The sequence below is a fragment of the Ranitomeya variabilis genome, chromosome 1 (genome assembly GCF_051348905.1).
Source record: "Ranitomeya variabilis isolate aRanVar5 chromosome 1, aRanVar5.hap1, whole genome shotgun sequence".
NCBI lineage: Eukaryota > Metazoa > Chordata > Amphibia > Anura > Dendrobatidae > Ranitomeya > Ranitomeya variabilis.
This window is the reverse complement of record NC_135232.1, coordinates 44436524-44580702: the sequence shown is the minus strand read 5'-3', so window position 1 is coordinate 44580702 and position 144179 is coordinate 44436524. Positions and strand designations below refer to the sequence as shown.

Genomic DNA, 144179 nt, shown 5'->3' with positions numbered 1-144179 from the left:
TGAACTATACCTTTTGGCTCCCTCTTGTGGTCACTAGCGGTATGGCACTTGGATATTCTTTCCCCAGGTTTGTAGTCACCTGGTTCGTTAGACCCTGGGTGTTCCTATTTAAACTTCCTGGATTCTTAGTCCATTGCCTGGCATCAATGTAATCAGTCATTGTCTGGTTGCTCCTGTCTATTGGTCCTGATTTTTGCAAGATAAGCTAAGTCCTGCTTTCTTATTTTTGTTTATTTGTATTGTTCTGTTTTTTGTCCAGCTTGTTCATTATGTGATTCCTGATTTTGCTGGAAGCTCTAAGGGGGCTGATATTCTCCCCCCACACCGTTAGTCGGTGCGGGGGTTCTTGGATATTCAGCGTGGATATTTTTGTAGGGTTTTTCGCTGACCGCATAAGTCCACTTTCTATATTTCTGCTATTATATAGTGGGCCTCTCTTTGCTGAATCTAGTTCATACTTATGTTTGTCCTTTCTTCTTACCTCACCATTATTATTTGTTGGGGGCCTGTATCTACTTTGGGGTACCTTTCTCTTGAGGCAAGTGAGGTCTGATTTTCTCTGAAAGGGTTAGTTAGTTCTCCGGCTGGCGCGAGACGTCTAGAACCAACGTAGGTACGTTCCCCGGCTGCTATTAGTTGTGGGCTAGGATCAGGTATGAGGTCAGCTCAGTTACCACCTCCCTATGAGCTAGTTTTTTATGTTTGCAGACTTTGCTGAAGACCCTGAGATCCTCTACCATTGGGATCACAACACATTTGCTGGTTAGATATATTTTGAGTCTGTAATAGTTGGAGCACCGTGCTATTTTACGGATAAGATAAAGTTATAACTCTTGTACAGTGTCTCTTGCCATTGTTTACCCCTGTTTGCATCTTCCTCACCCACTTCATTCCTTGCCTCCCAATAAATCATCCTTTGTTGTTTGCACCTCATCTTGTGTACAGTAGTCTTCCTGCACCGTGGTGGTCCCCCAGCCATTGCTTCAAGTGGCGCTGCGAGCAGGGTACTCTCACCAAGATGGAGGCAGCAGACAGCAATGGCGGGAATGCCAATGTTAATGGAGATGCTGTGGGCATTGGTGGAACCCCTGCAAGGACACTCCCTATGGGCACCATATTTAGTGTGCTTCCAAAGTTTGACGGCAATAATATGCCACTGTCCGACTGGGTGTCCCGGCTGCAAAGCACCCTGAAGATTTATAACATCAGCCCAGGCCTTGAAGTGGACATTGCGTTAACTTCCCTAGAAGGAGAAGCCTGCAGAAACGTCTGCCTACAACCAGAACTCACCTGCAGTACCCTGAAGGAGCTAGTGAAGTTCCTGGAAGAGATCTACGGCGAGACTGCTAGTGCGGGACACCTTCGCGCCAAATTTTTCTCTAGACTGCAGCGGGAAGAAGAAGGAATTTCTCAGTATGCAACAGCACTGCAAGAAGTGTTAGCAGACGTGCAGAGAAAGGAGGCGGGTGGATTTGGCGGCATGGGCTCTAAAGACCGGATACTCTGGGAGCAATTCATTCTGGGACTGCACAGCACATCCTTGAGGCGAGCACTGTCAGAATGGGTCCGGGCAGATCCGGCTCTTACGTTTCGTCAAATCCTGGCGGAAACAGTGGCCCGAAGTAAAGAAGAGAGCTATGCGTCTGAGGTGATGCATGTCCAGGGCGCCAATACCAGAGGGGACCCAAACAATCAGGAGGTGCTGGTCCAGGTGGTGCAAGACTTGCAGCGGTCCCTTGTTAACGTGCAAGAGAAACTGACCCAGATGGAGCGAAGAGTGGGGGAACTACAAGAGCCTGACCCACCGTACTCATGCAACCATTCTTCAGCCCGACCGACAAGGGATCAGTGGGAGCAAGCCCCCCATCAGGCATCGGAGGCACGAGGACAGGCTCGAGGTGCCCCCCGGCGAGGAGGAGGCATCCAATGCTGGGAATGTGGAGGACGGAGGCACCTTGCTAGAGACTCTCGGAACTATACTCAAGGCCAGCGGAAGCCGCCGTTAAACTACCAACCCCCGCAGTAGTGCGGCACTCTGCGGGGGAGGCGAGGAGAGAGGCCGCTCCATATCATAACGAACACTTGATTGCTGGAAGTCCCATCCTACGTGCTGAATTTGAGGGAGTTCTAGTGGATTGCCTGGTAGATACCGGGTCACAAGTGACGACGATGCCAGAAACGTATTTCAAGCAGCATTTCCAGGCCCTGGCCAAGCCAGAAAAAGAGACATTGATCCGGCTGTTTGCTGCCAACCAACAACCGATCCCGGTCACAGGGGTCGTGTGGATGAATATTCGAATCTGTGGGCAAGAAGTGGGGAGAAAAGGGATCCTGCTAGTCCCTGAGCCTATCAAAGAAGATGTGCCTGTCGTACTGGGGATGAATATCCTACGTGAACTCGATCAGATTATGTTTACCAAACGGGGACCTGGATATTGGAAGAAGGCTACTACACATAAGACTACTCAATAAGCTCTTCAACGACTGATCCACGTCTGTGGGACGCAGAAGAGTGTGCCATCCTATCAGACGGTAGGGGTCATCAGGGGTCCTGGTAAAGAACCTGTAATTCTGCCTCCCGAGCGAGAAACTATAGTATACCTTCCAGTGGGGACGCATCGCAACCTTGATGGGTTGGAAGTGATTGTTCAGCCTGTGGTAGGCGGAGGAGTGGACCAAGAAGTCATGATAGCTCGTACAATAGCTGTGGTCCAGCGAGGACACGTCCCCATAAGAGCTATGAATGTGAGCACCGGGGAGGTCACTTTGCCACGAGGGACAGATCTGGCCCTGGTGTACCTACATAAGGGCGAAGTGGTGAGTCAGAAGGAGATGTCTTTGTCACCGAAAGAAGGTGCGGGGTGGACCCTAGCAGTTGGTGTGGGGGCCGAAGAGACGCCATCCCCAGAGTGGAGTGGACGGGTCATCCTTAATCAAATGGAAGTGGATGTGAAGGCTCTGGGCCCTCAGTGTGTGCAAGCAATAGAAGCTATGCTTTGGGAACATCAGGCCGAATTCGCCCGTCACGCCGAGGATTTGGGCTGTACTGAAGCAATCACGCATGAGATACCAACCGGAGAAGCTCGTCCAATTCGAGAATGATACCGGCAGATCCCGCCCAAGATGTATCAAGAGGTGAAAACATTACTGAGGCAGATGCTGGATTCAGGAGTGGTGCAGAGTAGTCAGAGCCCTTGGGCAGCCCCGGTGGTGCTTGTCAAGAAAAAGGATGGGACCATACTGTTCTGTGTAGACTACAGGAAACTCAATGCCTGCACTGTAAGAGACTCGTATCCGTTGCCCCGCATCGAGGAATCCTTGACAGCGTTGGGGAAAGCCAAGTACTTCTCCACCCTGGACCTAGCAAGCAGATACTGGCAAGTAGCCGTGGCAGAGAAAGACAGAGAAAAAAATGCCTTCATCCTCCCTATGGGACTGTTCGAGTTTAACCGGATGCCCTTTGGGCTCTCCAATGCTCCGGGCACGTTTCAATGGCTGATGGAAAAGTAGAAAACAGACAATAGCACACTGGCGCTGATGAGGTATGTGTTGAAGCTGCTGATATCAGACGAGTGCCGTGACTCACTCGTCACACCTGCTGGTGAACAAAAATAATCATAAAACTGAGATATCGCGCTAAAACACTATGTATGTTAATCAAGCCTCTTAGATTTTATAAATTTTATAAAGACCTTCACTATATTAACACACTACCGCCACTCTAAGTGCCAGAACCAGTAAAAATGATGTACAGGAGGTGAGCTATGCTCCTTACCTAGAGGATGGCTTGATTTACAGCTTCTTGCCCTGCGTTACACGCCATAGGTTTTTGTGACGTCACACGCTGCTGTTTAGCAGCGGCGGCCATCTTTCCCATACGCGCATCCAGGATCGCTGCCGGCCGGAGCGCTTCTGGCTCTGCGTGTCTTCTGATCACAGGCTTTTTTATTATCCACTCCTGCCGCCAGTTGTACCGACACCTACAATCAGTACCAGTATCGCTATACCAGCTGTAAATCAAGCCATCCTCTAGGTAAGGAGCATAGCTCACCTCCTGTACATCATTTTTACTGGTTCTGGCACTTAGAGTGGCGGTAGTGTGTTAATATAGTGAAGGTCTTTATAAAATTTATAAAATCTAAGAGGCTTGATTAACATACATAGTGTTTTAGCGCGATATCTCAGTTTTATGATTATGCTGATGGAAAAGTGTTTTTGGGAGACTTAAATTTTGAGGCTACCCTGATCTATCTGGATGACATCATTGTGTTTTCGGCCTCATTCGAGGAACACCTTGCCCGACTTGGACAGGTACTCGGAAGACTGCGGGCTCATAACCTGAAGGTGAAGCCAAAGAAGTGCCACCTCTTCAAGAGAGAGATCGAGTACCTGGGCCACATAGTGTCACAAGATGGAGTTCTACCCTCACCAGAAAAAGTGGCTGCCATCCAGATGTGGCCAGTCCCTCGCACGGTGAGAGAACTTCAGGCCTTTCTGAGACTTGCCGGGTACTACCGCCGGTTTGTTAAAGACTTCGCAAAGGTGGCAGGTCTCCTGAATGAGCTGCTGAGGGGGACCGCCGGAGTGCCGAAGACCCAGTACATCCCTTGGGCCTAGAGAGAAGACTAAAGGTACCTTCACACGAAGCGACGCTGCAGCGATAGCGACAACGATGCCGATCGCTGCAGCGTCGCTGTTTGGTCGCTGGAGAGCTGTCATACAGACCGCTCTCCAGCGACCAACGATGCCGAGGTCCACGGGTAACCAGGGTAAACATCGGGTTACTAAGCACAGGGCCGCGCTTAGTAACCCGATGTTTACCCTGGTTACCAGCGTAAAAGTAAAAAAAAACAAACAGTACATACTCACCTGCGCGTCCCCCAGCGTCTGCTTCCTGACACTGACTGAGCTCGGGCCCTAACAGCACAGCGGTGACGTCACCGCTGTGCTTTCACTTTCACTTTAGGGCCGGCGCTCAGTAAGTGTCAGGAAGCAGATGCTGGGGGACGCGCAGGTGAGTATGTACTGTTTGTTTTTTTTACTTTTACGCTGGTAACCAGGGTAAACATCGGGTTACTAAGCGCGGCCCTGCGCTTGGTAACCCGATATTTACCCTGGTTACCAGTGTAAAACATCGCTGGTATCGTTGCTTTTGCTGTCAAACACAACGATACACGGCGATCGGACGACCAAATAAAGTTCTGGACTTTATTCAGCGACCAGCGACATCACAGCAGGATCCTGATCGCTGCTGCGTGTCAAACTAAACGATATCGCTAGCCAGGACGCTGCAACGTCACGGATCGCTAGCGATATTGTTACAAAGTCGTTTCGTGTGAAGGTACCTTTAGCCTTCCAGGCTATTAAAAATGCCCTTACTTCAGCCCCGATTTTGGCCTATGCAGATTTCGATCAACCGTTCTTGTTGTACACAGACGGTAGTCTTCATGGACTCGGTGCCGTACTTTCTCAGATACAGGATGGACATGAGAGAGTCATCGGGTATGCCAGCAGGGCCCTGCGAGACAGCGAAAGAAACCCCCACAATTACAGCTCCTTCCAGTTAGAGCTCCTGGCCCTGGTGTGGGCCATGACAGAAAAGTTTGCGGGCTTCCTGGCAGGGACCAAGATTCAAGTTCGAACAGACAATAATCCCCTGGCCCACCTTGAGAATGCTAAATTGGGGGCCTTAGAACAACGATGGGTGGCTCGCCTAGCCAAGTTTGACTTTACCATCTGTTATCGCTCTGCTACCGAAAATGCAAATGCTGATGGGCTGTCAAGAGTAACTGTGGAGACTCCAGCAGGGGATCTCGATGAACAACTCGAAGAGGAGGAGACCCCAGATTTTCCTAAGTTCAAGCCCCCAGTGGTTGCGGCCCAGTCAAGAAGGGAGGCCTGCGCACTACCCTGGTCCCTGGGGAGAACCAATGAGGAATGGGGACATGTTCAGGATGAAGACGAAGGTCTGAGACAGGTGAAATGGTGGGTAACACAGAAGCAGAAGCCTGGCAAACAAGAGAGAGATGATCTGGACGCTGAAATGAAGAGTATCTTACACCAGTGGGATAGACTGGAACTGCGAGAATCAGTGTTTATCCCAGGAAGAATGGCTCAAGAAGTAGCTAGAGAAGCCCATGAATTTAGAGCTCACTTCGGGCCCACAAAGACCTACCAATGGTTACAGCGATATGTGTATTGCCCCCGGTTGGAGTCTGTGGTGGAAGAGGTTTGCCGGCAATGTCGAGTATGCGGCCTCATTAAGAGTACCGAACAGAGAGCACCCATTCAGACCATACAAACTAAGGAACCGCTAGAAGTCTTGATGATCGACTATCTCCTCGTGGGACACTCGGCCCGGGGGCTACAGTACTGTTTGGTGATGACTGATCATTTCTCCAAGTCCGCAGTAGTTACCCCGACTAGAGATCAGACTGCAGAGTCGACGGCGCGAGCCATCTGTCAAGACTTCATCCGGGTGCCCAAAGCGCATACACTCCGACCAAGGCGCTTGTTTCCAAGGCAAGGTGATGGAAGAACTGTATCGTATGTATGGCATCGAGTGGTCCCGTACGACCCCTTACCATCCTCAAGGCAACTGAGCATGTGAACGCTTCAACTGAACCTTACTTCAAATGCTGAGAACGTTGGAGGAGGATAAGAAGACGTGTTGGCCAGACTACTTGCCAGAGTTGGTCTGGACCTACAACAATCGGGTCCACTCCACTACGGGTTATACCCCCTATCTACTGTTGTTTGGAAGAGCTGGACGGGAGATCATTGAGCTGAATTTGGAACAGCCAGAGGAGCTGATGGAGCGAACGGTCACCTCATGGGTGAAAGAGCATCAGCAACGACTACAAATGATACGGCGGTTGGCGGGTCAGCAGCTGCAAGAAAAAGAGCATACAGGCCGTAAACCGACTCAAGAGTTACCACTCCAACCCGGAGACCGAGTATTAGTCAGAGAGAAGCGCCCCAAGGGAAAACTAAGTGAGAGATGGGAAGTACAGCCTTATAGAGTAATTGAGCGAGTGCATGCTGACGGCCCGGTCTACAAGGTGCAAATTGAGAGTGGGGCGTCCGCCCCTAGAGTACTTCACAGAAATATGCTAAGGCCCTGCCGGTCTGAGATCTGTTCTACACCATTGTCGCCTGAAGGCGCTACTCCACTTCCTGAATCTGTCATGCCTGATGGTGAAATCGATGAGGAGTGGTGGACCGTCCCTGATGTAGGGAGTCCTCAGCCGCACAGAGACGGTAATCCCATGGATGTACCAGTACCGCCACACGAGAACGAGACCAGACAAGAGCCCACGATGACTCCTGCAGCAAGTGTTCCTCTGGAAGATAGTCAAGCCTTGCCTGATAGCCAAGAGCTCCGGAGATCCCAGAGGTCTACTGCAGGGGTTCCACCAGTCCGAAATGTAGAACAGTGTGCTCTGTCTGTTTTTCCAACTTTGTTGCCTCCTCTATAGGTGCTGTTTCCACATTGCATATTCCTTCATTACACTTCGACCTTGATGCTGTGATGGCCGCGGACAACCATCATTAAGAAGGGAGGCATGTAAGAGGGTGGTGCTGTTATGGACAGTAACACGCTGCCACTTTAAGAGACAGCACCCCCTTGTCTGGTGTGATTGAATGTTCTGCTTCCCCCTGCTATAGACTGTGAAGATGAAATGCCCTAGAATAAGGGGAGGAGTTGAGCCTGAACTGTGTGTGTGAGCTGAAGCTGCTACAGAGAGAATTTTGTGCTGTTTGCTACAAGAAAGGTCCCACAGCCTGGGACGGAGTGTGCTTGTGAAATTTGCAAGACTTTTCCGGGTACAGCAAAGGTGGCTGTTCTGTGCTAGTTTGTGAAGCCATGAAGATACTGAGAAAGGGATTTACAGTTTCCAGGAGCATCCCTAGGACCCAGAAGCAAGGAGAAGACCACATTTCACAGAGCTGACAGAAAGTCGTGCGCACCACTAAATTAGACTGCTGGGGGCCCCGTGGGACTGGAGCTGATTCTCCAACATCACCGTGAGTTTGTTTCTGTTTGGTGCACCTGTTAGGGCCTAGTGTAGGCTTCAATAGTCAGTACACGGGAGCCGTGTGGCCTGCTTAGTAAAGGCCAGGGAGGTTATACGTAGAGTAGCATCATCACCTGTCTATTGTTTACATTTGCTGGTTAGACATATTTTGAGTCTGTAATAGTTGGAGCACCGTGCTATTTTATGGACAAGATAAAGTTTATAACTCTTGTAAAGTGTCTCTTGACATTTTTTACCCGTGTTTGCATCTTCCTCGCCCACTTCATTCCTTGCCTCCCAATAAATTACCCTTTGTTGTTTGCACCTCATCTTGTGTACAGTAGTCTTCCTGCACCGTGGTGGTCCCCTGGCCATCGCTTCAGTTACTTGGGGTATAGTGGTGGCTTATAGTTACCGGGGGGCACAGTGGTCGATTATAGCTACTGGGGGTACGGTGGTGGGTTATTAACTTACATTTGTAATAGTGGGTTGCATAATAGCTAATTATATATATGTATATTATTGGTGGTTGCATTTCTGTATTCAGTTTGAGAGGATTTCTTATTCAGGAAACAAATGTGTACATATATGTGACGATTTTACTTTTCAGAGCCGTGATGATTAGTGCAGTAAACAGCAATGACTGAGTCCTCGCGTTTGGACGTTGACAAGAAGGTTTGACAAGATGAAGAGGAAAAAGGTTGGATTCAAGCGAAACGTCAGCGGTGAGTTACTGGATGTAAATATCTATTCTGAATAGGGGGAAATTACACGGAATGACCGGTGGCACTAAACCATTACTGGTTAGCAGTCCGTCAGTGCGGTCTTTCTTTTTAAATAGGCAATTAAACAATGAGCACTGAGTGATCTGTCACATATTATATAGCATCCCCTGTTATATATAGCGCCATCCCGTATTATAGCATCTTCTCTTATTACATGGTACCCTCTATTATGTATAGCGCTACACAATTATTTTGAAATCTTAAGGTACCTTCACACGAAACGACATCGCTAGCGATCCGTGACGTTGCAGCGTCCTCGCTAAGCGATATCGTTTCGTTTGACACGCAGCAGCGATCAGAATCCTGCTGTGATGTCGCTGGTCGCTGAATAAAGTCCAGAACTTTATTTGGTCGTCCGATCGCTGTGTATCGTTGTGTTTGACACCAAAAGCAACGATACCAGCGATATTTTACACTGGTAACCAGGGTAAACATCGGGTAACTAAGCGCAGGGCCGCGCTTAGTAACCCGATGTTTACCCTGGTTACCAGCGTAAAAGTAAAAAAAACAAACAGTACATACTCACATGCGTCCTCCAGCGTCTGCTTCATCACACTGACTGAGCTCCGGTCCCTAAAGTGAAAGTGAAAGCACAGCGGTGACGTCACCGCTGTGCTGTTAGGACCGGAGCTCAGTCAGTGCAGGAAGCAGAGGCTGGGAGACGCGCAGGTGAGTATGTACTGTTTGTTTTTTTTACTTTTACGCTGGTAACCAGGGTAAACATCGGGTCACTAAGCGCGGCCCTGCGCTTAGCAACCCGATGTTTACCCTGGTTACCCGGGGACCTCGGCATCGTTGGTCGCTGGAGAGCGGTCTGTGTGACAGCTCTCCAGCGATCAAACAGCGACGCTGCAGCGATCGGCATCGTTGTCGCTATCGCTGCAGCGTCGCTTCGTGTGAAGGTACCTTTACCAGTATACGGTATATATATGGCAGTAACCTGTCACATGTTTTTTTCTCCTGAGGAAGAAGTATGGCACTTCAACTTGCTTAGATATACCGTAATTAAAAAAAGCATACTATCTTAGTGTGCACCTGGATTTACTGTCATCTACCAGCGATACTAAAGGTACCGTCACATTAAGCGACGCTGCAGCGATAGCGACAGCGATGCCGATCGCTGCAGCGTCGCTGTTTGGTCGCTGGAGAGCTGTCACACAGACCGCTCTCCAGCGACCAACGATGCCGAGGTCCCCGGGTAACCAGGGTAAGCATCGGGTTGCTAAGCGCAGGGCCGCGCTTAGTAACCCGATGTTTACCCTGGTTACCAGCGTAAAAGTTAAAAAAACAAACAGTACATACTCACCAGCGCGTCCCCCAGCCTCTGCTTCCTGACACTGACTGAGCTCCGGCCCTAACAGCACAGCGGTGACGTCACCGCTGTGCTTTCACTTTCAGTTTAGGGCCGGCGCTCAGTCAGTGTCAGGAAGCAGAGGCTGGGGGACGCGCAGGTGAGTATGTGCTGTTTGTTTTTTTAACTTTTACGTTGGTAACCAGGGTAAACATCGGGTTACTAAGCGCGGCCCTGCGCTTAGTAACCCGATATTTACCCTGGTTACCAGTGTAAAATATCGCTGGTATCCTTGCTTTTGCTGTCAAACACGGCAATACACGGCGACCTAGCGACCAAATAAAGGTACCGTCACACTAAGCGATATCGCCAGCGATCCGTGACGTTGCAGCGACCTGGATAGCGATATCGCTGTATTTGACACGCAGCAGCGATCTGGATCCCGCTGTGAAATTGCTGGTCGCTGCTAGAAGGTCTGCACTTTATTTGGTCGCTAGGTCGCCGTGTATCGCCGTGTTTGACAGCAAAAGCAAGGATACCAGCGATATTTTACACTGGTAACCAGGGTAAGCATCGGGTTGCTAAGCGCAGGGCCGCGCTTAGTAACCCGATGTTTACCCTGGTTACCAGCGTAAAAGTTAAAAAAACAAACAGCACATACTCACCAGCGCGTCCCCCAGCGTCTGCTTCCTGACACTGACTGAGCTCCGGCCCTAACAGCACAGCGGTGACGTCACCGCTGTGCTTTCACTTTCAGTTTAGGGCCGGCGCTCAGTCAGTGTCAGGAAGCAGAGGCTGGTGAGTATGTGCTGTTTGTTTTTTTAACTTTTACGCTGGTAACCAGGGTAAACATCGGGTTACTAAGCGCGGCCCTGCGCTTAGCAACCCGATGCTTACCCTGGTTACCCGGGGACCTCGGCATCGTTGGTCGCTGGAGAGCGGTCTGTGTGCCAGCTCTCCAGCGACCAAACAGCGACGCTGCAGCGATCGGCATCGCTGTCGCTATCGCTGCAGCGTCGCTTAATGTGACGGTACCTTAATGTGCAGACCTTCTAGCAGCGACCAGCAATTTCACAGCGGGATTCTGATCGCTGCTGCGTGTCAAATACAGCGATATCGCTCCCTAGGACGCTGCAACGTCACAGATCGCTGGCGACGTTGCTTAGTGTGACGGTACCTTAAGAGAAAAAAATTCAAATGCCAGAATTACCATTTTTTCACCATACCTCCCTAAGCAAAGTATAATAAAAAGTGATTCAAATATCGCTGGTACCCCATTAGAGTACCCACAAAAACTACAACTCTGCACACTAAATAAAAAGTTATGGATCTTAAAAACTACATAAACCCCTACAATTTTTCTTTACAAAGTTCTTTTTTTTTAGACACTAAAATATAAAAAATCAGAATTGCTCCCTAGAAATACTTGTACAGGGATGCTAATTTGCCCTGTATTATTTTAACCTGTTTTACATAAGCTATAGAACTTAGACCATAACGGGGTTGTGCCAAGTTTGGAAGTTATCCCTTACCCATAGGATTGAGTATAACTTTCCGATCGTTGAGGGTCAGAATTCTGGCCACCCATTAATCTCAAAAATGGGTCTCTAAAGAGTCCAATCGATGGATTGGAGGTCGAGCATGCGCACTGCCACTCCATTCATTCTTAATTGGTGTGCCGAAGACCACCCGAGGCAACGTTCAACTATCTGCATCAGTCCCATTGAGAATGAATGGTATGGCAGTGCACATTACTTGGCACATTACTTGTCCTCCGTGCCATTCAAAAGGGACTCTTTAGAACCTCGTTCTATGGATCGTTAGGGTCTCAGCATTAGGACCCCAAGTGATGTGAAGTTATATCTATATTTTAAGATTTTCTCTAGATTACTGGACTTCTAATCTTGGTAGATACACATTATGGCAAAGTCGAGCAAATCCTCTGAATTTTACGGAACTGGGTGTCCATGTGAATGACATTTGGCCAACTGGTATTCAAGGTGTGTGGTCACCTGTACAAGAGAGAGAGGAGTGAGAACCATCTAGAGACACCCTTCAGATTGTTGGGCACTCATTAGAATGCAGCATTAGACAACTTCAAAGCTTTTTTCATAGCTTGTTATATAGGTGTATTGTTAGAAATATATATATAACAGATGAGTATTGTGAGAGCAATGACCTTGATAGGGAAAACTTGACAAAGCCTTTATTAGAGTGAATATCGTTAATATAATCCCACCCTAATCTTTCCTTCCACTGTACCTCCCTACCCAGTCCTCCATTTACCTAGTACTGGTCTTTCTATTGGTCAGTGGATTGATTTTTCTCTTCGGTCCAAATCCTCATGCAGTCACATGTGTTGCGATGCACATCATTGATGTAAATTTTGTGTATTGTGATACACTTTGTGCCCCACGCCTAGGTAGCACCAGAAGGTTCTGACTGAAGAGCAGACAACCCAATGACCGACCTGAAGAGAGCAGAAGACCAGGCAAGGAGCTGTGACATCAGGTCAGATGAATGGCGACAGGTGAGTTTAATTATTTTTTTTTATACTTCAATCCCTTTGTTTATTATTCTTTCTGGTCTGGGGAGATCTCGGAGCATAATACATTTCTTGTCGGGGCAGATTTGATTCAGACCTAATTTTATTCAAACAGAACTGAATCTGCTCAACGATTTTAGTGAATCTGCCCAAAAAAGGAATTTTGGAAAATTTGATCATCTCTAGATTTTAATTAATTTGACAAAGGCCAAACTGTGAATGTCGCGGCTAATTGACAGGTGTTATGGGATGTTCTGGCTATACGGCAGGTCTTGAGTTGTGCTCACTGTATGTAACAGGCCTTGTGTTGTGTTCCTGGTATAAGGCAGGCCTTATGGGATGTTCTTTGTATATGGTAAGTCTTGAGTTGTATTACTGGTATACAGCAGGTGTATATGGGGTGTTCTCAGTTCATGTCAGATGATATTTGGTTTTCCAGTATATGGTAGGTCTTGTAGAATGTTCCCGGAATAATACAGGTTTCAGGTTTGGTCCTGGTAGATATAAAGTCTTATGTTTTGTTTCCTGTGTATGGCAGATATTATGGGGTATTCCTGATACCGAGTAGGTTGTTTGTGATGTCCACGGTTTATGGCAGACCTTGAGTTGTGTTCTCGAAATACTGTAGGCACTGGGTCTTGTGTTGGGTTCCTGGTATATGCTATGCCTTTAGAAAGGTGTTGTGAATTTGCTTTTTGCTCCCTCTAGTGGTTACTAGTTTTTTGACTCTGGTTTTTCTGTCATTCCTTTTATCCGCACCTGGGTCGTTAGTTAGGGGTGTTGCTATATAAGCTCCCTGGACCTTCAGTTCTATGCCTGGCAACGTAGTTATCAGAGCTAGTCTGCTGTGCTCTTGTCTACTGATCCTGGTTCCAGTTATATCAGCTAAGTCTGCCTTTTGCTTTTTGCTATTTGTTTTGGTTTTTGTATTTTTGTCCAGCTTGTTCCAAATCTGTGTCCTGACCTTTGCTGGAAGCTCTAGGGGGCTGGTGTTCTCCCCCCGGACCGTTAGACGGTTCGGGGGTTCTTGAATTTCCAGTGTGGATTTTGATAGGGTTTTTGTTGACCATATAAGTTACCTTTCTTTATTCTGCTATCAGTAAGCGGGCCTCTCTGTGCTATACCTGGTTCATTTCTGTGTTTGTCATTTCCTCTTACCTCACCGTTATTATTTGTGGGGGGCTTCTATCCAGCTTTGGGGTTCCCTTCTCTGGAGGCAAGAAAGGTCTTTGTTTTCCTCTACTAGGGGTAGCTAGATTCTCCGGCTGGCGCGTGTCATCTAGAATCAACGTAGGAATGATCCCCGGCTACTGCTAGTGTTGGCGTTAGGAGTAGATATATGGTCAACCCAGTTACCACTGCCCTATGAGCTGGATTTTTGTATTCTGCAGACTTCCACGTTCCTCTGAGACCCTCGCCATTGGGGTCATAACAGAAAGGTTACCAATGTACGGCAGATCTTATGGAGTGTTCCCGCTGTAAGGCAGATCTCTGGTTTGGTCCCAGTATACAGCAGGTCTTGTGTTGGGTTTCTCATATATACCAGATCTTATGGGGTGTTCCTGGTTTTTATTGGGTGTTCCTGGTGTATGGTGGATCTTGTGTTGTGTTCCCGGTATATGGCAGGTTTTATGTTGGGTTACTGATATAGTCCATGTCTTACAGAGTGTTCCCAGTATATGGCAGGTGTTGAGTTGTATTACCAGTATACAGCAGATCTAATGGGGTGTTCTGGTTTTACATCAGGTATTAAGTGGTGTTTCCAGTATAGGGCAGGTCTTGTGGGATATTTTTGTTATACAGGAGAACTTAAGTGGTGTTTCCAATATATGACAGATCTTACGGGGTGTTCCCGTTATACAGCAAGTCTTATTGAGTGTTTCCACTATATGGCAGGTCTTAGGAGGTGTTTCTAATATGCCAAGTTTTCTGATATGTTCCCAGTATGCAGTGGTTAGTGCCTGCCAATATTGGATCAAGAAAGGACAGCTGGTGAAATGATGACAGGGTCATGGGTGTCCAAAGTGCATGGTGCAATTCATAAAAAATATTGCTAAAAAGAAAGTCCTCCAAACATTAACAGGTGTTGTGGAGTCCGTGGATTGATAGGTCAGAGCCCGTTTAGTCACACAATATTATTTAGCTGTTTTTTATTGATTAAACGGTGTATAATTTAGAAATAATATATACATGGCTGAGATAATGTCATACAGTATTACAAAAATACAATAATTACCGTATTTATTTTTAACATTGTAGGGCAAAATCTTTTCCTTGTCCCAAAATAACTATTTAAATCCTAATTGTTCAGCGGCCTTTCAGAGTAGTTTGCACTTACAGTATAACCAATGGACTATTGGAATAACTTTTTCCCCTGTGATTAAGTGGTTAATTGCTGCCACAACAAACATTTCCTCAACTTTCCATTTCTTTAGCTCCAGCAGTTTTCGGAGTCACTGACCATTCCCAGTTCATTAACTGATTGACCTCGGCGTTAACACCCCCTCAGCCAGGGTTGTCTTGGAAACAAAGCTTCCTGTGGGTAATCCAAGATTATCCGGGCCTTTATCCCGCATGTGACCCTTAATTACTTGCTAAATTAGAATGGTTTTCTGAAAATCACAAGAGGAGGTTAATGTGCTCTTCCAGATCTGGTCAAGCTAAGATGACACTGAGTTTGCAGGGAATTGAAATTACGTGATCCCTGAAGGCGTCTCTTTTCAGCGAGAAGACGGCGTGGACCAGCAGGAGACAGTAGGTCCTCATGAAAAGCCTGTCACTTACTCTCCCGCGGTCATTATCCTTCTATTAACTAATCTCATCTACACCATTCAGTCAGGTAAATAGAGGCTGTCAATAACGAAGAATGAGTTACAATCAATTGTGTAACCAAAGTCAATGCATTATGGCCCCAACGTCAAAGAAAATTTTTCCAAAATTGCTTGTTAAAAAATGATTGGTCTTGTAGATAGAAAATTTCTGTAAAATGAAAAAAATCAGTTGTGTAAAAATCAGTGGCAACTAAAATATAGTTTTTCTTGGGTTGTCAAAAAGTTCAGTTGTTAGGTGACAAGCAGGGCAGGACTGGTCATCTAGCTTTTCTGGCAAATTCCAGAAGGACTTGTTTGGTCATGGGCCGCCTTGTCTGCTACCTTGTTATCAGAATCTGCATCCTCAAGTCGCCAATACCGTTAATAGTTGTGACGGAGCACAAAGTTGCTAGCTCCGTCACTTGCCCCAGCAGGCTGCTGGTATCATTTCTGGCTGCGACCTGCGGAGGCCAGCACCAACAGGTGACGTCGGCAGTGCAATAACGTCACTGCATCGCACCGTCAGATGCTGCTGAGGATGAGATGTCTGAATTAGGTGATTATAGGGATTTTTTTAATCTTTGGGTGGTTGTGCGGGATCATCACACTATATAGGGCACTGTGAGTTGGACCATCATCTAATGTAATAATCGCCAGTTGGGACCTCCGGCCGCTGTCCCCGAATCCCATAAGGCACTGCGGCAGTGTTACTTGCGCCTGCGCAAGTGACATTCACGTCACTGCTATTCCCGTGCATGTGCAGTAACAGCCACAAGTGCGCTCTCTACCCGCGCATGCGCCGTAACGATGTTGCTGTTACTGCGCCTGCGTGTGGAATAGCGGTGACGTCTATGTTTTCGCCACACTCCCGATGCGATAGCATTGGGCCTATTTCTAGTCTATATATATAATTGTCTAAGGGTTTGGCTGTCTGTCCTGGAAATCCCGGGTCTCCGATTGGTCGAGGCCGCCAGGCCACGACTAATCAGCGACGGGCACAGTATCGACGTAGATGTCATAATGGTTGCCATGGCGACGATGATGTCATAAAGGTTGCCTCGACCAATCAGCGACGGGCACAGTCTGACGCGAGTTCTTTAGTCATCATTGTCCTTATACTACGAAGACATGCATATTCTAGAATACCCGATGCATTAGAATCGGGCCACAATCTAGTAGTATATAAGGGGCTAAGGGGCTGTGGGGAGATCCACCATAGTAAATGGGGGAACTGTGAGGTGGACCATCATACTACATAGGAGCTGTGAGGTGTACCATCATAATATAGGAGCTGTGGGTTGTACTATCATAATATATAGGAGGTGTTGTTAAGGGGACCATCATACTATATAGCGGGCTATTGGAGGGACCATCATACTATATAGGGGGCTATGAGGTGAAACATCATAATATATGGGGGATTGTTGATGGTGCCATCATAGTATATAGGAACTGTGAGGTGTACCATCTGTTGTGAACTCTGTTTTCAGGCTCCCTCTTGTGGTCACAGGTGGTATGGTGTGACTTTTGCTTTGGGCTCCCCCTGGTGGCTTTATTTGTTATCCTGCTGGTCCCTGGCTACCAGCTGTCTCGTTATCCTCTGGGAGGTTCCTATATAGCCCTGTTTCACTTCCACTTGTTGCCGGCTGTCGATGTAATCAGTGCTACTCAGATTCCTTCTGACTACCTTGCTCCCAGTCCCTCCAAGACAAGCTAAGTTTTGTTTGCTCATTTTTTGATCATCAGTGTTTATCATGTTTTCTTGTCCAGCTTGCTAAAATGTGATTCCCTCACTTGCTGGTTGCTCTAGTGGACTGAGTTTCTCCCCACACACCGTTAGTTGGTGCGTGGGTTCTTGAAATCTCAGGATGGATATTTTGTAAGGGTTTTTTATTGATCGCATAGACCCCTGCTCTATTTTCTGTTTTCTAGTATTAGTGGGCCTCTTTTGCTGAATCTGATTTCATCCCTATGTATGTGCCTTCCTCTTACTTCACTGTTAATATTTGTTGGGGGCTTCTATATCTTTGGGGATTATTTCTCTGGAGGCAAGCGAGGTCTTTCTTTCTCTTTAGGGGTAGCTAGTTTCTCAGGCTGGCTCGAGACGTCTAGGAATTTTTTAGGCACGTTCACCGGCTACCTCTAGTTGTGTTGGATAGGTTCAGATTTGCGATCAGTCCAGTTACCATCTCCCTAGAGCTTGTCCTAAGTTTGATCACTTGCTGGTCTATTTGTGATCCTCAGCCACTAAGGATCATAACAACCATCATAATATATAATGAGCTGTGAGGTGTGCCATTATACCTTATGGTGGTGTTGGGACACCATCATACTAAATAGGGGTCTGTTGGAGGGCTGTTATGAACCGGTGGCTTTGGAGCTGCATGAGACTTTCTCAGGAGAAGTGGAGTCTATACTGACCGCAGACCCTGAACTAACACCGCAACTAGAAGTAGCCGTGGGGAGTGCCTAACAAACCCTAGACACCTCGACACAGCCGGAGGACTAAATACCCCTATAGATAGAAATAGGAACACTATCTTGCCTCAGAGCAGAACCCCAAAGAATAGGCAGCCCCCACAAGTATAGACTGTGAATAGGAGAGGAACGACACACACAGGCAGAAAACAGATTTCAGCAAAAGAGGCCACTCTGGCTAAACAGGGAAAGATAGGACAGAATACTAAGCAGTCAATAAAAAAACTCTAAAAATATCCACAGCAGAAAATACAAAAAGTTCTACAGTCTAACTAAAGACATGGAATGTATATCTGCAACTCCTGAGAATCCAGCAAGACTAAGAAAACACTGATACAATCTAAGCTGGACAAAAAAACACTGAATAGCACTAAATTGATAAGCATACAGCAAGTGTGTAACCAAAACCAGACACTTATCTTTGCAGATTTGGCAGCAAGGCAGGAAGGAACCAGGCAAGGACAAAACCTCCCAAAACAATGGACAACTGGCAAGGACCAATGAATCCTGCAAGCCTAAATACCCCAGTCAGAACTGCAATCAGCAGAAACACCTGACCAAGACTGCAACTCAGGGACAACTGCATTACCACCTACAACCACCGGAGGGAGCCCAAAAGCAGAATTCACAACAGTACCCCCCCTTGAGGAGGGGTCACCGAACCCTCACCAGAGCCCCCAGGCCGATCAGGACGAGCCAGATGAAAAGCATGAACCAAATCAGCAGCATGGACATCAGAGGCAAAAACCCAAGAATTATCCTCCTGGCCATAACCCTTCCATTTGACAAGATACTGAAGCTTCCGCCTCGAAAAACGAGAATCCAAAATCTTCTCAACCACATACTCCAACTCCCCATCAACCAACACAGGGGCCGGAAGATCAACAGGGGGAACAACGGGTTCCACATATTTCCGCAATAAAGATCTATGGAAGCCATTATGGATAGTAAAAGAGGCCGGAAGTGCCAAACGAAAAGACACCGGATTAATAATCTCAGAAATCCTATAAGGACCAATAAACCGAGGCTTAAACTTAGGAGAAGAAACCTTCATAGGAACATGGCGGGAAGACAACCAGACCAGATCCCCAACACGAAGCCGGGAACCAACACACCGACGACGGTTAGCAAAACGTTGAGCCTTCTCCTGAGACAACTCCAAATTGTCTACCACATGAGTCCAAATCTGCTGCAACCTGTCAACCACAGAATCCACATCAGGACAGTCAGAAGGCTCAACCTGCCCAGAGGAAAAATGAGGATGAAAACCAAAATTACAAAAAAAAGGCGAAACCAAAGTAGCCGAACTAGCCCGATTATTAAGGGCAAACTCGGCCAATGGCAAAAAGGCCACCCAATCATCCTGATCAGCAGACACAAAGCATCTCAAATAAGTCTCCAAGGTCTGATTAGTTCGCTCAGTTTGGCCATTTGTCTGAGGATGAAATGCAGAGGAAAAAGATAAATCAATGCCCAGCCTAGCACAAAAGGCTCGCCAAAACCTAGAAACAAACTGGGAACCTCTGTCAGACACAATATTCTCTGGAATACCATGCAAACGAACCACATGCTGGAAAAACAACGAAACCAAATCTAAGGAGGAAGGCAATTTAGGCAAAGGCACCAAATGAACCATTTTAGAGAACCGGTCACAAACAACCCAGATAACCGACATCTTCTGGGAAACCGGAAGATCAGAAATAAAATCCATAGAAATATGCGTCCAAGGCCTCTCAGGGACCGGCAATGGCAAAAGCAACCCACTGGCACGGGAACAACAAGGCTTGGCCCGCGCACAAGTCCCACAGGACTGCACAAAAGAACGCACATCACGTGACAAAGAAGGCCACCAAAAGGACCTACCAACCAAGTCTCTGGTACCAAAAATACCAGGATGACCAGCCAACACGGAACAATGAACCTCAGAAATCACTCTACTAGTCCATCTGTCAGGAACAAACAGTTTCCCCACTGGACAGCGGTCAGGTCTGTCAGCCTGAAATTCCAGAAGAACCCGTCGTAAATCAGGGGAAATGGCAGAAAGAACCACCCCTTCTTTCAAAATACCGACCGGTTCTAGGACCTCAGGAGAATCAGGCAAAAAACTCCTAGAAAGGGCATCCGCCTTAATATTCTTTGAACCCGAAAGATACGAAACCACAAAATCAAAACGAGAAAAAAACGAAGACCATCGAGCCTGTCTAGGATTCAACCGATTGGCAGACTCGAGGTAAATCAGATTCTTATGATCGGTCAAGACCACAATATGGTGCTTAGCTCCCTCAAGCCAATGTCGCCACTCTTCAAACGCCCACTTCATAGCCAGCAACTCCCGATTGCCGACATCATAATTGCATTCAGCAGGCGAAAATTTATGGGAAAAGAAGGCACATGGTTTCATCAAGGAACCAGCAGGATCCCTCTGAGACAAAACGGCCCCTGCCCCAATCTCAGAAGCGTCAACCTCAACCTGAAACGGAAGAGAAACATCAGGTTGACGCAAAACCGGAGCAGAAGTAAATCGACGTTTAAGCTCCTGAAAGGCAGGAACAGCCACAGAGGACCAATTCGCCACATCAGCGCCTTTCTTAGTCAAATCGGTCAAGGGTTTAACCACGCTGGAAAAGTTAGCAATGAAACGGCGATAAAAATTTGCAAAACCCAAAAATTTCTGAAGGCTCTTTACGGACGTGGGTTGAATCCAGTCATGAATGGCCTGAAACTTAACTGGGCCCATCTCAATAGATGAAGGAGAAAAAATAAAACCCAAGAAAGAAACCTTCTGCACCCCAAAGAGACACTTAGACCCCTTCACAAACAAAGCATTGTCATGAAGGATCTGAAACACCATCCTGACCTGTTCCACATGAGACTTCCAATCATCAGAAAAAATCAAAATATAGTCCAGATATACAATCATGAATTTATCAATATAAGTCCGGAAGATATCATGCATGAAAGATTGAAAAACAGATGGAGCATTATTAAGCCCGAATGGCATCACAAGGTACTCAAAATGGCCTTCGGCATATTGAACGCAGTTTTCCATTCATCACCCTGCTTAATACGAACAAGATTATACGCCCCCGAAGGTCAATCTTTGTAAACCAACTAGCCCACTTAATCCTGGCAAACAAATCGGAAAGCAAGGGTAAAGGGTATTGAAATTTGACCGTGATCTTATTCAAAGAGGCGATAATCAATACAGGGTCTCAAGGAACCATCCTTCTTAGCAACAAAAAAAAAACCTGCTCCCATCGGTGAAGAAGATGGCCGAATATGCCCTTTCTCCAAAGACTCCTTAACATAACTCCGCATAGCGGGATGTTCAGGCACAGACAGGTTGAAAAGTCGGCCCTTAGGAAACTTACAGTCTGGAATCAAATCAATAGCACAATCACAGTCCCTGTGCAGTGGAAGAGAACTGGACTTGGGCTCATCGAATACATCCTGAAAATCAGAAAAAAATTCTGGAATTTCGGAAGAGGAAGAAGAGGAGATGGACATTAAAGGAACATCATTATGAACCCCCTGACAACCCCAACTAGTCACAGACATAGACTTCCAATCCAACACAGGATTATGTACCTGCAACCATGGAAAACCCAGCACGATAGCATCATGCAAATTATGCAACACCAGAAATCGATAATCTTCCTGATGGGCTGGCGCCGTGCGCATGGTCACCTGAGTCCAAAACTGGGGCTTATTTTTAGCCAAAGGTGTAGCATCAATGCCCCTTAAAGGAATAAGATTCTGCAAAGACTGCAAGGGAAAACCACAACGCCTGGCAAACTCAAAGTCCATTAGGTTCAAAGCGGCGCCTGAATCCACAAACGCCATGACAGAAAATGATGACAATGAACAGATCAAGGACACAGATAACAGAAATTTAGGTTGTACAGTACTGATGGTAAATGAACTAGCGGTCTTCTTTGTCCGCTTAGGGCAGACTGAAATGACATGAGAAGCATCACCACAATAATAACACAACTTATTCTGACGTCTGATTCCTTGTCGTTCTGTTCTAGACAGAATCCTATCACACTGCATTGGCTCAGGGCTCTGCTCTGAGGACAATGCCACAGTACGCATAGTTCTACGCTCCCGCAGGCGCCGATCAATCTGAATGGTCAGAGACATAGAATCACTCAGACCGACAGGCGTGGGAAACCCCACCATAACATCTTTAACGGATTCAGAAAGACCCTTTCTGAAAATTGCCGCCAAAGCATCCTCATTCTATTTAGTCAACACAGACCATTTTCTAAATCTCTGACAATACAATTCTGCCGCCTCTTGGCCCTGAGACAGAACCAACAAGGTCTTCTCCGCTTGATCCACAGAATTAGGTTCATCATACAATAGTCCTAAAGCCTGCAAAAAAGAGTCTACATTAAGCAAAGCAGGACTCCCAGGTTCCAGGGAAAATGCCCAATCCTGTGGATCGCGACGCAGCAGGGAAATAACGATTTTAACCTGCTGAATGGAATCACCAGAGGATCGAGGTCTCAAAGCAAAAAACAGTTTACAGTTGTTTTTAAAACTCAGAAATTTAGACCTGTCACCAAAAAATAAATCAGGAGTAGGAAACTTTGGCTCCAACACAGGAGTCTGAACAATACAATCAGAAATTCCCTGCACCCTAGCAGCAAGCTGGTCTACACGAGAAGCTAATGCATGAACATCCATGCTAACACAAGACTCCTCAGCCACCTAGGGAAAAAGAGGGAGGAACAGGCAAAACAGACTACAGAAAAAAAAATGACTCAACACCTTTCTTCCCTGCTTCTGAGATGCATTTAACTCATTGTTGGCCAGTTGTACTGTTATGAACTGGTGGCTTTGGAGCCGCATGAGACTTTCTCAGGAGAAGTGGAATCTATACTGACCGCAGACCCTGAACACCGCAACTAGAAGTAGCCGTGGGGTGTGCCTAACAAACCCTAGACACCTCGACACAGCCGGAGGACTAAATACCCCTATAGATAGAAATAGGAACACTATCTTGCCTCAGAGCAGAACCCCAAAGAATAGGCAGCCCCCTGTTGTGAATTCCGTTCTCAGGCTCCCTCCTGTGGTTGCTAAATGTGGATGCGTTTTTTCTAGCGCTCGGATTGATCTATGAGGAACCAAATCTGGTAGACCAAGCAGAAAAGGTTTTGCTGACTCTTTCTCAGGGTCAGGATGAAGCAGAGGTTTACTGTCAGAAGTTTAGAAAATGGTCTGTGCTCACTCAGTGGAATGAGTGTGCCCTGGCAGCGATTTTCAGAAAGGGTCTTTCTGAAGCCCTCAAGGATGTTATGGTGGGGTTCCCCACGCCTGCGGGTCTGAATGAGTCAATGTCTTTGGCCATTCAGGTTGATCGGCGTTTGCGGGAGCGCAAACCTGTGCACCATCTGGCGGCATTTTCTGAACAGAAGCCTGAGTCTATGCAATGTGACAGGATTCTGACCAGAATTGAACGGCAAAATCACAGACGTCAGAATGGGTTGTGCTTTTACTGTGGTGATTCTGCTCATGTTATCTCAGCACGCTCTAAGCGCACAAAAAACTTCGCTAGGTCTGTCACCATTGGTACTGTACAGCCTAAATTCATTTTGTCTGGTACTTTGATTTGCTCTCTGTCATCCTACTCAGTTATGGCTTTTGTGGATTCAGGTGCTGCCCTGAATTTGATGGATTTGTCTTTTGCCAGGAGCTGTGGTTTTATCTTGGAGCCTTTACAATTCCCTATTCCTCTAAAGGGAATTGATGCTACTCCATTGGCCAAGAATAAACCTCAGTACTGGACTCAAGTGATCATGTGCATGACTCCTGCACATCAGGAGGTGATTCGCTTTCTTGTGTTGCATAATTTGCATGACGTTGTCGTGTTGGGTCTACCATGGCTGCAGGCTCATAATCCAGTCCTGGATTGGAAAGCAATGTCTGTGTCAAGTTGGGGTTGCCAGGGGATTCATGGCGATGCTCCTTTGGTGTCAATTGCTTCTTCTACTCCTTCTGAAGTCCCTGAATTTTTGTCGGACTACCAGGATGTATTTGATGAGCCCAAATCCAGTGCCCTACATCCTCATAGGGATTGTGATTGCGCTATAAATTTGATTCCTGGTAGTAAGTTCCCTAAGGGACGACTTTTTAATTTATCTGTACCAGAACATGCCGCTATGCGGAGTTATATAAAGGAGTCTTTGGAGAAGGGGCATATTCGCCCGTCCTCGTCCCCTTTGGGTGCGGGGTTCTTTTTTGTGGCCAAGAAGGATGGTTCTCTGAGACCCTGTATAGATTATCGCCTTCTAAATAACATCACGGTCAAATTTCAGTACCCTTTGCCTCTATTGTCGGATCTGTTTGCTCGGATTAAGGGGTCCAGTTGGTTCACCAAGATAGATCTTCGTGGAGCGTATAATCTTGTGCGTATTAAGCAGGGCGATGAATGGAAAACAGCATTTAATACGCCCGAAGGCCATTTTGAGTACTTGGTGATGCCTTTTGGGCTTTCTAATGCCCCTTCTGTGTTCCAGTCCTTCATGCACGACATCTTCCGAGAGTATCTGGATAGATTTATGATTGTGTACCTGGATGATATTTTGATCTTTTCTGATGACTGGGAATCTCATGTGAAGCAGGCCAGGATGGTATTTCAGGTCCTGCGAGCCAATGCCTTGTTTGTGAAGGGCTCTAAATGCCTCTTTGGAGTCCAGAAGGTTTCCTTTTTGGGCTTTATTTTTTCTCCTTCTACTATTGAGATGGATCCAGTCAAGGTCCAGGCTATTCATGACTGGACTCAACCTACATCGGTGAAGAGTCTTCAGAAGTTCTTGGGTTTTGCTAATTTTTACCGTCGCTTCATCACTAATTTCTCCAGTGTGGTTAAGCCTTTGACGGATTTGACCAAGAAGGGTTCTGATGTGACGAATTGGTCTCCTGCGGCCGTGGAGGCCTTTCAGGAGCTGAAACGTCGGTTTTCTTTGGCTCCTCAGCTGGATGTTTCTCTTCCCTTCCAGGTTGAGGTTGATGCTTCTGAGATTGGAGCTGGGGCTGTCTTGTCGCAGAGAAGCTCTAATGGCTCTGCGATGAGACCATGTGCTTTCTTTTCAAGAAAGTTTTCGCCTGCCGAGCGGAATTATGATGTTGGTAATAGGGAGTTGTTGGCAATGAAGTGGGCATTTGAGGAGTGGTGACATTGGCTTGAGGGAGCCAAACATCGTGTGGTGGTCTTGACGGATCACAAGAATTTGACTTATCTCGAGTCTGCCAAGCGGCTGAATCCTAGACAGGCTCGTTGGTCGCTGTTTTTCTCCCGTTTTGATTTCGTGGTTTCGTACCTTCCGGGTTCGAAGAACGTTAAGGCTGATGCCCTTTCTAGGAGTTTTGTGCCTGACTCTCCGGGAGTTTCGGAACCGGCTGGTATCCTCAGAGAGGGGGTGATTTTGTCTGCCATCTCCCCTGATTTGCGACGGGTGCTGCAGGAATTTCAGGCCAATAGACCTGACCATTGTCCACCGGAGAGACTGTTTGTCCCGGATAGATGGACCAGTAGAGTCATTTCTGAGGTTCATTCTTCAGTGTTGGCGGGTCATCCTGGGATTTTTGGCACCAGGGATTTGGTGGCTAGGTCCTTTTGGTGGCCTTCTTTGTCGCGTGATGTGCGTTCCTTTGTGTAGTCCTGTGGGATTTGTGCTCGAGCCAAGCCTTGCTGTTCTCATGCCAGTGGATTGCTTTTGCCCTTGCTTGTCCCGAAGAGGCCCTGGACGCATATTTCCATGGATTTTATTTCGGATCTTCCAGTCTCTCAGAGAATGTCTGTCATCTGGGTAGTTTGGGATCATTTTTCTAAAATGGTCCATTTGGTGCCCTTGCCTAAACTGCCTTCCTCCTCCGATTTGGTTCCACTGTTTTTTCAGAATGTGGTTCGTTTGCATGGTATTCCGGAGAACATTGTGTCTGATAGAGGATCCCAGTTTGTGTCCAGATTTTGGCGGTCCTTTTGTGCTAAGATGGGTATTGAGTTGTCTTTTTCGTCAGCCTTCCATCCTCAGATGAATGGCCAAACCGAACGAACGAATCAGACCTTGGAAACTTATCTGAGATGTTTTGTTTCTGCTGATCAGGATGATTGGGTGACTTTTTTGCCTTTGGCTGAGTTCACGCTCAATAATCGGGCTAGTTCTGCTACTTTGGTTTCGCCTTTTTTTTGCAATTCTGGTTTTCATCCTCGTTTTTCCTCGGGTCAGGTTGAGCCTTCTGACTGTCCTGGGGTGGATTCTGTGGTAGATAGGTTGCAGCAGATTTGGAACCACGTGGTGGACAATTTGACGCTGTCACAAGAGAAGGCTCAGCGCTTTGCCAACCGCCGTCGCTGTGTTGGTCCCCGACTTCGTGTGGGGGATTTGGTATGGTTGTCTTCTCGTTATGTTCCTATGAAGGTTTCCTCTCCTAAGTTCAAGCCTCGGTTCATCGGTCCTTATAAGATTCTCGAAATCCTCAACCCTGTGTCATTTCGTTTGGACCTCCCAGCATCGTTTGCCATTCATAATGTGTTCCATAGGTCTTTGTTGCGGAGGTATGTGATGCCAGTGGTTCCTTCTGTTGATCCTCCTGCTCCGGTCTTGGTCGAGGGAGAATTGGAGTATCTGGTGGAGAAGATCTTGGATTCTCGTGTTTCAAGACGGAAGCTTCGGTACTTAGTCAAATGGAAGGGCTATGGTCAGGAGGATAATTCCTGGTTTGTCGCCTCTGATGTCCATGCGGCCGATTTGGTTCGTGCCTTTCACGTGGCTCGTCCTGATCGGCCTGGGGGCTCTGGTGAGGGTTCGGTGACCCCTCCTCAAGTGGGGGTACTGTTGTGAATTCCGTTCTCAGGCTCCCTCCTGTGGTCATGAGTGGTACTGTGTGAGTTCTGTTCTTGGGCTCCCTCTTGTGGCCTTTAGCTATACGGCTGGTCTGTAGGTGGCTCAGCTGTCTCGTCTCCTGCTAGTCTGATTTCTATTTAATTCACCTGGACCTTTACTGGTTGCCTGCTGTCGTTGTATTCAGTTCTGGTTCTAATCTTTCCTGGACTGCACTTGTGACCTGTCTCCTCCTGGAGAAGCTAAGTCTTGCTAGTTCATTTGCTCATTGTTTCATTGAAAATGTTTCTCACTATATGATGAGTTCAGTCCAGCTTGCTTATATGTGATTTCTCGCTTGCTGGTGCTCTGGGGTGCAAAGTTGCGCCCCTCACATCGTGAGTCGGTGTGGGGGTTCTTGTATTCTCTGCGTGGATATTTTTTGTTAGCTTTTGTACTGACCGCACAGATCCCTCGCTATCTTCTGACTATTTAGTATTAGCGGGCCTCATTTGCTAAAACCTGTTTTCATTTCTACGTTTGTGCTTTCCCCTTAACTCACCGTTATTATTTGTGGGGGGCTGTCTAAACTTTGGGGTTACTTCTCTGAGGCAAGTGAGGTCTTTGCTTTCTCTCTAGGGGTAGCTAGTTTCTCAGGCTGTGAAGAGGCGTCTAGGTTTTTAGGTAACGCTCCACGGCTGCCTTTAGTGTGTTTGGATAGGATCAGGGTCGCGGTCAGTATAGTTACCACATCCCCAGAGCTTGTCCTATTATCTTGGATTACCTATTAGGTCAGTTTTGTGATCCTTACCACCAGGATCCATAACAGCCCCCCACAAGTATAGACTGTGAATAGGAGAGGAACGACACACACAGGCAGAAAACAGATTTCAGCAAAAGAGGCCACTCTAGCTAAACAGGGAAAGATAGGACAGAATACTAAGCGGTCAGTAAAAAAACTCTAAAAATATCCACAGCAGAAAATATAAAAAGTTCTAAAGTCTAACTAAAGACATGGAATGTATATCTGTAACTCCTGAGAATCCAGCAAGACTAAGAAAACACTGATACAATCTAAGCTGGACAAAAAAAACTGAATAGCACTAAATTGATAAGCACACAGCAAGTCTGTAACCAAAACCAGACACTTATCTTTGCAGATTTGGCAGCAAGGCAGGAAGGAACCAGGCAAGGACAAAACCTCCAAAAACAATGGACAACTGGCAAGGACCAATGAATCCTGCAAGCCTAAATACCCCAGTCAGAACTGCAATCAGCAGAAACACCTGACCAAGACTGCAACTCAGGGACAACTGCATTACCACCTACAACCACCGGAGGGAGCCCAAAAGCAGAATTCACAACAGAGGGCCCATCATACTATATGGGGACTGTGAGTTGGACCATCATACTATACAGGGTAGGGGTCTGTTGGAGGGCCCATCATACTATATGGGGACTGTGAGTTGGACCATCATACTATACAGGGAGCTGTAGCAGGACCATCATAATATATAGGGGGCTGTGGGTGGACCGTCATATAGTATTTTGGCTATGGGGATCTCAATAGTGTATGACAGATCTATCATACTGTGTGGGGACCAGCTTACTGTGTAGGGTGGTTGTGGTGGGCATGATACCTTCTGGTGGTCTATGGGATACATTATATTATGTTGGGGGCTGTGGTGACTATCATACTGTATGGGATGGTTATGGGGAACATCATACTGTATATGGGCCGCGGGGTCCTCATACTGTCTAGGGGGCTTTCGTGGACATCAGACTTTTTATAGGGGCCTGTGGTGGACATCATACTGTGTGGGGGGCTATGGTGCCTCTCATACTGTATATTCGGGGCTGCAGTGGATATCATACTATGTAGAAGGCAATCTTAATGCGTGGTATGCTGCGGGGCATCATACTTTGTGTAAGGTTTGTGGGAAAATCATACTGTGTGGGGTCATCATCACACTTTGTGGGGCATAATATTCTATGAGGGTCATGAATGGGGTATCATAGTGAGTGAGACTCAGTAGGAGCAAAATAACTGTCTAAATGCTGCAATACACTTCCTTCTAGGTTTCTTAAAATGTTGGGAGATATGTTCTTCTTTTACTGTGACATGATAGGACTTTTTATAAGGGGCACCTGATATTTATGTACGCCCCTGCTCAGGAGCAATATTACAATATAGAGGCACTGAGGTCATTATTACAAGGAGGCACAATGGGGGAATCGTTATCACTACGGGGAAGCAAGGAGTCATTGTTATTAATATAAGAAAGCACAGAGGATAATTGTATTATTATAGGGGTACAGGGTCATTACTATAAGGGTTCAAGGGGGGCATTATTAAAGGAGGTACAGGGCAATTATTATAAGGTATCCCAAGTTGTGGTTTGTGTAGAGGTGGTAGAAGGTGGAGGGTCCTGGAAAATCAATAAAGTCAAGATGTTTGTGTTTTACATTTTGCAGGGACGAATTATAGATGAAATAAGAGGTCATGGTGGTCTGGACCGAATGCAAAGGAAAAGGGAAAATGATTGACAACAATCAGTGAGAACCTGCACAATATACACATATATGCTCTGCAGAGCGCTGGTGTAAAACGGATATTACCATTATATGGTCACTGTATGGTGGTGATATCAGTCTTAGTACAGTGTTTATGGTTAGAGTTGTGGGCCAAGCTTGAAGCTAAAGTCTGCAGTGGCTCTATGTGACTCTGTGACTGCGGACTTCTGATTCCTCGCAGAGTTCGCTCGCTGTGAGAATTCTCCGATGCTGCACTGGAAGTTGGTGATCATGTACACTGCCGTAACTTGAACAGCATGGGCTCCAAAGCAAAAGCTCTAATGGGGCCCTCAATTATTACAAGTCTTTAATTGTATTGGTCTTTTTATGTAGTCCAAATGTACTTTTGGGGTCCTCTAGGCTCCAGAGCCTGGGTGCGATTGCAACCCTCGCACCTACTGTAACTATGCGATTTGCATACATGTGGTCACACATGCTGACTAGAGGTGCAAGGCCTCGCTCAATATAAGTGAAACACACAAAGCCGAGTACAATTAGTCAGAATATGGCCGGAGGTGTGAAAATAGCATACTTGCGGTCACATGATGGCCGCTCCCAGTGCCGCCACCGGAGAATCCTCACAGTGTGCGCTATGAGGATTCAGAAGCCTGAAGTTACATAGACTTTAACCTCAACCTCTTTAACAATCAGTACGGTGGTGTTATCAATATTGTATATGCTGGTAATATTTGGTTTTGGTTTGTTGGTATTTGTCTGTAATATTGAAATATTATTTTGATATTATAATTATTTAATCTTATATAGCAATATTATTGGTATTATTAGAAATGTTAATCTTGTAGTAAATCTTGATTTCTCCAGGCAGGGTAATATTAGTAATATATCCCCATCTGGTGCTCGGGGGTGGGAACACCATGGGCCTGTGTGATTTCAAATGCCAGGGCTGAATTTCAGTCCCAGTCTGTCCCTGGTGGCAAGTGTGGGGTGCATCACATTAACCTGTACACCACAAGCCTCTGCCTTCTCTAGGTCTCCCTACACAGTTCATTGTAACAAGCAAACATTTATTGGGCAATTCAAGTTCTTCAGACTGTAACATGCAGTTTTGGGCACTTCTTATTCCATGTTTCTTTAGTACAGTACATCTCCAGCATCGCTGTCCATTCCTCCTGGACTAGCCTCACGTTAACTGGTTTTCCAGGGATTTCCTGTCCAGTCCCACAGTGCAACCTTCCCTTAACACGGTTTCCCTCCGCTTCCTCTGTACACCAGAGGATAAGGCACTCTTTGTAGTATCTGTACTGGGCCCTAGGCTCCGGATGTTGCAGGAATGTCCGCAATAGATTCCAGTAAGGCCTCCCACTGCCTTGAATGATGGCTGCCCACCATACTGTACCTCCCTATCTGACCATCAGGAAGCAGTCCTCTTTTACTAGGGCTTTCCTCTCCCACTATGGGCCAGTCCCAAGCTTTAACTATGTCTTTACCCACAGTATGTAGCTGGACAGATCACCACTACAAACACGAAGTATTACATTTACATACATTACCCATTTTATACCCAGGCTTTGACTGGCCCACAGAAGAACAGGAAAATCCTCTGGTGGGTTACTGTGCAAGAGTGGGCCACCACCCTCTTATATGAGCAGTACTTGGCAATATATACTTGAATCACTATGTACAGATAAAGGCGACATCTTATTCATGTAACAATCTACCCAGTTTATTGTTATATAAATTTGTGATTGAGGATAATGTCACATTATCAGCTGAAAAGTGGGGCCTTGGGGTTGGTTACTGGTGGGTCCTTGGCACCCCGATCCTACACTACTTGTGTCTCTTGTATTCGGCAGCTCTGTGTCCCTGTCTTCAGTCTTCTATCAGGTAGTTTGTTGTGTAGGACCTATACTACTTTAGGGCACTGCCTCCATAACACTTTAAGGCTATGTGCACACGTTCAGGAATGTCTGCAGAATTTTCCTGAACAAAACTGGACTTTTTCTGCGGGAAATCCGCATGCATTTTTTTTTGCTTTTTTATCCCGTTTTTTTGCGTGTTTTTTTGTGGGGGGATGTTTCGCTTTTTTTTTCGGAGCTTCCCTATGCAATAATATAGCGGCAAAAACTCAAAAATTAATGAACATGCTGCGTTTTTTACAGCGATGCGTTTTTTTCGCGGAAAAAAAAATGCAGCATGTGCACAAAAATTACGGAATGCATTGAAATGATGGCATGCTTAATGTAAGCATTTTTTTAGTGTTTTTTCCATGGAAAACGGCCGAAAAAAACGCAAAAAATCCTGAACATGTGCGCATAGCCTTAATGTAGCTTGGGACAGGAGTTAATATTATGATACCACAATGGGTGGAAATATATGTGGCCTGCCTTCTGTAATTCCTGGTTCAACTTGTAGACTGTGTTAAAAGAAAGTGAATACAAAAAAACTCCAATGACACTTTTATTTTTTCTTTAATTTTTTTTTTATTTCAATAGTAATAAGCAACACTGTAATAAAAATATTACCGGCTCTTTAAGAAATTAAACCATGATCACAATGACTCTTAGGTCAGGCCCTATACAGACCACAGAACTAGCTATGGGCATTGAGGCCCGGCTGAGAGCCACTGGACCGAAAGATCCAGAGGAAGGCGAAGAAACCCCCCGGAGAGTTCTGCCTCAGGGGGGCGAAAAATTCCTTCCTGACCCCAGTTGTGGCGATCGGATATTTCCCTGGATCACATCTGTCCTGCTGCATATTGCTGTATATCTACATGTATTATAAGCTCAGGAGAGTCGATTTGGAAGGGAAAAGATAAATACACCTTGTAAAATCTAATATACCATATACACCCTGCTCCTAGGAGCTTACAATCTAATATGCCATACAGACCCTGCTCCTAGGAGCTTACAATCTAATATACAATATACACCCTGCTCCTTGGAGCTTACAATATAATATATAATATACACCATGCTCCTAGGAGCTTACAATCTTATATACCATGTAGACCCTGCTCCTAGGAGCTTACAATCTAATATACAATATACACCCTGCTCCTAGGAGCTTACAATCATATACAATATACACCCTGCTCCTAGGAGCTTACAATCTGATATACCATATACACCCTGCTCCTAGGAGCTTACAATCTAATATACCATATACACCCTGCTCCTAGGAGCTTACAATCTAATATACCATATACACCCTGCTCCTAGGAACTTACAATCTAATATAGAATATACATCCTGCTCCTAGGCGTTTACAGTCTAATATACCATATACACCCTGCTCCTAGGAGCTTACAATCTAATATACCATATACACCCAGCTCCTAGGAGCTTACAATCTAATATGCCATATACACCCTGCTCCTAGGAGCTTACAATCTAATATAGAATATACATCCTGCTCCTAGGAGCTTACAAACTAATATACCATATACACCCTGCTCCTAGGAGCTTACAATCTAATATAGAATATACACCCTGCTCCTATGAGCTTACAATCTAATATACTATATACACCCTGCTCCTAGGAGCTTACAATCTAATATAGAATATACACCCTGCTCCTATGAGCTTACAATCTAATATACCATATACACCCTGCTCCTAGGAACTTACAATCTAATATAGAATATACATCCTGCTCCTAGGTGCTTACAATCTAATATACCATATACACCCTGCTCCTAGGAGCTTACAATCTAATATACCATATACACCCAGCTCCTAGGAGCTTACAATCTAATATGCCATATACACCCTGCTCCTAGGAGCTTACAATCTAATATAGAATATACATCCTGCTCCTAGGAGCTTACAAACTAATATACCATATACACCCTGCTCCTAGGAGCTTACAATCTAATATAGAATATACACCCTGCTCCTATGAGCTTACAATCTAATATACTATATACACCCTGCTCCTAGGAGCTTACAATCTAATATAGAATATACACCCTGCTCCTATGAGCTTACAATCTAATATACCATATACACCCTGCTCCTAGGAACTTACAATCTAATATAGAATATACATCCTGCTCCTAGGAGCTTACAATCTAATATACCATATACACCCTGCTCCTAGGAGCTTACAATCTAATATACAATAGACACCCTGCTCCTAGGAGCTTGCAATCTAATATACAATATACATCCAGTTGAGAGCATACAGAATAATGTACAGGTAAATGAGGGAGGGGGAGTATAGGAGCTCACTACATTGACAGCTTGCGATCTTCAGTTCAGGCGGGAGACATGCTGGTGGGTGCCGCACCCGGTGGTCATTACAGCGATACTGAAATGACGAGAGGGCATATGTCGGCACATCCAACCAGGAAATAAATGTTGAAACATTTATTTGTGTAACATTAAGGCTGTGTTCACACGTTGCAGATTATTCGCGGTTTTTTTTGCGTTTTTTCCCTATAAAAACGCTATAAAACCGCAAATAATCTGCTTATATTATGCATCCTATAATTTTTAATGAATTCTGCACTTTTTGTACACATAATGCGTTTTTTTCCGCGGTAAAAACGCATCGCGGTAAAAAACGCAGCATGTTCATTAATTTTGCGGGGTTTTTTTGCGGATTTCCCACTTAAAATGCATTGGGAAATGTCTGGAAAAAAACGCATCAAAAACGCACCAAAAACGCGTCAAAAACGCGGTAAAAAACGCATGCAGTTTTCTAGCAGATTTCTTGCAGAAAATTTCAGGTTTTCCTCAGGAATTTTCTGCAAGAATTCCTGAACGTGTGCACATAGCCTAAAAGAGCTTACAATCTAATATACAATATACAGGCTGCCATTGAGCGTTTATAGACTAATCTACACCCTGCTCCCAGTTTACAATATACATGCTGATGAAAGCATACAGACTAATCTACACCCTGCTCCTAGTTTACAATCTAATTCCATGACTACTTTTCTGATCTAAATTAGCAATAGATATTTTGCTGCCAAAGGTGCATTTGCACGATTACTGCAAACAAGAGTTTCTTAGGGACGCTCGTTCACGATAGTTGTACTAAACAGGCTGCCGATCATCCAATGAATGAGCAAAACGCTTGTTCATCAGGTGAAATGATCTTTTCTGCCTCACAAAAAGATCATCGTTCTTGGTGGCACACCCACCTGTGTAAATAGTGCTGGTGAGAATATTGCACACTGAATGATTTATTACAGGTCGCTCATTGAACATCTGAAATTGAGTCTACCAGTGTGAATAAGCCACACATTGGGAAATTTAATGCACCACAAGGCTTCTAAACATCTATGCAAGGCCGGCGTTAAGGGTGCAAACTTGACACTTCACCATACACAAAGCAGCTCCCTGCTTCTGCAGGCATACCGTATTTTTCGAATTATAAAACACGCTTTTTTTCCCTCCAAATTTTGGAGGAAAATGAGGGTGCGTTTTATAATCTGAAGGTAGCTTACCTGGGTGGCGACTGTGGTGGAGCGAGGTCACAGGAGGCAGGGTTGTTGCTTCAGGAGTCTGGCGGAGGCAGCAGGAGTGGGCCGATGCCGCTGGTCCTAGGCTCTCATATGTTGTCTGCGTCGGTGAGCGGAGTTTCCTTTTCCATTGATTTCCCTTCGATGAGCTTCAGAAATATGGCTCTCGAAGATGGCGCATGCGCAGATTGAGATCTCGGGAGACAAGATCTCATCTTCCAAGATCTCAATCTGAGCATGCGTGGCCTCCTTTAGCGATTTTCCCTAAGCCCACCACAGAGAATCAATGGGAAAGGGGATTCCACTCACTGGTGCAAACATCTTATTACAGCCCAGGTCCACTGCTGCTGCCACCGCCAGCCTACTGAAGCAGTGATCCTGCCTCCTGTGATGCCGCCCCCCAGGCAAGCTACCATTAAACCAGACTAGAAGACGCAACCCCATACCAGCCTGCTGAAGCAGTGACCCTGCCTCATGTGATGCCACCCCCTGGCAAGCTACCATTAAACCAGTCTAGAAGATGCATCCCCATGCCAGCCTGCTGAAGCAGTGACCCTGCTTCCTGTGATGCCGCCCCCTGGCAAGCTACCATTAAACCAGACTAGAAGACGCACCCCCACGCCAGCCTGCTGAAGCAGTGACCCTGCTTCCTGTGATGCCGCCCCCTAGCAAGCTACTATTAAACGAGACTAGAAGGCGTATCCTCACGCCAGCCTGCTGAAGCAGTGACCCTGCCTCCTGTGATGCCGCCCCCTGGCAAGCTACCATTAAACCAGTCTAGAAGACGCATCCCCACGCCAGCCTGCTGAAGCAGTGACCCTGCTTCCTGTGATGCCTTCCCCCCGGCAAGCTACCATTAAACCAGACTAGAAGATGCATCCCCATGCCAGCCTGCTGAAGCAGTGACCCTGCCTCCTGTGATGCCGCCCCCCGGCAAGCTACCATTAAACCAGACTAGAAGACGCATCCCCACGCCAGCCTGCTGATGCAGTGACCCTGCTTCCTGTGATGCCGCCCCTGGCAAGCTACTATGAAACCAGACTAGAAGATGTATCCCCATGCCAGCCTGCTGAAGCAGTGACCTTGCCTCCTATGATGCCGCCCCCTGGCAAGCTACCATTAAACCAGTCTAGAAGACGCATCCCCATGGCAGCCTGCTGAAGCAGTGACCCTGCTTCCTGTGATGCCTTCCCCCCCGGCAAGCTACCATTAAACCAGACTAGAAGACGCATCACCACGCCAGCCTGCTGAAGCAGTGACCCTGCCTTCTGTGATGCCGCCCCCCGGCAAGCTACCATGAAACCAGACTAGAAGACGCATCCCCACGCCAGCCTGCTGAAGCAGTGACCCTGCTTCCTGTGATGTCGCCCCCCCAGCAAGCTACCATTAAACCAGACTAGAAGACGCATCCCCATGCCAGCCTGCTGAAGCAGTGACCCTGCCTCCTGTGATTCCGCCCACCGACAAGCTACCATTAAAGCAGACTAGAAGACGCATCCCCACGCCAGCCTGCTGAAGCAATGACCCTGCTTCCTGTGATGCCGCCCCCTGGCAAGCTACTATTAAACCAGACTAGAAGACGTATCCTCATGCCAGCCTGCTGAAGCAGTGACCCTACCTCCTGTGATGCCGCCCCCTGGCAAGCTACCATTAAACCAGTCTAGAAGACGCATCCCCATGCCAGCCTGCTGAAGCAGTGACCCTGCTTCCTGTGATGCCTTTCCCCCCGGCAAGCTACCATTAAACCAGACTAGAAGACACATCCCCACGCCAGCCTGCTGAAGCAGTGACCCTGCCTCCTGTGATGCCGTCCCCCGGCAAGCTACCATTAAACCAGACTAGAAGACGCATCCCCACGCCAGCCTGCTGAAGCAGTGACCCTGCCTCCTGTGATGCCACCCCCCCGGCAAGCTACCATTAAACCAGACTAGAAGACGCATCCCCACACCAGCCTGCTGAAGCAGTGACCCTGCCTCCTGTGATGCCGCCCCCCGGCAAGCTACCATTAAACCAGACTAGAAGACACATCCCCACGCCAGCCTGCTGAAGCAGTGACCCTGCTTCCTGTGATGCCGCCCCTGGCAAGCTACTATGAAACCAGACTAGAAGACAAATCCCCACGCCAGCCTGCTGAAGCAGTGACCCTGCCTCCTGTGATGCCGCCCCCCGGCAAGCTACCATTAAACCAGTCTAGAAGACGCATCCCCATGCCAGCCTGCTGAAGCAGTGACCCTGCTTCCTGTGATGCCTTCCCCCCGGCAAGCTACCATTAAACCAGACTAGAAGATGCATCCCCATGCCAGCCTGCTGAAGCAGTGACCCTGCCTCCTGTGATGCCGCCCCCCGGCAAGCTACCATTAAACCAGACTAGAAGACGCATCACCACGCCAGCCTGCTGAAGCAGTGACCCTGCCTTCTGTGATGCCGCCCCCCGGCAAGCTACCATGAAACCAGACTAGAAGATGCATCCCCATGCCAGCCTGCTGAAGCAGTGACCCTGCCTCCTGTGATGCCGCCCCCCGGCAAGCTACCATTAAACCAGACTAGAAGACGCATCCCCACGCCAGCCTGCTGAAGCAGTGACCCTGCTTCCTGTGATGCCGCCCCCTAGCAAGCTACTATTAAACGAGACTAGAAGGCGTATCCTCACGCCAGCCTGCTGAAGCAGTGACCCTGCCTCCTGTGATGCCGCCCCCTGGCAAGCTACCATTAAACCAGTCTAGAAGACGCATCCCCACGCCAGCCTGCTGAAGCAGTGACCCTGCTTCCTGTGATGCCTTCCCCCCGGCAAGCTACCATTAAACCAGACTAGAAGATGCATCCCCATGCCAGCCTGCTGAAGCAGTGACCCTGCCTCCTGTGATGCCGCCCCCCGGCAAGCTACCATTAAACCAGACTAGAAGACGCATCCCCACGCCAGCCTGCTGATGCAGTGACCCTGCTTCCTGTGATGCCGCCCCTGGCAAGCTACTATGAAACCAGACTAGAAGATGTATCCCCATGCCAGCCTGCTGAAGCAGTGACCTTGCCTCCTATGATGCCGCCCCCTGGCAAGCTACCATTAAACCAGTCTAGAAGACGCATCCCCATGGCAGCCTGCTGAAGCAGTGACCCTGCTTCCTGTGATGCCTTCCCCCCCGGCAAGCTACCATTAAACCAGACTAGAAGACGCATCACCACGCCAGCCTGCTGAAGCAGTGACCCTGCCTTCTGTGATGCCGCCCCCCGGCAAGCTACCATGAAACCAGACTAGAAGACGCATCCCCACGCCAGCCTGCTGAAGCAGTGACCCTGCTTCCTGTGATGTCGCCCCCCCAGCAAGCTACCATTAAACCAGACTAGAAGACGCATCCCCATGCCAGCCTGCTGAAGCAGTGACCCTGCCTCCTGTGATTCCGCCCACCGACAAGCTACCATTAAAGCAGACTAGAAGACGCATCCCCACGCCAGCCTGCTGAAGCAATGACCCTGCTTCCTGTGATGCCGCCCCCTGGCAAGCTACTATTAAACCAGACTAGAAGACGTATCCTCATGCCAGCCTGCTGAAGCAGTGACCCTACCTCCTGTGATGCCGCCCCCTGGCAAGCTACCATTAAACCAGTCTAGAAGACGCATCCCCATGCCAGCCTGCTGAAGCAGTGACCCTGCTTCCTGTGATGCCTTTCCCCCCGGCAAGCTACCATTAAACCAGACTAGAAGACACATCCCCACGCCAGCCTGCTGAAGCAGTGACCCTGCCTCCTGTGATGCCGTCCCCCGGCAAGCTACCATTAAACCAGACTAGAAGACGCATCCCCACGCCAGCCTGCTGAAGCAGTGACCCTGCCTCCTGTGATGCCACCCCCCCGGCAAGCTACCATTAAACCAGACTAGAAGACGCATCCCCACACCAGCCTGCTGAAGCAGTGACCCTGCCTCCTGTGATGCCGCCCCCCGGCAAGCTACCATTAAACCAGACTAGAAGACACATCCCCACGCCAGCCTGCTGAAGCAGTGACCCTGCTTCCTGTGATGCCGCCCCTGGCAAGCTACTATGAAACCAGACTAGAAGACAAATCCCCACGCCAGCCTGCTGAAGCAGTGACCCTGCCTCCTGTGATGCCGCCCCCGGCAAGCTACCATTAAACCAGTCTAGAAGACGCATCCCCATGCCAGCCTGCTGAAGCAGTGACCCTGCTTCCTGTGATGCCTTCACCCCCGGCAAGCTACCATTAAACCAGACTAGAAGATGCATCCCCACGCCAGCCTGCTGAAGCAGTGACCCTGCCTCCTGTGATGCCGTCCCCCGGCAAGCTACCATTAAACCAGACTAGAAGACGCATCCCCACGCCAGCCTGCTGAAGCAGTGACCCTGCTTCCTGTGATGCCGCCCCCCCAGCAAGCTACCATTAAACCAGACTAGAAGACGCATCCCCATGACAGCCTGCTGAAGCAGTGACCCTGCCTCCTGTGATGCCGCCCACCAGCAAGCTACCATTAAACCAGACTAGAAGATGTATCCCCATGCTAGCCTGCTGAAGCAGTGACCCTGCCTCCTGTGATGCCGCCCCCCGGCAAGCTACCATTAAACCAGACTAGAAGACGCATCCCCACGCCAGCCTGCTGAAGCAGTGACCCTGCTTCCTGTGATGCCGCCCCCCCAGCAAGCTACCATTAAACCAGACTAGAAGACGCATCCCCATGACAGCCTGCTGAAGCAGTGACCCTGCCTCCTGTGATGCCGCCCACCAGCAAGCTACCATTAAACCAGACTAGAAGATGTATCCCCATGCTAGCCTGCTGAAGCAGTGACCCTGCCTCCTGTGATGCCGCCCCTTGGCAAGCTACCATTAAACCAGTCTAGAAGATGCATCCCCATGCCAGCCTGCTGAAGCAGTGACCCTGTTTCCTGTGATGCCGCCCCCCGTCAAGCTACCATTAAACCAGACTAGAAGACGCATCCCCACGCCAGCCTGCTGAAGCAGTGACCCTTCTTCCTGTGATGCCACTTCCCCAGCAAGCTACCATTAAACTAGACTAGAAGACGCATCCCCACGCCAGCCTGCTGAAGCAGTGACCCTGCTTCCTGTGATGCTGCCACCCCCCAGCAAACTACCATTAAACCAGACTAGAAGACACATCCCCATGTTATTTAAACATGTTTTTTTTTCCTATTTTCCACCCCAAAACTTGGGGTGCATCTTATGGTCAGGTGCATTTGAGGGTATGTTCCTCTAGTCAGTAAATGCTGTGGGTTGGATGCTGCGTACATCCGCAACGTACGTCCGCAGCATGCAGATGTTACAGCATAGTGGATGAGATTTCGAGAAATCCCATCTCCACTATGCATGCATCGATGCCTCCGGCTTCCCTGCTGAGACTGACATACGTCTTCCTGACAGCAGCATGTCTATTTATCTTGTGGAGACACTCAGTCTCTAAGATAAGTATCACCCGTACAATGTATTGGGCGGGTGATTCCGCACGGTTCAATGATCACATGCGGAATCACCTGCGTTCAAAAGCCGGCAGCACTTTGGTCGGAGCGGACATGTGCTGCATCCAAAGCGCTGCCGATTACTGACCCACAAATTACATATATATGTATATATATCAAAATAAACTCAGTAAAACAAAAGACGTGCGCACTGTTCAGCCTGAGCCTCCTGTTTCCCCTCCCTTCGGCTTAGGAACGTTTCACTACCACTACGGACCAAGGGTGCTCATACAGAAAAAAAGCTAATCCACATGAATCCATAAAAGAAAAGAGAGAGCACTCACCATCCGTGTGTTCAAGTCCGGTCTTTATTAAAGTGGCTTACGATAAAAAACAGAGCATGGCAGGGAGATGCAGTGGAGGGACGACAGCTGTTTCGCGCTCCTGCGCTTCAACAGGTCCGATCACCGATAGAAGCAGGTAAACAATGTTAGGAGTAGAGTTGAGTGAATATGTTCGAGTTCCCTCTTATTCGGCTAGCTATATCGCTAACCGAATAAGCTGTAGATGGAACCCGGCTTCCTGGATCACGCCGGCTGACCAGCTGATCGGCACCGCAGCTGCATGTGTCACATGTACAGCACCATGGAATTATTGGTACTATATAAATAAATAATAATAATGTGTCGCGGGTGTGTCACTGTCACAGCACATGGATAAAGAGCCTGTTTGTTGGGCTGTCCATGCATGTGCTGTGCTGTGACTGCGACACATGCAGCTGCAGCGCCGATCAGCAGGCATGATCCAGGAAGCCGGGTTCCCTCTGCAGCTTATTCGGTAAGCGCTCTAGCTTGATGAATAAGAGGGAACCCAAACATATTCATTCAACTCTAGTTAGGGGTAATAGCAGTACCAGTACTTTACGACACTTACTGAACTAAATGCAATATCTTATTCAACGTCCTATTTGTGTACATTATCCTTATAGTTCAAAAGTCAAACGAATATTTATACCTTACTGTCTTAGCTCAATGGATGCCACTCTCAACACTAGACCTGTCGCTGTCATATTCTCTACAAGCGATTTTGATTGTTACACTGGCAGTAACGGTGATCACCAGTATTTGCTGCTAGGTCTCAAGTTCTTCATAAGTGCTTCGTAGTTTGCATGTGCTCGCCACACTATCCACCCTTGTACTCTTCCAAAGCATGGCGACAGCCCACACCCTGTACGTATGTCTATGCTGAAAGTAACTTTTTCAAATACCATGCCACATTATCCTCTTGCTTGGAATTGAGTTATGTATATACTTTATTTTTCGTTTTTTACACTGAATTCTGTTATTGTGTTTACAGTAACTGATGAAGGTCTTATTGTGTGACCAAAACGTTTTGTTACTTGAACAATAAACCGCTTGCATATGAGTTGAGTGCCAGGTCTTTCTTACATATGCTGAAAGCAACGGCCCAGATGACCGGTCCTCAACTACAGCTGGTGAACACGGTGACTTTGGCAGCAACACCAGTCATGTAGTACAATCGCAGCGCAAGTATTGCATTCCAACTGAGAGGGTGCTGAAACAATCCAGTTGTAAAAAGTTCAACTGGGTATGATTTTTGCATCTTGTTTGTCTTGGTCGCATTACATTAGGGTTGCAATGCGACCTGGTTCACTTGTAATATGCTGCGACGCAGCAGTAACACCTAGTAATGTTTGGTCGCCCGACGTGTCACGGACATAGTCACCAGGTAGCTCCAGCCTTACAGTGCTATGAATGAAAGATATACTCAGAAAAAAAAGCCAGTAACTTGATGTTTGCCAATGAAACTTCAGCTAACCTTTGCCCACTGTTATCCCTATCATATTCACTCTTATCCAAGTGGCTGCAATTTGCCAACCTGCTTGTAAAGTTACTAGCTGACATGTGGGACACTTTAAATCCATCGCAGGGGTGGTTTGTGCAACTATTTTCTGAAACCCATAACTTTTTTGTTTCTCCATAGACAGAACTATATGAGGACTTTTTTTTTGTGTGTGGAACTGTAGTTTTTGGGATCATTTCAGGGTACATTTGAATGGTTTTGATTACGGTATTACTTGCTACATTTTTTTCAGCAAGGTGCAGAAATAAAAAAATATAAATTCTCGTCTTTTCATTTTTTTCTTATGTCATTTACTGTAAGGTTTCACACCATTTTGACTTTAAAGTATGAAGCGATACCAAATATATTTTTTAATTTGAGAAAGAGAGGATGACTAATATACAGTATATACCGTAATAGCTACAGAAGTGTTTTACAGAAAATCTGCAACGTCAAAAACTCACCAAATACTCAGGGAATGTAACTTCGGAAAAACACAAACAAAACTTGTTTAAATCATTTTTTTGCATCTTTACTTATTTTTACCTTTTCTTTTGCTCATCATGTGTTCAGTGTTTTTAAAATGTTTTTCTTCCACATCAGGTTGTGGAAAACACTTGATGTGAGAGTGTATGTCAAAGATTGCTAGGTGTTGCATTTCCTGATGAAAAAAACTCCAACCTAGGAACAGTCCAATGGAAAGGCTACAAAAATATAAAACTATTTAGGAAACAAACTGAGCAAAAACGATTAAAAAAAAAATTCAAAACAGTTTAAGGAAACTGAAAAAACTCCTTAAATTAATCCCTAAGGGAGGAGCATTTCCTTAAATGGGTTGTCCATTCCAAACTGATAAGTCTGCAGTCATTCTGTGTGACTGCAGACTTATGAATCCCAACCTCGCATGCACTGTGAGCTGTGGGGATTCGATAGTTTTTCCTGGGACTGGCGGGTAAGTATGAGTTACACATACTCCCGGCCAGTGGTGACTAGAGTTATTGGTTTGAACCGGACAACCCCTTCAAGCGGTTTATGCTAGAAAAACATGTCCTTTTTGAGCCCACTCAAAATCTAAAACTGTGGGAATACATACATATTCATACATAGTCTCTTTAACCCCTTCACTCCCAGCCAATTTTTCATTTTTTTTTTCCCTTTTCAGTTTCCCCCCTTGTCTTCCAAAAGCCATACATTTTTTTTGTGTTAACATGGCTGTACGAGGTCTTGTTTCTTTGTGAGACAAATTATAGTTTTGAATAACACATTCATTTTACTATACAATTTACAAAATAATGTGAACAAAATTTAAAGTTTAAATTCGTACATTGGTTGTCGGGGGTGCAGGCAATTACAGGAAAATCAAGCTGGTCAAATGTAAATGTATTTAATGAGATGATGAACACAGAGAGGTATGTGTGTCACTGACATATATATATGTATATATATATATATATATACTGTATATATGTTTTCACAAATATTTGAGCCTATGCATCCATTATATGTCAATTTTGCAAGCCGGCGAGAAAATCTCGCCATACAGATGTCATACGGATGTCACACGGATGCTTACATGCGGATCAGAAGGGGTTTGATTGTCAGGACCTTGCAAAAGTACAGGGGCAGCAGCATTTTTTCCCCTCCACAGCAGCCCTGCCATCTATCTGCAGTGTAGGGAAGTGCAACACAGCCCTATGTATGTGAACGGAGCAGCTCCCTGTACAGCAGTGCCACTTGGACAGTAAAAATGATGAAGGAGAATTGACCCCCATAACTGAGCATATTTACACCATTGTATAATAATTGGGAATATCCCTTTTAAAAAAAATTAATATCTGCAGATTATTTTACCTTTCTTTTCCCCCTACGGTTGTTTCCACCAATCTCTCCCATCGGGAAACAATGTACAGTCTGAGTTATGTCAACCCTGCAGTTTTTTACTTGGAACCAGAGGTGACTCCAGGTCACCAATAAGCTGCAACCTTAGAAGGAAGATAGACTTTTCAATGACTGTCCAATAATACAGAAAATCTGATGGTTCAGAACCTGTTCGGTCCCTTTTAGGCTGCATTCATTTATATTTTCAGTTTTAAAGCTGAAGTCTTAAACAGGAAAAAGTTTTACTTTTATTCTAATTCCACATATCTTGCAAATATTTTATATGTACCTGCGTGAAATTGGCTGGGCAAGGAGTTCGGCAAGCTGGAAAGCCCCCAAGGCAAATGTTAGGATTTGTTTCAGCTTTGTGGTACTGTGCTTTGGGATAGTGTGGTGCCACCTGCAGGTCATTTTTCCTTACTGCAGGTTTATGAAAATTAATGTTTAAAATGTATTTTATGATCACATCGTGGATGTGTGGTTTGTTTGGCTATTTTCTTGCTGAAGGGGGCAAGTTTACGTTTCAAATGGGGTATCATTTGTGTGTGTGGGTGCAGTATGAACAGAGATACAAAGTAATCACCGAAAAAGAGTGTTTTGAAATAGTATAGAAGGATTATGCTTTGTATATAAATTGTTTCAATGGGGAGAGGGTGTTTTTAGAATATGGGCTGCTGAGATTGTGTGCCCCCTTTGAGAGAGTGGCGTATCGGTATGGAAAGTCTGCCTTCTGCTGGTTAACCGTGTCATTATCTACTAGCCCCTTGGCAGCAGCTTGTGTCTCGTATTCCGCCATCAAGTTAGGGAAGTGCAACTGTTTGCTGAGGTCTAAATAATTTGTGGGGTCTGAAATCTGGGGTCTCCATTAGTTTTGGGGTCTGAAGTTTGGTTCTAAAGTAATTGCTTGTCGCCTTGGATCAGAATCCACTTTTGAGATCTGAAAGTTGAGATTTGAAAGTTTAACTTAGTTTTGTGGTCTTGGACTAGGGGTGTGAACTAATTTTATGGTTAAAGATGAGTGAATCAATTCAACATGGCTCAAATTCCTGTAAATTGTTTTAGGAATTTGCTAAACCCTTGGAATTCGAACAATGTGCCCAAATCGCCTCAAAATTGCAGATAGCACAAGCTGAAGAGAAATCACAGGTCTTTGAGTGCAGCCGGGTGGGCTTGGTCATAATATTTAGCACATCACATGGTATAGCACAGTCAATCAAGAGGGACTATCAAAGCCTGTAAAAGCTGAGGCAGGGAAGTTCAGCTGCCACTTTGTGGCAAATTTGGATAGTGAGATTTCACAGCTCACAGCTCAGCCATAGAGATACGGAAAGTTTAGTTGCTGCAGCTGTCAAACTCTGGTTTCACCCTTTAACTCTTAATGATTTAGCTATGGTAACCTAGACCACCAGCGATCCGTACAATAGCACATATCTGAGACCACCAATGATCCTTACATTAATTTAAACCTTTAACCACCAGTTGTACAGTTTGAATTAATGACTACTGCCAGATACGACAGGGAGTGCATTTGAGATGGACCGGGACGAACTGGAAGTTGTGAAGGACTTCAACCTAATCAGATTAACAATGACTCAATATGCAGCGATGACACCACAATTCAATCGGATAATAGTTATGGGCACCTAACAGGTATCAACAGCTAAGTCACTTGACTAGGTCTTTAAATTGAGGAACATTTCACTGGAGATGAAGACAAAGCTCGTACATAGTCTGATCTTTTCTGTGGTAACATACGGATGCGAAATCTGAATGATTAAGAAACAAGACAGAAAAAGAATATACGCCTTCGAAGACTGTTGCTGGAGAAGGAAGTTATCAATACCATGGATGGCAAGAAGTCAACAAATCAATCTTGGAACCAATCAAGCCAGACATGTCACTTGAAGCAAAAATCACCAAGCTACGAATTGCCTACTTTGGACACATTATGCCAAGAGAGCAATCACTGGAGAAGGACATCATGGTGGCTTGGCTTGATACAATCAAAATAACGGCAGAGAAGACCCTGGTGGACCTATCTAGACCTGCATAAAATCAATCTTATTACAGAGTGTTCATCCCTCAAGCAGCCATGACTCGAGATTGAGCTCAAGGCCGTTAAAGAATAAGATTACCAGGGATCCTTAGATTAAACCATACCTTAGACCACCAAAGATTGTAGAATACTTGAGACTTCATTGGGTGAAACTCAAGAAGCATGTCATGCAAAAATGGAAGTGTTTTGTTTTCTGTGGGCAGGCACTTGAAGAGGACCTATCACTTGCCATATATTTGGTATGCAGCAGATCTTGTGGGATGTTCTGGGTTTACACCATGTTTTAAGTGGTGTTTCTAGTATATGGCAGGTCTTGTGGAATGCCATTTTTAACCTGTTCACTCCAATATTTTGCCTGGACAGCCACCTCCAACTGTAATGGCCATCGCATGATGCAGTTTGGCAATTTTCTTGGCCAAAAAAACACTATCGATGAGCTGTATGCTGCTGCTTCACTTTTCTTGGGAAATCTTCTTCATGGCTGCTCCTCAATTCAAACCAGTGACCTTTCACTTGGGAACCAACCTCATATCACACTGAGCTATTAGAAAAGGTTGTAATTTGTAGTATATAGGAAGAAAAAGATTTTTTCATCACCAGGAGCAAAACAGTAACAATGCAATGACGTGACAAGAATCAACATAACTAATCATATGCTAAATAGTTACAAGTCAAATCTTTGTAAGAGATTTCAAAGATGATGGTGTATAAAATGATGGCAGTCTGACATTTGAAGCAGTAGCGGATGGTGAGATATGGAGCCTGAAAGTAAAAAGTTCAAAACATTGTCACCCTTTTGCTCGTCAGTGTACACCAGGTAATTACATTTACGTATTAGGTCCTCTTTAGATAAGAGATAATTTTTAAAGTTTACATTACCCTTAAGTGAAGTCAAATTCGACACATGAGATAAATGCTTCTCATGTAAAGTTTTATACTATAGTATATAAAAAACATACTAGAGAAGACACAGTCGAAAAAGTCCAATGTACAAAATGTAAACTTTATTAGATAAAAACATAAAAGATGGAAATAAGGTGCTAAACAACAGTGCAAAAAAAGATCTCCGTGCGCATCCACAGCACGATGACATGAAACGGGGGGAAGGCAGCCCTATATCACAGCTATAGAAAGGCACCCGCCGAAACGCGCGTCGGGGGAGACGGGGGGTGGCACGTTCTTCCATCTCAGGCTTACAGTTTAACGCGGTATGTATGTATTTACAGCAACAGTCCTTATATGTCTACACTGTTTGAGATTTTCACTTCTATCTGCAGATATGGGAACTGTTTTCAATGCATACTCCGTATGATATACTATATATATTTATTTACCATTACATGATATGTTAGCTGTGATATAGGGCTGCCTTCCCCCCGTTTCATGTCATCGTGCTGTGGATGCGCACGGAGATCTTTTTTTGCACTGTTGTTTAGCACCTTATTTCCATCTTTTATGTTTTTATCTAATAAAGTTTACATTTTGTACATTGGACTTTTTCGACTGTGTCTTCTCTAGTATGTTTTTCATATCCCATGCAGTTATGTCCTGTCTAGTCCTTATTTAGTCCCAATATATTGTATATACCAGTATTGTGATGGTGATTATGTGGGGGACTGGCTGGTATCCCACCCTAGTAGTTTTGCTTATAGTATATAAAGGCTAGGACTGGCCCACAGGGAAACAGGTGAATCCCCTGGTGGGCTGCTCTGCAAGAGTACACCATTTTTGCAAATAATTGAACAGTGGGCTCCCAGTCAATGTTACTGATGGGCCCTTGCCACCCCAGTCTGACACTGAGCATATAGATAGGGTTTCTAATTTATTGGGTCAGATTTATAGTACCTCTAGTATCTATAGTATCACTCCTCCACACCACCATTCAATAAAACGAATTGTATTGATGTAGAACATCCACTGTAGGTAAACCTAGCCATACACATGAGATACAGCAGCTGTTGACCAAGGGTTTGGATAGCAGGGATTTTCCCAATGTGTATGGGGGCTTTACATTTCTACTTTTTCTTTAAATAAATAGCTTAGACTTTAAAGCAAGCCATATATATATCCCCTACACATTTTAGACTAATATCTACTCGAACCCACCAATATTGATGATTTCAGCTGACAGCCTAATGTATGTGGAGGCTCCCGACTATCCCCTGGCAAATGATGTCCAATTTTAGACTTCTGATCCTTTTGTTTCTGCCGTCAGAGAAGTCTCAGAGATAGAGAGAACTTGTAAAGACTTTTAATATATCATAGTTACATAGTTACATAGTTATTAAGGTTGAATGAAGACTTTAAGTCCATCTAGTTCAACCCATAGCCTAACCTAACATGCCCTAACGTGTTGATCCAGGGGAAGGCAAAAAAAACCCATGTGGCAAAGAGTAAGCTCCACATTGGGGAAAAAAATTCCTTCCCGACCCCACATACGGCAATCAGACTAGTTCCCTGGATGAACGCCTTATCAAGGAATCTAATATTTATACCCTGTAATATTATACATTTCCAGAATGGCATCCAGTCCCCTCTTAAATTGAAGCAATGAGTCACTCATTACAACATCATACGGCAGAGAGTTCCATAGTCTCACTGCTCTTACAGTAAAGAATCCGCGTCTGTTATTATGCTTAAACCTTTTTTCCTCCAGACGTAGAGGATGCCCCCTTGTCCCTGTCACCGGTCTATGATTAAAAAGATGAGCAGAAAGGTCTTTATACTGTCCCCTCATATATTTATACATTAACATAAGATCACCCCTTAGTCTTCTTTTTTCCAAACTAAATAGCCCCAAGTGTAATAACCTATCTTGGTATTGCAGACCCCCCCAGTCCTCTAATAACCTTGGTCGCTCTTCTCTGCACACGCTCTAGTTCAGCTATGTCTTTCTTATACACCGGAGACCAGAACTGTGCACAGTATTCTAAGTGTGGTCGCACTAGTGACTTGTATAGAGGTAAAATTATGTTCTTCTCATGAGCATCTATGCCTCTTTTAATGCATCCCATTATTTTATTTGCCTTTGTAGCAGCTGCCTGACACTGGCAACTGAATGTTAGTTTGTCATCCACCCATACACCCAGGTCTTTTTCATTGACGGTTTTGCCCAGAGTTTTAGAATTAAGCACATAGTTATACATCTTATTACTTCTACCCAAGTGCATGACCTTACATTTATCCCCATTAAAGCTCATTTGCCATTTATCAGCCCAAGCTTCTAGTTTACATAAATCAGCCTGTAATATAAAATTGTCCTCCCCTGTATTGATTACCCTGCAGAGTTTAGTGTCATCTGCAAATATTGAAATTCTACTCTGAATGCCCCCTACAAGGTCATTAATAAATATGTTAAAAAGAAGAGGGCCCAATACTGACCCCTGTGGTACCCCACTACTAACCGTGATCCAGTCCGAGTGTGCTCCATTAATAACCACCCTTTGTTTCCTATCCCTGAGCCAACTCTCAACCCACTTGCACATATTTTCCCCTATCCCCATTACTCTCATTTTATGTAACAACCTTTTGTGTGGCACCATATCAAAAGCTTTTGAAAATTCCATATACACTACATCCACTGGGTTCCCTTGGTCCAGACCGGAACTTACCTCTTCATAGAAGCTGATCAAATTAGTCTGACATGAACGGTCCCTAGTAAACCCGTGCTGATACTGATACTGGGTCATGAGGTTATTCCTCTTCAGATACTCCAGTATAGCATCCCTTAGAATGCCCTCCAGGATTTTACCCACAGTAGAGGTTAAGCTTACTGGCCTATAATTTCCGAGTACAGTTTTTGTCCCCTTTTTGAATATTGGCACCACATTTGCTATACGCCAGTCCTGTGGTACAGACCCTGTTATTATGGACTCTTTAAAGATTAAAAATAATGGTCTATCAATGATTGTACTTAATTCCTGCAGTACTCGGGGGTGTATCCCATCCGGGCCCAGAGATTTGTCAATTTTTGTGATTTTTAGACGCCGCCGTACTTCCTGCTGGGTTAAGCAGGTAACATTAAATTGGGAATTATTATCACTAGTCATATTGGCTGCCATGGGATTTTCTTTTGTATGATAGTGACAGGTCAGAAGCTTTGATTGGTAGAGATCCGGGCGCTGGGACTTTCTACGACCCATCTTCAGCCAACGACACCTGAACGAGAGTTATGGCTGAAAGCTTTTGTCTCTTAATTTCATTGATCATTAATAGTTTCAGCACCTGAACCTATGCCAAGTAAAACCTGACTATGAAATGTCATACTTTTTTGGAAGCCCAGTGACAATTTAACCATATGGGGCAAATTGATATTACTCTTTGTCCATGCCGAGGTCCACATTTGGATCAGGCTCAAACGCTTAGTCTACTCCAAACATGGCACATTATGGCTGTACTATACTGCAGGTAACAACAGCTTGTAACAGCAGCAACCAGAGCTTGCACAGATTGCTGCTGTTCAACCATTTTGATACCGCTGTCAATTACAGAAAGTAGCATTTAAATGGAGCAATGTTTGTTTACCATGGCAGCGTAGGGACAACTGAAGGCTCCCATGGCTGCCAACTTGGTAGACAGCTATGTTGGGCTACCATGGCTGCTTGTGGCTGGAATTCCAAAAACATGATTTACTCTATATACTATTGCAGTAAATAGAAAATACAATCAAAGGGATGCAGGTTCAAATACCATAACAAAATAGTAAAAAAAAGGTTTTAAAAACACATAAACAAATTCAAATGCCTCAGTTTTTGCCAGTTTTAAAATAAAGACTTTTGACGTGTCTGCAAAAATCTAATCTGTCAAAACATAAATGTAATTAACCTGTATGGTAAATGCCTTAAAGAGAAAAAAATGTTATTGCTATGTTTGAATACTGTGCATATTTGAAGAATTTTAGTTGTTTGTGGGTTGCGAGGTGAATTATATACCCGCTGCTTGTGAACTCAGCCTTAATAAGGGAAGGTGCCTCTTTTTGGGATTAAGCAAGAAGAGATTCAAGGGTCCATCGGTAGCTGGTGTCCATTTTTATTTTATTATCTGCACATATCATGAAAAATAACAGTAAAATTATTGTGTGGCCAAAATTTGCACTTTCTGGATTTTCTTCAGCTTGTCTTCACTCATTGTATAGTACACGGCCGGTATTTGGAACCCATTAAATGTTGTTGCGTTTGATATACTATAGGCACCCTTGTTTGGGAATATTATCCATTCTCCCATTTCCAGCTCTGGGAGATTGACTTCTTCTATAATAAGGTCATAGTCTGTACAGCAGGGTCCCCAAAGTTTGCTTGGAAACTGTTGTTGTGAATGGTGGTGGTCCTAGTACAGAAGGAAAAAATATATATGTGAATACATATTTGCAGGAAAAAATATATATGTGAATACATATTTGCTCCAATCTGATATCAACTGGGCATACATTCGTCATGTGTGTATTATTGGTGTAAGAGGTCATTTACCTTCAGTGGTTTCATCTTCAGACCTCCTAATTCATGAACCCAAAATGTTCCAAGTACTCCGTCATTCATATAATACGAGAGTTTCCTGATCTCTTTCCCATCTGTGTCTGTAAAACACACAAAAAATCAATGTACAGTCAACTATGAGTAGATCAGAAATAGTTTTTTTGCACCATGTTGGTTGGCATGCTCTAATCTAGTACGTAAAACCTTCCCCAGACACTGGTAGGTCTCTAAGTTATATAGAAAATTGTTACCCACCTTCCCCCAATCTGTCGTCATCACCTAATAGCCTGGGACATGGGCAATCAGCTCCAGACATTATGAGAAATGTGTGACTTTTGGGTAAACTTTATTCAAAGGCACTTAAAAACAATCAGAGCTGCACTAGGCTGAACTGTTTGGGTGATCATGACCTAGGAAGTCATAAAATTCCAGAATATGATAGGATAATGAAAAATAGTCAATGTAGTGGTCCAGATGATAAGATAGTTATGAGTCTCCTAGATCCCAGAGAATCTATAATTTTGTGCTTTGGGTTCAGAATGAAGAGTCTAAAGAGTTTTGGAGGGCACACTCATATTTAACCTTTTGCAAGAACCATAACTTTGTTATTTTTTTATTGATAACAATGTTCGAGGGTTTGGTTTTGAATTGAACCTCAAAGAAGATCCGAGAAAACTTCTACCTGTTACAATTCCTCCACTCAATGTGTCTTGGACGCAGTGATTGACAGATCAGTCGTCCAATCTAGAGCAGGGCCTGCTGAGCTGTTGGCATTTTGAGAAACAGCTCAGTCGTGCAATCTGAGACTGGGAGGTGCTCAGCTTCTCTCAACTGTTCTTTGTTCTTAGTGATTACCCAGCTACTTAGCTAAGCTGTCAGTCCCAGATCTCTACCAATCGTAGCATGTACTGTTGTGAATTGGACTTTTTGGCTCCCTCTTGTGGTCACTAGCGACATGACACTTTGAGCTTCTTTCTCTAGCTTGGTACCCACCTGGCTCGTTAGTCCAGGGGTGTTGCTATTTAAGCTTCCTGGATTTTCAGTCTGGTGCCTGGCATCGTTGTAATCAGTTCCTTTCTGTTTGCTCCTGTCTGCTGGTCCTGGTTCTTGCAAAATAAGCTAAGTCCTGCTTCCTTATTTTTTGGTTATTTCTTATTTCTGTCCAGCTTGTACCAAATGTGATTCCTGATATAGCTGGAAGCTCTAGGGGGCTGATATTCTCCCCCCGAGCCGTTAGACGGTTCGGGGGTTCTTGAATATTCAGCGTGGAAATTTTGATAGGGTTTTTGCTGACCGTATAAGTCATCTTCCTATATTCTGCTATTAGTCAGTGGGCCTCCCTTTGCTAAAAAACCTAGTTCATCCTTGCGTTTGTCTTTTCTTCTTACCTCACCGTTATTATTTGTTGGGGGCTTGTATCCAACTTTTGGGGTCTTTTCTCTGGAGGCAAGAAAGGTCTATCTTTTCCCTTCTAGGGTTAGTTAGTTCTCCGGCTGGCGCGAGACGTCTAGAACCAACGTAGGTACGTTCCCCGGCTGCTGCTATTTGTGGTGCTAGGTTCAGGTATATGGTCAGCCTAGTTACCACTGCCCTATGAGCTGGTTTTTTGTGTTTGCAGACTTGGTGATAAATTCTGAGACCCTCTGCCATTGGGGTCATAACAGTATGCCAGGCCAAAGGTGAATGTTTAATGCATTGCAGAAGTGGGATAATAAGAAAGGAAATTCTGAGTTTGTTTGTTTTTTTTTTTTCTTTCTTCCTCCCCTTTACCTCAGAGTGGCTTGAGCTTGCTGCAGACATGAATGTCCAGACCTTGATTACTAGTGTGGATCAGCTTGCTGCTCGTGTGCAGGGTATTCAAGATTTTGTTACCAGTAGTCCTATGTCAGAACCTAAAATACCTATTCCTGAACTGTTTTCTGGAGACCGATTTAAGTTTAGGAATTTCAGGAATAATTGTAAATTGTTTCTATCTCTGAGACCCCGTTCGTCTGGAGACTCAGCTCAGCAAGTTAAAATTGTTATCTCTTTCTTGCGGGGCGACCCTCAGGATTGGGCTTTCTCGTTAGCGCCAGGAGATCCGGCATTGGCAAATATTGATGCGTTTTTTCTGGCGCTCGGGTTGCTTTACGAGGAACCCAATCTTGAAATTCAGGCAGAAAAAGCCTTGCTGGCTATCTCTCAGGGCCAGGATGAAGCTGAAGTGTATTGCCAAAAATTTCGGAGATGGTCCGTGCTTACTCAGTGGAATGAGTGTGCTCTGGCCGCAAATTTCAGAAATGGCCTTTCTGAAGCCATTAAGAATGTGATGGTGGGTTTCTCCATTCCTACAAGTCTAAATGATTCCATGGCGCTGGCTATTCAGATTGACCGGCGTTTGCGGGAGCACAAAGCCGCTAATCCTCTGGTGGTGTTGTCTGAACAAACACCTGATTTAATGCAATGTGGTAGAATTCAGACTAGAAATGAACGGAAAAATCATAGACGTCTGAATGGGTTGTGTTTTTACTGTGGTGATTCTACACATGTTATATCAGCATGCTCTAAACGCCTAACAAGGGTTGTTAGTCCTGTCGCCATTGGTAATCTGCAACCTAAATTTATTTTGTCTGTGACTTTAATTTGCTCATTGTCTTCCTACCCTGCTATGGCGTTTGTGGATTCAGGTGCTGCCCTGAGTCTTATGGATCTGTCATTTGCCAAGCGCTGTGGTTTTGTACTTGAGCCGTTGGTAAATCCTATCCCTCTTAGAGGTATTGATGCTACGCCATTGGCGGAATATAAGCCGCAGTTTTGGACACAGGTAACCATGTGCATGACTCCTGAACATCGGGAGGTGATTCGTTTTCTTGTTCTGCATAAAATGCATGATTTGGTCGTTTTGGGTCTGCCATGGTTACAGACCCATAATCCAGTTTTGGATTGGAAGGCAATGTCAGTGTCAAGTTGGGGCTGTCAGGGAATTCATGGTGATTCCCCGCCGGTGTCTATTGCTTCCTCTACTCCTTCGGAAGTTCCTGAGTATTTGTCTGATTATCAGGATGTTTTCAGCGAGTCCAGGTCCAGTGCTCTGCCTCCTCATAGGGACTGTGACTGCGCTATAGATTTGATTCCAGGTAGTAAATTTCCTAAGGGAAGATTATTTAATCTGTCTGTACCTGAGCATACCGCAATGCGTTCATATATCAAGGAGTCTCTGGAGAAGGGGCATATCCGTCCATCCTCTTCCCCTCTTGGTGCGGGATTCTTTTTTGTGGCCAAAAAGGACGGATCTTTGAGACCTTGTATAGACTATCGGCTTCTGAATAAAATCACTGTTAAATTTCAGTATCCTTTGCCTCTGTTGTCAGACTTGTTTGCCCGGATCAAGGGTGCCAAGTGGTTCACCAAGATAGATCTTCGTGGTGCGTACAACCTTGTGCGCATTAAGCAAGGAGATGAATGGATAACTGCATTTAATACGCCCGAAGGTCATTTTGAGTACTTGGTGATGCCTTTTGGGCTTTCTAATGCTCCTTCAGTTTTTCAGTCCTTTATGCATGATATCTTCCGGAAGTATCTGGATAAATTTATGATTGTTTATCTGGATGATATTCTGTTTTTTTCTGATGATTGGGACTCCCATGTTAAGCAGGTCAGGACGGTGTTTCAGGTTTTGCGTGAGAATGCTTTGTTCGTTAAGGGCTCAAAGTGTCTTTTTGGAGTACAGAAGGTTCCCTTTTTGGGTTTTATTTTTTCCCCTTCTGCGGTGGAGATGGACCCAGTCAAGGTCCGAGCTATTCATGAGTGGACTCAACCCACGTCAGTTAAGAGTCTTCAGAAGTTCTTGGGTTTTGCTAACTTCTACCGTCGTTTTATCGCTAACTTTTCTAGCGTTGTTAAACCTTTGACGGATATGACCAAGAAAGGTTCTGATGTTGCTAACTGGGCTCCTGCAGCCGTGGAAGCTTTCCAAGAGCTGAAGCGCCGGTTTACTTCGGCGCCTGTTTTGTGCCAGCCTGATGTCTCACTTCCCTTTCAGGTTGAAGTGGATGCTTCTGAGATCGGGGCAGGGGCCGTTTTGTCGCAGAGAGGCCCTGGTTGCTCTGTAATGAGACCATGTGCTTTTTTTTCTAGGAAGTTTTCGCCTGCTGAGCGGAACTATGATGTTGGCAATCGGGAGTTGTTGGCCATGAAGTGGGCATTTGAGGAGTGGCGTCATTGGCTCGAGGGTGCTAAGCATCGTGTGGTGGTCTTGACTGATCACAAGAATCTGATGTATCTCGAGTCTGCTAAGCGCCTGAATCCTAGACAGGCCCGTTGGTCATTGTTTTTCTCCCGTTTTGACTTTGTGGTCTCGTACCTACCAGGTTCAAAGAACGTGAAGGCTGATGCTCTTTCAAGGAGCTTTGTGCCTGACTCTCCTGGAGTTTCAGAGCCAGCTGGTATTCTTAAAGAGGGAGTAATCTTGTCAGCCATTTCTCCGGATTTGCGACGTGTGTTGCAGAGATTTCAGGCTGGTAGACCTGACTCTTGTCCACCTGACAGACTGTTTGTTCCTGATAAATGGACCAGCAGAGTCATTTCCGAGGTTCATTCCTCGGTGTTGGCAGGGCATCCGGGAATTTTTGGCACCAGAGATTTGGTGGCTAGGTCCTTTTGGTGGCCTTCCTTGTCACGGGATGTGCGGTCATTTGTGCAGTCCTGTGGGACTTGTGCTCGAGCTAAGCCTTGCTGTTCTCGTGCCAGCGGGTTGCTCTTGCCTTTACCTGTCCCGAAGAGGCCTTGGACACACATTTCCATGGATTTCATTTCAGATCTTCCGGTGTCTCAGGGCATGTCTGTCATCTGGGTGGTATGTGATCGCTTTTCCAAGATGGTCCATTTGGTGTCCTTGCCTAAGCTGCCTTCCTCTTCCGATCTGGTTCCTTTATTCTTTCAGAATGTGGTTCGCTTGCACGGCATTCCTGAGAATATCGTGTCTGACAGAGGATCCCAGTTTGTTTCCAGGTTCTGGCGATCCTTTTGTGCTAAGATGGGCATTGATTTGTCATTTTCGTCTGCCTTTCATCCTCAGACTAATGGCCAAACGGAGCAAACAAATCAGACTCTAGAGGCTTATTTGAGGTGTTTTGTTTCTGCAGATCAGGATGATTGGGTGACCTTCTTGCCATTGGCTGAGTTTGCCCTTAATAATCGGGCTAGTTCCGCTACTTTGGTTTCGCCATTTTTCTGCAACTCTGGTTTTCATCCTCGTTTTTCCTCGGACATGTTGAGCCCTCTGACTGTCCTGGGGTAGATTCTGTGGTGGATAGGTTGCAGCGGATCTGGAATCATGTGGTGGACAACCTAAAGTTGTCACAGGAGAAGGCTCAGCGTTTTGCCAACCGCCGCCGCGGTGTGGGTCCCCGACTTCAAGTCGGGGATTTGGTGTGGCTGGTGTAGCCTCGCTTCATCGGTCCTTATAAGATTTTGGAAATCCTTAATCCAGTGTCCTTTCGCTTGGATCTTCCGGTGTCGTTTGCCATTCACAACGTGTTCCATAGGTCTTTGTTGCGGCGCTACGTTGTGCCTGTGGTTCCTTCTGTTGAGCCTCCTGCTCCGGTGTTGGTTGAGGGCGAGTTGGAGTACGTGGTGGAGAAGATCTTGGATTCTCGTCTCTCCAGACGGAGGCTTCAGTATCTGGTCAAGTGGAAGGGCTATGGTCAGGAGGATAATTCCTGGGTGGTCGCCTCTGATGTTCATGCGGCCGATTTAGTTTGTGCCTTTCACGCTGCTCATCCTGATCGTCCTGGTGGTCTTGGTGAGGGTTCGGTGACCCCTCCTTAAGGGGGGGGTACTGTTGTGAATTGGACTTTTTGGCTCCCTCTTGTGGTCACTAGCGACATGACACTTTGAGCTTCTTTCTCTAGCTTGGTACCCACCTGGCTCGTTAGTCCAGGGGTGTTGCTATTTAAGCTTCCTGGATTTTCAGTCTGGTGCCTGGCATCGTTGTAATCAGTTCCTTTCTGTTTGCTCCTGTCTGCTGGTCCTGGTTCTTGCAAAATAAGCTAAGTCCTGCTTCCTTATTTTTTGGTTATTTGCATTTGCTCTTATTTCTGTCCAGCTTGTACCAAATGTGATTCCTGATATAGCTGGAAGCTCTAGGGGGCTGATATTCTCCCCCCGTGCCGTTAGACGGTTCGGGGGTTCTTGAATATTCAGCGTGGAAATTTTGATAGGGTTTTTGCTGACCGTATAAGTCATCTTCCTATATTCTGCTATTAGTCAGTGGGCCTCTCTTTGCTAAAAAACCTAGTTCATCCTTGCGTTTGTCTTTTCTTCTTACCTCACCGTTATTATTTGTTGGGGGCTTGTATCCAACTTTTGGGGTCTTTTCTCTGGAGGCAAGAAAGGTCTATCTTTTCCCTTCTAGGGTTAGTTAGTTCTCCGGCTGGCACGAGACGTCTAGAACCAACGTAGGTACGTTCCCCGGCTGCTGCTATTTGTGGTGCTAGGTTCAGGTATATGGTCAGCCTAGTTACCACTGCCCTATGAGCTGGTTTTTTGTGTTTGCAGACTTGGTTATAAATTCTGAGACCCTCTGCCATTGGGGTCATAACAATGTACTCCATGTTGCATGTTTGCCTTGTTTTTCTGTGCTTTGTTTGTTGATCTATTGCTAGCTAACCTTGGACCTCATTCTGACCATCCAATTACCTAGTCCCTTTGCTCTGATCCACTATCTTCCTGGTATTTTGACCTCAGACCGTGACCTGACTACGCCTTTGTCTTTCCCCTTTAGTTTATGATGTGCTCTCTTGGAATCTGACCCTGGAACGTTTGACTACCCTACCTCACAGCTAGCCCCTACTGCGAGGGGACCCTCAGACTTGAGCATTTTCTTTGTCCCCAGAACAGTCTTCTGTTGATGCCTTTCTTGATGCCTTAGGGATGATCTATGATGAACCTGACAGGTTTCAGGTCGCGGAGACAAAGATCATGAACCATAAATAATAACACAGGGTGCCGCACCACTATAGTTATGAGTTCTGGCAATGGTCCTCTGAAGTTCTGTGGAATGATGCAGCTCTCAGGTGCCAGTTCCACAAAGGTCTTTCTGCTTCTCTTAACCCTGCGTTAGGCTCAATAGGCCTGACAGGCACAGCTCACACATTTCTTTTTCCCCCTACTCTCCAAGGCAGCAGGGGATCCTGCCCCTCCTAGTACTTTCCTATCTTTAGGTGCTGCTTGAAATCCCCCCATTCAGTTTCACCGCAATCCTTAGGAGAGCAGTTGTGACCTCTGTGGCCTCTCAGGCTCATTTCGCCTGAAGGTTCTCACTTTCAAAAGTTCATGCTTTCTAGAGTTTTTTCTCAACATAATTTTTTATTTTGCTCGTTTTATGAATGAATAACACAAAGTTTGTGAACTGACCTTGTTTGGAGTAGTGGTATTGCAACCACTAAGGGCAGCACCAGCAGGTAGTGTAGTCAGGAATAGCCAAGGGTCGGTACACAAGAGCAGCAGTATAGTTAGAGGATCAGCAGGATGCATAGTCAGGAATGGCCAGGGGTCAGTACACAGGAGCAGGAGTATAGCTAAAGGATCACCAGGTTCCGTAATCAGGAATAGCCAGGGGTCAGTACAAGGTAGCAGCAGTATAATCTTGGATGAAGCGGCAGGTGAAAGGAGAGCTTGACTAAAGGCTAGGAGCTCAATAATCTTGCATGGAAGGAAGTGCAATGTCAGATTTAAGTAGGGCGCTCAAACAGGAGATTACTGGGTGGAGACAATAAGGAACTCAGGGTGGAGACAATCAGAAGCAACACAGGTACTTTTATCTGGGTTAACAAGGAACTGTCCAGTGAGCTGAATACCTTAGAGGGATTTGCTGCTGCCTGGTGCACAAGAGCAGCTGGGTTCAAATTCTGACAATGTTTTTTTTTTGCATCTAATTTTGTGTACTCTCTTTTCATGCATCCCTATGAAGGTCTCTGGTTATTTGTAGAGCCTAGAAATTTAGATAATTAGATATTATAGGCGTTTTTCTAACCTTTGCCTGTCAGGAGCATTGTGCCTGAACTTAGGAGTGCCAGAGATGTGTCTGACCCAGGATTAAGGACGCTCTGGCTCTGCATTCTCCACCTTGTTCTTTAGAGCAAGCCATGACTTAGGCTATTTAAATGCATTGAAGATTTTGGGAGACACATGATGAGTGGCTGGGTGTTTCGATCAATCTTCCCGAGTCCATCCACTTACCTGAGGCAGAACCAATAGAAGTTGGAGGTGCCAGCTCTCAAATTGTTGAGAGGAGACGTCGGCACAATCTTAAACTCTGCCTCTATTGTGGTCAAACTTGACATTTCCTTAAGGACTGCTCAGCACACCATCAAGCAAGCAAGCCAACGGGAAACGCCTAAGTCCTGGTGATTGTCAAGGAGGTCACCCAGACAAAATACTGTTAAACATGGAATTGCTTTTTAAGAAACAATAGTTATCTGTGTTAGCTTTCATTGACTGTGGGTCTGCCACCAACTTCATTGATTTTGGACTGGTTCTGAAATTAGGGTAAAGGACAGTTAGGGGACAGTTAGATTGGAAAGATCCTTTCAAATTTTTGCCATTGACAGGGCACTGTTACTCCAGAATCTTGTCCAGCTGGTAATGGTGGAGTTCACACTTAGAGTGGTAACACTTCGCTCTGAGTCCATTTCCTGCTATGTGTTGGACAATTTACCTGCTGGGTTGGTATTGGGGCTTCCATGGCTATGTATTCACAATCCTGTTCTTGATTGGTGTTAGAATCTTATTGTTAAGTGGAGCCTCACTTGTCATAAGAAATGTCTTAGTTCTGTACAAAGTTGCTCCACTTGTCTGGAGGATCTGCCAGGGTACCTGAAAGACTCTGGAGATGTGTTCTCAGAAAAAAAGGCATTTGTCTTTCTCCTTTAGTTTATGATGTGCTTTCTTGGTATCTGACCCAGGAACATTTGCCTACCCTGCCTCATGGCTGGTCCGTGAGTAGTGACTAGCGTCACACAACCCCTTCCTTTTTTGAAAATCAGCTGAGGTCTCAGCACTTGGACCTCCACCAATAAGAACTTCAGACATGTCTCTATGACTTGTCAATATTTTTATGAAAGTGCAGTAATTCTCTTAAAAACCCCCCCACTAAAATAGGAACCATCACTTCAAGGAATGAAAAATGTTCTGCAACACCCACAATAATTAATCTTTGTAATTAACTAATATATACCCCAAATCACCATGATCTACTCACCTGTCACACACTCCTCTTTTTTGCCAATGATATTAAGAGCAGCTGTAAGAGCAGAGCCTACAAAGTATCGTCCAGGCTCTGAGATAATTTCCACTTCTTCCTTCCTGGGAAAATACTGACCCAAGGCTTTGGAAACCACGGCGAAAAACTAAAATGAGAGATGATGACAGGTATTTTGAGGTGAATTGTTTCCATTATTTTTCATCCCTAAATGTCCACCACAACCTGAAACTTCACATCTTTTGCTTCCTAAAGTTGTTCGTATATGTGATAGTAAGAGAAGTAGAAGTGTCAAGGGTGGCCATGCCGAATAAACCCTTCCCATATGGCTTGATAGGAAGCATGCGCAGTTGTGATCAACAAACTTCAAGTTTTGGCCCAGTACAAAGACGAGATCGGGTCAAGTATTCAAGCATTCTCTCCCTCACTGTTCAATGGGGTGCAATGGCGCATGCTGGCAATTAGGCCTGGTAGGACAGACTTTGGGCATGAACATTCTTGACTCTTCTCTTCATGATGCCACCTTCATGACTTCAGAAGAGTAATTTATAGTTTTAGCAAGTGCAATGATTAAAAATCTCTTTTTAATCAAGTTTGCTCTTGTAATTACAAAAGTCAGACATCTTTAAAAGCAAGTGTAGGCATTTTTGCAAGATGTAGCTTTCTGTAACACATTGCGATCATAAGTTGACTAGAATATTTTTTTGAATCCACTTTCTTCATATAGTCCATGAGCCGGGCCAGATATCGGTACCACCCGGAGTGACTAATTTTCTTTGGTATTTTTAGGTAGATGCATGTCTGTAGTTTATTTTTTGATATGATAGCCCTTACATATACGTAGCTTATTAACCCCTTCAGCCCTAGGCCTATTTGTACCCAAGTGCCTAAGCCAATCTGACCTGTGCCACTTCATGGGCTAATAACTTTGGAACGCTTTCACCTATCCAAGCCATTCTGAGATTGTTTTCTCGTGACATATTGTACTTCACGTCAGTGCTAAATGGGAGTCAATATATTTTACCTTTCTATATAAAAAAATGCTAAATATTCGGAAATTTTGGAAAAATCGGCAATTTTTTAACTTTGAAATTCTCTGCTTTTTACAAAAATACTGATACCCCCCATAATAGTTATTAATTTACACTCCCCACATGTTTACTTCATATTGGCATCATTTTGAAAATGAAACCTTATTGTTTTACGACGTAATAGGGCTTATAGTTTTATGCGCAATTTTTCACATTTACAGCAAAACCCACTTTTCAAAGGACCAAGTCACTTCTGAAGTCACTTTAAGGGGCTTACATAACAGAAACCACCCATAAATTACCCCATTTTGCAAACTACACCCCTCAAGCTGTTCAAAACTCATTTTTAAAAACTGTTAACCCTTTAGGTGTTCCACAGGAATTTTAGCAGAATGAAGGCGAAATTTCAAAATTTCATTTTTTTTCCAGATATTACATTGTAATCCAATTTTACCTGCAACCTAGCAAGGGTTAACGGCAAACCCAAACTTGGTTACCCTAATTCTGCAGTTTATAGAAACACCCCACATGTACTCGTAAACTAAAGTATGGGCACACAGCACAGCTCAACACGGAAGGAGCGCTATGTGGTTTTTGGGTGGCGGATTCACTGGAAGAAATCTAGGGGGCCATGTCACATTTGAAGGCTGCCTGAGGTACCCCCACAGTGGAAACACCAAAAAGTGACCCTATTTTGGAAACTACACCCCCAAGGAATCTTTTAGGGGGTATAGTGACCACTTTGACCCAACCAGTGTTTCACAGTAGTTGGAAACACTTGGTTGAGAAAATGGAAAAAGTGCATTTTTTACATGAAGGTGTCATTTTAGGCTCATTTTTTTATTTTTAAGAGGTGTACCAGCAAAAAATGCACCCCACTATTTGTTCACCAATCTCTCCCGAACACAACAACACCCGATATGTTGTCGTACACTGCAGTATTGGGGAACGGCAGGCCTCGGAAGGGAAGGAGCGCCAAATGACTTTTGGAGTGCAAATTTTACTGGAAGAAATCTAGGGGGCTATGTCACATTTGAAGACACCCTGAGGTGCCCCAACACACGCACACACACTGACACATACACGTACACACTGACACATACATGGTCGAGACCATGCTGGCCCTGGTTCGAGCTTCAAGAGAAGGCAACTGGATGCTTCACCTAGGAGCAATCCGACAGATGATACCATGGTGTTTTGCCTATGACAAGGTCAACTATGCCCGATACCTAACCTATTACTATGCCACAATGTCTCGGCTGCCCATAGAACACCCAGAGGTCCATGAATACTTCATGCAAGGTGGCTTTTCGGTCCAGATCGGTAGCAAGAATCCTTTTGGACGAATTCCTGTGGACCAGACCATTGAAGAGACAATCAACAAAGACACCCAGACACCAGGGGGCACAAAAGGCTTCAGCCTCAAAGTTGGAGCTGTTTCCAGGTTCTACCTGACATCAGAGTACCGCAGTATGTACTTGAGGCAGCTGAGGGCCCTGGTAGGCCAACAATATACTGACTTCAGCCATTCAGACCTACAGGTGTCTAGGATTAGAAGAGATGAAGCCGATGTCCAATCTTTCGTTCAACTGCTGGAGACAGGTTGGGTGAACCCCTTCAACAAAGAGCATAATGGTGAACTTATCAGTTTGTCAACAGCGACTGTAGCACCACCAGATGTAGCCAAAGACCTTCAAGGGGCATACAGTATAGGAGAGGATGCATATCAAACATTCAAGGATGAGCGTTTGGGTACCGATAAGCCAACTACATTGTTTCATGACAAGATGACGAAGAACAAACTTAAAACGTTCTCTAACATCCAAATGAAGACACGCAGACAAGGTCTTGGCAAGGAGGTAATTTTGAAGGCTGACAGAAACCTATTTGGCCAGATGATACTTGTAGCTGAGAACAGAAAGCTACAAATGAGTGATGTCTTGACTCATCCCCTGGGTCCATTGCCATGGGCACTTGCCAATGGTGATGGGTCTATCCGCAAGACCAACAAGGCTGCCCTCGCAAGGGAGTTGGAGAGGAATGCTCGTCCTGCAGAAGTGATCCCCGAGCCCTCTGCAACCATCATTGATGGGATGAGCCTGGTTCAGAAACTGAAGGGAAACAATGCAACATTTGGCCAGCTAGCAGGCACAGCAATGAGTCGCGCTATCCATGAGGGTGCTAAGAGCAAGCGCATTGATATTGTCTTTGACGTCTACAAGGAGACATCCATCAAAGATACAGAAAGAGTCAACAGATATGAAGGCACAGGGATCCATTTCAAGAACATTCAACATGGGCACAACATCCAGCAGTGGAAAAAGCTTCTAAGTAGTTCCTCCAACAAGGCAAGTCTCATAAAGTTTCTGGTAGAAGAATGGAAGGCGAAACACCACAGGGAGAAGCTTGAGGAGAAGGAGCTGTATGTCACATGTGAGCAGCTCTGCTTTAAGATCACCAAAGAACAGTGGGAAGAGGCTGCTGACCTTAAGTCAAATCAAGAAGAAGCAGACACACGCCTCCTTCTCCATGCTCTTCATGCAGCAGAATCTGGTTACAAGTCGGTCATCATCACTTCGGAGGATACTGATGTCATGGTCCTGTGTCTGGGCATGTGCCACAAAATCCCATCCCACCTGTTCCAGAAATGCGGTACACAGAACCGGACAAGATTCCTGGATATCACCACTCTGAGCCGAACATTGGGAGGCAGCGTATGTGATTCATTGATTGGTATGCATGCATTTACAGGCTGTGACACCGTCAGTGCATTCGCTGGCCGTGGGAAGATGACGACACTCAAGCAGTTGAAGATGAACAAGACATACCAGGATGCCTTTCAGGAAGTTGGTCGTTCATGGGAAGTGTCTACCGAACTTTTTGAGAAGTTACAGGAAATCACCTGCCACATGTACCTGCCAACTACCCAAACAACTGAGGTAAACAGGCTCCGTTATCAGCTGTTCTGTGCCAGACGTGGAGTGGTAGAGTCAAGTCAACTCCCTCCTTGCCAGGACTGCCTTTTCATGCATGCACTGCGTGCAAACTACCAGGCTGCGATCTGGAGGAGAAGTCTGCAGAGCCAGCCATGGGTTGCAAACCCAACAGACTGCGGTTGGATGATAGATAACGACGGAAAGCTTGTTGTCAAGTGGATGCAAGGGGCACCAGCACCAGAAGCTATTATACAGCTACTGTCCTGCAAGTGTGTGCGGTCATGTGAACTTCCTCAGTGTACTTGCCTCAGCAATGGCCTGAAGTGCACAGACATGTGCAGATTACAGACATGCCAGAACAAGGGTACTGAAGACGAGCCAGTAGAACAACAGTCAGATTCAGAGTCCGATGTTGAAGATATTATGGAGTAACATATATATATATATATATATATATATATATATATATATATATATATATGCACATGACATGTTCAGTGTGTATTTACATAACTTGGATTAAATTTTGTTACAAATACTACATCTAGTCACTCCGGGTGGTACCGATATCGTCATATTTGGTTCTTGGCTCATGCTAAAATTCCTGTGGAACACCTAAAGGGTTAACAGTTTTTAAAAATGAGTTTTGAACAGCTTGAGGGGTGTAGTTTGCAAAATGGGGTAATTTATGGGTGGTTTCTGTTATGTAAGCCCCTTAAAGTGACTTCAGAAGTGACTTGGTCCTTTGAAAAGTGGGTTTTGCTGTAAATGTGAAAAATTGCGCATAAAACTATAAGCCCTATTACGTCGTAAAACAATAAGGTTTCATTTTCAAAATGATGCCAATATGAAGTAAACATGTGGGGAGTGTAAATTAATAACTATTATGGGGGGTATCAGTATTTTTGTAAAAAGCAGAGAATTTCAAAGTTAAAAAATTGCCGATTTTTCCAAAATTTCCGAATATTTAGCATTTTTTTATATAGAAAGGTAAAATATATTGACTCCCATTTAGCACTGACGTGAAGTACAATATGTCACGAGAAAACAATCTCAGAATGGCTTGGATAGGTGAAAGCGTTCCAAAGTTATTAGCCCATGAAGTGGCACAGGTCAGATTGGCTTAGGCACTTGGGTACAAATAGGCCTAGGGCTGAAGGGGTTAATAAGCTACGTATATGTAAGGGCTATCATATCAAAAAATAAACTACAGACATGCATCTACCTAAAAATACCAAAGAGAATTAGTCACTCCGCTTGGTACCGATATCGTCAAATTTGGTTCTTGGCTCATGGACTAATAGAAATTAATAGAAACCACAAGTAGCCATGACAGTTGTACAATTTCCAATCTAATAGTGCATACAAAATAATTAAAATTTAGTTAAAAATCGGAGGTAAGAAATCACATGTATTAAGCTAATTGGCTTAGAAGAAAAGTTTCATGAAAGGGACAGGTAATGACGTGGACATATATAATACACTAAGAAGGAAAAGTCGTAGAATGATGGAAATCACAGGATGAAGACGCATGTTACTGATCTACAAAATTTGTAAAACAACTTGATTAATTCAGTATCAAGTATGAGCGACACTTGCTGACGTTCTCACGTGAAGGTCTCTTCATGGTGTTGCCCATGTGGTCTCCAGACCAATCTCTGGTCATCATTACATCTAAGACAAAAGCGCGTTCATTGCTGAAGATGATAGACCGCCATTCCAGCCTCCATTGTTTCCTTGCTCTGCACCAGAATAGCCTTTCAGAGCAGTGACATGACGTCAATGGGCACGTGGGTAATGCCAAGAAGAGGCCTTCAGGAGGAAATGTCATACTGGTCCTACTCCCAGCCTAGGGTTATGGTGTGAAGAGGCATAATGTATGGTAGCCAGAACCATCTAGTCTTTATTCATTCTACACTAAATGGTCATTGTTACATTGGCTTGGTTTTGGAACCAGTGGTATGGTCATGCTGCTGTGAGCTACCATGGACTACGATGTCTCCAGACTTGTCTCCCATCATCTGAGACATCATTGGTCGCCAATTTCAAAGGTGGCTGCCAGCAGCGGATTTTGATGAATTGATCAAATGCTTTCAGCGCAGCAGAACCTTCCTCAGATGACCATTAATAACTTCACTGGTAGCTACAGAGGCTGTAAGTGCTGGGATTTCTGCATGTGGTGCTTATACTTGTCAGTGAATAAATCAAGATGATTTTTCATCATTTGCAGATCAGTCTCTATGATTCTGTGATTACTATAATTTTACAACTTTTCCTTTTTGGTGTCGCAATTTCAATATTGAGGAGTGTAGAAATGTCATCCCAAAATAAATAGTTTGAGCTTTTATGCTATTATGCCAGTGATACAAAAAAAAAGTCAGTATCCAAACATCAAAGAAGGGGAAGGGTGGATGGAGGGTAGGTGATTGTTTATGATGATGATGGGTTGCTTTAAATATAGCATTGAAAGTAGGATCCTCATTCATAAATGATGGAAGAAGGCAGAAGTTTACAGGACAGTTGAAGAACTGCTTCAGTCACAAAGTGGTGAAAAGTTTTGTATTTATAGTTTTCTAAGTGACAAAGGTGATTGATGGTTTCTCACAAGAGACACTTACGATAATCTCTTCACCAGCACTTTGGATCATCGCTTGTGCCTCGTATTTTGCAGTGTAGCACACATTCATATTGTTTGTGACTCCCATCTTCACTGTCTGTACTCTTATCAAATGGGCTTCTCTCCTCCACCCTAGTTATACTGAGAGGAGCTCATGCTGGAACTTCTCTATACTCATGGGTGACCCTCGCTAATCCCTGAGATGGCACAAATACTACTCACCCCTACTTGCTGGCTAGCTATGGTGCAGACACTTCCTCACTCCTGCAAAGCTTCCCCCCACTCTGACTTTCTTTATTGCAGTGGGGTTCAAATTACATCAATTCCTAATTTTTGTTTAGAGGGCTGCAGATTGATTTTTCAACCCTCTCACAAACAGCCACTTCATTCTTTTTACATTTATATTTAACATAGTGACAAAACATTTCTTGGGATCTGCCTATGGATTATTGGATTCTCATACCACCTACATACACCAATGCCAAAGTACATCATTTTTACTTCAGGAGGGTCACTTGGTAATCTTACTTCTTCAAATCCTGGTTGGAAGTCGTCATCACCAGGAAAGCCTCCTCCAATATCTAATATCCTCATGTCATGACCAACTTTCTTTCCAAGGTCAAATACATATCTAGAATCTGCAATGGCCTGGTAAAAAGATTTTGGCTGTCTGGATTTGGTACCGATGTGAAAGCTGCAGCAGAAGTTAAATATAGAAGTTAGATAGAAGACAAATGTAAATGACTAACATTACAAAATCCATCGACAACCTAATGGAAGCAATCTGAATTTCACCTGCTGTGTGCTGTTGGTGGGAGCAACGATTGGGCATGTTGAACTTTAACATGCATGATCATTTGTTCTCTGAGAAATAGGCAGCATCCTCTAGAAAAGTTTATGATAAATTGCTACGTAAAGTGCACACACAGCTTATCTCGCTCATATTGAGCCACTATAGAATAATAGAATGTTAGAGTTGGAAGGGACCTCCAGGGTCCAACCCCCTGCTTAATGCAAGATTCACTAAACCATCTCAGACAGATGTCTGTCCAGCCTCTGTTTGAAGACTTTCATTGAAGGAGAACTCACCACCTCTTGTGGAGCCTGTCCACTCATTGATCACCCTCACTGTCAATTTTTTTTCTAATATCTAATCGGTATCTTCTCCCTTTCAGTTTCATCCCATTGCTTCTCATGTTTCCATGTGCAAATGAGAATAAGGATGATCCCTCCACACAGTGACTTCCTTCAGATGTTTGTAGTCACCTATTAAGTCTCCTCTTCGACTTCTTTTTTGCAGGCTAAACATTCCCAGATCCTTTAACCGTTCCTCTTAGGACCTACTTTGCAGTCCACTCTCTATCCTGGTAGCTCTTCTCTGAACTTGTTCCACTTTTTCAATGTCCTTTTTATAATATGGTGTGTTGTGAATTTGGATTCTGGGCTCCCCCGGTGGCTACTGGTGGAATTGAACTGGTGTCTTCATCTTCTTTGTTCACCTGTTCCCATCAAGATGTGGGAGTCGCTATATAACCTTGCTGCTCTGTTAGTTGCTTGCCGGTCAACAATGTTATCAGAAGCCTCTCTGTGCTTGTTCCTGCTCCTAGACAACTACTAGATAAGTTGGACTCTTGTCCATGTTTGTTTTTGCATTTTGTTCCAGTTCACAGCTGTAGTTTCGTTACTGTGTCTGGAAAGCTCTTGTGAACGGGAATTGCCACTCTGGTGTTATGAGTTAATGCCAGAGTTTTAAAGTAATTTCTGGATGGTGTTTTTTGATAGGGTTTTCAGCTGACCATGAAAGTGTCCTTTCTGTCTTCTGCTATGTAGTAAGTGGACCTCAAATTTGCTAAACCTATTTTCATACTACGTTTGTTATTTCATCTCAACTCACCGCCAATACATGTGGGGGGCCTCTGTCTCCTTTCGGGGTATTTCTCTAGAGGTGAGCTAGGACTAATATTTTCCTCTGCTAGCTTTATTTAGTCCTCCGGCTGGGCTGGGCATCTAGAATCAACGTAGGCATGCTACCCGGCCACTGCTAGTTGTGCGTTAGGTTTAGTTCATGGTCAGCTCAGTTCCCATCTTCCAAGAGCTAGTTCCTATATATGCTTATGCTATGATCTCTTGCCATTGAGATCATGACAGTTTGACCGGCCCGCAAAGTGTTAATTGTTTGGGCTGAAGCAGGAGAAAAAGAAGTGTTGAAGGGAAATTTTTTTTTTTTTTTTTCCCCTCAGAGTTTTGCTGCCTAGCCCTTAATTGCTGTCTAGCTGCTTCTTACCTCCTCTTAACCCTTGAATGGCTCTGTGTCCACCTGTTTGTAATGGATCTTCAGAGTGTAACTGCAGGTTTGAATAATCTCGCCACGAAGGTACAAAATTTGCAAGATTTTGTTTGTCATGCACCTGTATCTGAGCCGAGAATTCCTTTGCCGGAATTTTTCTCGGGGAATAGATCCGGGTTTCAGAATTTTCGAAATAATTGCAAATTATTTTTGTCTCTGAAATCTCGCTCTGCCGGAGACCCTGCACAGCAGGTCAGGATTGTGATTTCCTTGCTCCGGGGCGACCCTCAAGACTGGGCTTTTTCATTGACACCAGGAGATCCTGCGTTGCTCAATGTGGATGCGTTTTTTCTGGCCTTGGGGTTGCTTTATGACGAACCTCATTTGGAGCTTCAGGCAGAAAAAACTTTGATGTCCCTATCTCAGGGGCAAGATGAAGCGGAAATTTACTGCCAAAGATTCCGTAAATGGTCTGTGCTTACTCAGTGGAATGAGTGCGCCCTGGCGGCGACTTTCAGAGAGGGTCTCTCTGATGCCATTAAGGATGTTATGGTGGGGTTCCCTGTGCCTGCGGGTCTGAATGAGTCCATGACAATGGCTATTCAGATCGATAGGCGTTTGCGGGAGCGCAAACCAGTGCACCATCTGGCGGTTTCCACTGAGAAGTCGCCAGAGAGTATGCAGTGTGATAGAATTCTGTCCCGAAGCGAGCGGCAGAATTTTAGACGGAAAAATGGGTTGTGTTTCTATTGTGGTGATTCTACTCATGTTATATCAGCATGCTCTAAGCGCACTAAAAAGCTTGGTAAATCTGTTTCCATTTGCACCTTACCGTCTAAGTTTATTCTATCTGTGACCCTGATTTGCTCTTTGTCATCTATTACCACGGACGCCTATGTCGACTCTGGCGCCGCTTTGAGTCTTATGGATTGGTCCCTTGCCAAACGCTGTGGGTATGATTTAGAGCCTTTGGAGACTCCTATTCCTCTGAAGGGGATTGACTCCACCCCATTGGCTAATAATAAACCACAATACTGGACACAAGTAACTATGCGTATTAATCCGGATCACCAGGAGATTATTCGCTTTCTGGTGCTGTATAATCTACATGATGATTTGGTGCTAGGATTGCCTTGGCTGCAATCTCACAACCCAGTCCTCGACTGGAAAGCTATGTCTGTGTTGAGCTGGGGATGTAAGGGGGCTCATGGGGATGTACCTGTGGTTTCCATTTCATCATCCATTCCCTCTGAAATTCCTGAGTTCCTGTCTGACTATCGTGACGTCTTTGAAGAATCCAAGCTTGGTTCGTTACCTCCGCACCGAGAGTGCGATTGTGCCATAGATTTAATCCCGGGTAGTAAATACCCAAAGGGTCGTTTATTTAATCTGTCTGTGCCTGAACATGCTGCTATGCGAGAATATATAAAGGAGTCCTTGGAAAAGGGACATATTCGTCCATCGTCATCTCCCTTAGGAGCCGGTTTTTTCTTTGTGTCAAAAAAAGACGGCTCTTTGAGACCATGTATTGATTATCGGCTTTTGAATAAAATCACTGTTAAATATCAATACCCATTGCCGTTGCTGACTGATTTGTTTGCTCGCATAAAGGGGGCCAAGTGGTTCTCTAAGATTGACCTTCGTGGGGCGTATAATTTGGTGCGAATCAGGCAGGGGGATGAGTGGAAAACCGCATTTAATACGCCCGAGGGCCACTTTGAGTATTTAGTGATGCCTTTTGGTCTTTCTAATGCTCCGTCAGTTTTCCAGTCCTTTATGCATGATATTTTTCGCGATTATTTGGATAAATTTATGATTGTGTATCTGGATGATATTCTGATTTTTTCGGATGACTGGGACTCTCATGTCCAGCAAGTCAGGAGGGTTTTTCAGGTTTTGCGGTCTAATTCTTTGTGTGTGAAGGGTTCTAAGTGTGTTTTTGGGGTACAGAGGATTTCCTTTTTGGGATATATTTTTTCCCCCTCTTCCATTGAAATGGATCCTGTCAAGGTTCAAGCTATTTGTGATTGGACGCAGCCCTCTTCTCTTAAGAGTCTTCAGAAATTTTTGGGCTTTGCTAACTTTTATCGTCGATTTATTGCTGGTTTTTCGGATATTGCTAAGCCATTGACCGATTTGACTAAGAAGGGTGCTGATGTTGCTGATTGGTCCCCTGATGCTGTGGAGGCCTTTCGGGAGCTTAAGCGCCGTTTTTCCTCTGCCCCTGTGTTGCGTCAGCCTGATGTTGCTCTACCTTTTCAGGTTGAGGTCGACGCTTCTGAGATCGGAGCTGGGGCAGTGTTGTCGCAGAAAAGTTCTGACTGCTCCGTGATGAGGCCTTGTGCCTTCTTTTCCCGTAAATTTTCGCCCGCTGAGCGGAATTATGATGTTGGGAATCGGGAGCTTTTGGCCATGAAGTGGGCTTTTGAGGAGTGGCGCCATTGGCTTGAGGGGGCCAGACATCAGGTGGTGGTATTGACTGACCACAAAAATTTGATTTATCTTGAGACCGCCAGGCGCCTGAATCCTAGACAGGCGCGCTGGTCATTATTTTTCTCTCGGTTTAATTTTGTGGTGTCATACCTACCGGGTTCTAAGAATGTTAAGGCGGATGCCCTTTCTAGGAGTTTTGAGCCTGACTCGCCTGGTAACTCTGAGCCCACAGGTATCCTTAAGGATGGAGTGGTATTGTCAGCCGTTTCTCCAGACCTGCGGCGGGCCTTGCAGGAGTTTCAGGCGGAGAGACCTGATCGTTGCCCACCTGATAAACTGTTTGTTCCTGATGATTGGACCAGTAGAGTCATCTCTGAGGTTCATTCTTCTGCGTTGGCAGGTCATCCTGGCATTTTTGGTACCAGGGATTTGGTGGCAAGGTCCTTCTGGTGGCCTTCCCTGTCACGAGATGTGCGAGGCTTTGTGCAGTCTTGTGACGTTTGTGCTCGGGCCAAGCCTTGTTGTTCTCGGGCTAGTGGATTATTGTTGCCCTTGCCTATTCCTAAGAGGCCTTGGACGCACATCTCGATGGATTTTATTTCAGATCTGCCTGTTTCTCAGAAGATGTCTGTCATCTGGGTGGTGTGTGACCGTTTTTCTAAGATGGTCCATTTGGTTCCTCTGCCCAAGTTACCTTCTTCTTCCGAGTTGGTTCCTCTGTTTTTTTCAAAATGTTGTTCGTTTGCATGGTATTCCTGAGAATATCGTTTCTGACAGAGGGACCCAATTCGTGTCTAGATTTTGGCGGGCATTCTGTGCTAGGATGGGCATAGATTTATCTTTTTCGTCCGCTTTCCATCCTCAGACGAATGGCCAGACCGAGCGGATTAATCAGACCCTGGAGACATATCTGAGGTGTTTTGTGTCTGCTGACCAGGATGATTGGGTTGCTTTTTTGCCATTGGCGGAGTTCGCTCTCAATAATCGGGCCAGCTCTGCCACTTTGGTGTCCCCGTTTTTCTGTAATTCGGGGTTTCATCCTCGATTTTCCTCTGGTCAGGTGGAATCTTCGGATTGTCCTGGAGTGGATGCTGTGGTGGAGAGATTGCATCAGATCTGGGGGCAGGTGGTGGACAATTTGAGGTTGTCCCAGGAGAAGACTCAGCTTTTTGCCAACCGCCACCGTCGTGTTGGTCCTCGGCTTTCTGTTGGGGATTTGGTGTGGTTGTCTTCTCGTTTTGTCCCTATGAGGGTCTCTTCTCCTAAGTTTAAGCCTCGGTTTATCGGCCCGTATAAGATATTGGAGATTCTTAACCCTGTTTCCTTCCGTTTGGACCTCCCTGCATCCTTTTCTATTCATAACGTTTTTCATCGGTCATTATTGCGCAGGTATGAGGTACCGGTTGTGCCTTCCGTTGAGCCTCCTGCTCCGGTGTTGGTTGAGGGTGAGTTGGAGTACGTTGTGGAGAAAATCTTGGACTCTCGTGTTTCCAGACGGAGACTCCAGTATCTGGTCAAGTGGAAGGGATACGGCCAGGAGGATAATTCTTGGGTGAATGCATCTGATGTTCATGCCTCCGATCTGGTTCGTGCCTTTCATAGGGCCCATCCTGATCGCCCTGGTGGTTCTGGTGAGGGTTCGGTGCCCCCTCCTTGAGGGGGGGGTACTGTTGTGAATTTGGATTCTGGGCTCCCCCGGTGGCTACTGGTGGAATTGAACTGGTGTCTTCATCTTCTTTGTTCACCTGTTCCCATCAAGATGTGGGAGTCGCTATATAACCTTGCTGCTCTGTTAGTTGCTTGCCGGTCAACAATGTTATCAGAAGCCTCTCTGTGCTTGTTCCTGCTCCTAGACAACTACTAGATAAGTTGGACTCTTGTCCATGTTTGTTTTTGCATTTTGTTCCAGTTCACAGCTGTAGTTTCGTTACTGTGTCTGGAAAGCTCTTGTGAACGGGAATTGCCACTCTGGTGTTATGAGTTAATGCCAGAGTTTTAAAGTAATTTCTGGATGGTGTTTTTTGATAGGGTTTTCAGCTGACCATGAAAGTGTCCTTTCTGTCTTCTGCTATGTAGTAAGTGGACCTCAAATTTGCTAAACCTATTTTCATACTACGTTTGTTATTTCATCTCAACTCACCGCCAATACATGTGGGGGGCCTCTGTCTCCTTTCAGGGTATTTCTCTAGAGGTGAGCTAGGACTAATATTTTCCTCTGCTAGCTTTATTTAGTCCTCCGGCTGGGCTGGGCATCTAGAATCAACGTAGGCATGCTACCCGGCCACTGCTAGTTGTGCGTTAGGTTTAGTTCATGGTCAGCTCAGTTCCCATCTTCCAAGAGCTAGTTCCTATATATGCTTATGCTATGTTCTCTTGCCATTGAGATCATGACAATGGTGCCTAGAACTGGACACAGTATTCCAGATGAGGTCTGATCAAGGAGGAATAGAGGGGGATAAGTACTTCATGTGATCTAGACTCTATGCTTCTCTTAACCCCTTCCCGACATTTGACGTACTATCCCGTCGAGGTGGGGTGGGCCCGTATGACCGCCGACGGGATAGTACGTCATCATCGATCAGCGGCGCTCACGGGGGGAGCGCGGCCGATCGCGGCCGGGTGTCAGCTGCATATCGCAGCTGACATCCGGCACTATGTGCCAGGAGCGGTCACGGACCGCCCCCGGCACATTAACCCCCGGCACACCGCGATCAAACATGATCGCAGTGTACCGGCGGTATAGGGAAGCATCGCGCAGGGAGGGGGCTCCCTGCGGGCTTCCCTGAGACCCCCGGAGCAACGCGATGTGATCGCGTTGCTCTGAGGGTCTCCTACCTCCCTCCTCGCCGCAGGTCCCGGATCCAAGATGGCCGCGGCATCCGGGTCCTGCAGGGAGGGAGGTGGCTTACCGAGTGTCTGCTCAGAGCAGACACTTGGTAAGCCTGCAGCCCTGCACAGCAGATCGCAGATCTGGCAGAGTGCTGTGCACACTGCCAGATCAATGATCTGTGATGTCCCCCCCTGGGACAAAGTAAAAAAGTAAAAAAAAAATTTTTCCACATGTGTAAAAAAAAATAAAAAAAAAATTCCTAAATAAATAATAATAAAAAAAATATATTATTCCCATAAATACATTTCTTTATCTAAATAAAAAAAACAAAACAATAAAAGTACACATATTTAGTATCGCCGCGTCCGTAACGACCCAACCTATAAAACTGCCCCACTAGTTAACCCCTTCAGTAAACACCGTAAGAAAAAAAAAAAAAAAACGAGGCAAAAAACAACGCTTTATTACCATACCGCCGAACAAAAAGTGGAATAACACACGATCAAAAAGACTGATATAAATATCCATGGTACCGCTGAAAACGTCATCTTGTCCCGCAAAAAAAAAGCCGCCATACAGCATCATCAGCAAAAAAATAAAAAAGTTATAGTCCTGAGAATAAAGCGATACCAAAATAATTATTTTTTCTATATTTTAGTTTTTATCGTATAAAAGCGCCAAAACATAAAAAAATGATATAAATGAGATATCGCTGTAATCGTACTGACCCGACGAATAAAACTGCTTTATCAATTTTACCAAACGCGGAACGGTATAAACGCCTCTCCCAAAAGAAATTCATGAATAGCAGGTTTTTGGTAATTCTGCCTCACAAAAATCGGAATAAAAAGCGATCAAAAATGGTCACGTGTCCGAAAATGTTACCAATAAAAACGTCAACTCGTCCCGCAAAAAACAAGACCTCACATGACTCTGTGGAGCAAAATGTGGAAAAATTATAGGTCTCAAAATGTGGAGACGCAAAAACTTTTTTGCTATAAAAAGCGTCGCTGGTTTCACACTTGCGTTTTTGTCTGCAGCGTTTTTTGCACAAAAAACCGCATGCGTTTTTTCCCTATATTTGACATTGAAAACGCATGCGGTTTTTTTGTACGCGTTTGGTCGCGTTTTCAAACGCATGCGGTTTTTTTCTGCATGCGTTCATTTTCAGAAATACAACCTGCAGTATTTTCTTGCGTTTTTAAGCACATGCGTTTGTTTGCGTTAAAAACGCATGCATTTTTATCGAAAAAAAACAGAAAACACACTGAAAAGCCACCCACCACCATCAAGGTGATAAAGGGATCCAAACCCTAACCCTAACTCTACCCCTAACCTCACCCCTAACCGTTTAATGAACATTTTCTGACAGTCATAGTGCCACGTATTTCAGTGCCACGTATTTCAGTGCCACGTATTTCAGTGCCACGTATTTCAGTGCCACGTATTTCTGTGCCACGTATTTCAGTGCCACGTGTTTCAGTGCCACGTATTTCAGTGCCACGTATCACGTATTTCAGTGCCACATATTTTAGTACCACGTATTTCAGTGCCACGTATTTCAGTGCCACGTATTTCAGTGCCACGTATTTCAGTGCCACGTATTTCAGTGCCACGTATTTCAGTGCCACGTGTTTCAGTGCCACGTGTTTCAGTGCCACGTATTTAAGTGCCACGTATCACATATTTCAGTGCCACGTATTTCAGTGCCACGTATTTCAGTGCCACGTATTTCAGTGCCACGTATTTCAGTGCCACGTATTTCAGTGCCACGTATCACATATTTCAGTGCCACGTATTTAAGTGCCACGTATTTCAGTGCCACATATTTCAGTGCCACGTATCACGTATTTCAGTGCCACGTGTTTCAGTGCCACGTATTTCAGTGCCACGTATTTCAGTGCCACATATTTCAGTGCCACGTATTTCAGTGCCACGTATTTTAGGGCCACGTATTTCAGTGCCACGTGTTTCAGTGCCACGTGTTTCAGTGCCACGTGTTTCAGTGCCACGTGTTTCAGTGCCACGTATTTCAGTGCCACGTATTTCAGTGCCACGTATTTCAGTGCCACGTATTTCAGTGCCACGTATCACGTATTTCAGTGCCACGTGTTTCAGTGCCACGTATTTAAGTGCCACGTATCACGTATTTCAGTGCCACGTATTTCAGTGCCACGTATTTCAGTGCCACGTATTTCAGTGCCACGTATTTCAGTGCCACGTATTTCAGTGCCACGTATTTTAGTGACACGTATTTTAGTGACACGTATTTCAGTCACGTTTAGGGTTAGGGTGAGGGGTAGGGTTAGGGTTAGGGCTAGGGTTGGAGGTAAAGTTAGGGTTAGGGTTTGGATTACATTTACGTTTGGATTAGGGTTGGGATTAGAATTATGGGTGTGTCAGGGCTAGGGGTGTGGTTAGGGTTACCGTTGGGATTAGGGTTAGGGGTGTGTTTGGGTTAGGGTTTCAGGTAGAATTGGGGAGTTTCCACTGTCCAGGCACATCAGGGGCTCTCCAAGCGCGACATGGCGTCCAATCTCAATTCCAGCCAATTCTGCGTTGAAAAAGTAAAACAGTGCTCCTTCCCTTCCGAGCTCTCCCGTGCGCCCAAAAAGGGGTTTACCCCAACATATGTGTTATCAGCGTACTCGGGACAAATTGAACAACAACTTCTGGGGTCCAAGTTCTCTTGTTATCCTTAGGAAAATAAAAATTTGGGGGGCTAAAAATCATTTTTGTGGGAAAAAAAAGATGTTTTATTTTCACGGCTCTGCGTTATAAACTGTAGTGAAACACTTGGGGGTTCAAAGTTCTCACAACACATCTAGATAAGTTCCTTGGGAGGTCTAGTTTCCAATATGGGGTCACTTGTGGGGGGTTTGTACTGTTTGGGTACATCAGGGGCTCTGCAAATGCAACGTGACGCCTGCAGACCAATCCATTTAAGGCTGCATTCCAAATGGCGCTCCTTCCCTTCCGAGCTCTGTCATGCACCCAAACAGTGGTTCCCCCCCACATATGGGGTATCAGCGTACTCAGGACAAATTGGACAACAACTTTTGGGGTCTAATTTATCCTGTTACCCTTGTAAAAATACAAAACTGGGGGCTAAAAAATCATTTTTGTGAAAAAAAAAAAGAATTTTTATTTTCACGGCTTTGCGCTATAAACTTTAGTGAAACACTTGGGGGTTCAAAGTTCTCAAAACACATCTAGATAAGTTCCTTGGGAGGTCTAGTTTCCAATATGGGGTCACTTGTGGGGGGTTTGTACTGTTTGGGTACATCAGGGGCTCTGCAAATGCAACGTGACGGCTGCTGACCAATCCATTTAAGTCTGCATTCCAAATGGCGCTCCTTCCCTTCCGAGCTCTGTCATGCGCCCAAACAGTGGTTCCCCCCCACATATGGGGTATCAGCGTACTCAGGACAAATTGGAAAACAAATTTTGGGGTCCAATTTATTCTGTTACCCTTGTAAAAATACAAAGCTGGGTGCTAAAAAAATCATTTTTGAGAAAAAAAATAAAAATTATTTTCACGGCTCTGCGTTATAATCTGTAGTGAAACACTTGGGGGTTCAAAGCTCTCAAAACACATCTAGATAAGATCCTTAGGGGGTATACTTTCCAAAATGGTGTCACTTGTAGGGAGTTTCAATGTTTAGGCACATCAGGGGCTCTCCAAACGCAACATGGCGTCCCATCTCAATTCCAGTCAATTTTGCATTGAAAAGTCAAATGGCGCTCCTTCCCTTCCAAGCTCTGCCATGCGCCCAAACAATGGTTTACACCCACATATGGGGTATCAGCGTACTCAGGACAAATTGGCCAACATTTTTTGGGGTCCAATTTCTTCTCTTACCCTTGGGAAAATAAAAAATTGGGGGCGAAAAGATCATTTTTGTGAAAAAATATGATTTTTTATTTTTACGGCTCTGCATTATAAACTTCTGTGAAGCACTTGGTGGGTCAAAGTGCTCACCACACATCTAGATAAGTTCCTTAGGGGGTCTACTTTCCAAAATGGTGTCACTTGTAGGGAGTTTCAATGTTTAGGCACATCAGGGGCTCTCCAAACGCAACATGGCGTCCCATCTCAATTCCAGTCAATTTTGCATTGAAAAGTCAAATGGCGCTCCTTCCCTTCCAAGCTCTGCCATGCGCCCAAACAATGGTTTACACCCACATATGGGGTATCATCGTACTCAGGACAAATTGCACAACATTTTTTGGGGTCCAATTTCTTCTCTTACCCTTGGGAAAATAAAAAATTGGGGGCGAAAAGATCATTTTTGTGAAAAAATATGATTTTTTATTTTTACGGCTCTGCATTATAAACTTCTGTGAAGCACTTGGTGGGTCAAAGTGCTCACCACACATCTAGATAAGTTCCTTAGGGGGTCTACTTTCCAAAATGGTGTCACTTGTAGGGAGTTTCAATGTTTAGGCACATCAGGGGCTCTCCAAACGCAACATGGCGTCCCATCTCAATTCCAGTCAATTTTGCATTGAAAAGTCAAATGGCGCTCCTTCCCTTCCAAGCTCTGCCATGCGCCCAAACAATGGTTTACACCCACATATGGGGTATCATCGTACTCAGGACAAATTGGCCAACATTTTTTGGGGTCCAATTTCTTCTCTTACCCTTGGGAAAATAAAAAATTGGGGGCGAAAAGATCATTTTTGTGAAAAAATATGATTTTTTATTTTTACGGCTCTGCATTATAAACTTCTGTGAAGCACTTGGTGGGTCAAAGTGCTCACCACACATCTAGATAAGTTCCTTAGGGGGTCTACTTTCCAAAATGGTGTCACTTGTAGGGAGTTTCAATGTTTAGGCACATCAGGGGCTCTCCAAACGCAACATGGCGTCCCATCTCAATTCCAGTCAATTTTGCATTGAAAAGTCAAATGGCGCTCCTTCCCTTCCAAGCTCTGCCATGCGCCCAAACAATGGTTTACACCCACATATGGGGTATCATCGTACTCAGGACAAATTGCACAACATTTTTTGGGGTCCAATTTCTTCTCTTACCCTTGGGAAAATAAAAAATTGGGGGCGAAAAGATCATTTTTGTGAAACAATATGATTTTTTATTTTTACGGCTCTGCATTATAAACTTCTGTGAAGCACTTGGTGGGTCAAAGTGCTCACCACACATCAAGATAAGTTCCTTAGGGGGTCTACTTTCCAAAATGGTGTCACTTGTAGGGGGTTTCAGTGTTTAGGCACATCAGGGGCTCTCCAAACGCAACATGGCGTCCCATCTCAATTCCAGTCAATTTTGCATTGAAAAGTCAAATGGCGCTCCTTTCCTTCCGAGCTCTGCCATACGCCCAAACAGTGGTTTACCCCCACATATGGGGTATCAGCGTACTCAGGACAAATTGTACAACAACTTTGGGGGTCCATTTTCTCCTGTTACCCTTGGTAAAATAAAACAAATTGGAGCTGAAATAAATTTTGTGTGAAAAAAAGTTAAATGTTCATTTTTATTTAAACATTCCAAAAATTCCTGTGAAACACCTGAAGGGTTAATAAACTTCTTGAATGTGGTTTTGAGCACCTTGAGGGGTGCAGTTTTTAGAATGGTGTCACACTTGGGTATTTTCTATCATATAGACCCCTCAAAATGACTTCAAATGAGATGTGGTCCCTAAAAAAAAATGGTGTTGTAAAAATGAGAAATTGCTGGTCAACTTTTAACCCTTATAACTCCGTCACAAAAAAAAATTTTGGTTCCAAAATTGTACTGATGTAAAGTAGACATGTGGGAAATGTTACTTATTAAGTATTTTGCGTGACATATGTCTGTGATTTAAGGGCATAAAAATTCAAAGTTGGAAAATTGCAAAATTTTCAAAATTTTCGCCAAATTTCCATTTTTTTCACAAATAAACGCAAGTTATATCGAATAAATTTTACCACTAACATGAAGTACAATATGTCACGAGAAAACAATGTCAGAATCGCCAAGATCCGTCAAAGCGTTCCAGAGTTATAGCCTCATAAAGGGACAGTGGTCAGAATTGTAAAAATTGGCCCGGTCATTAACGTGCAAACCACCCTTGGGGGTGAAGGGGTTAATACATCCTAGAAATGTGTTTCTCTTTTTTGCTGCTGCATCACATTGTTGACTCATGTGCAGTCTGTGATCTATTACTATACCCATCTTTTTCACATGTGCTGTTGCTTAGTTCTATTATTCCCATTCTATAGATGTAATTTTCATTTTTCTTATCCAGATGTAGTCTTGCATTTCTCCATGTTAAATACTATTCTATTAGTCGCTGCCCATTGTTCAAACTTATCTAGGTCCTTCTGAATCCTTTCTCTGTCTTCTCTAGTGTTAGCTATCCCTCCTAGCTTTGCATTGTCTGCAAATTTAATTAATTTACCTTCAATTCCCTTATCTAGATAATTTATAAAATGTCGAACAACACTGGGGTCAGAACAGAGCCTTGTGGTACCCCACTTGAAACACTCTTCCAATTGGATGTGCAACTATTTATTACCACTCTTTGAGAGGAATCACTGAGCTAGTTATTAATCCATCTAACTGTAGCCTTGTCAATCACATACTTTTTTTCAATAAGGATAGTATGAGATACTTTATTGAATGCTTTGCTAAAGATGAGATATAATATACCTACCGCATTTCCCTGATCCACCCAGTCAGTGATTCCATTATAGAAGGAAATTAAATTAGTCTGGCATGACATGTGATCTACAAACCCATGCTGGCTCTAGTTAATTGCTGTATTCTTATCCAAGTACTTACATACATATTGTTTAATAATTTGTTCTGGCTTAGAAGTAAGGCTCACTGGCCTGTAATTTCCTGGCACCATCATATTTCCTTTTTTTGAAGATAGGGACAACATTTTCCCTTCTCCAAACTTCTGGGACTTCTCCTGTTCTCCAGGATTTTTCAAAGATTCTGGTTAGTGGTTCTGCAATTTCCTCTGCTAATTCTTTCAATACTCTAGGATGTAATTTAACTGAACCAGAAGATTTAAATTAATGTAAATTAGCTAAGTGTTCTCTCACCATCTCTCTCGTTATGGATAGAGTGGATTATTTTATTCCTTCAATGGCACCGTGAAGATCAGTTGATGTTACTATTGCTTTCTTAGAGAACACAGATGCAAATTAGGAATTTAAAATTTCGGCCTTCTCAATATCATTTTTCACCACTTCACCCATTTCATCCTGTAACAATCTTACAGCATCTCTGACTTTTATTTTGCTTTTGACATAACCCCAAAATCCGTTTTTACTGCTTTTGATCTCTCTTGCAAGCCTCACTTCAATACTGGCCTTAGCTCTTCTAAGGCTACGTTCACATCCGTAACGCACAACGCAAACAAAAACGCGGCAAAACGCATGCACAACGCTGCGTTTTGCGCCGCATGCGTCCTTTTTTCTATTGATTTTGGACGCAGCAAAAATGCAACTTGCTGCGTCCTCTGCGCCCGGACGCGTGCGCCGCAGTGACGCATGCGGCGCAAAACGCAAGTGCACCGCATGTCCATGCGCCCCCATGTTAAATATAGGGGCGCATGACGCATGTGGCGCCGCTGCGGCGCCCGATGCTGCGGCGCGGACCGCAAATGTGAACGTAGCCTAACATTTGCCTTGCATTCCGTGCAGACAGATTTTATTCTTCTTTAGATATGCCCCATTCTTTCCATTTAATATACATTTCTTTTTAACTTTTTATCAAGTGATTAAGTTCTGTGTTCATCCATCCTGTACTCTTTAAATGCTTCCAATTCTTTCTTCTTTTCAGGATTCTTAGCGATTGTGCAGTGAGAATTTAATTTAGCAAAATCCTCCATCCTTCTTGGACATTTCTGTCCTTTAGAATATCTGATCATTGGACCTTTCCTACCCTCTTTCTGAGTCCATCAAAATCTTCCTTTCTGAGGTCCAACCTTAAAGTCTGAGCCCTCACAGGTCTTCCTTCCTAAATTCCCAGCCACCTTTACTTCCTCAACAATTTTTTCCCTATTGATAAGAATTAGGTCCAAGATGGCAGATCCTCTTGTTCTCTCTTCTACCTTTTGAAAGATAAAGTTGTCATCACCATTTTTTCCATCTATATATATAATTGTCTAAGGGGTACTTCCGTCTCTCTGTCGGCAACTTCCGTCACGGAAATCCCGCGTCGCTGATTGGTCTAGCCAGCTGCCTGTCATGGCTGCCGCGACCAATCAGTGACGGGCACCGTCCGATTAGTCCCTCCCTACTCCCCTGCAGTCAGTGCCCGGCGCCCGCTCCATACTCCCCGCAGTCACCGTTCACACAGGGTTAATGCCAGCGGTAACGGATCGCATTATGCCGCGGGTAACTCACTCCGTTATCGCTGCTATTAACCCTGTGTGTCCCCAACTTTTTACTATTGATGCTGCCTATGCAGCATCAATAGTAAAAAGATGTAATGTTAAAAATAATAAAAAAACTAAAAACCTGCTATTCTCACCTTCCGTCGTCCGACAATGCGCTCGTGCCGGCCGCCATCTGCCGTTCCCAGAGATGCATTGCAACATTACCCAGAAGACTTAGGGGTCTCGCGAGACAGCTAAGTCATCTGGGTAATTTCTCAATGCATCCTGGGAACGGAAGATGGCGGCAGCCGCGCGCGCTTCGCCAGAGCTTCTTCGGTGAGTGAGTATATAACTATTTTTTATTTTCATTATTTTTTTTTTACACGGATATGGTGCCCACACTGCTAAATACTGTGTGGGCTGTGTTATATACCGCGTGGCTGCTATATACTACATGGGCAGTGTTATATACCGCGTGGCTGCTATATACTACATGGGCAGTGTTATATACTGCGTGGGTAGTGTTATATACTACGTGGGCAGTGTTATATACTGCGTGGGCTGTGTGATATACTGCGTGGGCTGTGTTATATACTATGTCGCCTGTGTTATATACTGCGTGGACTGTGTTATATACTGCGTGGCCACTGTTATCTACTGCATGGCCTGTATTAACGCATCGGGTATTCTACAATATGTATGTATGTATATAGCAGCCACATACTATATAGAACAGGCCACGTAGTATTTGTCTGCTATATACTACATGGCTCCTAAATACTACGTGGCCTGTGCAATATACTATGTGGCTGCTATATACATACATATTCTAGAATACCTGATGCGTTAGAATCGGGCTACCATCTAGTAAACTATAGTCATCTCCAGTTTTCAAAGTGATTTCATCTTGGAAAATAATGCATATTGATGCCAGTCCTAGGTCTGGGCAGCTCCACTTCTGGCTTGTGTTCGAAACAGGAGAGAGTTTTCTCTGTTGTCACGTAATCAATACTATCAAAGAGGCAGACTGTTTATTGTAACAGCTGAGCCAGCCCCCTTTTTTCCCTGTCTGCTGTGACACGGAAGGGGGTGGCTTAGTTATTGAAATAAATCCAACTGTCAGCCGCCTTCTTTCATGCCACTTGTCACCTGTAGACACAGGAAACAAACAGGAAGTGGACCTATCCGGGACCCAGAATTGGCACTGATATTTTTAGTTTGGGCACCTTTTTTTAATGCAAATCCATTAGTAAGTTGCATATATGTTCTATATATATGCTACACTAGCATTTACGATGCTTAGAACTGGGCTTTAATGATATGCTGTTGTAAATTTACAGCCTGTGTTGGAAGTCCCTGCAATCCAGCAGGAGCAGGTCTAGTCCCCAGCAGTTACACCTGTTAGATACAGTCGCAGATCCTGGGGAGAAGACAGAGTCGGTTTATTACTGTTTCTGCCTTCTGGTTTGCCAGCCATGGAATGCTCAGTTAGCGCTCTGTACTGCATAGATGCATCGGTACTGCCGAAGCTTCAGAACTATCGGGTGAAGACATGATCGGTAGATGTGTGCCAGGAATAGCAGATCTGCTGGGTCTTAACAGATCTGTGTATAAAAAGTCTTAAATACTGAAAATTCTAAGCAAATTTTAGGAAATGTTTATTTACCTGACTCCAATTACTGCTAAGTTTAGAAACTTTGCCAGTTTTAAGAGATCCTCGCACTTAGGTAACTGGACACCGAATTTTTTGCTGAGGGAACTGTTTGCTTCAGAGTCATTGGCGACAATTCGGATGAGCATCCTATGTTAGAGGAACGGGAAAAGTAAGTCAAATCAAAAACTAAAGTGGCGCAAAAACATTTAGTAAATAGGAGAAAATGCTGATGAATACTGATGATTTTGTATATTAATGACTCCCCATTGGATTCAATGGACGGATGAAAGTAGCACGTAAACAAAAAAAGTGCGTAGAAACATACGGATGAAATGTGGCTCAAGTACGCCCGTCAGGAGGACCTATAGTGGGTTCCTGGGTTGTTCTGGATTTAATATTGCGTCTAGGATATTGTCCACTTACTCGGCCGCTGGGTGGTTCTCTGCCACTTTGAGCAGTTCACTTTCACAATCAAAGGTCATTTTGAGTATTCCGTGTTTGGCCGCATGTCGAATGTAGCACGGTTGCTTGCAAGTGTTTGCATAAACTATATCATCAGGCGGCACTCCTAAACTCAATACTAGGTCTATCTCCGCCTGTAGAAAAAACAGTGAGAGTCAGCCTACATGTAAAAGCATACAGTTTCAGTTTAAAGTGTCTTTTCCATGCAAATTGCATGACGACGAATGATCTCTTATACCCATACAGTGTGCATAATGTCGGCAGCACATACCGATTTACACCAGAAGTTTTGCTGCCGACGATAATGATTTTTGGGCAGCATAAACGATCTAGTGAAAGCAGAAAATTTGCTCAATCACTGTCACGTTTGAAAGCCAAATGGTGCCGCCTTACAAATGCTTGTTCAGCCCCTGTAAAGGGACGTTTGTATCAGACAGAGCTGCCCATACTGGGGTCGAGTCATTATTGCTTTTTTTGCCTTTTTTATCTAGTCCTGTTTTGTTTTGCGCCTGTTTTTTTGCGTGCGCCATATTCATCTTTTCACTTGTGTCTTTTTTTAAGTCACTTTTTTATCTGTTCGTCTGTTTTTTTTTAGTTTGCCAGATATTTTCAGCTGATCTATCATTTACGACTTTGCTAAATTTTTTACGCAAATGTACTCCTGTTTGCAACATGTCCAAAATGTTGTGCTAAAAAGTAGCAAAAATTAAAGGCGTTTACCCATGAACAAAGTTATTAACAATTAAATTCAATAGATCTTGGAATAATAATAATTTTCACAATTGGATGTGTTTTAAAAAAATGTTCCTGTGCTGAGATAATCTTATAAATGTGCCCCTGCTGTGTACTGTGTAATGGCCGTGTATGACTGTGCTGTCCTGTCTGTATACTCTCTTTTGCTCCCTCCCCTGCCCAGGAGATGTGGTATGATCAGACCATATTCCTATATGGTCAGACACGGCCATTACACAGTACACAGCAGGGGCACAGCACATTTATAAGATTATCTCAGCACAGGAACATTTTTTTTAAACACATCCAATTGTGGAACTTACTATTATTCCACGATCTATTGATTAAAATTTAAGACGAGGATAAATATGATTTGCTTCTTTAGCCCATGCACCATTTTTACGTTTTTGTATGCAAAAATACAGATGATCAGGGACATAGTTTTTAAGAGGGATCCAAAATAAAGTCTAGTGTTCCTACGGAAGTTCGGAACTTTTAGTTATTGACCACAAACTTTTCCTGTTCCATCAAATAATTGGTTCTTAAAGGCCTTTGTTCTGCTGAAGACGAAAAAAGCTCCCAAATCTCAAAATGGCTGTTTTTGGTGCATTTCTGTTCAAAAGTACAAAGGCAGGTTGGATTGGCTGCCAAAATCCGCAGCAGCCTCTGTGGATTATGCAAAAAAAAAGAGAAAAAGAAACAATGATCTTGTAATCAGCATTTAAAATCGGCTACAGATCAGTGGATAATCTGCAGCAAAATCCGAGAAAATTAGGTTTCGTTGCAGCTTCTGACTTCTACAACATGCACCCAACTGCTGTGATCAGACCTACCTACAGTTTAACATCTTACATGTCGCTTTTGCTTATCAGTGCTATTGAAAAGGTTAGAAACGGGAGGGAGGGGAGACCCTTCTGTCGCCCCATTGCCCCCTGTTATGAGATGGACCTCAATGGCATTGTTAAGTCAAGCAGGAGCCAATTGAAGCATGTCTGTCTTGTTTGTAAACTTATGAACTTATTTAAGTTTTTTAAAAAGAACCTGTCACGAGTACAAAAGTGTCCAATGTCTCCTCTTATTTTATTGCCACTGCTCCGCGGTGTACTTAGGTTATATGTGTATTATTTGTGTATATTTATCATTACTATATAATCTGAATTATTTTTTTGTATGTCTATCTTACCATTCTAGAGATATATGGCTTTTAATTTTGTGCTAATTTTTATAGTCATTCCATGGGGGCGTGGTTAAATGGATCCTCAGGGGTGTGTCTGCAGGCATGACTAACTGAATACTCGGGGGCGTGTCTACATTACCAAGAGCTCCCTTGCAAAGATGATAAAAATTAACATTAAATAAGAAGACCCAAATATCTGGAACTGTAAAGCAGATGAAAAATAAATTGAATAATTAGATGAGAAGTGGGAATAAAATAAGAGCAAAAACTGGCCACTTTTCATCTAGTTACAGGTCCTTTTTTAAAAAAAACATTAAAAAAAATATTTTTTTCAAATAATTTTTTCCCAAAACATAAATATCATCATGTAAAAAATGGAATAAAAAACACAGTATATCTGAAATTGCCACGTATTTAACTGTCTTAACTAATAAAATATCAAAATATCCATCCCACATGATGAATGTTGATATTGTTTTCTGACTTTTTACCGCCCACAAAAATGGAATAAAAAGATCAGAAAGTCATAAGGATCCCTACATGGTACCATTTAAAATTTCTGTTCACCCTATAAAATAAATAAGTCCTGATAGAACTTTATCAGCCGAAAAATAAAAAAGTTGGGACTCTTTTTGCAAGTCTTTTTATTTAATTACTAAATGATAATAATGTAATTATGCTGGTCCATTAGAGAAAGCTGCAGTTTTACCACAAAGTTAACTTTGCGAGAATAAAAGTAGAAAAAAGTATGATGGAGTTATTTTTTAGCAATTTATAGGGCATCATTCAAACCTAAAAGTTATGGTTTTTGGAAAGCGAGGAGGAAAAAATGAAAGGGAAAAAAATGGCTGCGTCTCTTAAGAGTTGCTCGATGATTCTTTTTGGGGTTTAGTATAAATCCAACACATAACAACATATTACTCTGTGTATGGTTGAGAGCTTTTCCCAAGTTCCTTCTCTTTGCTCCACATTTATGGTCTCATGCAATGATAGTGTCGTGTAGAGGGAGACAATGATGGCGCCATGATAGAGCTCAATGGACCTCTTCCCCCGTACTGTAGGTGTCTGAAGGAGTTTTATATATGCCAACCCCAACCAAGCGCGGTGCTCTGAATACATAGAGGAGTAATGGTCTACTGGTCGTCATCGAAGGACCAAGAAGAAGGTTACCTTGCTGGCACAATCAAATCCAGCACCCAGGGTGGAGAGTGTCTGGATGACCTCCTTACTGTTGTTGCACTTTACAGCATAGAAGGGCTTCACCCCGGGCAGTTCCTTTTGGAATCGGTAATATTTATCCACCACATCACCCAGGTCAGCGACATAGAAAGCATCATGGTCACCCTGTCGTCGCAGGACAGATGAAACAGCAGATTAGTTATTGTTAAAAAAAAATACAAAGAAATTGATTTGTGTGTTCTAAAGGGGCTGGCCAACTTTTACCCAACTTCTTGACTGCCTCAGTCAAACCTCAACGGTTCATGGCATTGGGTAATTTAGGACAGAACTTATATATATATATATATATATATATATATATATATATATATATATATATATATATATATATATATATATACACTCACTGGCCACTTTATTAGGTACACCTGTCCAACTTCTTGTTAACACTTAATTTCTAATCAGCCAATCACATGGCGGCAACTCAGTGCATTTAGGCATGTAGACATGGTCAAGACAATCTCCTGCAGTTCAAACCGAGCATCAGTATGGGGAAGAAAGGTGATTTGAGTGCCTTTGAACGTGGCATGGTTGTTGGTGCCAGAAGGGCTGGTCTGAGTATTTCAGAAACTGCTGATCTACTGGGATTTTCACGCACAACCATCTCTAGGGTTTACAGAGAATGGTCCGAAAAAGAAAAAAAATCCAGTGAGCGGCAGTTCTGTGGGCGGAAATGCCTTGTTGATGCCAGAGGTCAGAGGAGAATGGGCAGACTGGTTCGAGCTGATAGAAAGGCAACAGTGACTCAAATCGCCACCCGTTACAACCAAGGTAGGCCTAAGAGCATCTCTGAACGCACAGTGCGTCGAACTTTGAGGCAGATGGGCTACAGCAGCAGAAGACCACACCGGGTACCACTCCTTTCAGCTAAGAACAGGAAACTGAGGCTACAATTTGTACAAGCTCATCGAAATTGGACAGTAGAAGATTGGAAAAACGTTGCTTGGTCTGATGAGTCTCGATTTCTGCTGCGACATTCGGATGGTAGGGTCAGAATTTGGCGTAAACAACATGAAAGCATGGATCCATCCTGCCTTGTATGGAGCATCTTTGGGATGTGCAGCCGACAAATCTGCGGCAACTGTGTGATGCCATCATGTCAATATGGACCAAAATCTCTGAGGAATGCTTCCAGCACCTTGTTGAATCTATGCCACGAAGAATTGAGGCAGTTCTGAAGGCAAAAGGGGGTCCAACCCGTTACTAGCATGGTGTACCTAATAAAGTGGCCGGTGAGTGTATATATTAGCTTTTATTTTACTATATTTTTTTCTTTGACCCACTTCATAACTGAATCGTGATCCCAATCAAAAGAATTCATTTTTTTTGTTTTGTTTGGGTGCTAGCAGATACAGCATGGTTGATCTATAAATGGGGTTCACACTCTAACACCTGGAATGGAGATATGCCTTTGAGATAATCTGATTGTCCCATTTTGAAAAAAAATAAAAAAAACCCCCTTAAATTATGAAACTATAATTTACCTCTCCGAACCCACTATTTACTTTTTCCTGGATGAACTCCTGGACAGAAGTTCCCTCTTCCACTATGGTCACACTGCTGAGATGATGAGTTGTTCCATTCAAAGGGCAATCCTTTTCTTCAATATTTTTCCCTACTAGATGTTTTTCTTTACCTGTTTCGTAAAAGGAAATAAATGGGTGTTATGAAAAAAAAAAATCGAATCTGGAGTTTTGTGGCCCAGTGGCCCCTATGTGAGTGGAGTCGTAGTGAGCATGTGCAACCACCACTTGTATAAACAGTGAATGGAGCAAACTCACTATTGCTGCATTCTAACAAGGAACATTGGGCCCCCCATCCTTAAGATAGGTGGTGGGTCCCAGTAGTGAAATTATACATTTATCACCAATATTCTGTGGATAGGTAATATATACTTTGTTTAAAGGACAAACCCTTTAACAGTAAATATAGTATATACAGTATTTTATATACTTACTGACGCCCTGGTTTTCAGCCATTTTTCAACCCTCTGTAGTTTGGAGAAATCTGGTGGTAGATACATGTAGAAATTTGGAAAACACTATAAATAATTTCAATCATTCATCTATATATATATTAAGATATGATTAGTATTAAAGAGTTTCAATCGTTTTTTTTAGCCCTAAAGTTACATGTCGATCGATCGCAGTCGCAGAGGTCATGACCGGGGCAGCATGGCTGAGGGACCTACCAACGAAAGAAGAAACTTCAACTGGATGTGCGTTCTTGGACGCACATTCAGCTGAAGTGTATTACCGCACAGAGACCCGCCATGTCCATGCGCTGCAATACATGTAGAAAAGCCACGGAGACACCATCACGTGTTTCTCAACGCAAGCAATGAATAGCCAGGTCTTTCACCGGGAAGGAACAACCACGGGAAGGGCAGCATCCAATAAAGGAAAGCCACCTATGCCAAAACATGGTATCCATCCACAGACAGCTGTTTCGGGGTATTTGCCCCTCATCAGTGTGGAGTAGGAAACTGGCTATTAGGAGCAGTGCCTGGTGAAAAGACTATAAGCATAAGGATGAATGACCTCGGGGAGATCAAAACATCCAACACCGCAGAGACACCATCACGTGTTTCTCAACGCTGCAATACACACTGCCAGCCAATCAAAAGCCAGCAGCTTACGTTGGCATGAACATGACTGAGGGCACCTGACAATGACATCAGAGGGGGATGCCGGGCGGTAAGGGAGTGGAACTATATACTAGAATAGTGCTCATACATACCAGGATGGGGGATATATACCAGGATAAGGGACATATATACCAAGATGTGGCCCAGAAAAATGGACATACATTATACACTAGGATGGGGCCCAGGATAAGGTACATATATACCAGAATGGGGGATATGTATACCAGAAAGGGGCCAAGATAGGGGACATATATACTAGGATAGGCCCAGGATGGAGGACATATATAACAGGATAAGGGACATATATATAAGGATAAGAGACATATGTACCAGGATGGGCCCCAGAAAAAAGGACATACAGTATACACTCCCAGACAGAAGTTATGTCGCTTATCCATGTTATGTAAATAAAAGCTTATAACCTGACGTTAAATTCATCCATTGGTTGTATAAATTATTCTTTTGAAAGCTGAAACCCTCAGAAATCTGGTTTAGGTTAAGAAAATAAATTGGCATCAATGCAGAAATATTGATCAGTTAATGGACACAGAATGGTCAGATTTTGGCAAGACAAAAGTTTTGTCGCCTGGTCATATAATGCACCCAATCCTAGTTTACATTCTCACCTGTGCTCAGTAAATGATCGGTTAATTAGTGTGTGTGTATAAAAAGAAACCCAGCAACCCAGACTTTCACTTGAACTGCAACTTGAGCTCTGACAACATGCCAAAAATCCACCCTGCGACCAAAGCCTGGATTATCAAGAGGCTGAAGACCAGATCCACTGCAGAGGTGGCTGGCCCCTTTAATGTGTCTCAGCGTCAAGTACAAAGAATTAAAAAAAGATTTGAAGAGACTGGAGATGTGCTTGACAAGCTCAGGTTCGGCAGACCCCACAAGATAATTGCTCAGGAGGAACGTTTGTTGGTTAGAAAATCCAAAGCAAGCCCCTCTTCCACTGCAGCAGAGCTCCAACAGGCCTGGTCACCTCAAGTCCCTGTGTCAACTAGAAAAGTTTGTAGGATTCTGTCTCAAAATAGCCTCCATGGTCAAATCAGTGCCCAGAAGCCAGCACTAAATAAAAGGCAAATAAAAAATCGTGTGGCATTTGCAAATGCCACAGCCTGCTAAACAGATGGACGCTGGAAAAGTGGCAGAAGATGGATTTCTCTGATGAATGTTCAGTAGAATTACACCACAGCCACCGCAAATACTGCAGGAGACCTACTGGAGCCTGTATGGATCCAAAATACACCCAGAAAACAGTTAAATTTGGTGGTGGAAAGATCATGGTCTGGGGTTACATTCAGTATGGGGGTGTGCGAAACATTTGCAAGGTGGAAGGCAATATCAATAGCCTAAAATATCAAGAAGTATTAGCTACCTCTTATATTCCAAATCATAAAAGGGGTCAAATTCTGCAGCAGGATGGTGCTCCATCTCATACATCCATCTCTACAACAAAGTTCCTCCAGGCAAAAAAGATCAAGGTGCGCAAGGACTGGCCAGCCCAGTCACCACACATGAACATCATTGAGCATGTTTGCGGTAGGATGAAAGAGGAAGCTTGGAAGACAAAACCAAAAAATCTAGATGAACTCTGGGAGGCATGTAAGACTGCATTCTGTGCTATTCCTGATGACTTCATTAATAAATTGTATGAATCATTGTTGAACCGCATGGATGCAGTCCTTCAAGCTCATGGAAGTCACACAAAATATTAAATATGACTCTATTAGCACCACAACTTCATTCACCAATGTTATGCCACATATATTTGTATTTTAAGTTAATTATTTGTTTGAATATCACATTACTTTCTGTGGGCGACAAAACTTTTGTCTTGCCAAAATCTGACCATTCTGTGTCCTTTAACTGATCAATATTTCTGCATTGATGCCAATTTATTTTCTTAACCTAAACCACATTTCGGAGGGCTTCAGCTTTCAAAAGAATAATTTATACAACCAATGGATGAATTTAACGTCAGGTTATAAGCTTTTATTTACATAACATGGATAAGCGACATAACTTCTATCAGGGAGTGTATACTAGGATGGAGCCCAGGGAAAGGTACATATATATCAGGATAGGGGACCTTTATACCAGGATAAGGGACATATATATCAGGATAATGGACATATATACCAGGATCGGGCCCAGAAAAATGGGCATACAGTATATATTAGGATGGGACCCCAGGTAAGGGACATATATACCAGGATGGGGGATATACTGTATATATCAGGATGGGGCCAGGATAAGGGACATATATATCAGGATGGGGGACATAAATACTAGGATGGGGGACATATATACCAGGAAGGAGCCCAAGATGGGGAACATTACTATATAATGGGGAGGAGGTGCAAGTTATGTGTCATTGTAGAATTTAGAAAACTTCAAGGACCCATACATCTTACCAACATGTGAAGCGGAGGGGGCCCAGACACAAATCTTGCACTAAGGTCCACTAAATTCTAGTTATGTCACTGGGACTCAGTGCCACAGAAAATACACTGGGAGCAGTAACTGAGACTCTGCACTGGCCTCGGGTATGGTGAGAAAAGCACGATTTGTTTTCCAAAAAGAGGGGTTTGTGAAATTGGAAAATCTCTTTAAAGGTTAGTTAGAAGCAGTAGCGTAGCTACCCGTGGCAGAGGGTGCGGTCACCCAGGGCCCCACGCTCAGAGGGGCCCACCCGGAGCGACAGCTAACCTTAATTGTATCAGCATGCGCAGCTCTGAGGTAGAGCAGGGAGACACAGTCTCCCTGCACTACCACTTAGCCTCTCAGCTACGGCAAGATGATGCCATAGCCAAGGCACCAGCGCATGCACAAGACGTCAGAGTCCCAGTGACGTCATTGCACCTCGTGAATACTCTGACATCCTGTGCATTCGCCGGCCCCAGCTCCCCCTGCCCTAGCCAAGAGGCTGAGTGGTAGTGCAAGGACATCAATGCGCTGGTCAGCCCGGTGAACTAGTTGGGATCCTAAGTTAGGTGAGCATATGATGTTTTTTATTTTACGTAAAACGTTTGGTGTGGGAGGGTGAACGCTCACACATTTTAGGGGCTACTGTGGGGGGGGACTTCAAAGTGTGGGGGCCATTATACAGCATGGGAGCTAATGTGGGGCCCTCATACAGTATCAGGGCTAATGTGGCAGCCACTATATGGTGTGAGAAACAATAAGCGGGCCTTCATACAGTATGGGGGCTAATGTGAGAACCATCATATGGTGTGGGAACTAATGTGGAGGACACTCATGGTATGGGGGTTAATGTGGTGGCTATTATATGGTGTGAAGACTATTGTGGGGGCCCTCATACAGTATGGAGGTTAATGTGGTGGCCATTATATGGTGTGAAGACTATTGTGGGGGGCCCTCATACAGTATGGGGGTTAATGTGGGGCCATTATATGGTGTGAAGACTATTGTGGGGGCCCTCATACAGTATGGAGGTTAATGTGGTGACCATAATACAGTGTCTAACAGGACTTCTGTGAGGGGCATTACATGATATTTAGCGGGAGGACTGAGGATACCATACTACGTATTGGGGAGGTGTGAGCACATTACACTGACTACAAGGAACTGTGGGTCCTCTATACTGTGTATAGGGAACTGCAGGAGCATTATATTGTGTGTAGGGGAGCTGTGGGGCATTATACTCTGTGGGGAAGCTGTATGTGGGGGGACTCGGGGGACATTATTTAATGTTAAGTGGAGACTTAAGCATTTTTGTTATAGGGGTACTCAGAGTATTGTGTCTATCAAACGTGCACATGGGGCATTATTACTTTTTATTGGAAAAATGGGGACAAGGGGGCAATTTTACTATCTAGAAGGCGTACTGGAGAAATTGTCATGTTGGTCTTAGTCAGATGGGAAAAGACGGGAAAAGTGAACAACTCCACCAAAAAGAATGTCCTCTGTAAGTCATCTTCTATAAATGGACTGTAATCTCTTAAATATAATGCAGGACTGGTATCTACCACTATATGTCACCATGTGGCGGTAATATGGAAATATGTCACCATGTGGCCTTTGTATAGAAAATGATATTCTGTAACGGCAGAGTCATCTGCTGAGGTTCCCATATACCCTTTATTAGAGTGCACCACCGTAGTTGTAATTGGGGTTACCTGGTTAGGGGCCACTCAGAGGTGTCGCCCTCCTGAGCTGAACCCCTAGCTAGTTAGAAGGGATATGCTAGTAAGAGTTACTGAAGCTGTAGTGTGTGAGGGGAAGAGAGCAAGAAGAGAGCAAGAATTACTAACCTATTGGTTTGATAGTGGCAGAATGAATTAGATGAAACAGCAAGGGATATCCTTGTACCCCCAAAATGGGGCACAAACAAGGGAAGAGATCGGTTCAGCTAAGAACGTAACTGTCAAGTCCAGGCATAGTAATGAGAAAATTAATTTGCAGGACCCAGGTCAGTATTTCATGGCCACTGGATAGAAACCTTGCAAACTGCCTCCTACCTGCATCATTGCGTCGTGACACATTTATGACAATGTACCCGGCCTAATAATTAGAAGTGGATCCAGGGATGCCTTCAGGTGGGAGGTGGTTTGAAGGGCTTCAGTTTGGCAGTAATGGACCAGGGACCTACAAGTCAATTTTCCCATCTCTGTCGGATACCACTGTCAATGGGAAGGAGCGCCACGACATATCAAACAAGTAGGTCTTAGCAGCTAAGAAATAGCGCCATAGCCAGAACGGTGCATGTGTGTAGCTCAATTAACAGAAAACGAAAAATATTATGTGTGCCAGAAAATGGTGACCAAAATTTTGTACAAATTTGGCGTTGGCATAATCGCAATGACCTGAAGAATCATATTGCCAGATTACTCTTATGATACAATGAAAAATATAAAAATAAAACCTAAAAAAAACAATGACGGATTTGCATTTTTTATCCTCGCTTGGAATTTTCTTCCCATTTTTCACAACCATTATACTGCAAAATGAGTGGGGCAAATAAACAGTACACTTCATCCTGAAAAACACAAGTCCTCATATACTGCAATGTTGACGGAAAAGTAAAAAAGTTATAGCTTTTGGTAGAATTGGAGGAAAAATACAAAAGTTCAGAAACAAAATTTGGCCACGTTATAACGGGAATAAAGTTACTACAGGTAGCTTTATAAAAAAAAAATGAAATAATAGATGGCGAGTAACTTTTTTGAGGCATACCGGTAAACGTTTCTTTATCTCTCCTCTTGTGTCTTGGACTAGTTGGATCTCAGATCGTTAGAGATCCGCGCAGATTAGATTGAGTTGACTTGTCTTCTTTTGTGACATTCCCATTAAAATATTTTACATAGCTATTTTGTTTATATACTGTAAGTGGCGGACACACATAAGGCGTGTTTACACTAGATGAACAATGGGAACAAGCATTTCAAAATGCGCTTTCATCGGTGGAATGATTTTTAAGGCTACTTAAAGGGGACCTGTCATCAGGTCAAAAGTGTCCAATTTTTGCTCTCACTTTATTCCCGCTCATCCCGAGTATGGCATTATCCTTTTTTTATTTAAATCCACCACATGGTTCCAGAGATATGGGACTTTTTATTCAGTGCTACTTTTTATAGTCTTTATCAAAAGGGCATTGCTCCCAGGGTAAGAGTAATACACCCTCCAAGAATCCTACGAGCAACGCCCCCCTTGGTAAAGACTATCAAAACTGACACTAAAAGAAAAGCCGATATGTTATGCTGTGACGGCCTTCGATAAGGAAGGGGGTGCTCAAACTGTCCCTGTAACTGGGACCCTAACTATACCTGTCCCAGGGGTACTTTTGAAGGTAGCGAGGCCCGAGTCTCGGACCTAACTGTGCTCCTGTTAACCCCTGACCTGTCCCCTCCCCCACCACATGAGACCTGGGACAGAAATGTAAGGTAAACAAGACACAAAGACAAAACAGGGAAAGCATCAAATATACAAACCCTCACCAGAGGTAAAGAGGTATATAAGGAAGGATAGGAATGTACCAACCAAATGGGAATAGGACAATTAGGAAAGCATACACCCCAAAACAGCACGCAACAATCTCCAGAAGTGAGAACGATCTACAATTCACCACAGCGTCCCCAAGGAGTTAGGAAGCAAAGCTTTCACTGGCAAGGCAGAGAAGGTCTTACCAGGTTTTATAGGGAGAGGTAATGATCAGATCAGAAGCAGCTGAAAATGGAGATGCAAGTTTCTGACCAGCATATAAAGGGTTGTTAACTTCTTTAGCACCAAAGGAAACTAAATCCATTTAATATGGGACACAAATACACAGGCTAAATGGAAGATCTGCGATTCACAATACATAGTGATCTTCTTACACCAGATCTCTGAGGAGGACATAACACTGTATCTCTGCGTCTGTATGTCGGATTTATAAAACACTAAAAGTGGAATACTCAGGGGAACAGCGGGAATAAAATGAGAGCAAACCTGGACAATTTTGTAAACAAGACCTGAAAACAATATTCTATGTGCACAGAGTGATGTATTACTGTCTGTTCTGTGCACATTGGAAGCATGGTCAACCTGCCTAAACAGGCTATTAAATGACCACCGATTGGCAAGGCAAGCATGTAGAAGATCAGCAGTCGTTTAGCGGCAAAGTTCAACTAACATAAATCCGCCCTTACATGTTTATTGCTAGTACTTACAGGTTTACTTTCGGCTTCTAACGCTCCATGAGAGTCCTCTCACCCTTTCTTGTTTCGTTGTAATGAGAACAGCCCCTCATCTGCCCTCGCTTTATATATTCACCTCATTGATAAGAATGTCACCTCTCCAGTTGGTCATAATAATTTGGTTTTTCGAAATACCAGATCTTGACAAGCGTTTTCTCGTATTTCAGGATTTATTTTTTTTAAACTTGTTTGGTGAGAGATAATTTTACGTCATCTCCACCAAATGTGACATTCTTAAACACATTTCTCTATCCTGCGCTAATAAAGGATATCCATGTCCTTATACATCAGATATATATCAGCATATATGATATATCATGGTCTTCATGTAAGGTACAAGTTTACCCTCATATGTTATTAAAATAGCAAGTCCTAGATTGAAAAGGTAGAGTACGGTGGTGAATCTTCTCAGTAGTTAAAGGAGTTTCCTGAGCTCAAAAGAAATTTCTACAGCCACTCTAATATGCACACTGTCTAGATCCCCCTCTGTTATGGAGGCATTATGAATAAGATAAATCAAATCTGATATCCCATGACCCCTGGCAGCTTCTCCAGTGTGTAGATAAAATAAATTAGGAAACAGAAGACAGTTGATGGTAGGGCAAACTTTGTGTACATCCTCGTTACAAAAGAAGTTCTAATCAATGTGTGACTCCCCAGGATCCTGGTTGTCACAGTGGCATTGCTTTCCTCATGGGGAGAGTGATGTCACGCTTGGAAGCGATGAAGGATTCCTTTTATCAGGTAATCACAATGCTCACAACATGTTCACACTCCAGGCCAGAAGGGGGAGCTCTGAACCTGGTTTTCAGGGGAACTCCCCTATTGATTCTTTCTGGTCTGGAGGAAAGTCAGTCAGACCAAGAGAGAAGGAAGTCTGTCAGATGGGAGAGCAGAGTGACAGACAGCAGACTAGAGCATATTAAACCAAAAATCCCCCATAAATAATATATCAGGGAAAAAGAGGCAATAGCAAAAAAATTAAATTAATTAAAAACATCCTTTTAATAGACAAATTAAAACAAATGTATGAAACAGGGGAATACTCTTAGTACATATGGCTGGGAATAAAAATCCAAACCCAGAAAATATTACAATGATAATTAATATTCCTATTTATCAGTAAACAAAATCATCTACTATGTAGGCAAATAGCCAAATAATGTTCTATAGAATCTTACTACAAGTAATTATAAGGTACATTGCACAAATTCAATTGTAATGGAACATAAGGTCCTATAGTGCCCTAATACCCAGGAGGCACAGTGACACATAGAGCCTGGTTCGTGATAGAGACCCTATAAAAAGGCTCGAGTCACCTGTCATACGGGTTTATGTTCTATCCTATATGGGGGACAGAGAGAACTGTGAGGACCTTATCAGAAGCCATAGGCAGTAAGGGACTACAAAAAAAACCACGCTATGAGGAAGGCTATTAACTCCACCTGGTAAAGGGGTCTCTGGATTCACTTCCAAGCCGGCCGGACCCTGCCTGTACCTGTGATCTGGTGCCCTGGACTGTGGCTGCCTGTAGTCTTCAGTAAACCAGGTAAAGAGACTGCAAACCTGTGTCCTCGTTCTTTACTGCACCATTCACCATCTTCCATCTACACACCGGGAGCCCTGAGGACATACTTCACCTGTGGGAAGTTATACCATCTAGCTGCCATAACATCACCCAAGTGGACCCCTTAAAGCAATGTCGGTCCCTACTGACCGAATACCACAGGAGGTGTCACAAACACAAACTTTATTCAAAACCCCTTTAAGGACATTCCCTTTAACATGGGCGCCCAGGGCCACGGACCGGGTCGCCGCCACCGTGACATCCCCCTGTGAGTACCGGACCCGGTGCCGAGTATCCCCATTGCCCTGGTGGGTGACTCAAATGGAATGAGAGATAATTGCCCCTAAGGCAGATGGTACAGCTCAGCTCCATGTCATAAACTTAGGGCCGGCGTTAAGGGGGACAGGGAAATTGCCCAGGGCTATCACTCTGTCAGTGGTCCCCATTGTTTACAGCAGAAACTACACTGATAATAGCGGTTCTGCATTATCAGTGTACTTTCAGATGTTGAGAATGAACCATAACCTTTGGTGACATCACAGTCATGTGACCATGATGTCACCAAAGATCCTGGACCCTGAGGGAGTTTAGGAAAGCTGAACAGGAGACAGACTGGTAAGTCCTCTATTGTGTGTGAATGTATGTGTGTATGTGCTGCGTACTCATGTGTTTATATGTATGTGCTCAATTTATACGTGTATGTGCTCTGTGAACACATGTGCTTGCATGTATGTGCTCTGTATATACATGTATGTGTTTTGTGTATACATGTACTGTATGTATGTGCTCTGTGTATACATTGTAGAGGTTTGTACTCAGCTGTGGTTGACGTAGGCACAGGAGCGATCTGGCTGCAATGTCCAAGTTTATTCAAAGTTCATAAACCGCTCCAAATGGCAAAACAAAACACAGCCTTTTCGGGCACAAAATGAAAACATAAAGCAAAAAGTCCATACAACATATGCAGCGCCCCAGAGTCCTGGTCGTTGCAGTAATGTCGCTCTGCCACTAAGGGGAGTGATATTACGTCTGATTGCACTAAAGGAGTTTCTCTGACCAGGTAACACTCACACTACACTTCACACTCCGGCCACCAGGGGGGGTGGTTCTATCTAGTAGGCCACTCCTCACACTCTGGTAAAACTGGGGGTTGGACAGGAAGACAGGGAGAGAAGTAGCTGGGAAGAGCTAGTGAGAGGACCTGTCAGGGATGGGATCCTGGCAGACTCCTCAGAGCAGAACAAACCAGTGAACAACGGGAATACAGTAAAGAGGAATTAGGACCAGAAGGAGTCGTGCTGTTAGACCGAGGCAACATCCTTCTGAGGCGCAAACAGTCGGTGGCCGGAACGCCGAGCAAGTAAGAGACTTTAAGTACTACTGCAAACCACGGCCGGACAGCCAATTATAGGTTGGCTGTCCCACTTAACACCTAAGCAGACAACGAAGGCAGCTGTGGGAGAGGGGCGACTCTAGGGTCCCGGAGGAACTCCAGGCCTACCCCGTCATACGGGTGCGTCCTACCATATCATCTGGGGGACGGAGAGAACGAATATCAGAGACAGACAGAAACAGTTGTGAGGACTATCCCGGGAGCTCAGCAGGGAAGGACTACAACACACAGCGCTAGAAGGTAGACACTGATTCCCACCTGTAAAGGGAACTCCTGATGTGCCTTTGGACCGGCCGGTCTCGGACAGCCCTGTTGACAGCGCTCTGGACTGAGGACTCTAAAACCTTCAGTAAAGAGGTAAAGAGACTACAACCTGGTGTCCTCGTTATTTACTGCGACCGGCACTTCACAACTACACCATCATTCACCACTACTCTTTCACCGGACGCCCCTCACTGACCAGCAGGGTCACGGACCGGGTCTAGCCACCGTGACAACCCCAGAGCAGAGACTCAGAGGCCCGGTACCGGGTACCCCTCGGCCCTGCGGTAGCGGGGGCGCCGCAACTTGGCGTCACGAACAGGATCTACTTAAGCCTGAAGAATCGGGTCATGTGTGCCTTGGAACTGTGATTTATTGTGCTTGGACTGTAACTTTTTGCAAAGACTGTGCGTTGCCAATTGCCGCCAAGAGTTCCCGCCACGATTCGCCATTGCCGTGCGTGGAGGGAGGAGCCTCAGTTTCCTGGGCGGAACCAGCCAAAAGGAGCGCGGAACGAGAAAGCGCGGTACAGTGCCAATCCCGGAAGAGGAACTCCGACCTCCAGCAGGTTAGTGGGAGGAAGGGACAGCCATGTCCGATTCGGGAGGAGAAGAGGTGGCGGTCACAGCCGCGGACGCGGGGGCATCTCCGGTCCCCGCAGTGGGCGAAGCCGCGGCCCTGATACCACCACTGGTTGCCGCAGAACCCGCTCCCCCCCTCAGCCAGTCAGACGCTGCCGCTAACACAAAAGCCATAAGGCCCTTCTCTATGCCGTACCTGCCTGGGGCGGCCTGGCTCCCACGATACTCTGGGGAGTCGCATACATTCACTGACTTTAAGGAAGGGCTCTGCAGCCTGCTTGAGTTCTATCCCCTGACAGAGCCTCAGAAGGTTCATATGATAACCGGCCAACTCTTTGGGGCGGCTCTGAGAGAATTGAAGTCCTGGCCCGTCGAGGATAAGGGAACTGCACAGCAGATTTTTGCAAAGCTTAAAGCCACCTTCGATACTCGCACTGCTACAGAAATTAAACTGACTTTCTATGGATGCAAACAGAGACCGCAGGATAGCTTACGGGACTATGCCCTTAATCTCCAGGAGGCGATGCGGGCCATTAAGCAGAGTGACCCCGGCAGCATGCAGGATGAGGATAAACTCCTGAAGGAGCGGTTCATTGAGGGGCTCCTGTGCAGTCACCAGCGGGGCCAATTGCACTTCCTGGCCATGCAAAATCCAGACTTGACTTTTGCGCAATTCAAAGATAAAGCTATCCAGGCATTGCAGGAGCGACAGCCCAGCCGTGCAGCACCGCCCCGGCGTCCCGCTCTCACATACCACCAGGAGGTGGCGTCGGATGCCCCAGTCGCCGCCGAGGCCGACGCCCAGAGCCTAGAGGACGACTCCCCTGCAGGACTTCGCCTCCAGATGCAAGAGCTAACCAAGAGCGTTGCTGCCCTGGTCCGGACAGTGCAGTCCCTACAGGAGGCCCCCAAGGAGAAGATCCAGTTGGCTTCCAGACCAGAGGATGTCCCTTGGATGCGACAGAAGAGGACTCCGCCGACCAAAGGCCGGAACGACGATCACTTCCACCAGGATGGACGACCCATCTGCCGCTGCTGTCACCAGGTGGGCCACCTTGCAAGGTACTGTCCTTTAAACGAGCAACCCCTGGGGCAAAGGGCCAACCCCCAGGAGTAGGACGGTCAGGCCCGCAGCATTGGAGAACCAAGTACATTGGAGGACGACCAGTTCTCCCTGTGGTGGTTGATGGAATCCCCTTGAACGCTTTGCTGGACACCGGCTCTCAGGTGACGACTATACCTTACGTGCTTTATAAACGGTATTGGGAGGACACCGATATTACTCGTGGCCCTGATGATGATTTCACCATAATCGCCAGTAATGGTCAGCCATTGCCACAAGTGGGGTATAAGGAGGTCACCATCAAGGTGGGGCGGGTGGAATTGAAAGCCCAAGGGATTGTGATTGTTGATATTGATCGTCGAGAATGTAATCCCATGATGACTCTTGGTACTAACGTTATAGAAAATTGTCTTGCAGAAGTTATTGTTTTGTTGCAACAGGTGGCAGAAACCGCTGGCCACAGTGAGCAACGTGCCCTGCAGAAGGAAATCAGAGCTTTGATGCAGAGACAGCAGGTAGAGCTGACTGGTGGTGAGATTGGTCGTTTCACTGTGAGTGATTCAAACCCCATCGCGATACCCCCCAGGAGTGAAATGTTAATATGGTGTCGGGCAGCCATAGGCCTCAGGGGAAAGGACTACCAGGCCTTGGTAGAACCCGTATATTCAGACAATAGGCCTACTATTCTGACAGCCCGGGGGGTGGTCGACGTTCGCCAGGGGAGAGTGCCCATACGTGTCCTCAATTGTGGGGAGGAAGAGGTTCACCTCACCAAGTATGCCACGCTCGCCAAATTGTTCACTGTTAATAATAGTGTGATACAGACACCTGAACCCTTGGTCCCGTCAAACGTGGCGGAGGATAACGGTTCTGCAGAGCACTCGAAAGATTGGTGTCGGGAATTGCATGTGGGCACTGACTCTACCCCATCCCATCAAAAACAGGGGGCCTACAGGGTGGTACACGAGTACGAGCAGGTATTCAGCAAACACCCCTTAGATTTTGGGCAGGTGAAAGGGATCCAACATTATATCCCCACGGGAGATCACCGACCCATAAAAGAGAGATATCGCCCTGTACCCCCAGCTCATTACCAGTGTGCCAAGGACATGTTGCGGGAAATGAAGGAGGCTGGGGTGGTGAGAGACAGCTGTAGCCCATGGGCAGCTCCGTTAGTCCTTGTTAAAAAGAAAGATGGTACAATGAGGATGTGTGTTGATTACAGGCAGTTGAATCGCATTACACATAAGGACGCATACCCACTGCCCAGGATAGAGGAGTCTCTGGCTGCCTTAACCCCTTCACCCCCAAGGGTGGTTTGCACGTTAATGACCGGGCCAATTTTTACAATTCTGACCACTGTCTCTTTATGAGGTTATAACTCCGAAACGCTTCAACGGATCTTAGCGATTCTGACATTGTTTTCTCGTGACATATTGTACTTCATGATAGTGGTAAAATTTCTTTGATATCACTTGCGTTTATTTGTGAAAAAAAAGGAAAATTGGCAAAAATTTTGAAAATTTCGCAATTTTCCAAATTTGAATTTTTATTCTGTTAAACCAGAGAGTTATGTGACACAAAATAGTTAATAAATAACATTTCCCACATATCTACTTTACATCAGTGCAATTTTGGAAACAAAATTTTTTTTTTTAGGAAGTTATAAGGGTTAAAATTTGAACAGCAATTTCTCATTTTTACAACAAAATTTACAAAACCATTTTTTTTAGGGACCACCTCACATTTGAAGTCATTTTGAGGGGTCTATATGGCAGAAAATACCAAAAAGTGACACCATTCTGAAAATTGCACCCCTCAAGGTGCTCAAAACCACATTCAAGAAGTTTATTAACCCTTCAGATGTTTCACAGCAGCAGAAGCAACATGGAAGGAAAAAATTAAAATTTTACTTTTTAGTCACAAAAATGATCTTTCAGCAATAATTTTTTTAATTTCCCAAGGGTAAAAAGAGAAAATGGACCTTAAAAGTTGTTGCCAAATTTGTCCTGAGTACGCTGATACCCCACATGTGAGGGAGAACCACTTTTTGGGCGCACGGCAAAGCTCAGAAGGAAAGGAGCGTCGTTTGACATTTTCAAGCTAAAATTGGCTGCAGTTGAAATCGGACGCCATGTCATGTTTGGCCAGCCCCTGATGTGCCTAAACAGTGGAAACCCCCCATAAGTGACCCCATTTTGGAAACTAGACCCCCTAAGGAACTTATCTAGATGTGTCGTGAGCACTTTTATCCCCCAAGTGCTTCACGAAAGTTTATAACGCCCGGGTGTGAAAATAAAAAATCCTATTTTTTCTACAAACATGATCGTTTAGTCCCCAATTGTTTATTTTCTCAAGGGCAGCAGGAGAAATTGGACCCCAAAAGTTGTTGTCCAATTTGTCCTGAGTACGCTGATACCCCATATGTGGGGGGTAACCACTGTTTGGGCGCATGGCAGGGCTCAGAAGGAAAGGAGCGCCCTTTGACATTTTCAAGCTAAAATTGGCTGGAATTGAGATCGGATGCCATGTCGTGTTTGGCGAGCCCCTGATGTGCCTAAACAGTGGAAATCCCCCATAAGTGACCCCATTTTGGAAACTAGACCCCCTAAGGAACTTATCTAGATGTGTCGTGAGCACTTTTATCCCCCAAGTGCTTCACGAAAGTTTATAACGCCCGGGTGTGAAAATAAAAAATCCTATTTTTTCTACAAACATGATCGTTTAGTCCCCAATTGTTTATTTTCTCAAGGGTAGCAGGAGAAATTGGACCCCAAAAGTTGTTGTCCAATTTGTCCTGAGTACGCTGATATCCCATATGTGGGGGGTAACCACTGTTTGGGCGCATGGCAGGGCTCAGAAGGAAAGGAGCGCCCTTTGACATTTTCAAGCTAAAATTGGCTGGAATTGAGATCGGATGCCATGTCGTGTTTGGCGAGCCCCTGATGTGCCTAAACAGTGGAAACCCCCCATAAGTGACCCCATTTTGGAAACTAGACCCCCTAAGGAACTTATCTAGATGTGTCGTGAGCACTTTTATCCCCCAAGTGCTTCACGACAGTTTATAACGCCCGGGCGTGAAAATAAAAAATCCTATTTTTTCCCCACAAAAATGATCTTTCAGTCCCCAATTTTTTATTTTCCCAAGGGTAACAGGAGAAATTGGACCCCAAAGTTGTTGTCCAATTTGTCCTGGGTACGCTGGTACCACATATGTGGGAGAAAACTACTGTTTGGGCACACTTCGGGGCTCGGAAGGGAAGTAGTGACGTTTTGGAATGCAGACTTTGATGGAATTGTCTGCGGGCATCATGTTCCATTTGGTGAGCCCCTGATGTGCCTAAACAGTGGAAACCCCCCATAAGTGACCCCATTTTGGAAACTAGACCCCCTAAGGAACTTATCTAGATGTGTCGTGAGCACTTTTATCCCCCAAGTGCTTCACGAAAGTTTATAACGCCCGGGCGTGAAAATAAAAAATCCTATTTTTTCCCCACAAAAATGATCTTTCAGTCCCCAATTTTTTATTTTCCCAAGGGTAACAAGAGAAATTGGACCCCAAAAGTTGCTGTCCATTTTGTTCTGAGTACGCTGGTACCCCATATGTGGGAAAAAACTGTTTGGGCACTTCGGGACTCAGAAGGGAAGCAGTGACGATTTGGAATGCAGACTTTGATGGACTGGTTCTGAGGGCGTCATGTTCCGTTTGCAGAGCCCCTGATGTGCCTAAACAGTAAAAAAACCCCACAAGTGACATCATTTTGGAACCTAGACCCCCATGGAACTTACTTAGATGTGCCCCCTCTTTGGAACTAATCTACTGGTTCCTAATTAGTAGTGCATGGAGGTGTGGTACAATTTGAAGCAGTCCTTCATACACAGGCCAGGTTTGTCGGGGCAGGTGTCGCATTGATAGATGGTGTCCTTGCGTACTCCTCATTTGTAGCACACTCGGCACCTTTTTTGCGGCTTACCTTTTCTACCAGTTGGCGGGACCACCCCCGGAAAATGCTGACCTGGTACAATACGAGCACCCTCAGTTCCGGAAGTACTGGGGCCCGCTCCTTCCCTCGTGCCAAACATCAGGGCCTTAACCACTACCTCCTGGAACTGAAGGTACATCGTATCGGTGTGGCGTGCACATCGTGACAGCAGGAAAGCGTTAAGCATTGCCATTTGTACGATGTACACGGACAGCTTTTTGTACCACACCTTGGCCTTCCTCAAAGCACTGTACGGTTGGAGGAGTTGATCGGAGAGATCAACGCCCCCCATGTTTTTGTTGTACCCCAGTACACAGTCCGGTTTGCAGACCTGTGTAGAGGTACCCCGTACAGTGCTGAGGGCACTGCCATCACCGTGTATGGTGGTCAACAGAAGGACATCCCTCTTGTCCTTGTACTTGACCACCAGCAGGTGGTCGCTACATTGGGCTTTGCTCTCACCTTTTCTGAGCATCTGCCCAAGTAGCGTCTTCGGGAGGCCTCTCTGATTTTTGCGGACAGTACCGCAGGCTGCGGTACCTCGCGCAGAGAGGGATTTGTAGAGTGGGATGCTGGAATAAAAGTTATCGGTGTAGAGGTGATAACCTTTATCCAGCAGTGGGTGCACCAAATCCCACACTATTTTCCCACTCACTCCCAAGACAGGGGGACACTCAGGCGGTTCAATCCTGCTGTCCTTCCCTTCGTAAACTCTAAAGCTGTGGGTGTACCCTGAGGTACTCTCACACAGCTTGTAGAGTTTGATTCCGTACCTGGCCCTTTTGCTGGGCAGGTATTGACGGAATCTGAGCCGCCCCTTAAAATGAACCAAGGACTCATCCACACAGATGTCCCTTTTGGGCACGTACACTTCAGCAAACTTTTTGCTGAAGTGTTCGATGACCGGCCGAACTTTGAACAGACGGTCAAAATTGGGGTCATCTCGTGCGGAACACTGTGCATTATCGGAATAATGCAGGAATTTGTGGATGGCCTCAAAACGCGTCCGAGCCATGACCATTCAGAACACTGGAGTGTTATATAAAATATCCACACTCCAATATTGCCGAAGGTCTGGCTTCTTCACGATCCCCATGTGGAGGACCAGGCCCCAAAACTGCATCATTTCTACTGCGTCTACAGGAGACCAGTTAGAAAATGATGAACTGGGGTTTTGCTCCAAAAATGAGGTTAATAAAATCCTCAGAGAAAAAGACTTTGAAAAAGTCTATTTCTGTGAGGCCGGTGGTGTCAAACCTGATTCCTGATTCTGCCACAAAATCAGGAATCAGTGGCTCGTAATTTTCGGGGGGCGAGGTCCATATGGGGTCCGAAGAAGGGCGCGCTGGTTCATCTTCAGGAGTGGGTGCTGCGTCATCTTCTCTCCTGGGGCGTCTGCGAGGCGGTTCCGCAGGACCCGAGGAGGAAGATGAGGAGGAGGAGGAGGAAGAGGATGAAGAATCTGAAGAGTAAAGGAATGTGGGATCCTCTCCCTCGCTATCAGTGTCGGAGGCAAGAAAAGAATATGCCTCCTCTGCTGAATAGCGCTGCTGGGACGAACGGGACATTTTTTGTGTGAGTATGGTGCTTGGGTGCAATTTATTGGAACTACAGGTCCTTCTCAAAAAATTAGCATATAGTGTTAAATTTCATTATTTACCATAATGTAATGATTACAATTAAACTTTCATATATTATAGATTCATTATCCACCAACTGAAATTTGTCATGTCTTTTATTGTTTTAATACTGATGATTTTGGCCTACAACTCCTGATAACCCAAAAAAACTGTCTCAATAAATTAGCATATTTCACCCGTCCAATCAAATAAAAGTGTTTTTTAATAACAAACAAAAAAACCATCAAATAATAATGTTCAGTTATGCACTCAATACTTGGTCGGGAATCCTTTGGCAGAAATGACTGCTTCAATGCGGCGTGGCATGGAGGCAATCAGCCTGTGACACTGCTGAGATGTTATGGAGGCCCAGGATGCTTCAATAGCGGCCTTAAGCTCATCCAGAGTGTTGGGTCTTACGTCTGTCAACTTTCTCTTCACAATATCCCACAGATTCTCTATGGGGTTCAGGTCAGGAGAGTTGGCAGGCCAATTGAGCACAGTAATACCATGGTCAGTAAACCATTTACCAGTGGTTTTGGCACTGTGAGCAGGTGCCAGGTCGTGCTGAAAAATGAAATCTTCATCTCCATAAAGCATTTCAGCCGATGGAAGCATGAAGTGCTCCAAAATCTCCTGATAGCTAGCTGCATTGACCCTGCCCTTGATGAAACACAGTGGACCAACACCAGCAGCTGACATGGCACCCCACACCATCACTGACTGTGGGTACTTGACACTGGACTTCAGGCATTTTGGCATTTCCTTCTCCCCAGTCTTCCTCCAGACTCTGGCACCTTGATTTCCGAATGACATGCAAAATTTGCTTTCATCAGAAAAAAGTACTTGGGACCACTTAGCAACAGTCCAGTGCTGCTTCTCTGTAGCCCAGGTCAGGCGCTTCTGCCGCTGTTTATGGTTCAAAAGTGGCTTTACCTGGGGAATGCGGCACCTGTAGCCCATTTCCTGCACACGCCTGTGCACGGTGGCTCTGGATGTTTCCACACCAGACTCAGTCCACTGCTTCCTCAGGTTCCCCAAGGTCTGGAATCGGTCCTTCTCCACAATCTTCCTCAGGGTCCGGTCACCTCTTCTCGTTGTACAGCGTTTTCTGCCACATTGTTTCCTTCCAACAGACTTACCATTGAGGTGCCTTGATACAGCACTCTGGGAACAGCCTATTTGTTGAGAAATTTCTTTCTGGGTCTTACCCTCTTGCTTGAGGGTGTCAATGATGGCCTTCTTGACATCTGTCAGGTCGCTAGTCTTACCCATGATGGGGGTTTTGAGTAATGAACCAGGCAGGGAGTTTTTAAAAGCCTCAGGTATCTTTTGCATGTGTTTAGAGTTAATTAGTTGATTCAGAAGTGTGGAGATCAGACTGAAAGAATCCATTGTGTCTTTCTTCTGAAACAGCTGGCTTATTTCAAGATAACTTAAGCAAAGTTGACATTTTCTTTTATGGACGCATTCTTTCTGTGTTGTAACCTTTTACCTACATACCAGAAATTGAATCTTATCTCTAGTATAGACTGTTATTGTATAAGGATGTGAAATATGAGCGCTTGTACGCATGTCTGTAAAATGTTTAACTTTTTTCTATATAAAAGGAGGGGGTACAGCCCAGTGAGTCAGACGTGCTCCTGGGCTTCCCCTGTATATGATCACACAACCTTTGTGCTGCGTGTCATTTCTATGGGATCCCTACCTCTAGTAAGCCAGGGACTGAGAAGGACTTAACATTACTCTGGTGCACCGAACAGGGACCTGAGGTGAGAGTATTTGCTCGAGATTTACCTGCGGATACGGACAACGGAGATCTGGGATAATGGACGGCAAATGAACTGAAAAACCTGGCCAGGTAAGAGACATTATTAGTTCTCTTTTATCTGCCCTGTATTATCCGAAAGATCTCTATGAGCCGTGTCACGCTGGGTTAGTCTAGTAGTGAGTAGATACCTATAAAACTCGGGTTACCATATTGTATAGATTTATGAGTCCTGTCCCTGGCAGTGTGTGAACAGTGTGAAGGTTGTGGTATGTTGTGAAAGAAGAGCAAAAGTGCGTAGAAAAATAAGCCGAAATAGTTGGGGTATAAGCCTTATACATGGAAGTCAGCCTAACTGGGTCATGTGGTTGCGTTCTTCTTCTCCGCCCATGCTTGACTCTTATTAAGTGCTTAAACCTCCTTCATTTCTGGATAAGGTTTGATAGAATGAGCCCAGGACGCGGTTTCATGAGCCTGGGACAAGTATGCTAACTGACACAGAAAGTTTTGTGATCTGTATGGTGTTGCTGAGTCTGTTTGCGTGCATAATAGCACTTAAGTACGTCCTGCATATTAGAAGAAATGGAGCAGACGAGCCTTTCAATATTTTAGCTCCCTAGGAGAGAAGGCAACGAGACGCCACCAACAGAGGAAGTGGTTGTCCAAACGTCACCTAGGGTAGTCATAGCTAATATTGAAAAAGAAAAATGGGAAATAAACAGACAAAAACCGTCTTAGGACAAGTGGAAGGAGCAGATATCATACAGGAAAGATGTGGAAAGATAGTCAGAAGGCAGATTAGGAGGGTAAGAGAAAAATTGGGAATTTCAGAAGCACTTATGTTCAGTACAGAATGGGAAAAACTGAGTAAAGAACGAGGTGGAATTATCAAAGACAATGGGTGGGAAGAAATCATACATTGTATGATAGAGGTCTCAAAAACAGCTAAAGAGGAGAATTGGAAGTACGATCCAGACACTTCCAAATGGATCATGGGGAAGGGAAAAAGTTGTGACATAATCCCGCCACCTTACCTAGATCCAAAAGCCCAATCATTTGTACCATCTGGAAGAGCAGAAGGAGGAAAACAATTTCCAGCCTTGTATCCCAATCTTGGTGGGGTAGGAGGATGGGAATGTTCACACTGTGGACAACAAAATCCAGATTGGAGAAATGATTGCCTAGCCTGTGGTACACCTAGATATGGCGCTGTACTTGCCCCTGTTAGGGTAGTACCAAGACCCTTTAGGGAACCTGGTGCTGATGGGGTAATGAACACCAGATATCATCAGACCAGACAATACTTTCCTTGGTCCCCTGCTGAGGGTATGTCCCTCCTGCATAATGCGCCTGATCCCACTCAATACCCCATAAGGTTTGCGCAGTATATACAACAAATCATGCAGACTCATGCCGGGGTCTGGGCGGACGGGGAAGAATTATGTAGAATGAAAATGTCCCCCGGACTTTTTCAGGAATTATTGACACACCTACAGCCCAATAGACCAGTGGCAGAAGGGGGTGCCTTACAGACAGAAGCATCAGGTACCCAGTTCACAGAGGCATTAATAATTTTCATGAGAGGAAAACAGAGGGAAAGGGGGTCTACAGGTGTGATTATGCAGAAATTTGGGCAAAGTATTGAAGAATATAGTCAAGAACTAGAAAATAGCTTTAGGGATGAAGGATTGGATTTGACTGATGCTTCAGTAAGGAGACTTTTACAAAACAATTAATAGAGGGGCTAGATCCGAAAATCAGAGAAAAATTTAAATCCTCTACTCCAGATTGGAGAACAATTGAACAACCAAATATTGTGAAACAACGATGTTTAGGAATAGTCATGGATATGAGAGAGAATCGTAAGCCTGTTAGAATAGCACAAGCTAATACAGGAGGAAGAGTGAGACACAATTTTCCTTGCCACTACTGTAAAAAGCCAGGTCATTTTCAAAGAGAGTGCAGGAAGAAGTTGGCAGATATAAAGTCAGGCAAATTTGTTCCCAGAAATAACCCTCCCCAAATGGACAACCAGCAGAAATCTACCATCATAGATGGTTCCATACCAGATTCAGATTGACTCGATGTGTTACAAACTTCCCTACCAGCTAGAAGACCTATGATACAGGTGAATGTGGGGGGGAGAGAGATTCCATTTTTGATAGATACAGGTGCAACTTCCTCAATTTTGAATCAAGATTTTCTTCCGAATCCGGAAGATATTTCAGAACAAACAACTTTTGCTGAGGGTTATGATGGGGTAATTCGAACACTGCCATATACTGTGCCCCTAGAGGTCTCATTAGGACCTAAATGTTTTGCATCCAGATTTTTGTATGCCAGAGGTGCCCCAACATGTCTGTTAGGAACTGATGTACTAAAGAAATTAGAAGCTAACATCAAATTTAGGGAAGATGGCACAGTTATGCTGACTATCCCTGATGATGCAGAATCATTAGAACAATATGTCAGAATTCAGGCTTTTGAGGATTATACTGAAGAAAAAGAGTACACTACAGATCTAGATCTCTCAATGGTCCCAGAAACACTGTGGGCACAGGGTGACACTGATGTGGGATTATTGCATATTTCTCCTGTAAAATTATCTGTGCAACCAGGAGCTGTTCTCCCACAGCTCAGACAATACCCTGTGAGTGCCCAGCAGGAACTAGCAATTACAAAACAGATAGAGGAATATAGAGAGAAAGGAGTTTTGGTAGAGATACAATCACCTGCTAACACTCCTCTGTATCCAGTCAAGAAGAGAACTCTTGATAAGGGTTCTATGCCCAAATATCGTATGGTACATGATCTAAGAGAAATAAACAAAGTTCTAGATCCAATCACCCCAGTTGTACCCAATCCTCATACGTTACTATCACAGATACCAGCCAGTTCTCAAGTGTTTACTGTAATAGATCTTTCAAATGCATTTTTCTCGGTTCCTTTACACCAAGACAGTTGGCATTTGTTTGCATTTACATTTAAGGGCAAACAGTTGGCGTGGACACGCCTTCCACAGGGAATGATACACTCCCCTACTCTTTATTCAAATGCCCTACAAACAGTCCTTCAGAGGTTTGAACCTGAACCACAGGTAGTAATTTTACAGTATGTGGATGACCTACTACTTTGCTGCCCAGATCTAGAAACTGCAGAAAGGTCCACTGTGAGTTTACTATGTTTTCTAGAAAAAGAAGGGTGTAAAGTGAATAGACAAAAGCTACAAGTTTGTCAGATCAAAGTGGTCTTTCTAGGTCATTGCATTTCTCAAGGTAAAAAGCATCTTACACCTCAAAGAACTGAAGCAATAAGACAGATGAATGAGCCTAGAAATCATAAACAGCTACGAGCATTTTTAGGAATAGTGTCTCATTGTAGACAATGGATTATACATGCCAGTCAACTAATGCAACCACTGTATGACTGTGTAAAAAGTGAACCTTATTTGTTGACAAAAGAAGGTCAGATTTCGTTCCAACAATTAAAAGATGCCCTTGTTTCAGCTCCAGCGTTAGGGCTACCAGACTACACCAAACCATTTCAGCTTATGGCTGCAGAAGTTGATTCCCATGCTACAGGAGTTCTTACCCAGAAGCATGCAGGGAAACAAAGACCAATTGCATATCTTTCAGCAAGGTTAGATCCCGTAGCTAGAGCAGCGCCAACCTGTGTACGTGTAGTTGTTGCTGTCTCACTATTGTTGGACAAAGCATCAGAAATTGTCCTAGAGTATCCACTCACAGTTCAAACTACGCATGATGTTTATGGGATATTAAACCAGGTCCAACCAAAACACATTTCCATGGCCAGACATTTGCGGCTACAGTGTTCTTTGCTGCTCCCCTCTACTATCACATTTGCAAGGCTTCAGACTCTCAATTTAGCTACACTGCTACCTCTCGAGTCTGAAGGGGGGAATAAGGACACTGATCCACACGCAAATTTTTTCCCTACAGACACACATGATTGTACAGAGCTCATTTTACAAGAAACAGCAGGCTTACCCAATGTATCCGAAACACCACTTCAAAATCCAGATTTAGAGCTGTTTATAGATGGTAGTAGGTTTGCAGATGACACAGGTAACTTCCATACAGGGTATGCAGTTGTGTCAGAATCTGAAACTCTCAAAGCAGAACCACTTCCACCAAAACAGTCTGCACAAGAAGCAGAACTAACAGCATTGATTGAAGCGCTAAAAATAGCTGAGAATCAGACAGCTAATATATACACTGATTCTAGGTATGCACATGGTATTGTGTTTGATTTTGGAGTAATCTGGAGAGCTAGAGGTTACATGACAGCGTCAGGCCAACCTGTAAAACATGCTTCTCTGATCAAACAGATCTTAGAGGCTGCACAAGAAACAAAAGAAGTAGCAGTAATTAAGGTAGCTGCACATGTGAGACTCGACACTTGGGAATCTAGGGGAAATGATAGGGCTGACAAAGCAGCCAAAGCAGCGGCAGTCAAACCCTTACGACAGGTTCATACTGTAAACCTCACAGAAAATACTGAAGATAGACTGAGACAAGCACAGGAAGATGCAGGAGAAGAGGAGAGGGACAGGTGGAAAAAGGAAGGGGCAGAAGAACAAGCAGGAATTTGGAAGAAAGATGGACTAATATGTCTACCTAGAGCCTGGTACCCGATTGTAGTTGGTGGACTGCACCACCCTACTCATGTGTCTGCAAATGCAATGACACTACTGGCAAAGCAAGTCTGGTTGGCTCCAGGTTTTGGCAACTACGCAAGAGACTATTGTGCTGCATGCGTTATATGCCTGGCACATAATCCCGGACAGACGACAAAGACCCCTATGAAGCACCACGTCCGACCTCTCTATCCGTTTCAGCGATTACAAATAGACTTTATCCAGCTGCCAAAAAGTAATGGGTATGAGTATGTGTTGGTGTGTGTGGACATGTTCTCAGGGTGGCCAGAGGCCTATCCAGTTCGGAAGGCTTCAGCTAAAAACACTGCTGTAAAGCTAGTTGCCGAACTGATACCCCGTTACGGTCTCCCTGAAGTGATCGAGTCAGATAGGGGTACTCATTTCACTGGAGAAATATTTCAAAATGTACTGAAAATGTTGGGTGTTGAAAGTCAGTTACACACTCCGTATCATCCTCAAAGTTCTGGTAAGGTGGAACGCATGAATGGAACTTTAAAATTAAAAATACAGAAAGCCATGGCTGAAACAGGAAAGCCTTGGACAGAATGCCTTCCACTGGCCCTTTACTCAATACGCAATACCCCAAGGGGTAAGACTAAACTGTCTCCATATGAAATTTTGTTTGGTAGGACTGCCAATTTAGGATGTTATTTTCCACAGCAACTTGTGTTAAATATTGAGTCATTGACTTCTTATGTGCAAAATCTTCAGAAACAATTAACTAAGGTGCATGCACAAGTTTTTGCTTCCCTTCCAGATCCTGACAACATTGAAGGAAGTCACAAGTTGGAACCAGGTGATCAAGTCTATGTAAAAAGACACACCAGAAAGGCTCTAGAACCAAGGTTTGACGGACCCTTCCAAGTCCTGTTGACAACACCTACATCAGTCAAGCTTGAAGGAAAGGCATCATGGATACATGCAAGCCATTGCAAAAAAGCAGGACAAAACTCATGATATTGATGTTAATAGTATTAACCACGACAAAGGCATGGGAAAGACTAAATTCTCTAACCCCTTTGAACAATAGATTCGTACAACATCATAGAAAATTAGTGCATGACTTGTTAAACAATACACAAACCCTGACAGATTGTTGGATCTGTACCCATTCACCAGTATCAGCCACAAGTATACCTTTTCTAGCAGTTCCCGTATCAGCAGAAGAAATATTCGCTTGGCCTAATTGTTCAGACAAACTGGCCAATAACCAAACTGGTAATGCTAGGCTGTGGAATACTACAATCGCCATACCAATTGTGGGATGGGTAGAATTTCCTTGGTGGCAGGGTAATCTCTCAGGGAGTAATACACATCTACAATATTTAGCATTCAGGGGAGGAAAATGGGTACCTAGGAATAAGACTGGATTAACTGATCTAGGACAGGTCCCCACTGAAAATCTACAGCTCAGTTTCAGTACAACCGTCCCTTCCTCTGATGCCTTCAAACCTGTAGTATTGGAAAGATACATACACAATAGAAATTGGGAACATTCTGAGTTGTTCCCTCAAGGTAATGCAAGTGATTGTACAAGCAAACCGGGGAACCTGGTTTGTAATGAATCTGATGAGTATGACATTTAAATTAAAGGACGTACAACGACTCAGAGATCAGTATGACAAAGATAATGACCAGAATAAGGATAGCTGGTGGTCAGATACCTTTTCTTTTCTTAACCCAGCCAACTGGTTCAGAGGGATCGGTGGGTGGGTTGCTGGGATTATGCAGAGCATAATACATATAGTTATGATTATTGTAGTCATATACGTACTATTCCAGATTGTGCTCAAGGGTAACTCAGTATGCACAGATAAACTTTGTGTAATAGATGCAAGAGTATAAATTAATATTACCGTACTAATTTTTGTTTTTATATTTTAGTATACTGCTAAAGAAGAAAATAATTTGCGATAGAAGAATTAATACTAGATTTGATTCTCTTATTAATAATATAAGTGTGTACATGTGTAATACCAAAAATAAAGGCTTTGTCTTTAGCCCTGCGGTAATAAATAAAAGAATATGTCAAAGGGGGGAATTGTGGAGATCAGACTGAAAGAATCCATTGTGTCTTTCTTCTGAAACAGCTGGCTTATTTCAAGATAACTTAAGCAAAGTTGACATTTCCTTTTATGGACGCATTCTTTCTGTGTTGTAACCTTTTACCTACATACCAGAAATTGAATCTTATCTCTAGTATAGACTGTTATTGTATAAGGATGTGAAATATGAGCGCTTGTACGCATGTCTGTAAAATGTTTAACTTTTTTCTATATAAAAGGAGGGGGTACAGCCCAGTGAGTCAGACGTGCTCCTGGGCTTCCCCTGTATATGATCACACAACCTTTGTGCTGCGTGTCATTTCTATGGGATCCCTACCTCTAGTAAGCCAGGGACTGAGAAGGACTTAACAAGAAGATTAGGGTAATAGGTCGTTTAGAGAACCTTTTCTTGATATGCTAATTTATTGAGACAGGTTTTTTGGGTTATCAGGAGTTGTAGGCCAAAATCATCAGTATTAAAACAATAAAAGACCTGACAAATTTCAGTTGGTGGATAATGAATCTATAATATATGAAAGTTTAATTGTAATCATTACATTATGGTAAATAATGAAATTTAACACTATATGCTAATTTTTTGAGCAGGACCTGTATGTGTACGTGTGGGGGGGGGATAGTGTTTGGTGCAAACTTCTGAAAAGTAAAAGAAAAAAAGCAAATAGGGAAAAAAAATACCTGTGAAAGGAAAAGTCTAAAACAGCAGGCCCTAGCTCTGATAAGTGAACTACGTCACTTATCAAAGTTCGGCACCTGCTGGGTGTGTGAATGGGGATGTGGAAAAAACACCAGGCACGAGAGCTCTGATAAGTGAACCGAGTCACTTATCAAAGTTCGGCGGCGGAGGCGGGGTGCGCGGACGGGGATGTGTAAAAAAAAAAAAAAGAAACGAAAGGCACGGGTTCAGACGCAGTGGCGGGGTGCGCGGACGGGGATGTGGAAAAAAAAAAAAGAAACGAAAGGCACGGGTTCAGACGCAGTGGCGGGGTGCGCGGACGGGGATGTGGAAAAAAAAAAAAAGAAACGAAAGGCACGGGTTCAGACGCAGTGGCGGGGTGCGCGGACGGGGATGTGAAAAAAAAAAAAAAAGAAACGAAAGGCACGGGTTCAGACGCAGTGGCGGGGTGCGCGGACGGGGATGTGGAAAAAAAAAAAAGAAACGAAAGGCACGGGTTCAGACGCAGTGGCGGGGTGCGCGGACGGGGATATGGAAAAAAAAGAAAAGAAACGAAAGGCACGGGTTCAGACGCAGCGGCGGGGTGCGCGGACGGGGATGTGTAAAAAAAAAAAAAAGAAACGAAAGGCACGGGTTCAGACGCAGTGGCGGGGTGCGCGGACGGGGATGTGTAAAAAAAAAAAAAAGAAACGAAAGGCACGGGTTCAGACGCAGCGGCGGGGTGCGCGGACGGGGATGTGGAAAAAAAAAAAAAGAAACGAAAGGCACGGGTTCAGACGCAGCGGCGGGGTGCGCGGACGGGGATGTGTAAAAAAAAAAAAAAGAAACGAAAGGCACGGGTTCAGACGCAGTGGCGGGCGGACGGGGATGTGGAAAAAAAAAAAAGAAACGAAAGGCACGGGTTCAGACGCAGTGGCGGGGTGCGTGGACGGGGATGTGGAAAAAAAAAAAAAAAGAAACGAAAGGCACGGGTTCAGACGCAGTGGCGGGGTGCGCGGACGGGGATGTGGAAAAAAAAAAAAAAAGAAACGAAAGGCACGGGTTCAGACGCAGTGGCGGGGTGCGCGGACGGGGATGTGGAAAAAAAAAAAAGAAACGAAAGGCATGGGTTCAGACGCAGTGGCGGGGTGCGCGGACGGGGATGTGGAAAAAAAAAAAAGAAACAAAAGGCACGGGTTCAGACGCAGTGGCGGGGTGCGCGGACGGGGATGTGGAAAAAAAAAAAAAGAAACGAAAGGCACGGGTTCAGACGCAGCGGCGGGGTGTGCGGACGGGGATGTGTAAAAAAAAAAAAAAAAACGAAAGGCACGGGTTCAGACGCAGTGGCGGGGTGCGCGGACGGGGATGTGGAAAAAAAAAAAAAGAAACGAAAGGCACGGGTTCAGACGCAGCGGCGGGGTGCGTGGACGGGGATGTGGAGGAGAAAAGTGAGCACGAGTGTTGATCGGTGAACTGCGTCACCAATCAACGCTCGGCGGCACTAAGGGGGGTGAAAAAGAAAAGCGAGCACGAGTGTTGATCGGTGAACTGCGTCACCAATCAACGCTCGGCGGCTGCTAAATTTGGGCACGGACGGACGCGGCGCAAAGTGAGGGTGAAGGGGGAAGGGGGGATGGGGGGGGTAAGGGGGGGATGGGGGGGGTAAGAAAGATCGGGGTATCAACACTTACGGTTGTAGTCTCTCTTCTTTCTTCTGTCTTCTTTCTTCTGTCTTCTTTCTTTTGTTTTTTTAGCGAGAATTATGGTGTCACAGGCTACTGTGGCACCACAAGTCTCAGCACAGGAGGGGGATCTGACAGCGTGACCGCTCTGCAGGACCCCTCACCAAGTGTGAGAATTCCTGAAGAGCGGTCAGACAGGTCAGGGACAGGTGACACAGGTCACAGAGCGGTCACACGGTGGCGGGGTGCGCGGACGGGGATGTGGAAAAAAAAAAAAGAAACGAAAGGCACGGGTTCAGACGCAGTGGCGGGGTGCGCGGACGGGGGTGTGGAAAAAAAAAAAAAGAAACGAAAGGCACGGGTTCAGACGCAGTGGCGGGGTGCGCGGACGGGGATGTGGAAAAAAAAAAAAAAGAAACGAAAGGCACGGGTTCAGACGCAGTGGCGGGGTGCGCGGACGGGGATGTGGAAAAAAAAAAAAAGAAACGAAAGGCACGGGTTCAGACGCAGTGGCGGGGTGCGCGGACGGGGATATGGAAAAAAAAGAAACGAAACGAAAGGCACGGGTTCAGACGCAGCGGCGGGGTGCGCGGACGGGGATGTGTAAAAAAAAAAAAAAGAAACGAAAGGCACGGGTTCAGACGCAGTGGCGGGGTGCGCGGACGGGGATGTGTAAAAAAAAAAAAAAGAAACGAAAGGCACGGGTTCAGACGCAGCGGCGGGGTGCGCGGACGGGGATGTGGAAAAAAAAAAAAAAGAAATGAAAGGCACGGGTTCAGACGCAGCGGCGGGGTGCGCGGACGGGGATGTGTAAAAAAAAAAAAAAGAAACGAAAGGCACGGGTTCAGACGCAGTGGCGGGCGGACGGGGATGTGGAAAAAAAAAAAAGAAACGAAAGGCACGGGTTCAGACGCAGTGGCGGGGTGCGCGGACGGGGATGTGGAAAAAAAAAAAAAAAGAAACGAAAGGCACGGGTTCAGACGCAGTGGCGGGGTGCGCGGACGGGGATGTGGAAAAAAAAAAAAAAAGAAACGAAAGGCACGGGTTCAGACGCAGTGGCGGGGTGCGCGGACGGGGATGTGGAAAAAAAAAAAGAAACGAAAGGCATGGGTTCAGACGCAGTGGCGGGGTGCGCGGACGGGGATGTGGAAAAAAAAAAAAGAAACAAAAGGCACGGGTTCAGACGCAGTGGCGGGGTGCGCGGACGGGGATGTGGAAAAAAAAGAAAAGAAACGAAAGGCACAGGTTCAGACGCAGCGGCGGGGTGCGCGGACGGGGATGTGTAAAAAAAAAAAAAAGAAACGAAAGGCACGGGTTCAGACGCAGTGGCGGGCGGACGGGGATGTGGAAAAAAAAAAAAGAAACGAAAGGCACGGGTTCAGACGCAGTGGCGGGGTGCGCGGACGGGGATGTGGAAAAAAAAAAAAAGAAACGAAAGGCACGGGTTCAGACGCAGCGGCGGGGTGCGCGGACGGGGATGTGTAAAAAAAAAAAAAGAAACGAAAGGCACGGGTTCAGACGCAGTGGCGGGGTGCGCGGACGGGGATGTGGAAAAAAAAAAAAGAAACGAAAGGCACGGGTTCAGACGCAGCGGCGGGGTGCGTGGACGGGGATGTGGAGGAGAAAAGTGAGCACGAGTGTTGATCGGTGAACTGCGTCACCAATCAACGCTCGGCGGCACTAAGGGGGGTGAAAAAGAAAAGCGAGCACGAGTGTTGATCGGTGAACTGCGTCACCAATCAACGCTCGGCGGCTGCTAAATTTGGGCACGGACGGACGCGGCGCAAAGTGAGGGTGAAGGGGGAAGGGGGGATGGGGGGGGTAAGGGGGGGATGGGGGGGGTAAGAAAGATCGGGGTATCAACACTTACGGTTGTAGTCTCTCTTCTTTCTTCTGTCTTCTTTCTTCTGTCTTCTTTCTTTTGTTTTTTTAGCGAGAATTATGGTGTCACAGGCTACTGTGGCACCACAAGTCTCAGCACAGGAGGGGGATCTGACAGCGTGACCGCTCTGCAGGACCCCTCACCAAGTGTGAGAATTCCTGAAGAGCGGTCAGACAGGTCAGGGACAGGTGACACAGGTCACAGAGCGGTCACACCGCTGCTGTGACCTGTGATTGGTGGGATCGATGATCACATCGATCCCACCAATCAGGGGAGGCCCTGGTGACGCCGGTGTTGCTAGGCACCAGCCTATGATCGGAGCTCACAGCTCCGGTCATAGGCAGGTTACCGGCAGGTCACCAGCAAGTGACCAGCAGGTGACCGGCAGGTCACCATCAGGGCACAGCGCCGTCATACCGCTGCTGTGCCCTGTGATTGACGCGATCGACGATCACATCGATCGCGCCAATCACACCTGCAGGATCCGGAGCACAAGGAGGCAGGGCACAGGAGAGCAGAGGGGGCTGCGGAGCGCGTTACAGGCAGGGCACAGTGCGGTAACACCGCCGCTGTGCCCTGCGATTGGCGCGATCGATATGATTGTCGATCGCGCCAATCCGGGGGGTTCTGGCCAGTGCCTGGTGTTGCCAGGCACCGGCCCCAGGATCGAGTACATCGGTACTCGATCCTAGCCTGGGACCTCACTGTTTCAGCCAATCTGATTGGCTGAAACAGTGAGAAAGGCTGTGATTCGCTGTTCAGAATTGAACAGCCAATCACAGCGATCGGGAGGCCGGGGGGGCGGCGCCATACCCGAAATGCCGAGGCCATCTTCCGTACGGTAAGATGGCATCGGAATTTTATTGCGATCACCGCGACTTAAGTCGCGGTGTCGCATTAAAGGGCATGACGTACTATCCCGTCGGCGGTCATACGGGCCCACCCCACCTCGACGGGATAGTACGTCAAATGTCGGGAAGGGGTTAAAATCTGCTAACTACTTCTCTACCTTAGATCTCACCAGTGGGTACTGGCAGGTTCCAGTAGCGGAGGCGGACAAAGAGAAGACGGCCTTCACGACACCAATGGGTCTCTGCGAATTCAATTACATGCCCTTCGGATTGTGCAATGCTCCCGGGACGTTCCAGAGGATGATGGAGTGCTGCCTGGGACACATGAACTTCGAAACCGTGCTGCTGTATTTGGATGATGTCATTGTCTTCTCTAAGACCTACGAAGACCATCTGAAGCACCTGGCCGAGGTGTTTGAAGCCCTTTCCAACTTTGGCTTAAAGGTGAAACCGTCCAAGTGTCATCTGCTGAAACCTAAAGTGCAGTACCTGGGCCATGTGGTGAGCGCTGAAGGAGTGGCCCCAGACCCCGACAAGGTCACAGTGATCAAGGACTGGCCAAAGCCCAGTGACCTCCACGAAGTCCGGCAGTTCCTCGGGCTGGTAGGCTTTTACCGGAGGTTCATTAAAGACTTCACCAAGAAGGCCGCACCCTTGCAAAACCTGTTGGTGGGCCAACCAAAGAAGACCAAGGGGAGGAACACCCCTTTTGATTGGAACGAGGAGCTGGAGGAATCCTTCACTTGTTTGAAGTCGGCACTGACGGGAGAAGAGGTACTGGCTTACCCCGAATACGACCAACCGTTTGTGCTGTACACAGATGCCAGCAATGTGGGATTAGGAGCCGTGCTGTCCCAGGTCCAGAAAGGCAAAGAAAGGGTGATCGCTTACGCCAGCAGGAAACTCTGCCCCACGGAAAGGAACCCTGACAACTACAGTTCCTTTAAGCTGGAATTCCTTGCCATCGTCTGGGCAGTGACAGAGAGGTTCAAACACTACCTGGCCTCCGCGAAATTCACCGTCTTCACGGATAACAATCCGCTAACGCATCTGGATACTGCCAAACTCGGGGCCTTGGAACAGCGGTGGATGGCCCGGCTGTCCAACTACGATTTCACCATCAAGTACCGGGCAGGACACAAGAATGCCAATGCCGATGCCTTGTCCCGAATGCCCAATTTGCCAGAGACGGGAGAAGACCCGGAGGCACTTGAAGAGGTGGAGCTGCCTGCATTCCATCGCCCCAAAGCCACTCAGAACTCTCATCATGTGAAGAACAGGCACGGGAACAACCGGATGCCACACTGAATCCCCTGCCCCATCACGGGTGGGCGGAAACCCAGGATGGTGACCCCGCGGTCCGTCGGGTGAAAGAGCTCTTGACGCAGGCAGGGTTGCATCCCGGCCCAGATGATCCACAGGAAACCCAACAGCTGTGGAAGGGGAGAAGCAAACTGTTTATCCATGATGGCAAGCTGTGCAGGAGGAGCATCGACCCACGTACTCATGAATTGGTCTGGCAGATAGTGGTGCCAAGGCGAGATGCGCCCATGGTTCTGGGAGCCTACCATGATGGAGCCAGACACTTCGGGTGGAGGAAGCTAGAGAGGCTACTCTGAGGGAGGTTCTATTGGATTGGCATGAAGAGAGCCATTGAGAAGTGGTGTCGGGAGTGCGGTCCATGTAGCCTACGCAGGAAGGACCGTGGCAGCCAACGGGCTCCCCTGCAGCCTATCATCACCAAACGACCGCTCGAACTGGTCGCGCTGGATCATGTGAAGTTGACACCTAGCCGGTCAGGCTATATCTACGCTCTTACCATCGTAGATCACTACTCCAGATTTTTGGTGGTCGTACCTGTCAAGGATCTAACGGCCAGGACTGCCGCCAAGGCCTTCCAGCAGTACTTCTGTAGGCCCCATGGCTACCCGGAGAAGGTACTGACCGATCAGGGACCAGCATTCGAAGCAGAAGTGTTCCAAGAGTTCTGCCAACTGTACGGGTGTAAGAAGATCAGAACCACACCGTACCATCCTCAAACCAATGGGATGTGCGAAAAGATGAAGCAAGTGGTGATCGACTTATTGAAGACCTTGCCCGTGGAGGAACGGAACCTGTGGCCGACAAAGTTGCCTGACTTGGTGGATATATACAATCACATTCCAGTAAATTCCACCAACTGCACTCCAGCGTACCTGATGCGAGGAAGGTCTAGCCAGTTACCCGTTGATCTGGACATGGGGGTCCTCATCCCTGAAGATACCTCGCCGGATGCAGATTGGGATGCAGAAAGGCAGCGAAGGTACCGAAAAGTACAGGAGTGCATAGAAAGAAGTCTCGCCCAGGCTAGGCAAAAACAAGAAAGGGACTACAACCAGCACGCTCCTGCGATTCCCCTGTCACCTGGTGAGCAAGTACTTAAGCGAAAGAGGAGACTACACAAGCTCGATGACCAATGGGAAGCAGAGCCGTACACCATCCTGCCATCCGATTTCGACAACACGAAGGTCTGTCTCATCAGCAAAGACAGAGGGGAGACCTCGACAGTCGTATCCAGGGATCACCTTAAGGTCTGCCCCGATAAGTTGAGAGAGAGGGACACGGCCCCAGGAATCTCCCCGCCGGTGGAAAAGGAGAAGATGATCCATACCGTCCTTGGTGACTTTCCCCAGTCCTGGACTCAGATAAATCAGGCCATCGTGGTACCTGTTCTAACGTTTCAACAGCCGGACCCACCAGAAGCAATGGTGGTACCAGAACATCCGGCCCCGCAACCTCAACAAGCCCTACCTGAAGATGCCATGTGTTGTGAATTTACTTTTTGCTCCCTCTAGTGGTTACTAGTTTTTTGACTCTGGTTTTTCTGTCATTCCTTTTATCCGCACCTGGGTCGTTAGTTAAGGGTGTTGCTATTTAAGCTCCCTGGACCTTCAGTTCAATGCCTGGCAACGTAGTTATCAGAGCTAGTCTGCTGTGCTCTTGTCTACTGATCCTGGTTCCAGTTATATCAGCTAAGTCCGCTTTTTGCTTTTTGCTATTTTGTTTTGGTTTTGTATTTTTGTCCAGCTTGTTCCAGATATATATCCTGACCTTTGCTGGAAGCTCTAGGGGGCTGGTGTTCTCCCCCCGGACCGTTAGACGGTTCGGGGGTTCTTGAATTTCCAGTGTGGATTTTGATAGGGTTTTTGTTGACCATATAAGTTACCTTTCTTTATTCTGCTATCAGTAAGCGGGCCTCTCTGTGCTAAACCTGGTTCATTTCTGTGTTTGTCATTTCCTCTTACCTCACCGTTATTATTTGTGGGGGGCTTCTATCCAGCTTTGGGGTCCCCTTCTCTGGAGGCAAGAAAGGTCTTTTGTTTTCCTCTACTAGGGGTAGCTAGATTCTCCGGCTGGAGCGTGTCATCTAGAATCAACGTAGGAATGATCCCCGGCTACTTCTAGTGTTGGCGTTAGGAGTAGATATATGGTCAACCCAGCTACCACTGCCCTATGAGCTGGATTTTTGTATTCTGCAGACTTCCACGTTCCTCTGAGACCCTCGCCATTGGGGTCATAACAGTTTGCCAGGCCAGTATTAAATGTTTAATGCATTGCAGAAGAGGGATTATAAGAAAGAAGATTCTGAGTTTTTTTTTTTTTTCTTCTTCCCCTTTACCTCAGAGTGGCTATGCTTGCTGCAGACATGAATGTCCAGACCTTGATTACAAGTGTGGACCAGCTGGCTACTCGTGTGCAGGGCATACAAGACTATGTTATCAGTAATCCTAGGTCAGAACCTAAAATACCGATTCCTGAACTGTTTTCCGGAGACAGGTTTAAGTTTAGGAATTTTGTGAATAATTGTAAATTGTTTTTGTCCCTGAGACCCTGTTCATCTGGAGACTCTGCTCAGCAAGTAAAAATTGTTATTTCGTTCTTACGGGGCGACCCTCAGGATTGGGCTTTTTCGCTGGCGCCAGGAGATCCGGCATTGGCTGATATTAATGCGTTTTTTCTGGCGCTCGGTTTACTTTATGAGGAACCCAATCTTGAGATTCAGGCAGAAAAGGCCTTGCTGGCTATGTCTCAGGGGCAGGACGAGGCTGAAGTGTACTGCCAAAAATTTCGGAAATGGTCCGTGCTGACACATTGGAACGAGTGTGCACTGGCCGCTAATTTTAGAAATGGCCTTTCTGAAGCCATTAAGAATGTTATGGTGGGTTTTCCCATTCCCACAGGTCTGAATGATACTATGGCACTGGCTATTCAAATTGACCGGCGGTTGCGGGAGCGCAAAACCGCAAATTCCCTCATGGTGTTGTCTGAACAGACACCTAATTCGGTGCAATGTGATAGAAAAATCGCAAATTCCCTCATGGTGTTGTCTGAACAGACACCTGATTTAATGCAATGTGATAGAATCCTGACTAGAAATGAGCGGAAAATTCATAGACGCCGGAATGGCTTGTGCTACTACTGTGGTGATTCTACACATGTTATCTCAGCATGCTCTAAACGTATAGCTAAGGTTGTTAGTCCTGTCACCGTTGGTAATTTGCAACCTAAATTTATTCTGTCTGTAACTTTGATTTGCTCACTGTCGTCTTTTCCTGTCATGGCGTTTGTAGATTCAGGTGCTGCCCTGAGTCTTATGGATCTGTCATTTGCTAAGCACTGTGGTTTTACTCTTGAACCATTAGAAAATCCTATTCCTCTTAGGGGTATTGATGCTACGCCATTGGCAGCAAATAAACCGCAGTATTGGACACAGGTTACCATGTGCATGACTCCTGAACACCGCGAGGTGATACGTTTCCTGGTTTTACATAAAATGCATGATTTGGTTGTTTTAGGGCTGCCATGGTTACAGACCCATAATCCAGTCCTGGACTGGAAGGCTATGTCAGTCTCAAGTTGGGGCTGTCGTGGTATTCATGGGGATTCCCTGCCTGTGTCTATTGCTTCTTCTACGCCTTCGGAAGTTCCGGAGTATTTGTCTGATTATCAGGATGTCTTCAGTGAGTCTGAGTCCAGTGCACTGCCTCCTCATAGGGACTGTGACTGTGCTATAGATTTGATCCCAGGCAGTAAATTTCCTAAGGGAAGACTGTTTAATCTGTCGGTACCTGAACATACCGCTATGCGTTCATATATCAAGGAGTCTCTAGAGAAAGGACATATTCGTCCGTCTTCTTCCCCTCTTGGTGCGGGATTCTTTTTTGTGGCAAAAAAGGACGGATCTTTGAGACCTTGTATTGATTATCGGCTTTTAAATAAGATCACTGTCAAATTTCAGTATCCTTTACCGCTGTTGTCTGACTTGTTTGCCCGGATTAAAGGTGCCAAGTGGTTCACCAAGATAGATCTTCGTGGTGCGTACAACCTTGTGCGCATTAAGCAAGGTGATGAATGGAAAACCGCATTCAATACGCCCGAAGGTCATTTTGAGTACTTGGTGATGCCTTTTGGGCTCTCCAATGCGCCTTCAGTTTTTCAGTCCTTTATGCATGACATTTTCCGGAAGTATCTGGATAAATTTTTGATTGTTTATCTGGATGATATTTTGGTTTTTTCTGATAATTGGGATTCGCATGTGGAGCAGGTCAGGTTGGTCTTTAAAATTTTGCGTGAAAATTCTTTGTTTGTCAAGGGCTCAAAGTGTCTCTTTGGTGTACAGAAGGTTCCCTTTTTGGGGTTCATTTTTTCCCCTTCTGCTGTGGAGATGGACCCAGTCAAGGTCCGAGCTATTCTTGACTGGACTCAGCCCTCGTCAGTTAAGAGTCTACAGAAGTTCTTGGGTTTCGCTAACTTCTACCGTCGTTTTATCGCTAATTTTTCTAGCATTGTGAAACCTTTGACGGATATGACCAAGAAGGGCTCCGATGTAGCTAACTGGGCTCCTGCTGCCGTGGAGGCTTTCCAGGAGTTGAAACGCCGGTTTACTTCGGCGCCTGTTTTGTGCCAGCCCGATGTCTCACTTCCCTTTCAGGTTGAGGTGGATGCTTCAGAGATTGGAGCAGGGGCCGTTTTGTCGCAGAGAGGCCCTGGTTGCTCTGTTATGAAACCTTGTGCCTTTTTCTCTAGGAAGTTTTCGCCTGCCGAGCGAAATTATGATGTGGGCAATCGGGAGTTGTTGGCCATGAAATGGGCATTTGAGGAGTGGCGTCATTGGCTCGAGGGTGCTAAGCATCGTGTGGTGGTCTTGACTGATCACAAAAATCTGATGTATCTCGAGTCTGCTAAACGCCTTAATCCGAGACAGGCCCGCTGGTCATTGTTTTTCTCCCGCTTTGATTTTGTTGTCTCGTATTTACCAGGTTCAAAGAATGTGAAGGCCGATGCTCTTTCTAGGAGCTTTGTGCCTGATGCTCCTGGAGTCGCTGATCCTGTTGGTATTCTTAAAGATGGAGTTATCTTGTCAGCTATTTCTCCGGATCTGCGACGTGTGTTGCAGAGATTTCAGGCTGATAGGCCTGAGTCTTGTCCACCTGACAGACTGTTTGTCCCGGATAAGTGGACCAGCAGAGTCATTTCCGAGGTTCATTCCTCGGTGTTGGCAGGTCACCCGGGAATTTTTGGCACCAGAGATCTGGTGGCCAGGTCCTTTTGGTGGCCTTCCTTGTCAAGGGATGTGCGGTCATTTGTGCAGTCCTGTGGGACTTGTGCTCGAGCTAAGCCTTGCTGTTCTCGTGCCAGCGGTTTGCTCTTGCCCTTGCCTGTCCCGAAGAGACCTTGGACACATATCTCCATGGATTTCATTTCTGATCTTCCGCTATCCCAGGGCATGTCCGTTATCTGGGTGATATGTGATCGCTTCTCAAAGATGGTCCATTTGGTTCCTTTGCCTAAGCTGCCTTCCTCTTCCGATCTGGTTCCTGTGTTTTTCCAGAACGTGGTTCGTTTGCACGGCATCCCTGAGAATATTGTGTCAGACAGAGGATCCCAGTTCGTTTCCAGATTCTGGCGATCCTTTTGTAGTAGGATGGGCATTGATTTGTCGTTTTCGTCTGCTTTCCATCCTCAGACTAATGGACAGACGGAGCGAACCAATCAGACTTTGGAGGCTTATTTGAGGTGTTTTGTCTCTGCTGATCAGGACGATTGGGTGACATTCTTGCCGTTGGCTGAGTTTGCCCTTAATAATCGGGCTAGTTCCGCCACCTTGGTTTCGCCTTTTTTCTGCAACTCTGGTTTCCATCCTCGCTTTTCTTCGGGTTATGTGGAGCCTTCTGACTGTCCTGGGGTGGATTCTGTGGTGGATAGGTTGCAGCGGATCTGGAATCATGTGGTGGACAACTTGAAGTTGTCACAGGAGAGGGCTCAGCGCTTTGCCAACCGCCGCCGCGGTGTGGGTCCCCGACTACGCGTTGGGGATTTGGTATGGCTTTCTTCCCGCTTTGTTCCTATGAAGGTCTCCTCTCCCAAATTTAAACCTCGTTTTATTGGGCCTTACAAGATATTGGAAATCCTTAATCCTGTATCTTTTCGTCTGGATCTTCCTGTGTCGTTTGCTATTCACAATGTATTTCATAGGTCCTTGTTGCGGCGGTACATTGTGCCTGTAGTTCCTTCTGCTGAGCCTCCTGCTCCGGTGTTGGTTGAGGGCGAGTTGGAGTACGTGGTGGAGAAGATCTTGGATTCTCGCCTCTCCAGGCGGAGGCTTCAGTACCTGGTCAAGTGGAAGGGCTATGGTCAGGAGGATAATTCCTGGGTGGTCGCCTCTGATGTTCATGCGGCCGATTTAGTTCGTGCCTTTCATGCCGCTCATCCTGATCGCCCTGGTGGTCGTGGTGAGGGTTCGGTGACCCCTCACTAAGGGGGGGGTACTGTTGTGAATTTACTTTTTGCTCCCTCTAGTGGTTACTAGTTTTTTGACTCTGGTTTTTCTGTCATTCCTTTTATCCGCACCTGGGTCGTTAGTTAAGGGTGTTGCTATTTAAGCTCCCTGGACCTTCAGTTCAATGCCTGGCAACGTAGTTATCAGAGCTAGTCTGCTGTGCTCTTGTCTACTGATCCTGGTTCCAGTTATATCAGCTAAGTCCGCTTTTTGCTTTTTGCTATTTTGTTTTGGTTTTGTATTTTTGTCCAGCTTGTTCCAGATATATATCCTGACCTTTGCTGGAAGCTCTAGGGGGCTGGTGTTCTCCCCCCGGACCGTTAGACGGTTCGGGGGTTCTTGAATTTCCAGTGTGGATTTTGATAGGGTTTTTGTTGACCATATAAGTTACCTTTCTTTATTCTGCTATCAGTAAGCGGGCCTCTCTGTGCTAAACCTGGTTCATTTCTGTGTTTGTCATTTCCTCTTACCTCACCGTTATTATTTGTGGGGGGCTTCTATCCAGCTTTGGGGTCCCCTTCTCTGGAGGCAAGAAAGGTCTTTTGTTTTCCTCTACTAGGGGTAGCTAGATTCTCCGGCTGGAGCGTGTCATCTAGAATCAACGTAGGAATGATCCCCGGCTACTTCTAGTGTTGGCGTTAGGAGTAGATATATGGTCAACCCAGCTACCACTGCCCTATGAGCTGGATTTTTGTATTCTGCAGACTTCCACGTTCCTCTGAGACCCTCGCCATTGGGGTCATAACAGCCATGCCAACCGTTGAACCGGCAAATCCTCCCTCTGCTATCGGTGAATCTGCTGTACCCACTGTTGATAGCAGCAGCTCTGAGAGCCCCAACCTGCCAGTGCTACCCAGACTCACTAGAAGTGTAGCTAGAAGACAGTGCACTACACCAGCGGTAGCAAGCATAGCGGGCCCTGTTAGGCCAATAGCAACCCCTGCGCTGCGAAGGTCCACACGCAGCACTCAAAATCAAACTCCCCTCCGCTACAAAACTTGGAGGTATTAATAAGGGCTGCTATTTAGTTGAAAATGTTTGTGTGCATATCTTTTGTTACAGGTTTTAAAATGGACAATAGAGTAATGGACGGTGAATTGCTCAAAAACTTTCAAAAGGGGGACCCCTTTGTTTACCCGGGGTCCCCGCTGTTTCAACCACTGAACTGAGAGTCATAAACTGTGCATGACCTAACTTTCGCAACGTTCAAGAGTCCTCACCTCCCCTAAAGGGAAGCACTGTTATGTTTAATTGTTTATGTTATTTCAGAATTTTGTGTGTTTTCTGTTAACATGTATTGTTGTTCTTGTTTTCCCAGTCCGGGAGTACTGGATTTAACCGGGGGGGAGTGCAGCGCCCCAGAGTCCTGGTCGTTGCAGTAATGTCGCTCTGCCACTAAGGGGAGTGATATTACGTCTGATTGCACTAAAGGAGTTTCTCTGACCAGGTAACACTCACACTACACTTCACACTCCGGCCACCAGGGGGGGTGGTTCTATCTAGTAGGCCACTCCTCACACTCTGGTAAAACTGGGGGTTGGACAGGAAGACAGGGAGAGAAGTAGCTGGGAAGAGCTAGTGAGAGGACCTGTCAGGGATGGGATCCTGGCAGACTCCTCAGAGCAGAACAAACCTGTGAACAACGGGAATACAGTAAAGAGGAATTAGGACCAGAAGGAGTCGTGCTGTTAGACCGAGGCAACATCCTTCTGAGGCGAATAAAAAATAAAAAATACCCAGAAATTTTAATGAAAAACCAGCACTGTCAAAAACAGGCATAACACATACTCCAACAAGGATATTTTACACAAGCGAGAAAGGAGTACCAAATCACCCATAGAAGTTAAAAGGTAACATTTATTTATAAATGAATCTAAAATCATACAATATGCAATATAATACACGATAATATAAAACATATATTTATAGACATAGAATTGTGAAGGACACCGACAAAACCAACCACTTTACAAAGTGTACACAGGACCCTATATATCTGGTAATGCAGTGCATATAGCAACATATAGCATTAGTCGAAGGGACAGATCCAGGGAAAACCACATAGATCACCACAATTGTGGTCCAAAACTAAGTATCCCAGACTAAGTGTACTATGTGCCAATCATATATATAGATATCTCACCCAGACGGATCCGTGTGTGTGGTCAGACGTAGCCCCAATGCGCATTTCGCGTAAGCTTCTTCAGGGGGCCGGAACGCCGAGCAAGTAAGAGACTTTAAGTACTACTGCAAACCACGGCCGGACAGCCAATTATAGGTTGGCTGTCCCACTTAACACCTAAGCAGACAACGGAGGCAGCTGTGGGAGAGGGGCGACTCTAGGGTCCCGGAAGAACTCCAGGCCTACCCCGTCATACGGGTGCGTCCTACCATATCATCTGGGGGACAGAGAGAACGAATATCAGAGACAGACAGAAACAGTTGTGAGGACTATCCCGGGAGCTCAGCAGGGAAGGACTACAACACACAGCGCTAGAAGGTAGACACTGATTCCCACCTGTAAAGGGAACTCCTGATGTGCCTTTGGACCGGCCGGTCTCGGACAGCCCTGTTGACAGCGCTCTGGACTGAGGACTCTAAAACCTTCAGTAAAGAGGTAAAGAGACTACAACCTGGTGTCCTCGTTATTTACTGCGACCGGCACTTCACAACTACACCATCATTCACCACTACTCTTTCACCGGATGCCCCTCACTGACCAGCAGGGTCACGGACCGGGTCTAGCCACCGTGACAACCCCAGAGCAGAGACTCAGAGGCCCGGTACCGGGTACCCCTCGGCCCTGCGGTAGCGGGGGCGCCGCACATACAGCGGGTCCGCCTGCTCAGGATAGTGTCCGGTTCTTTAGGCCTTAGCACAGACCAGCACAAAGGAGATCCACACATCTCCAGCTCCAGACACTGAATGACACACTCGGCCTCCATTTCAACTGCCAAGCTATGCCCTTGTTGGTTGGGATATGTGAGCAGTCATTCCCACCCATCTCTTATGACTGCTCATAAAACCCAGCCCTGGAATGGCCTGATAAATCTCTCAGCACTATATGTCCTGGAGCATGCTTCTGAGCTCCCATCACCGCAGCTAATAGCTGCGATGACACATATCTCCCCTCAAGGACTCGTCCGGCGGCCATCTTACATACCCCCCTCTGCTCAAAGCCAAGGGGCTTGGCACCTTCTGCCAACAAACAGTGGAATCTCGACAGAGCGTCAGCATTGCCGCACAGTTTCCCTGGCCTATGCTTCACATTGAAGTTAAAATCCTTATGTGCTAGAAACCACCTGGTCACTCGGGCATTGTTCCCTTTCTTATCCCACATCCACTTCAGTGGGGCATGGTCTGACACTAGACTGAACTTCCTGCCTAAAAAGTACCTTAGAGTGTCCAATGCCCACTTGATGGCTAAACATTCCTTCTCCACTATGGAATAATTTTTCTCGCAGGATTACAACTTCTGGCTAAGATACATTATGGGGTGCTCTTCCCCGTTCACCTCTTGAGATAAGACAGAGCCCAGCCTGACATCCAACGAGTCTGTCTGGACGCACAAACTACTTGGGGAAATCGGGTGCTACCAGCACCGGCTGTTTACACAGGGCCAGCATCAGTTCCTGAAACTCCATCTCAGCTTCTGGAAACCACTTAGCCATAGCTAACTTTGTCCCTTTAAGGAGGTCTGTCAGCTACCATGGCGAAGTTTGGGATAAACCGGCGGTAATAGCCCACAATGCACATGAACGTCCTGACCTGCTTCTTTGAGAGGGGCTGTGGGCAACCCTAGATTGCTTCAACTTTATTCTAGAATATCCGATGCGTTAGAATCGGGCTACCGTCTAGTATCTTATAAGAATTGTTATTGGAGAGATATCCTTCAAAAGAAATGAAGGAAAAGAAAGAGAGGGAGAAGACAAACAACAGCTGTATCTAAGGGTAGTAATAAACGCATAAATAAGTGATAACAGAGGTGTAGTAGAAAAACTCTCACCTTCTAGGGCTGTGCAATGGCAGGCGTATACAAATAATCCGAATGTGTGCAGCCTGTCCTGCTGCCTCCTAGTCTTCCTCCAAACAAGATTCCAGGGGCGGAAACATGTTACAAAGCTCAAAGATCACTGGAATGATCCGACACTGCTAAACGTATATTTTATATGTAAGACCACTGGTTATCGAAAAAAGTGGTTTTATTGAAGCAATAAAAAATAATAAAATCCAATGCTTTTTGGCTACATTTAGCCCTCATCAGGTATTTAGCTGACTATTAGGATGCATGAATTTGTATACATGTCAATTTGGAAGTAGGAATGTGTCAACTCAATGAATACTCTTATTTTTTGCATATTTTTCTTTTTATTTGTATATCAATATACAGGCAATCCCCGGCGTCACGGTTGAGATCGGTTCTGTAGGTTTCTTCATAACTCGAATTTGTATGTAAGTTGGAACAGGGCTGGCACAGAAAAAAAACAAAACAATACTAACCTGATTGCCGACCTGTCTGGCCGCCTGGCCATTTGCTGTTCACTTTCTGGTCCGCTTCCTGCTGCCATAGAGCGTCGTATCTGTGTCTTCTTCATCATAGTCCAGGACATATCATTAGCATAATGGATCCAATTCTATCACATGAGAGAATCCTCGCTCTTGTGACCCCAGTAGGAGAGCGTAAGGTCTGTTTGGTTTGGCCGCCGTACTGAAGACCACATTTACAATCGATCACATAGATGATAAAATCTGAACTGCACAATAATGCTGATTTTCTGTAATTCATTTCCACGCAAAATGTCATCTCCTCCGGGACCTGCTCAGGCAATGTCTTCTCCTGTCATTAGGTGCCACCATATTCATTCTGCAAGTGGCGCTGTGATGGAAGAGACATCGGAACCAGTCATTGGGATTGGGGTGGCTTGGACCTATAGTACCGTCCAGTCTGGCAGTACGGATGTGTGTACTCTCCAGCTGGAGCAATCCGGTCCAATGCTTCAGACCACTGGAGAGCACCACACCCTACTTAAGGTACCGTCACATTAAGCGACGCTGCAGCGATATAGACAACGATGCCGATCGCTGCAGCGTCGCTGTTTCATCGTTGTGTGGTCGCTGGAGAGCTGTCACACAGACAGCTCTCCAGCGACCAACGATGCCGAAGTCCCCGGGTAACCAGGGTAAACATCGGGTTACTAAGTGCAGGGCCGCGCTTAGTAACCCGATGTTTACCCTGGTTACCAGTGTAAATGTAAAAAAAAACAAGCACTACATACTTACATTCCGGTGTCTGTCGCGTCCCCCGGCGTCCGCTTCCCTGCAATGTGTAAGCGCCGGCCCTAAAGCAGAGCGGTGACGTCACCGCTGTGCTTTGCTTTACGGCCGGCACTGACACACTCAGTGCATGAAGCTCTGAGCAGCAGCGCGGACGCCAGGGGACGTGACAGACATCAGAAGGTGAGTATGTACTGTTTTTTTTTTTACTTTTACAATGGTAACCAGGGTAAATATCGGGTTACTAAGCGCGGCCCTGCGCTTAGTAACCCGATATTTACCCTGGTTACCATTGTAAAACATTGCTGGCATCGTTGCTTTTGCTGTCAAACACAACGATACACGCCGGTCTGACGACCAAATAAAGTTCTGGACTTCTAGCTCCGACCAGCGATATCACAGCGGGATCCAGATCGCTGCTGCGTGTCAAACACAACAATATCGCTATCCAGGATGCTGCAACGTCATGGATCGCTATCGTTATCGTTGTTAAGTTGTTCAGTGTGAAGGTACCTTTAAGCTCCATCAGATTACTGGAAGCTGCCAGATAAAGCCTTGTGCTCCTCTGATTTAGCCGTGTGAGTTTGACTCTTGTTTTGTTTGAAGTTTCCTGTTTTGACCTTGGTCTTCTTACTGACTACTCCTCCTCTTGGTTCAGACCCAGCTGCCTGATCATTGATGCCAGCTGCACCATTGGCCAGCAGCTAACTACGTGGCCCCAACCCAGCGTCTCCTTTGTAAGTCCAGATCCTTGCACAGGGTTTAAAGGGCAAAGGCCAGGATAACCCTTGGAATCTGATAAATAGAATGGCCAAAACTAAGCTTGCCCATGGTGGCCATATTTAGCAATTACAAGGGCCACTGGGTGACATTTTTCAGAATTGTAGAGGTCCATCAAAATGTTAAAAAATAGAGAAATTCTTCTACTCACCTCATCGGTCATCTCTCTGGCCCCTCAGCCCCTTACAGTGACCCATCTTGTCCTTGCCACATCTTCATATCGCTGCCACAAGAGCTGAAATTCCTGGGCTTCACATGCTGGAGCGAGGCTTTTGACCTTGATGAGCACGTGTGAGGGCTCTGCAGATGCATGTAAAGTGCGTAACATCAGGATGCTGTGATCTTTGGCAATGGGGTACTCGGTACCGGGTCCTTCTCGGTTCTGGGGAATGTCACGGTGGCCCGACCCGGTCCGTGGCCCTTTGAGGGGCGTCCAAATTAAAGGGTGTAGTTTGTATGATGTTCGTGACGCCACCTGTGGTATTCGGTCAGGGTGACCGACGCTGCTTAGGGGTCCGCTGGGGTGATGTTATGGCAGCTAGATGGTATACCTTCACACAGGTGAAGTGTATCCCCAGAAGTGTAGATGGTGGATGGTGAGAGGCGCGGTGAATAACGAGGACACAAGGTTGCAGTCTCTTTACCTTTTACTGAAGGCTTCAGTGTCCACAGTCCTGGGCGCCGGATCACAGGGTAGGCAGAGTCCGGCTGGTCTGAAGGTAAATCCAGAGTCTCCTTATCCAGGTGGAATGCAATAGCCTTCCTACGCGCACAGTAACACAGTAGGTCCTCACTTGCTTAAGCTCTAATGAAGTCCTCACTGTTATTACTCTTCTCTCTCTGTTCCCCGTGGTCGGATAGAACAAAACCCGTATGACTGATGGCCTGAGGCTTTTTTATAGGGACCCTAGAGACGCCCCGACCCCCACAAGTTGCCACCATGTCTTCTTAGGTATTTTAGGTCGGGCAGCCAACTTGGAATTGACTGTCCTGCCAGTCTCTGAAGTAATGGCGTAGAGCACTTTACTCCCTCGGTATCCTGGCTACCGGAACGCGCACCAGAGGGATGCAGCTCCTCACGTCTACTATCCTCTCTGGTATCCACTTGTTGCTATGCCTTCGTTTCTCACTCACTAGAACACGCTTCCTTTCAATGTCTCTTTCCTAGGATGCTGCTGCACGTGGGGCAGGCGCAGCTCCGTGTACCCTCGTCCTCCTCAGACCGAAGTCTGGATCTGCTGGAGATCACTCCAGACAGCTCGGTCTGGAGACCTTTCTCTCTCTGTCTCCACCCAGGAACTCTCTAACTTCCTAACCAACCCACCAGTTTTACCTAACTGTGAGGAGTGGCCTAATAGGTAGAACCTTTGCTCCCCCTGGTGGACTGGAGTGTGTAGTGTGTGGTGTGGTTGTGATACCTGGACAGGAGATCTCCTTTATTGCCTCCAGACGTAATATCACTCCCCCTGGTGGAGGAATAATACTACTGCAGCAACCAGGACTCTGGGGCACTGCACTTGTGTAGAACACTCCCTTCATCACTTCCTAAAAGCCAGAAGTCCAGGACCTGCGTGAAGAGCCCAGAGATTTCAGAGCAAGCATCGGTGATCTAAACGATGAGGCGAGCATTGGAAAGGTGACGATGAGAAGTGGAGGGGCCGGTTAGCTGGCCAGTGAGTATAAGGATTTGTCCATTTTCTACATAATACGTTTATTATACTCTGGGGTCTCTAGAGACCATAGTAGAGGCCATTAAATTTGTGGAGAATAAATTCTTGGCGAATCAAATTTATTGGTAGAAACATATGAACAGGCAAATTAAGTTTTGCCTGATCTGCTCATATCTAACCCCTATGTTTTTGTATTTTTGTTGCTATTGGTATTGTTTGGTTTATTTCTATTAAATTTGTTTAATTATTTCAATTTTTCTCAGGTCAATTATATTTTTCACCATAGTGCGACTGCAGGATGTAATTCCCGTATGATACCAACAAAAGTGCCCCACAAACACTGCCAGATACCCCCAACAGTGAATTCCTCCAGAATATCCTTCACATGCAGATTATGATGACCCTACTGTACCACTTCCGGCAAAGTACCGTGACTAGTGTTGAGCGATACCGTCCGATACTTGAAAGTATCGGTATCGGTAAGTATCGGCCGATACCGGCAAAGTATCGGATCTAATCCGATACCGATACCCGATACCAATACAAGTCAATGGGACTCAAGTATCGGACGGTATTCCTGATGGTTCCCAGGGTCTGAAGGAGAGGAAACTCTCCTTCAGGCCCTGGGATCCATATAAATGTGTAAACAGTATGACAGCCCCAACATAACCGTCCAAACTGCATAATGGCCCCACTTGCCCTCCAAACAGTATAATGACCCCCACAGAGACCTAGAAAAATCATAATGGCCCCCACACAGCCGTCCACAAAGCATGATAGACCCCACACAAACCTTCACACTCTATAATTGCTCGTTTACAGTATAATGGCCCCACTAGCCCTGTAAACAGCATAATGGCCCCCCATAAAGCCCTTAAAATAGTATACTGGCTCCCCACGTAGCCTTGCAAACAGTATAATGGCCCCCACATAGCAATCCATGTAATATATTGGGCACTACATAGCCCTTCAAATAGTATAATAGCCCCAAATAGCCTTCCATAGCATTCTTCCAGTTCTTGCTTGAGAAAGGCTCATTCAGAGCCAAAACGTCGTACAGACATGTGGGTCTGATTAAACCTTGCACAGTTGGTAAAGAAAAAATGGAGTGCTGCCTTCTTTTTTTTTTTTTTTTTTAATCTATGGACTTTGGATAACCGGTGGATGGGTTGCCTGGAGGCTTTGCACCCAGAGATAAGTGGAAGTGTTGTGCTGTTCCTTTTCTATTAATATATTCTTCCAGTTCTGTGAGATTCTTGGGTCGTCTTGCATCCTCTGCTATTTTGAGGTCTAGCCACAGATTTTCCATGCTGTTTTTCTCCACATACCGTATATGGAACGCCCGCCAGGGCCATGGGGTAATTGGTACCGGGTCCGGTCGTCGTTAAAGGGGTGGTCACGGTGGCGGCGACCCAGTCCATGGCCCTGGGTGTCCAAGTAAAAGGGACGGTCTTTAAAAGGATTTGAATAAAGTTTGTAAAAGTAGGAAATGTTCGTGACGCCACCTGTGGTACTCGGTCAGGGGTGACCGACGCGGCTTTAAGGGGTCCTCTGGGGGTGATGGCACTGCAGAAAAGATGGTATCACTTCCCACAGGTGAAGCTGGGTGCCCAGTGCTCCCGGTGTACTGGGCAAGGATGGTGGGGTGCCGGAAATAAACAGAGGACGCAGGGTTGCAGTCTCTTTACCTGGTTTACTGATGGTAGACAGTCTCAGTCCAGGGTACCAGCAACAGGTGTTGATGTGGTCCATTCGGCCTGGAGGCAATGATGGAACCCTCTCCCAGGTGAGGTTCATAAGCCTTCCTTCACGCGCTCTTAGGCGAGTTTCTTGCTGCCTGTGGCTCCCTTACAAGGTCCTCTCTCTCCTGTCCTGGGACAGTACCCATATGGTGGGCACTGCGAGCCTTTTTACTGGGTCTCTATCATGACCTGGGCTCTGTGTATTGCTGCACTTTTGAGTGCGGGTGCAGACAGACTACTTAAAGTCTTCTGCCCTCTGGTTCTGCTGTGGGACGTGAAGTACTACACAGCCTCGGGTTCCCGGTGCCTGGTTCCTGCACTTCAGCTTGGAGGGTGCCCGGTCACAGTTCCCCTCCAGCTCCTTTGTTTTCCTTCGCTTCTCCCCTCCGACATTTGCTATCACTGCAACCCTTCTGGTTCTCTTCTGTTCCTGGAGCTGCAGCACCACACGTGGTTGCACGGCCCCGCTCTCTGCACTTCTTTTCACTGTCTGCTCCCAACTCACTTTCTCCAGCTCCAGACCAGAATATATATATCTGAGGAAGCTCCACTGAATCCGGGTTCAGAGCTCCCCCTTCTGGCCTGAATTCAGAATGTGTTGCATGTAGGTGTATTACCTGTTAAAGGGAAAAGGCATGACATCACCTGTTGTGATTTTGCTTTTTGCTCCCTCTAGTGGTCATTAGTGATTTGACTCTGGAGCGTCTGTCTTTTCCTATATCCTCACCTGGGCCGTTAGTTCAGGGGCGTTGCTATATAAGCTCCCTGGACCTTCAGTTCAATGCCTGGCATCGTTGAAATCAGAGCTAATCTGTTGTGCTCTTGTCCTCTTATCCTGGTTCCTGTTTTTCAAGCTAAGTCTGCTTCTTTGCTTTTTGCTTTTGTTTTGTTTGGTATTTTATCCAGCTTGTTCCTATCTGTATCCTGACCTTTGCTGGAAGCTCTAGGGGGCTGGTGTTCTCCCCCCGGACCGTTAGACGGTTCGGGGGTTCTTGAATCTCCAGCGTGGATTTTTATAGGGTTTTTGTTGACCAGATAAGTTATCTTGCTATATTCTGCTATTAGTAAGCTGGCCTCTCTTTGCTGAACCTGGTTCATTTCTGTCTTTGTCATTTCCTCTTACCTCACCGTTATTATTTGTGGGGGGCTTGTTTCTTGCTTTGGGGTCCCTTTCTCTGGAGGCAAGAGAGGTCTTTGTTTTCTTCTCCTAGGGGTAGTTAGATTCTCCGGCTGGCGCGAGTCATCTAGCGATCACCGTAGGCATGATCCCCGGCTACTTCTAGTGTTGGCGTTAGGAGTAGCTATTTGGTCAACCCAGTTACCACAGCCCTATGAGCTGGATTTTTGTATCTTGCAGACTTACACGTTCCTCTGAGACCCTGTCCACTGGGGTCATAACAGTATGCCAGGCCAGTATTAAATGTTTAATGCATTGCAGAAGTGGGATTATAAGAAAGAAAATTTTGAGGTTTTTTTTTTCCCTCTCTCATTTTTTTTTTTCTTTTCCCCTTTACCTCAGAGTGGCTTAAGCTTGCTGCAGACATGAATGTCCAGACCTTGATTACAAGTGTGGACCAGCTTGCCGCTCGTGTGCAGGGTATACAAGATTATGTTACCAGAAATCCTAGGTCTGAACCCAAGATTCCGATTCCTGAACTGTTTTCAGGAGACCGATTTAAGTTTAGGAATTTCAGGAATAATTGTAAATTATTTTTGTCCCTGAAACCTTGTTCGTCTGGAGACTCTGCTCAACAAGTAAAAATTGTTATTTCATTCTTACGGGGTGACCCTCAGGATTGGGCTTTTTCGTTGGCGCCAGGAGATCCGGCATTGGCTGATATTGATGCGTTTTTTTCTGGCGCTCGGTTTACTTTATGAGGAACCCAATCTTGAGATTCAGGCAGAGAAAGCCTTGCTGGCTATGTCTCAGGGCCAGGACGAGGCTGAGGTGTATTGCCAAAAATTTCGGAAATGGTCCGTGCTGACACATTGGAACGAGTGTGCACTGGCCGCTAATTTTAGAAATGGCCTTTCTGAGGCCATTAAGAATGTTATGGTGGGTTTTCCCATTCCCACAGGTCTGAATGATACCATGTCCCTGGCTATTCAAATTGACCGGCGGTTGCGGGAGCGCAAAACCGCAAATTCCCTCATGTTGTTGTCTGAACAGACACCTGATGTGATGCAATGTGATAGAAAAACCGCAAATTCCCTCATGGTGTTGTCTGAACGGACACCTGATTTGATGCAATGTGATAGAATCCTGACTAGAAATGAGAGGAAAATTCATAGACGCCGGAATGGCTTGTGCTACTACTGTGGTGATTCTACACATGTTATCTCAGCATGCTCTAAACGTATATCTAAGGTTGTTAGTCCTGTCACCGTTGGTAATTTGCAACCTAAGTTTATTCTGTCTGTAACTTTGATTTGCTCACTGTCATCTTATCCTGTCATGGCGTTTGTAGATTCAGGTGCTGCCCTGAGTCTTATGGATCTCTCATTTGCTAAGCGCTGTGGTTTTATTCTTGAACCATTAGAAAATCCTATCCCTCTTAGGGGTATTGATGCTACGCCATTGGCAGAAAATAAGCCGCAGTATTGGACACAGGTTACCATGTGCATGACTCCTGAACACCGCGAGGTGATACGTTTTCTCGTTCTACATAAAATGCATGATTTGGTTGTTTTGGGGCTGCCATGGTTACAGACCCATAATCCAGTCCTTGACTGGAAGGCTATGTCAGTGTCTAGTTGGGGCTGTCGTGGTATTCATGAGGATTCCCTGCCTGTGTCTATTGCTTCTTCTACGCGTTCGGAAGTTCCGGAGTACTTGTCTGATTATCAGGATGTCTTTAGCGAGTCCAGGTCCAGTGCATTGCCTCCTCATAGGGAATGTGACTGTGCAATAGATTTGATTCCAGGCAGTAAATTTCCTAAGGGAAGACTGTTTAATCTGTCGATACCTGAACATACCGCTATGCGTTCATATATCAAGGAGTCTCTGGAGAAAGGACACATCCGTCCGTCTTCTTCCCCTCTTGGTGCGGGATTCTTTTTTGTGGCTAAAAAGGACGGATCTTTGAGACCTTGTATTGACTATCGGCTTTTAAATAAGATCACTGTCAAATTTCAGTATCCTTTGCCGCTGTTGTCTGACTTGTTTGCCCGGATTAAAGGTGCCAAGTGGTTTACCAAGATAGACCTTCGTGGTGCGTACAACCTTGTGCGCATTAAGCAAGGGGATGAATGGAAAACCGCATTCAATACGCCCGAAGGTCATTTTGAGTACTTGGTGATGCCTTTTGGGCTCTCTAATGCCCCTTCAGTTTTTCAGTCCTTTATGCATGACATTTTCCGGAACTATCTGGATAAATTTCTGATCGTTTATCTGGATGATATTCTGTTTTTTTCTGATAATTGGGACTCGCATGTGGAGCAGGTCAGGATGGTCTTTAAAATTTTGCGTGAAAATTCTTTGTTTGTCAAGGGCTCAAAGTGTCTTTTTGGTGTACAGAAGGTTCCCTTTTTGGGGTTCATTTTTTCCCCTTCTGCTGTGGAGATGGACCCAGTCAAGGTCCGAGCTATTCTTGATTGGACTCAGCCCTCGTCAGTTAAGAGTCTTCAGAAGTTCTTGGGTTTCGCTAACTTCTACCGTCGTTTTATCGCTAACTTTTCTAGCATTGTGAAACCTTTGACGGATATGACCAAGAAGGGCTCCGATGTGGTTAATTGGGCTCCTGCTGCCGTGGAGGCTTTCCAGGAGTTGAAACGTCGGTTTACTTCGGCGCCTGTTTTGTGCCAGCCTGATGTCTCGCTTCCCTTTCAAGTTGAGGTGGATGCTTCAGAGATTGGAGCAGGGGCCGTTTTGTCGCAGAGAGGCCCTGGTTGCTCTGTTATGAGACCTTGCGCCTTTTTCTCTAGGAAGTTTTCGCCTGCGGAGCGAAATTATGATGTGGGCAATCGGGAGTTGTTGGCCATGAAATGGGCATTTGAGGAGTGGCGTCATTGGCTCGAGGGTGCTAAGCATCGTGTGGTGGTCTTGACTGATCACAAAAATCTGATGTATCTCGAGTCTGCTAAACGCCTGAATCCTAGACAGGCCCGCTGGTCATTGTTTTTCTCCCGTTTTGACTTTGTTGTCTCGTATTTACCAGGTTCAAAGAATGTGAAGGCCGATGCTCTTTCCAGGAGCTTTGTGCCTGATGCTCCTGGAGTCGCTGAACCTGTTGGTATTCTTAAGGATGGTATTATCTTGTCAGCTATTTCTCCTGATCTGCGACGTGTGTTGCAGAGATTTCAGGCTGATAGGCCTGATTCTTGTCCACCTGACAGACTGTTTGTGCCTGATAAGTGGACCAGCAGAGTAATTTCCGAGGTTCATTCCTCGGTGTTGGCAGGTCACCCAGGAATTTTTGGCACCAGAGATCTGGTGGCCAGATCCTTTTGGTGGCCTTCCTTGTCTAGGGATGTGCGGTCATTTGTACAGTCCTGTGGGACTTGTGCTCGAGCTAAGCCTTGCTGTTCTCGTGCCAGCGGGTTGCTCTTGCCCTTGCCTGTCCGTAAGAGACCTTGGACACATATCTCCATGGATTTAATTTCTGATCTTCCGGTGTCTCAGGGCATGTCTGTTATCTGGGTGATATGTGATCGCTTCTCCAAGATGGTCCATTTGGTTCCTTTGCCTAAACTGCCTTCCTCTTCCGATCTGGTTCCTGTGTTTTTCCAGAACGTGGTTCGTTTGCACGGCATCCCTGAGAATATTGTGTCAGACAGAGGATCCCAGTTCGTTTCCAGATTCTGGCGATCCTTTTGTAGTAGGATGGGCATTGACTTGTCGTTTTCGTCTGCTTTCCATCCTCAGACTAATGGACAGACGGAGCGAACTAATCAGACTTTGGAGGCTTATTTGAGGTGTTTTGTCTCTGCTGATCAGGACGATTGGGTGACCTTCTTGCCGTTAGCTGAGTTTGCCCTTAATAATCGGGCTAGTTCCGCCACCTTGGTTTCGCCGTTTTTCTGCAACTCTGGTTTCCACCCTCGTTTTTCTTCGGGTCATGTGGAACCTTCTGACTGCCCTGGG

At 45.5% G+C, this 144179-nt stretch overlaps 1 protein-coding gene across 2 annotated transcripts; it reads right to left on the bottom strand.

Annotated features, from left to right (window-relative positions):
• Positions 1-50983: 50983 nt before the first annotated feature.
• LOC143804636 (ornithine decarboxylase-like) lies at positions 50984-133721 on the bottom strand. 2 transcript variants are annotated; one of them, XM_077282925.1, is made up of 10 exons: positions 133637-133721; positions 90372-90421; positions 89899-90050; positions 88346-88519; positions 85228-85400; positions 84817-84951; positions 67798-67963; positions 60686-60833; positions 51439-51545; positions 50984-51298 (listed from the first exon to the last, which is right to left on the bottom strand). In XM_077282925.1, exons 2-10 carry the CDS (start codon positions 90391-90393, stop codon positions 51044-51046), a joined length of 1332 nt encoding a protein of 443 aa, XP_077139040.1. In that variant the 5' UTR covers positions 90394-90421; positions 133637-133721; the 3' UTR covers positions 50984-51043. The 2 variants fall into 2 exon arrangements, with proteins under 2 accessions (XP_077139040.1, XP_077139031.1); XM_077282916.1 differs by lacking the exon at positions 133637-133721 and adding an exon at positions 97739-97818.
• Between the last annotated feature and the right edge of the window lie 10458 nt (positions 133722-144179).

Excerpts from the sequence above, each read along its gene's own strand:
- LOC143804636 (XM_077282925.1), bottom strand. The coding sequence starts at position 90,393 with ATGGCTGAAAACCAGGGCGTCA. Across the intron at positions 67,964-84,816 it reads TTAGCAGTAATTGGAGTCAG|CTTTCACATCGGTACCAAAT; the intron begins GTAAATAAACAT and ends CTTCTGCTGCAG. Across the intron at positions 51,299-51,438 it reads TGAAGATGAAACCACTGAAG|GACCACCACCATTCACAACA; the intron begins GTAAATGACCTC and ends CTTCTGTACTAG.